Consider the following 140874-nt stretch of genomic DNA (forward strand, 5'->3'; position numbering starts at 1 on the left):
CCCCACAAGACATGCCACCAGAGGTCTCTTCACAGTCCCCAAATCCAGAACAGACTATGGGAAACACACAGTACTACAAAGAGCCATGACTACATGGAACTCTATTCCACATCATGTAACTCAGTCAAGCAGTAAAATCAGATTTTAAAAAACAGATAAAACAACAATTTATCGAACAGCGCGGAGTGTGATGAAACACACATAGGCACACATACAGCATTCTCAAACACATGCTAACACACCTGCCACTGGCTCTGAGTAAAGCCTGTGTGTCTTTGTATGATGATGACTGAACACTGTACACACATACATTTTAATATTTTTATTTTGCTGTATTATTGATTTTGTACTATAGATATGTTATGGTAGAGTAGCGTGTAATATAGTTTTATTGTATGTTATTGTGATTGGACCCCAGGAAGAGTAGCTGCTGCCTTGGCAACAACAAATGGGGATCCGGAATAACTACAAATGCAAATGTCTGTGCATTAGTAGCTAAGCTACATACATGCAATTGTGTGAGTGTGTGTGTGTGTGTGTGTGTGTGTGTGTGTGTGTGTGTGTGTGTGTGTGTGTGTGTGTGTGTGTGTGTGTGTGTGTGTGTGTGTGTGTGTGTGTGTGTGTGTGTGTGTGTGTGTGTGTGTGTGTGCATGTACACCTTCATTTTGTTAGAGATCAGTCCCGATGGTCAGGAAAACAGAGAAATGCAGCCTTTGCTCAGCAACCTATTAGAGGAGCCTTCAGAGGTTAAAGAAGACCTGGTGTGAGAGATAAAAGAGAGAGAGAGAGAGAGAGAGAGAGAGAGAGAGAGAGAGAGAGAGAGAGAGAGAGAGAGAGAGAGAGAGAGCAGGGGGTGGAAGGGGTTTAATTAATTTCCAATCAGCAAGATTGCTGTTCATGCTGAACAGAGTTGAGTCTGAACATTTCACACACTAGAATCTAAGCCGGGCCTTATCTGGAAAAGAGGTAACAGTCGTGATTGCTGTGAGTCCTTGAGGTTGTCAGAACAATCTCTCTGTACTTCTCCTCATCATCATTGTTCACTACTTCATATACTTCAGCCACTCTAAAGACCCCTGTTGGAGATAACAGCTGCTAAATGCTTTCTGAGTCACAAGTGTGGGCATCTACATTGACTACAAAATGCTGACCATAGAAACTTTTGCTATAAAAGTCACGAGAAAGCATACTCTAATCAAACATATTGTATGTATGACATGTAGTGTGATATCTCTGTTACCAACCATTTTGATGACATCCTGGATGGCAAAATATTTGTCAGTGAGGTCTCCTGCCTCAGTGAGCGGAGCGTCATAGTCATAACTAGTAGGCTGGGGGGCATAGGGGCTATTGAAATGCTCGAGCTGTCCGTTTAAGCGACTAGAGCACAGCTCAGACTCCAATACATGCCCCACAAGACATGCCACCAGAGGTCTCTTCACAGTCCCCAAATCCAGAACAGACTATGGGAAACACACAGTACTACAAAGAGCCATGACTACATGGAACTCTATTCCACATCATGTAACTCAGTCAAGCAGTAAAATCAGATTTTAAAAAACAGATAAAACAACAATTTATCGAACAGCGCGGAGTGTGATGAAACACACATAGGCACACATACAGCATTCTCAAACACATGCTAACACACCTGCCACTGGCTCTGAGTAAAGCCTGTGTGTCTTTGTATGATGATGACTGAACACTGTACACACATACATTTTAATATTTTTATTTTGCTGTATTATTGATTTTGTACTATAGATATGTTATGGTAGAGTAGCGTGTAATATAGTTTTATTGTATGTTATTGTGATTGGACCCCAGGAAGAGTAGCTGCTGCCTTGGCAACAACAAATGGGGATCCGGAATAACTACAAATGCAAATGTCTGTGCATTAGTAGCTAAGCTACATACATGCAATTGTGTGAGTGTGTGTGTGTGTGTGTGTGTGTGTGTGTGTGTGTGTGTGTGTGTGTGTGTGTGTGTGTGTGTGTGTGTGTGTGTGTGTGTGTGTGTGTGTGTGTGTGTGTGTGTGTGTGTGTGTGTGTGTGTGTGTGCATGTACACCTTCATTTTGTTAGAGATCAGTCCCGATGGTCAGGAAAACAGAGAAATGCAGCCTTTGCTCAGCAACCTATTAGAGGAGCCTTCAGAGGTTAAAGAAGACCTGGTGTGAGAGATAAAAAGAGAGAGAGAGAGAGAGAGAGAGAGAGAGAGAGAGAGAGAGAGAGAGAGAGAGAGAGAGAGAGAGAGCAGGGGGTGGAAGGGGTTTAATTAATTTCCAATCAGCAAGATTGCTGTTCATGCTGAACAGAGTTGAGTCTGAACATTTCACACACTAGAATCTAAGCCGGGCCTTATCTGGAAAAGAGGTAACAGTCGTGATTGCTGTGAGTCCTTGAGGTTGTCAGAACAATCTCTCTGTACTTCTCCTCATCATCATTGTTCACTACTTCATATACTTCAGCCACTCTAAAGACCCCTGTTGGAGATAACAGCTGCTAAATGCTTTCTGAGTCACAAGTGTGGGCATCTACATTGACTACAGTGCAGGAAGTGATGTTGAAAAGGGTCCCATCGTCTAAAGCAGCATCCTCCGAGTCGGCACGATTCGCCTTCGTTGAGGTGAACCTCCCAAATCGCACTTCTGACCCTACTTGTGCCTTATACTTTTTGCTTGACCCACAAAACACAGTTTGGCAGTTATTTGCCTTCAAAAGCCTCATAGCATCCATCAGCAGGAAGTGGAGGGATTTGAAACGGAAGTCACCGTTACAGACATTGACATTCCCACCCTGAGTCTCCACTACATTGTTGAAGGCTTTCGGAAATCCTTTCCCCCATGCCCGTAAACCACCAATGCAGCCGTAAATTCCTTGAAACTTCCTGGGATTAACTTTGTACAATGCTTTGCCTCCCATGCAGCATGATATTCCATACAGGCATTCAGCTACACTTTCAATAGACCCCCTTCTTTAGAATCTGCTCTCGACATTGAATATATTGGTCATCCACTGCATTAGTAGCCATATCCACTTGCTTTACCATAGCAGTAACCTAAAGAATAGAGAGCAGTTAAAAATATTATTTAAACCCAGAGAAATTGGCAAACTACTCATGTGGGACTCAACTTTTCATGACAACGTTCTAATTTCGCAATTTTGTGCCATCTGACCTTTTATCAATATTTTCCACGACCCTTTGATTTTGGGAAAATATCACTTCTTAGCCTCGTATCACATTTTTTCTCTCAATGAATTTGACCCTTTACACTCAAGGGAATTGGCCTATATGGACAGGGCCAAATTGAAATGTTTGTAACTGAACAAATATGAGACGCCTATGCATGACCATGGTAAAACTGAAAGGGAACACTTTGGAGATGATGAGGAAATGGTCAGAACAAAGGTGAGGACACAACAGTCCACCTGACACAATACAGAATCCAGACATTTTACTGATGAAAGATGGATTGTGTATGTGTGCCATTCAGAAGGTGAATGGGCAAGACAAAAGATTGAAGTGCCTTTGAACGGGGTATGGTAGTAGGTGCCAGGCACACCAGTTTGAGTGTGTCAAGAACTGCAATGGTGCTTGTTTTTTCACGCTCAGCAGTTTCCCATGTATATCAATAATGGTCCACTACCCAAAGGACATCCAACTTGACACAACTGTGGGCCAGCATCCCTGTAGAACGCTTTCGACACCATGTAGTCCAGGCCCTGATGAATTGAGGCTGTTCTGAGGGCAAAGGGGGGTGCAACTCAATATTATTAGGAAGGTGTTCCTAATATTGTGTACACTCAGTATATAGTAATATGGCTTGTAGATCATTCTGTGTTAATCTTATGTAGCAGGCAGCAGGGTGTGGCATAGAGGAGAGTATTGATGACAGATAATACAGAGTAGCATAGTTACAACCAGCAAGTGGCTGGCATATTTATTAGAAAAAATAAGTGAACAAGTTTAAACCACGTCAGTTATACCAGGACCTGTGCATATTGATATTAGCACCACAGTTGTAAGGCAAGCTTGACCTCAACTCCTCATTACAGAAACCCCCATGTGCTTCAATGAGGCAACACTCAAAAGTCTTTGTTCTTCAATTCTGGTCCAGGGGACACACAGTGTGTGCAGGTTTTAGTTCCAGTCCAGTAGTCCTAAAACATCTGATTAAACTAATCAAGGGCTTAATGATCGGTTGATTAGTTGTATCCAGTGAGCCCAGTGTTGGGCTGGAACAAAAGCCTAAACACCATGCATGTTTCCGGGATAAGGATGAAATATTAGCCAAAACATGTGTGGCTCCAGCTGTGATTGAGTCAGTGCAAAAACGTTGTATCTAAGACCTACAGGCTAGTGCTACTGGGATTTTGAGGATGGCTTGAGCTTGGAGAAAGGGCACTCTCTGTCCACATCCCTCATAGGGATGACAGTAATTTCCCCTCACACATATTACACAAGCCAAATATTAAAGAGGTCATACATACTGTATGTCTGGACATTCAGGTTATGAGCCTTACATCATTCATTAAATGTAAATGCTTATCACCCCAATGTATGTAAAGTTGTCTCCAGCTGGAGAAGCTTACTACTTAGAATTATCTAATACATTTAATCAATCAATCAAACAATCCTTCCCACCCCATCTCAATGCATATATGCCAAAGGTGGCCTGTCCAACACTCAAAAATACTAAATGTATTGCTTTATTTGATATAAAAACAAGAGGCAAATGGTCATTTTAAAGATAAATGACATCTATGAAAACTGGACACCACTCACACTCAATTGTTGTGATACCCAAATTGTTGGCAAACGTATACGACATTGTTTTAAAGGTCTTATCTAATCACCATGATCTTTTTTTACAAGAACAATAAAAGAGAATATCATTATGCTAAGAGGGGTTTGACAAGTTTGTGCTTTGTCACCTTTGATGAATATCTATGTGTCTGTGTGCAATGATATTGCATACATTGCCAGTCAAAAGTTTGGACACAACTACTCGTTCAAGGATTTTTCTTTATTTTTACTATTTTCTACATTGTACAATAATAGTGAAGATATCAAAACTATGAAATAACACATATGGAATCATGTAGTAACCAAAAAAGTGTTCAACAAAACAACATATATTTTATATTTGAGATTCTTCAAATAGCCACCCTTTGCCTTGATGACAGCTTTGCACACTCTTGACATTCTCTCAACCAGCTTCACCTTGAATGCTTTTTCAACAGTCTTGAAGGAGTTCCCACATATGCTGAGCACTTGTTGGCTGCTTTTCCTTCACTCTGCGGTCCGACTCATCCCAAACCATCTCAATTGGGTTGAGGTCGGTGGATTGTGGAGACCAGGTCATCTGATGCAGCACTCCATCACTCTCCTTCTTGGTAAAATAGCCTGGAGGTGTGTTGGGTCATTGTCCTGTTGAAAAACAAATGATAGTCCCACTAAGCCCAAACCAGATGGGATGGCGTATCGCTGCAGAATGCTGTGGTAGCCATGCTGGTTAAGTGTGCCTTGAATTCTAAATAAATCACAGTGTCACCAGCAAAGCACCCCCACACCATAACACCTCCTCCTCCATGCTTTACGGTGGGAACTACACATGTGGAGATCATCCTTTAACCCACACCGCGTCTCACAAAGACACGGCGGTTGGAAAAATCTCAAATTTGGACTCCAGACCAAAGGACAGATTCCCACCGGTCTAATGTCCATTGCTCGTGTTTCTTGGCCCAAGCATGTCTCTTCTTATTATTGGTGTCCTTTAGTAGTGGTTTATTTGCAGCAATTCGACCATGAAGGCCTGATTCACACTGTCTCCTCTGAACAGTTGATGTTGAGATGTGTCTGTGACTTGAACTCTGTGAAGCATTTTTTTGGGCTGCAATTTCTGACGCTTGTAACTCTAATGAACTTATCCTCTGCAGCAGAGGTAAACCTGGGTCTTCCATTCCTGTGGCGGTCCTCGTGAGAGCCCGTTTCATCATAGCGCTTGATGGTTTTTGCAACTGCGCTTGAAGAAATTTTCAAAGTTCTGGACATTTTCCGTATTGACTGACCTTCATGGACTGTCATTTCCCTTTGCTTATTTGAGCTGTTCTTGCCATAATATGGACTTGGTCTTTTACCAAATAGGGCTTTCTTCTGTATACCTTGTCACGACACAACTGATTGGCTCAAACACATTAAGAAGGAAAAAAATTCCACAAATTAACTTTTAAGAAGGCACACCTGTTAATTGAAATGCATTCCAGGTGACTACCTCATGAAGCTGGTTGAGAGAATGCCAAGAGTGTGCAAAGCTGTCATCAAGGCAAAGGGTGGATATTTGAAGATGCTCAAATATAAAATATGTGTTTAACACTTTTTTGGTTACTACATGACACATTCCATATGTGTCTGTATTTCATAGTTTTGATGTCTTCACTATTATTCTACACTGTAAAAAATTGTTAAAATGAAGAAAAACCCTTGAATGAGTAGGTGTGTCCAAACTTTTGACTGGTAGTGTACATGTTGGTGTGTGTGAGTGTGTTTGTCCTTTTCAATAGACGTGGTAAAGAGGTCAATGAAACTCGACCAAAACAATGGAAATGCCATCGAAACGCATGGGGGGAAAGATGCTGTTGGGGAAAGATCCAGAATCTCCTCATTGCCCACCAGCAAAATCAGCCTACATTTAGGTTATTGTTTATATCACACTATGTTGAGGTAAAAATCAGAGTATAATGCTAGTATTGATGTCAACCCCAATACATGTTCATGTCGTCATCACCAAGAAACTGCATTACAGTTAAAAACGACTTTGACTACCACCATCGATTTCTCTATGCTATCTATGGTACCAGTTCATACGAATGTGAGTTAGCCTTTAGCAGTCACTTCTTCTAAACCTGAAAAGGGACTACTTCTAAATGTTATGCAGCGAAAACAGAAAAATATATCCAAATCAGACTTAGTAACCACATTGTGGGCATGTTATAATAAATAACAAATTACAATTTGACAAATATCTATTTTGTTAAATCCGATTTGTTCAATGTGCGCTAATCTGCCGTCCTTCTTCTATCCCCCACGGTCTCCGTTCCATTGACTTCTTTACCGCATCTATTAGCATTCAAAACTTGTGTATCAGAGATGATCAGTCCTGGTGATCAGGGAGATAGAGAGAGATACAGCCACAAGAACAGACAGACTACTGCCAAGCCATTGAGTAGAGGAGCCTGTGGGGATGATTGATGGAGGACTCATACTTGTAGGAGATCTGGTGAGACAAACAGACAAAGACAGACTTTAATTCTCCAAAGAATAAGGTAGACATTTTAAAACCACTTGACTCTTGTGTCGTCTACACCTATTTGGTAGTCTAATGTTGTTATATCTTTTCGAACGGTTACATAGCCTGGCCTCACCTGGGGAAGAGGTAACAGTCGCGGACGCTGTCAATGCTGTGAGTCCTTGAACTTGTCAAAACGATCTCTCTGTACTCGTGATCTTTATTGATTACATTCTTTACTTCAGCCACCCTAAAGACCTCTGCTGGGGATATCAGCTGATCAATGCTTTCTGAGAAGCAAGTGTAGTCCTCCACGTTGACTACAGTGCAAGAAGTGATGTTGAAAAGGCTCCCATTGTCTGTAGCAACTTCCTCCGAGTCGGAACGTTTGGCCTTGGTTGAGGTAAACCTCCCAAATCGCACTTCTGACCCTACTTGTGCCTCATACATTTTGCTTGAGCCACGAAACACAGTTTGGCAGTTATTTGGCTTCAAAAGCCTCATGGCATCCATCAGCAGGAAGTGAAGGGATTTGAACTGGAAGTTGCCATTATAGACATTGACATTCCCACCTTGATTCTCCACTGCATTGTTGAAATTCTTTCTGAACGCATTTCCCCCATGTCCGTAAGCCACCAATGCAGTCGTGTGTTCCTTGACGCCTCCCGGGATTAACTTTGTACACTGCTTTACCCCCCAGGCAGCACTATACTCTGGACTGCTGTTCAGTTCTTCTTTCAGCAGACCCCCTTCCAAAACCTTCTCCAGCATCTGCTCCCGACAGTGAGTGTACTGCTCATCCACGGCATTAGGAGCCATGTCCAATTGCTTTGGCAGAGGAGTCACCTGTAATAGTACAGAGAATTGTTACCTTTTGCAATACAGGTAATATCACAGTGTAACAATGTATCTTACATACAGTGGGGAAAAAAATTATTTAGTCAAATCAAATCAAATTTTATTGGTCACATGCGCCGAATACAACAGGTGCAGACATTACAGCGAAATGCTTACTTACAGCCCTTAACCAACAGTGCATTTATTTTAACAAAAAAGTAAAAATAAAACAACAACAAAAAAAGTGTTGAGAAAAAAAGAGCAGAAGTAAAATAAAATAACAGTAGGGAGGCTATATATACAGGGGGGTACCGGTGCAGAGTCAATGTGCGGGGGCACCGGCTAGTTGAGGTAGTTGAAGTAATATGTACATGTGGGTAGAGTTAAAGTGACTATGCATAAATAATTAACAGAGTAGCAGCAGCGTAAAAAGGATGGGGTGGGGGGGCAGTGCAAATAGTCCGGGTAGCGATGATTAGCTGTTCAGGAGTCTTATGGCTTGGGGGTAAAAGCTGTTGAGAAGTCTTTTGGACCTAGACTTGGCACTCCGGTACCGCTTGCCGTGCGGTAGCAGGGAGAACAGTCTATGACTAGGGTGGCTGGAGTCTTTGACAATGTTGAGGGCCTTCCTCTGACACCGCCTGGTATAGAGGTCCTGGATGGCAGGAAGCTTGGCCCCAGTGATGTACTGGGCCGTACGCACTACCCTCTGTAGTGCCTTGCGGTCGGAGGCCAAGCAGTTGCCATACCAGGCGGTGATGCAACCAGTCAGGATGCTCTCAATGGTGCAGCTGTAGAATTTTTTGAGGATCTGAGGACCCATGCCAAATCTTTTCAATCTCCTGAGGGGGAATAGGCTTTGTCGTGCCCTCTTCACGACTGTCTTGGTGTGTTTGGACCATGATAGTTCGTTGGTGATGTGGACACCAAGGAACTTGAAGCTCTCAACCTGTTCCACTACAGCCCCGTCGATGAGAATTGGGGCGTGCTCAGTCCTCTTTTTTTTCCTGTAGTCCACAATCATCTCCTTTGTCTTGGTCACGTTGAGGGAGAGGTTGTTGTCCTGGCACCACACGGCCAGGTCTCTGACCTCCTCCCTATAGGCTGTCTCATCGTTGTCGGTGATCAGGCCTACCACTGTTGTGTCGTCTGCAAACTTAATGATGGTGTTGGAGTCGTGCCTGGCCATGCAGTCATGGGTGAACAGAGAGTACAGGAGGGGACTGAGCACGCACCCCTGAGGGGCCCCCGTGTTGAGGATCAGTGTGGCAGATGTGTTGTTACCTACCCTTACCACCTGGGGGCGGCCCGTCAGGAAGTCCAGGATCCAGTTGCAGAGGGAGGTGTTTAGTCCCAGGATCCTTAGCTTAGTGATGAGCTAGAGGGCACTATGGTGTTGAATGCTGAGCTGTAGTCAATGAATAGCATTCTCACATAGGTGTTCCTCTTGTCCAGGTGGGAAAGGGCAGTGTGGAGTGCAATAGAGATTGCATCATCTGTGAATCTGTTGGGGCGGTATGCAAATTGGAGTGGGTCTAGGGTTTCTGGGATAATGCTGTTGATGTGAGACATGACCACGCTTTCAAAGCACTTCATGGCTACAGACGTCAGTGCTACGGGTCGGTAGTCATTTAGGCAGGTTATCTTAGAGTCCTTGGGCACGGGGACTATGGTGGTCTGCTTGAAACATGTTGGTATTACAGACTCAGTCAGGGACATGTTGAAAATGTCAGTGAAGACACTTGCCAGTTGGTCAGCACATGCTCGGAGTACCCGTCCTGGTAATCCGTCTGGCCCTGCGGCCTTGTGAATGTTGACCTGCTTAAAAGTCTTACTCACATCGGCTACGGAGAGCGTGATCACATAGTCATCCGGAACAGCTGGTGCTCTCATGCATGCTTCAGTGTTGCTTGCCTCGAAGCGAGCATAGAAGTGGTTTAGCTCATCTGGTAGGCTTGTGTCACTGGGCAGCTCGCGGCTGTGCTTCCCTTTGTAGTCTGTAATAGTTTTCAAGCCCTGCCACATCCGACGAGCGTCAGTGCCAGTGTAGTACGATTCAATCTTAGCCCTGTATTGACTCTTTGCCTGTTTGATGGTTCGTCGGAGGGCATAGCGGGATTTCTTATAAGCGTCCGGGTTAGAGTACCGTTCCTTGAAGGCGGCAGCTCTACCCTTTAGCTCAGTGCGGATGTTTCCTGTAATCCATGGCTTCTGGTTGGGGTATGTACGTACGGTCACTGTGGGGACGACATCATCGATGCACTTATTGATGAAGCCAGTGACTGATGTGGTGTACTCCTCAATGCTGTCTGAAGAATCCCGGAACATGTTCCAGTCTGTGCTAGCAAAACAGTCCTGTAGCTTAGCATCTGCGTCATCTGACCACTTTTTTATTAACCGAGTCACTGGTGCTTCCTGCTTTAGTTTTTGCTTATAAGCAGGAATCAGGAGGATAGAGTTATGGTCAGATTTGCCAAATGGAGGGTGAGGGAGAGCTTTGTATGCGTCTCTGTGTGTGGAGTAAAGGTGGTCTAGAGTTTTTTTTCCTCTGGTTGCACATTTAACATGCTGGTAGAAATTAGGTAGAACGGATTTAAGTTTCCCTGTATTAAAGTCCCCGGCCACTAGGAGCGCTGCATCTGGATGAGCTTTTTCCTGTTGATTTATGGCCTTGTACAACTCATTCAGTGCAATCTTAATGCCAGCATTGGTTTGTGGTGGTAAATAGACAGCTATGAAAAATATAGATAAACTCTCTTGGTAAATAGTGTGGTCTACAGCTTATCATAAGATACTCTACCTCAGGCGAGCAAAACCTCGAGACTTCCTTAGTATTTGATTTTGTGCACCAGCTGTTGTTTACAAATATACACAGACCGCCACCCCTTGTCTTACCGGAGTCAGCCGTTCTATCCTGCCGATGTAAGGTATAGCCCGCTAGCTGTATGTTATCATTGTCGTCGTTCAGCCACGACTTGGTGAAACATAGGATATTACAGTTTTTAATGTCCCGTTGGTAGGATAACCATAATCTTAGGTCATCCAATTTGTTATCCAGTGATTGAAGATTGGCTAATAGGATTGATGGAAGAGGCAGTTTACTCGCTCGCCTTACAAGGCACCCCGATCTACGTCCACGATATCTCCGTCTCTTCCTCACGCGAATGACGGGGATTTGGGCCTTGTCGGGTGTCTGCATGATATCCTTCGCGGCCGCCTCGTTGAAGAAAAAATCTTTGTCCAATACGAGGTGAGTAATCGCTGTCCTGATATCCAGAAGCTCTTTTTGGTTATAAGAGACGATGGCAGAAACATTATGTACAAAATAAATTACAAATAACGCGGAAAAACACACATAATAGTACAAATGGTTAGAGGGCTGTAAAATGGCAGCCATCTTCTCCGGCGCTGTTTACATAAGGGTACCAATTGTGCAAGTTCTCCCACTTAAAAATATGAGAGAGGCCTGTAATTTTCATCATAGGTAAACGTCAACTATGACAGACAAAATGAGAATTTTTTTCTCCAGAAAATCACATTGTAGGATTTTTAAATGAATTTATTTGCAAATAATGGTGGAAAATAAGTATTTGGTCAATAACAAAAGTTTCTCAATACTTTGTTATATACCCTTTGTTGGCAATGACACAGGTCAAACGTTTTCTGTAAGTATTCACAAGGTTTTCACACACTGTTGCTGGTATTTTGGCCCATTCCTCCATGCAGATCTCCTCTAGAGCAGTGATGTTTTGGGGCTGTCGCTGGGCAACACAGACTTTCAACTCCCTCCAAAGATTTTCTATGGGGTTGAGATCTGGAGACTGGCTAGGCCACTCCAGGACCTTGAAATGCTTCTTACGAAGCCACTCCTTGGTTGCCCGGGCGGTGTGTTTGGGATCATTGTCATGCTGAAAGACCCAGCCACGTTTCATATACAATGCCCTTGCTGATGGAAGGAGGTTTTCACTCAAAATCTCACGATACATGGCCCCATTCATTCTTTCCTTTACACGGATCAGTCGTCCTGGTCCCTTTGCAGAAAAACAGCCCCAAAGCATGATGTTTCCACCCCCATGCTTCACAGTAGGTATGGTGTTCTTTAGATGCAACTCAGCATTCTTTGTCCTCCAAACACGACGAGTTGAGTTTTTACCAAAAAGTTATATTTTGGTTTCATCTGACCATATGACATTCTCCCAATCCTCTTCTGGATCATCCAAATGCACTCTAGCAAACTTCAGACGGGCCTGTACATGTACTGGCTTAAGCAGGGGGGACACGTCTGGCACTGCAGGATTTGAGTCCCTGGCGGCGTAGTGTGTTACTGATGGTAGGCTTTGTTACTTTGGTCCCAGCTCTCTGCAGGTCATTCACTAGGTCCCCCCGTGTGGTTCTGGGATTTTTGCTCACCGTTCTTGTGATCATTTTGACCCCACGGGGTGAGATCTTGCGTGGAGCCCCAGATCGAGGGAGATTATCAGTGATCTTGTATGTCTTCCATTTCCTAATAATTGCTCCCACAGTTGATTTCTTCAAACCAAGCTGCTTACCTATTGCAGATTCAGTCTTCCCAGCCTGGTGCAGGTCTACAATTTTGTTTCTGGTGTCCTTTGACAGCTCTTTGGTCTTGGCCATAGTGGAGTTTGGAGTGTGACTGTTTGAGGTTGTGGACAGGTGTCTTTTATGCTGATAACAAGTTCAAACAGGTGCCATTAATACAGGTAACGAGTGGAGGACAGAGGAGCCTCTTAAAGAAAAAGTTACAGGTCTGTGAGAGCCAGAAATCTTGCTTGTTTGTAGGTGACCAAATACTTATTTTCCACCATAATTTGCAAATAAATTCATAAAACATCCTACAATGTCATTTTCTGGATTTATTTTTCTCAATTTGTCTGTCATAGTTGACGTGTACCTATGATGAAAATTACAGGCCTCTCTCATCTTTTTAAGTGGGAGAACTTGCACAATTGGTGGCTGAATAAATACTTTTTTCCCCCACTGTATAGGCACTCAACAAGTTATGACAGTAACATTCCAATTAGCCAAGTTCAAATTCAAGCATTGGCCAAATTAGCCAACTCTGACCCAAATTTAGGACATTAAGGCCAGTTTCCCAGACCCAGAGTAAGCTTACTCCTTCACTAAAAACATGCTCAATGGAGAGTCCAGGAAAAGGCTCGCTCTAGTTCTGGGAAACTGGCCCAGAAGTCTATCTACACAGTATGATTGTTCAATCAATTAAATATTATGGCAAATGTATACATCTTTTAATGTGTTTGGTCAAAACTCTTACCATGTGAGAGAGCGCAGCAACGAGGATCAATATGAATATCTTCTCTCTCTGGCCCTGCATTTTCCCAGCAATGGCTCCCTCGTCTGTTCTGGTGGTCAATGAATGAGGGATTGAGAGGAGATCAGACAGATCAGAGATGAGAAATGAAATGCAATCAAGAGTAAATTACATAGAATAGAAAATAATCTTAAACATACACACAGACACACATTTACTGTTTGTCTTTCATCAGAAAATGTCCAAGTAATGTTTAACTACACAACTACTGCCCCTGCTCACAGGTATTATTCTGAAAGTTTAAGTATCTACTACACAGATATTTTCAGTGTGGTATGTTCGTAGACTCAAGTGTTGTCAAGGGTGCTGAAGGTGGGTGTGGTGCAGGAATCAAGCGCAGGACGCAGAAACTAAGTCCAAAAGACTTTAGTGAAATATTCACGTAGTACACGAGCTCAACAAGCCCGGAGGCGAAATAAAGGCGCACAAAGGCGTCAAACAAAAGGCGCACTAACATGTGCGAAAAACCCTCTCCAAAACAACGGAGGGAAACACGTAGCACAGAACACCAAACAGAAGCGCAATCACACACAACACCTGACACACACAACGAGAACTAAATAGGACACTAATGAACACTAACTGGAAACAGGTGTACAACATCAAGACAAAACCAAACGAACATGAAACATACAACGGTGGCAGCTAGTACTCTGGGGACGACGACCGCCGAAGCCTGCCCGAGCAAGGAGGAGGAGCAGCCTCGGCCGAAACCGTGACAAGTGTAAGTAGCCTACAGCTGTTTTAATTAAGTAAGTTCTACTATTAATCACTCAAACTATAGGCCTACAATTCACTTTTATAAAAGGCCCTAAAACCTAAGCATAACATGGGACAATCAAAAGAATACATGAACGATAAGAATTGGAAATATACCTTCAGAGTAGTGGGGTGCTCTCCTTGGGTAGGATAAATCACAGAATGAGATAATATCAGTGTGCCTCTCTTCCGGGGCGTTTGCACATATTTTCCACTCACTCCCTGATTACCAAAAATGGAAAGAAACCGAGGCACTTATCTTTTCAGAGCAACTCCTTTTCCTTCCTCCTGACCATAGGAGGAAATAACATATTTTTTCGCATCCTTTTTTCCCCTCATACCATAGTTTGGGTTGGCAATGGGCCAAGTGCAGTTTTACCAAGCCGTGCAATGGTTGATTTGTGGTTTTAGTGTTTTGAGTGGTATTTATAATAATAATAATAATAATATATATAGTATTTAGCACTTTTATACTCCAGGGTTTCCAAAACTCGGACCTGGGGTCCCCCCTGGGTGCACATTTTGGTTTTGCCCTAGCACAACACAGCTGGTTCAAATAACCAATGAATCATTAAGCTTTGATGTTTTTAATCAGCTGGGTAGTGCTGGGTAGTCCTAGGGGTGGCCCCAGGACCGAGTATAGGAAACCCTGTTATACTCCTTCCCAGTTTTGCACTTTATCGACCACTAGAGGGTACAGTGACCAAATCTCCACCCACAGTAATGCAGCCTTCATCCGATGTTTTTTGACATGAAGTACCAACAGGTTCACGAACAGTATGTGAAAAATAGTTCTGTATTCATGTCGATGGATACATTTCCTCCTTACACAATTTACTTAGCAAAACAAGCTTTATTGGGTTACAGATTCATTGCAACAAGCATTGACAAAGAGGTGATTGCACAACTCTGTGTGTGACCAAACAAGCAAACATACGCTTTATGAATAATTACTACAAAGGATACATTTTGAAATTGTAATACATATTATCCACATATTTAATCAATAGGATAATATTTATGGTCAGGGATTTGTTTAGAATATTGATGTAGCCTAAATCAGGGGTTTTCAAACCTCTCCTCAGGGACCCCCATCCATTTCTTGTATTTGAACTATTCCACAGTTAGCACACCTGATTCAACTAATAATCAAGCCCTTGAATGGGTGAATCAGGTGAGCAAAATGGTGAAACATCTGGGGGTCCCCAAGGAGAGGTTTGAGAGCCACTGGCCTACATCAATATCATTTATAGGTTCACAAACATAATTATATAATCATTATACAGTTGGCCTATACTAAATAGTAACAACAAACGTAATAGCCTAAGCATGAATTCTAAATCCAAAAACAATCATACCAGATATATTAGACACTTCCACATCTGTTAGACTAACAGCCATTAAAAATGTTGAAATTGTTGCCAACACTCAGTAGCCCTCTAAGCACAGTCTCAAGGTTTGTAACAGAGTTATACTCTGTAACAACATCCTGAGCTGTGTTAGGACCCAAGGCACCTCCAGACTTGAGAGGGTTGCCGTTGTTGTTGGTGCAGCAGTAGGCATTCCAGTAGTGACTCGGAACATTGACTCGCTGGTTCTGGTCTACCCACGTGCCGCTTGGGACCACCCCTGTCACCACATACATCTTACTACAGCCTTCACTCAAAACATTCTTCAGCTTCGTCTCGTACTGGTTCCATGGCCCGTTGTTCATCGTCCTGTCTTGCGGAGCTACGTTGGTATGGGTCATGGTGGCTTTGGCGGCATCTTGATTACCATGGTGTCCTGCGGGGTTGAGGTGCCCGCGGTCGTACGAGCCAAAGTTGTCATCGAGAGCCTGACTCCAGCCCAGCTTGTAGTTCTGTCGGTATTGTGGAGAGCGTTCATTGCAGCCATTGTTTTGGTTGTATTTCTTGATCTCACTCAAGGATCCTTTCTTATCCATTTGCTGCGATATTAGGTCAGGATGCACAAGCTGAAAAATACAAATATTTATAAATTAGCCACTCCACTTCAAGCTTTATACAACTCATTATTATATTACTTTTATTCTAGGCTACTGGTAGTTAGTCTGAAATTACAATGTACGAAATTGTACCTTCTAGTGCTTATTGCATAAATACAATCGTTTTCAAACCTGCTCTACAGCTAATGTCCTGTTCTACTGCAAATATTACACTGAGGTGTTGCATCATTCTGTAGTTGTGCAAATCACATGAAATGGCTTCTGCACTGAATTTACAGGACATTGAAATGGTGATAATACATATTTAAAATGCAAACCTGTGGTTCATAATAAACTATGGACCCCTCTCTTTTGGGGACCCCATTGATATCCATTTCATAGGCAGAGTACAGAGGGATCCTCCTGGCTCGGTCATACAGAGTGGCAAAGTAATAGTGGTTACCGTTTCTCTGACAGATGTATGCAGGAGAGGCAGCATTGTAAGCAGAGAGACATTGCGCAGGATTCTCTAACCCCTGTGTGTTTGGTTCGAGCGGAGTGGGGAGAGCTATATTCAGACCCGACACTGGTGTATTTTTGAAGAAAGAACCTTTGCAGTTGTCGAAATTTGAAGCCACTTCCCCTCTGACGCCCAACAAGGAGAGCAGAGAGAGGGACAAGAGGGACAGTCACCATGATGTGCCCCTGTGGAGAAAAACATCACAGATGAACATATATTGCAATGATACCTTTACATTATGACTGTATAAGGTAATAATTTACATTTACATTTACATTTACGTCATTTAGCAGACGCTCTTATCCAGAGCGTCTGCTATGGGGTGCCACAGGGTTCAATTTTTGGGCCGACACTTTTCTCCGTGTATATCAATGATGTCGCTCTTGCTGCTGGTGACTCTCAGATCCACCTCTACGCAGACGACACCATTTTGTATACATCTGGCCCTTCATTGGACACTGTGTTAACAAACCTCCAAACGAGCTTCAATGCCATACAACAATCCTTCAGTAGCCTTCAACTGCTCTTAAACACTAGTAAAACTAAATGCATGCTTTTCAATCGAACGCTGCTAGCACCCGCCCACCCGACTAGAATCACCACTCTCGACGGGTCTGACCTAGAGTATGTGGACAACTACAAATATCTAGGTGTCTGGTTAGACTGTAAACTCAACTTCCAGACTCACATAAAGAATCTCCAATCCAAAGTTAAATCTAGAATCGGCTTCCTATTTCGCAACAAAGCCTCCTTCACTCATGCTGCCAAACATGCCCTCGTAAAACTGACTATCCTACCGATCCTTGACTTCGGCGATGTCATTCACAAAATAGCCTCCAACACTCTACTCAGCAAATTGGATGTAGTCTATCACAGTGCCATCCGTTTTGTCTCCAAAGCCCCATACACTACCCACCACTGTGACCTGTACGCTCTTGTTGGCTGGTCCTCACTACATGTTCGTCGTCAAACCCACTGGCTCCAGGCCATCTATAAATCACTGCTAGGCAAATCCACGCCTTATCTTAGCTCATTGGTCACCATAGCAGCACCCACCCGTAGTCTGCGCTCCAGCAGGTATATCTCACTGGTCATTCCCAAAGCCAACACCTCCTTTGGCCGCCATTCCTTCCAGTTCTCTGCTGCCAATGACTGGAACGAATTGCACAAATCTCTGAAGCTGGAGACTCTTATCTCCCTCAATAACTTTAAGCATCAGTTGTCAGAGCACCTTACCGATCACTGCACCTGTACACAGCCCATCTGAAATTAGCCCACCCAACTACCTCATCCCTATATTGTTATTTAATTTGCTATTTTGCACCCCAGTATCTCTATTTGCACATAATCTCTTGCACATCTAGCATTCCAGTGTTAATACTATTGTAATTATTCTGCACTATAGCCTATTTATTGCCTTACCTCCATAACTTGCTACATTTGCACACACTGTATATATATTTTCTGTTGTATTTCTGACTTTATGTTTTTTTTTTTACCCCATATGTAACTCTGTGTTGTTTTTATTGCACTACTTTGCTTTATCTTGGCCAGGTCGCAGTTGTAAATGAGAACCTGTTCTCAACTGGCTTACCTGGTTAAATAAAGGTGAAATAAAAAAAATAAAAAAAGAGTGACTTACAAATTGGTGCCATCACCCTATAGCCAGTGGGCTAACCACTTTACAAATATTAATTTGTTTTGTTTATTTTATTTCTTTTTTATTTATTTCTTTTTTGTATTTCTTTTTGTTAGTTTTTAACTGGAAGCCAGTGGAGAGTGCGGAGGAGCGGGGTGACGTGAGAGAACTTGGGAAGGTATAAGAAGCAGGAAGTCACTAGAATCAACTCAAATCAGGTTATGAAAACCACCCAAGTTCCTGAAACATTATAGTTCGTCTTTACTGTAGTCTCCCCCCATCTAGAGGTTGACTTCCTGCTTCTTATTTCTGGTCAAAGGTTTCTTAATGATCATGTTGCTGTGCGATTAATTATGCTATAATAATTTACACTGCAAACATATTGTTAATTTGTCAGCAGATACTTTAGAGGTATATTTCCTTAAGTGCATACCTTGATTGCATGACATGAGTATTGTTACTTAAGTTTCCACTAGCCTTTTTCATTTCCATGTTTGAGATAGCTGTTGCTATGCTCGATACAGAGAACTTTGCACTATTGCATCGATTTGGAAATAACCATAACAAATTGAATATCCAAATAATTATTTGTTAGATTTTCAATCTCACCTTCTGAACTTGTTTAACAGTCCGTTGAATTGTTTCAATCCCTCAGAGGTCTGTAGCTTCAGAGTAAACACTTCCTCTTACTCGTTATTATATACTGTAATCTCTCACACACACACACACGCGCTCACACACGCGCACACACACACCTTTTCCTGCAATCTAGAGCCTTAATCATTATGCCTAATTCTATGTAAAAAATGTATACATTTTTCTGTTAGGGATGTGCTTGGTTATTTGAATATCCGACCTACAACCCATACACTTATTATGGACACAGCGTGCCTACATTATTAGTTATCTTGTTATTGTTTGTTGTTAGTTGTTATTAGTCCCATCCTTCAATTCCATTCAACACCTCCCATCTATCTTTTAACACCATCCATATAGGATTTCTATTTGCCATATATATTTCAACTGTACTGTGATGTTCTGAACCTTTCTATTCTCATTGTTTCTACAGATTGTGAATTGAAAATAAACATTTTTGCTAATAGTATTATTATGTTATTGATAGATTGACTATGACTTTTCAGATCACCCAGTATGTTTTAACCGACTTGCCAAAAGTACAGTTTGTTAAATAGAAATTTGTGGAGTGCTTGAACTAGTTTTAGTGACTCCAACCTAAGTGTATGTAAACTTCTGACTTCAACTGCACCTCTTTACCTGTTCAATTGTCATTTTAATTAATGATGCACATTGATTCTTTAATAACTTTTATGCCTTAGGAGTTTAGCACATCTAAAAAAAAACAGGGCAAATCTGAGGGATGCGACTGAAGCATGGGTCTTTTCAAACTCTGAAACAATTTTCACTTCAGCATTTAACGTTAGCTGTCATGGATGACACAGCATAAAGTAGACGTAGCAGCCAGTTCCACTGAAATGCGTCTACGTAGGTGTCGACTGGGTGGTAACGTTTAAAGAATTATCATGTGTGTTAAAATGCGTCAGTATATTGTAGGCTACTTCCCAGAAAGCTGGGCTGCTATTGTCAGTAGATGTTCACTTTCGTTTTCGGCCTTGAGTCAACAAGTAGCCTAATCCAAACTATAAATTATGTTTGTTTGTAGGCGTGTTTTCTTTTATGCCCTCAAGAAATACCCATGCAGATTATGTATTGGGCCCACAGGGCTACTTTATAAACATCCATACGATGGCCTAAGTTTCTGTTCGGGCGACTCATTCAAGATTCATTTTCGTTTCATGCTTTGTTGATGATGAGGCTTTCTGTATGTCATAGGGTCGGTTGCGGTCATATAAACCCATCATTGAGTCGGAGCATCGGCAGGTGCTCTCCTTCAAGTGTTCTCTGTATGGACTAGTTCAGGAATATAACACAACAATGTTTTCATGGGGAGAGGATAGTCGTAATGGCTTTGGTTTAGTGAAGGCGAATGGTTTAGATACGACAAAAACGGATATAAATTGCGTTAATTTTATACACCTGAAATCTAAAATTCAGGACCTGTCCGCAGGTAACAGTGTGGTCGCCTTTATCAGAAATAATGTGAGACAAGTGTCAGTCGCACGGATTCAAGAGGACCAAGATGGGAGAAGAATCACAGGGAAACTGAGTAGGTCTAATCTTTTTTCGAATCAATATTTATAATATATATTCCTGAGTTGCGGAATCATATGTTTTATGTGCTTTAGAGATTGTGAACTGTAAGGAGAATATTCGGGCTGTGAGTTGTGGAGATTCTCATGCGGTTTTACTGTCTGAAGAGGGCCGGGTTCTCTGCTTGGACAAAGACAATATTCCCAGGTGGGTTCCATTCCATAATGATAAATGTATATGTAGCTTACCCTCAAAAAATGTAAGCAATGCCTTATAGTAATTCAGTGTCAGTGTTTTGATTGACGTTTTAGTCACCCCCACATTCAAATAGCTAAAGTATAAAAACAATTTGTTGTTTGTCATTTAATTCAAATGAGCCAACTCTAATCTTATTCATCTGTTTGTTTTTTTATTTTTCTATCAGACCATTGGATAACCTATGTAACCGACAGGTAACTCAGGTTGCATGTGGAGACCAGCATTCAATTTCACTAACACAGGGTAAATGACCATTAACACACCACTAATAGCACAGTTTCACAATACATCTTAACCAAAACAGTCTAAACTTTCAAAACTGTAATCCTGTACAATGTTCTCATCGTATGGTTGCTAACTTATGATTTCTGTTCAGACGGTCAGGTGTTCACGTGGGGTCAGAACACCAGCGGTCAGCTGGGTTTAGGATGGGGCGAGCCAAGCGCCATGTCCCCCAAGCCCCTGAAGTCTCTATCAGGGATCCCCCTGGTTCAGATCACTGCGGGGGGAGACCACAGCTTCGCTCTGTCCCTTTCTGGAGCTGTGTTCGGCTGGGGCAAGAACACCGCCGGGCAACTGGGACTAGGGGACACAACAAGTACAGTATACATTACACAATATATGTGTATGTTGTCTGTTGTTAAATATATTTAAATAATCAAGGTCCATGAGCAGTACATTATTTGAAGCAGGTGTTAGTGTTGGGCTTAAACAAAAGCCTGCACACCCAGTAGCTCTCTCAGGCTGTAGCTGGAGACCCCTGATATATCTAATATGAACCACATTTTGTTGTGGTTGAAATTATGTTGAAAAAATAAAGAAAAGTATAGAAATGTGCCTTTATCTGTCTAAAAACTATTTTGACCAGGATGAGATGGAACAATATTGCATCGTGTTTGAGGGTGATATGTTGTATGTGTTGTGTTGTAAATAAATGACTGTAAAAAATAATATATAATAATAACAATAAAATGAACCCAATTTTCTGTAGACAGACATGCTCCAGCTCCTGTTGATTGCCTGAATCTGAAGAAGACTGTTTTAATTTCATGTGGAGGAGAACATACTGCCGTTCTGACAAAGGTTGTATATCTGTCTGACACAATAACACTTTTCCCTATTATTTGAACTAAATGTTGTTTGGACCATACAATATGTCTACATGTTATGTATATTTATTTATATGGATGTCTCAATGTTGTAGTTTTTAGTTCCCTGGAAATTCGTATTGAAACGTCCTCATTAACGAGAGGAAAACACTGTATGATAACTGTCTGGGTGGATTTTGTTCTAGGGAGGTGTGGTGTTCACATTTGGCTCAGGCCGCTATGGACAGCTTGGACACAACTCTCTCCGAGATGAACTACGACCTAGAGTGGTGGGGCAACTCTGGGGGTTAAAGGTGACCCAGATAGCCTGTGGAAGGTAGGCTACACTTACTAGACATGATCTGGATTTGACCAAATATTTTGACAGTACACAAATTGTGATGTAGGATCTGTTTGGTTATGTTCATCTTAGCATAATACCTTTTTAGAATTCATTGTTGATTTGAGAAATGTTTTCTCTGTCCGTTTGCCACATTAGACACCACACATTAGCATTTGTGGGGCCATCTAATGAGATCTACTCATTTGGGCGCGGAGAGCAAGGGCAGCTGGGAAATGGAGTAAAGATTGATCAGTCTGTGCCCCTCCCAGTACAACTGCCAGGTAAAACATTCATTTATTTCAATACTCAACTAAAATAACATGAAGTAAACATGAAATAACATTAACTCGATCATGAACTATTTTTGTCAACATTTCAGACCAGATTGATGACCAGAAAATTGAACACATTTTTGCTGGAGGAAACCATTCCTTTGCATTGTGCACTCTTGGTCAGGTATGGACACAATTCGGTTTGAAACATTTAGTTAGCAAAACAGAACATAGTTTGTCCTTTGTACTTAACATTGCTGTGATACATTGTATCACATTGTCATCTTCACAGGAGTCTGAAGAAAGGTCAAACAATCTCAGGTCAAGTGTGGGCAAAGTGACACAACAAGCATTAGATGAAGAAATCATTGACAAATGGATCTCAGAATGTGATTCAAAATCATGGAAAAAAGTACAGAAGTAAGTATGATGACATTTTGACATTTTAGTCATTTAGCTGACGCTCTTATCCAGAGCGACTTACAGTTAGTGAGTGCATACATTTTTCATTTGATATAAGTAACTATCATTTACCGTTGTTGCTGTTTCCTTATTTTGTTTATGTACGGTCACATACTGAACTGAATAATTACTCAAACTTGTATTTGCAGGGAAATCACAAAAACGTTTTCTTCTGCGTCATGTTTAAATGGGAGCTTTCTTGATAAAAGGTAACAGTTTTTAATATTGGTTCAAATACATGATTGACTTATGTTTGAAATATTACATTATCGAAGAATACTGGTTTAAATATGGCATAGATATTGACAATTATTTATTGGTTTTATTAGTTGTGACAAACATTACCAAACCTCACCAAAACAGTCTGGCCTGGATTTGTCACTCGTCCAAGGCGCATTCCGGAAGCTGGCAAAAAAGGACAAAGTTTTGACTGAGGTATTTTGTGAATACATTTATGAATTGATATGTAATCGTATTCCTATTCCTATGTATTCTGACATGTGTCTTTGATTGCACATTGAATTGCTGAAATACTTCTAAATTGTTGTTATTATCATTTGAATGAGGGGCGATTCACACACCTCTTTCATTGCACTAGGTTGAAGCTGTTGTCCAGCACACACTACTTCCCTCCCTGTATGAGGAGCCGATTGGAGTGGAGAGCTTGAGGGTCTACCTGGTTCTCCCTGAGCTCCTGAGGGTCCTTCACAAACGGCACAGAAGGACAGATCTCACTGAAGCCCTTGCTGCTGCTATCCTCAGACTGCACCCCGACAAGCTGCAGGTCCTTGGTAATGTTGCCGTCCATTTAAAATGTTTCACCCCAAATTAAACTAATCAACAATAACATGGTCGTAAATCTGTTTGTGCTGTAACCAACTTATTTTGTCCTTGTTCATTCGCTGTCTGGCAGATTTAGACTAGGAAAAATGTACAAAACCAGTGATTATTTGAATCGAGTGTGGTAGTGCTGGGCTAAAACAAAATGTGTGCACTTTGGGGGTACCCCTGGAATGATTGTGAAGTAGAGCAAATTCTATGCCCCCACAAAATGGTTTGATCATGTAATCTTTGTGTTATCATGTCCTGTAGGTGACTGCTGGTCCTCATTGAAGCCCTCTGTCATGACCAAGCACATTGGGATGTGGAAGAAGGCCCTATCGGTGATTCTGACAAGTGAACATATTCTACGCACCCGTGACCATGGGGTCAAACACCTGCTCCATGTCCTCGGCCATCTCCACAGAGTCAGTGTCCATGCTTCTCTGCTTGTACTGTCAATCCATTTATAAAGCTGTTTTCCCATTTTGACCAGTCATCTTCTGGGACCAATCTGGTGCCAGGGTGCCAGTTATTTCAATGCAACCTATTTAGAATCGATGAGACCATAACTGAGATTTGATTAAATAATATTTTTCTGACACACATGGAAAATATTTAGCTAATACTTGCTAATAAATAAATATTGTCAAAATGTATTTTACTTTTCTATATTATTTCAAAGGCAAACCAAAAATCTGGAGAGACCCAGACAGTTCCAGACAGTACCTTTTGTATGGAGGAGGTTCACTTCAATCCCATATTTCTAGCGGAGGATGTAAAGCTTTGGCGTTTATGGTCAAAGCAGGTAAGAAACGTTATTTTGTCTCAGTCACTGATTGCTAAACATGCTAGTTGCTGTCAGTCTTGAGGTGTTTTGATGTTTGTTGTTTGGGTCTTAGATAGTGTCATAGGCTGCATCTCAATAGAGGCTTTAGATTTCCTCTACCTGAAATTATCTGGAAAGAGAGAGTAAGGAAACATTTTGTTTTCCTACTAGAGAATCTTTCTCACCTTCTTAAGTTAATTCTTATCAGTGCAGAATAACATAATTAGACAAAGGAGCTCCTTAATTGAGATGCATTGTAAATATTTTTATTTTTACACCACTTTCAGGATGTGGATCAGACACCTGCCATCTTTTGTCATTACCCATTCTTGATGAATCTGCAGAGCAAGATAATTGTTTTTAACATCAACGCCGCACTCACACAGGTAATGACACTTTCGTCTCAATATATAGTATTATAATATACAGCAGATACTATAAATCAGGGGTGGGTAAACTCCCTACTAGACTAACTGACTGTGTATGCAATATTTTGCTCTTGCCCTGCTCTAACACACCTGGTTCTACTAATCAGCTGCTCACCAGGACCTTGATTAGCTAAATCAGGTGTGTTAGAACAGGGCTGGAGCAAAAGCCTGCATTCCAAGTAGCTCTAGAATGTTGACCATCACTACTGAAGAAACCAACCATATTTATGAACCTTTTTGATGGGAAAAACTGGTTGAAATAAATACTTGTTTTGTACTAGAAAAGCACTAACTGAAGACTTAATATTGTACTGTATGCATTGCAGAATCCCCCTAACAATCGCCAAAGGACTGGCATGTGGCCTTTTAACATGTTACCCGTGGCGGCCCCTGCTGTGTTCTTTGAGCTGAGGCTGAAGCGAGCATCACTCATCGAAGACACTTTCCAACAACTGAGTGTAGAAAGACCCAGTACCTTCAAGAGGCCCCTTGTGGTAAATCCATATTTTTACATTTAGGAATGATAGCTTTCCAATGACGAGACAATGTTTTGAACAGAGAAGGGCTATGCCAAAATGTAGTGCTTACCTCTCTCAGGTGTATTTCGACGAGGATGCGAAGCTAACAGACGTCTACAAAAGGGACTTCTTCATCCATTTGTTTGATAAGCTGTTTGTACCCTAATCTGGGATGTTCATGTACAACGACAACAAGACGCTAGCCTGGTTCCCTGCAAAGGTAAGGTACGTTTAGGGAAATCACACATGGATTATGAGGTTTTCCACCACCTCACCATATTTCTTTATTTCTACATCGATAATCATTATATTTTCAAATGGCTTCAAATGTGCTGGTAGTGAAACACTAATGATATGTTCCTAGAGAGGAACTACTACAGTATTACTACTATATTACTAGCCTACTACTGTATTCTAGAAACCGCAGTACCTTCCCTTTACTGTATATTAATCTATCATTTTTCACAGGTTATCAACAGCATGTCCTATACTTTCACTCACGGTGTATTTCTTGTCTCTTGTCCAACCCATCCTCACTAACAGCCTAGAGTGGAGGAGAAGCGTTATTTCCTGTTTGGGGTTCTGTGTGGGATGGCCCTGTACAACAACAACATGGTGCACCTCCCCTTCCCCATGGCCTTCTTCAAGAAGCTGGTGAACATCAATCCCTCTTTAGAGGACCTGAGAGAGTTTAGCCCCATTGAAGCAGGGTAAATTCATACCGTAATATATTGTTATCCCTTTGTCAGTAATGTATTATGGTACAGGCTGTTGTGTTTGTTATAAGGACACCAAGGACATATTAAGAAATTGCATCTCAAGGCATTTAATTGCATCTCCGGAGCAGGGCACTTGCTCTGTGTGGATAAGCAATTATGAATTATTTGGATAAATAGTTATTTATTGATTAATGCATCATGATTTATTGATTGCCAATTTATAATTGTCACATCTATTGTCACATATTATTTTCAATGCTTTTGAAGGAGTTTGCAGTACATCTTGGATTACCCTGATGATGATGTCGAAAACATGGACATTACTTTCTCAGTATGTATTGCTTTCAAACAGTTTGATCGATGAACAAATCAAATGTAACCTAATACAGATGTAGGATCTTAATTTTATCACTCTTTTGTTGCTGACAATTTTCCCGCACAGCAGGAAATGCAAAGTTGTAGTGTATTCAAGGTTTTAAAAAGCTTCTAAAGTTAGTAATTTCCACTTTAAAATGACAGATTTGATTTGCCCTTACGAAAAATGTATCAACCCCTACAAAAAATGTCCAATAATTGTAATACACATAATAATTCACATTTCCTGCTGTATTAAATTGGCTCAAATTAAGATCCTACTAGTTAATTGAAGTGAAGCTGTATGAATGACTTAACATAAGATACATTATATTATATCAGTGTGTATGTCTCTCCCAGATCACTCCCATCTATTTGTCTATACCCTCAGTCTGCAGTGTTGTCATTGTTCATTTACCTCACTATTTTCATTACTCACTATAATAGGTGGTATGGGATGACGTAGCGGTGGAACTTGATCCCAAAGAAATTGGAAAACTCGTCACAAGTGCTAACAAGTAAGATTATTGCAATATTTACAACTGACAAAATACAAGGTGTACAGTATGACACATTTTCCCATTGCTACAGCTACCAGGGTTGGGGTCAATTCCATTTCGGCAATATCATCTCATACTGAAATGTAATTGTATGAATGGAAAAATCATAATTGAAAGTAAATGGCGCTTCTCATTCCTTGAATTGACACCAACTGGAATCGACACCAACCTATACTAGCTTCAACTCAATGGATATCTGACTCTGTATGTCATTCTTTTGACAGGAAGGAGTTTGTTGACACCTATGTGAACTACATCTTCAACCAGTCAGTACAGAAGGTGTTTGAAGAGTTCAGGAAAGGCTTCTTCAAAGTGTGTGACATGGACGTGGTGGAGTTCTTCCAGCCAGAGGAACTGAGGGGGGTGATGGTGGGGAAGGAGAACTTCGACTGGGAAACGCTGAAACAGGTCAGAACCATGTTTTGTTACTACATGACTGAAGCTCAATCCTAAATCTACCCCTAGCTAATTGTCTACATCTGAGAGCATTAGACAAGTAAAAACATATAATATATGACGAAGATTTCACCTAGCCTATCAGAGGGCAAAAAACAAGTGTTCTAGGGGTTGATTTGGGATTGATGGTACAGTGGGGGAAAAAAGTATTTAGTCAGCCACCAATTGTGCAAGTTCTCCCACTTAAAAAGATGAGAGAGGCCTGTAATTTTCATCATAGGTACACGTCAACTATGACAGACAAATTGAGGAAAAAAATTCCAGAAAATCACATTGTAGGATTGTTAATGAATTTATTTGCAAATTATGGTGGAAAATAAGTATTTGGTCACCTACAAACAAGCAAGATTTCTGGCTCTCACAGACCTGTAACTTCTTCTTTAAGAGGCTCCTCTGTCCTCCACTCGTTACCTGTATTAATGGCACCTGTTTGAACTTGTTATCAGTATAAAAGACACCTGTCCACAACCTCCAACAGTCACACTCCAAACTCCACTATGGCTATGAACGGTGAGCAAAAATCCCAGAACTACACGGGGGGACCTAGTGAATGACCTGCAGAGAGCTGGGACCAAAGTAACAAAGCCTACCATCAGTAACACACTACGCCGCCAGGGACTCAAATCCTGCAGTGCCAGACGTGTCCCCCTGCTTAAGCCAGTACATGTCCAGGCCCGTCTGAAGTTTGCTAGAGTGCATTTGGATGATCCAGAAGAGAATTGGGAGAATGTCATATGGTCAGATGAAACCAAAATATAACTTTTTGGTAAAAACTCAACTCGTCGTGTTTGGAGGACAAAGAATGCTGAGTTGCATCCAAAGAACACCATACCTACTGTGAAGCATGGGGGTGGAAACATCATGCTTTGGGGCTGTTTTTCTGCAAAGGGACCAGGACGACTGATCCGTGTAAAGGAAAGAATGAATGGGGCCATGTATCGTGAGATTTTGACTGAAAACCTCCTTCCATCAGCAAGGGCATTGAAGATGAAACGTGGCTGGGTCTTTCAGCATGACAATGATCCCAAACACACCGCCCGGGCAACGAAGGAGTGGCTTCGTAAGAAGCATTTCAAGGTCCTGGAGTGGCCTAGCCAGTCTCCAGATCTCAACCCCATAGAAAATCTTTGGAGGGAGTTGAAAGTCCGTGTTGCCCAGCGACAGCCCCAAAACATCACTGCTCTAGAGGAGATCTGCATGGAGGAATGGGCCAAAATACCAGCAACAGTGTGTGAAAACCTTGTGAAGACTTACAGAAAACGTTTGACCTGTGTCATTGCCAACAAAGGGTATATAACAAAGTATTGAGAAACTTTTGTTATTGACCAAATACTTATTTTCCACCATAATTTGCAAATAAATTCATAAAAAATCCTACAATGTGATTTTCTGGAGAGAAAAAATCTCATTTTGTCTGTCATAGTTGACATGTACCTATGATGAAAATTACAGGCCTCTCTCATCTTTTTAAGTGGGAGAACTTGCACAATTGGTGGCTGACTAAATACTTTTTTTCCCCACTGTATGTAACATGTTCTGGAACCTAGCTAAAATGTTGTTTTGATACATTGATTTGACAAATGGTTTGAATGGTGTCAAGTCTCTATTGCCTCACCATATTCATTGAGGACATTGTCCCCCAAACTAGAACACTGTGTATGAAGGAGAGTACCATACTGGACATCCCAACATCGTCACATTCTGGGAGGTGTTTGAGGAACTGACAGAGGATCAAAAGAAAGCTTTCCTGCGTAAGTATGGAACGTTTTCATTGTAACAGATGAACAAATAACGTAGGCTACTGAGAATAAAGTTATATTCTGTCATTCACTGCCCTCCCTCCCCTCCCACCTTTGCCCCTTCAGTGTTCCTGACTGGCTGTGACCGTGTGCCCATCCTGGGTATGAACCAGATCAGGATGAGGGTCCAAATCCTTCTCAACTCCTCCGAAAAGCATTTCCCAGAGGCGCTGACATGTCACTCTCTGTTGCAGCTGCCCATATACCCCTCAAAAGAAACACTACAGAGCAGGCTTATAGAAGCAGTCGGCCACAACAGAGGCTTCTGGAATGAATAATGAGTGTATAGTGTTGCTGCTGTATATACTCCTCTCCTGTGTTCATCTTTTCATTGTTCTATAGTTGGGTTTAAGATTTGGATTGTTTTAATATAGGGTTGTATTTCAAATCCTAACTTGAGATCTGTGCGGTACTATGCCATTTGTGTGTAATCATTATTGCATTCACCACATTTTATTAAAACATTTATAAATCAAAAAGTACAGCATGGTTTGTGCCTGGACATTAAACACATTCAAATTAACAAAAATGATAACAACCAAAATACAAGGAAATCCCAAAGTATTTGAAATCATCAAATTGTGCAAAAGAAGCATACCAGGGTTCCAGCTGAACACAATAACTTCATTTACAAGACGCACCCAATGGTTCATTACAGAAATCAATGAAAACATAATATCCCTGCAGTTAGGTGGCACACAATAAGGCACAGATCATTTGGCACACGTCCTTCCCAACCATGATTCCCCAATTCACAACATAGGGCAGGATTTAATTCAAGGTGCGCTATAGCACAGTGCACTATAAGAGACTTTTAAAGGTAATTTACACTTGAGCAGACATGCCAGCGTTTACCATGAATGTGATCTCTGTGAACATGCCTTTAAAAGGCGTATTGTCAGCTGCATAGTGCACTGACATAAAAAGAAAACCAGCAGTACTAGGGACCTCCAGGCTCATGATTTGAGCACCACTGATCTCAACTTACATTTAGAGTACTACTCAAGTTCATAGCACTTCTAAATGACTCATTTTCCTTAGTGAACTTGAGTACATTTCCAGACAAACATACTGTTCAAATGAGGCATACTTAATTCCCTTTGAATACAGATGCTAGTGTAAACAAAGTCATGTAGGGTTTTAAGACACTGAATTGTCAAATAGAGGTAATATTAGAGGTACAGCCACCCGTGATTAAATTACAAACATTTAAAATGATCAGTGCAAAATAGATCACTTCCAGATACATACAGTAAGTGCATTTTTGATCAGTGCTCATCATAAGAGATCCTCTTTATGGAACAGCGCCCTCTGGTGTTTGTGGTCAGACTTAACGGTGGCGTTCAGGACCGGGGTGTTGGCGAACTCCACGGTACAGGGCCCGGGGGTGCATGGGTCCCCCTCCAGCTCCAGGACGGTCACGTTGTTGGGCGCGGCCGTGCTCAGGATGCTAGCGGGCACGTACAAGGTGATTTGTGGGCCGCGAGCGGGCCAGTAGCGGCCCAGGTTGAAACCGTTGATCCACACCTGGCCCTAGTGATAAAAACAAAACATAAAGGAATAGCATAAAAAAAAATACTAGAAATAATGTACGTGTTCGGGATTCAGTAGTGTCAGGGACCATGAACAAGTTGTATATTGCACCAGGGTATGTGAAACTAACGTGGTTCAGCAAACCACGCTTACGTGATGAGTAACCTTGCCTGAGATATGAAGAGGTGTGTCTAAGGCTAATGCCTAGGCTTTAGCTCAGAGGGCTAACACAACAGTCTTGTCAGCGCACAGATGACACAGGTCAGTTACATTAGCTATAAGGCCATTTGCAGTTGACTAGTCAGTCACATTATCTATAAGGTCATTTGCAGTTGTGGTCCCTGCTCAGGAACAACATACAATAGAGCCATTCAACAAACAATTAAAATCTACTTAAAAAGGTAAAACCCCACCTTTCTCCAGTCAGGGAACTGGATGTAGGTGTCCTGGGGCAGATCTGGGATGCCACCGGGGATGACGAAAGTGCCCCCATAGAAGGAGGGGACGGAGAGGGGTGAGGGTGGTGGAGGACCAGCCTCCCTAGAGCCCATCTCCCAGAGAAGACCCTGGCTAACAGCCTGGTCGATGCTGAGGCTGTAGACGGCCCAGCCGGTGAGGATGTCGGCCCCCAATGTCAGGTTAGACACCAGGCCCTGTAGAGAGAGAAAGAGAAAGAGAGAGAGAGAGACAGAGAGAGGGAAGGAGGGAGTCAAAACATCATAGTCATGTATGTGTGCATAGGACACTTAGGGTTGGATTCCCAGACTCAAAATAATACTAATGGTGGGCTAAAAAGCAGGTTCAATTCAAATTCTACAAAGTGCTTCTTAGTCCAGAACTTTGCTTAATCTATTTCCAAGCAACCAGCTCATAATGTTCAGTGGGACCGAATAAGGTTCTGTAGAATTAAGTAGCTAATGGAAGGGTGCTGTATTAATGGTGGTTACTCAGGAGAGCCAGCTTTAAATAACTGTTGAAAAGAACATCTTGCCTTAAAGTCATTGATGTCTTTCCCATAGTTGACTCGGCCCATATTCTCCACCAGTATGTCCACCTGACTCCCAGCCTTCCCAGTCACATTAATGGTCAGGGCCTTGTCCCTCTCTAGGATCCCAGCAGCAACCTGATGACAGACCATATTGAATTACGACAGACATTTTCCTTTTTTTGAAGAACCTGAAGACTTTTCTCTCTTCCTCTTTTGAGATAATAATCAGTGCCTCAGTCTGACATCGTATGAATGACAGTGATCACCAACTGGTTCTTGAGACCTACATGCTGTGCAGGTCTTGGTTCCAGTCCAGCACTACAACACAGATTTCACTAATCAAGGTCTAAATTGGGTGTTCTAGTGCTGAGCCCGGGACAAGAACCCGTCCTCCTTGGACAAGAATGTGTGACCATTGACCATTATTGAGCACCAACATGTTAACTTGCAGCAAACCAAATGAATTGCAGGGGAAGTTTTGATGACTAACTCACCCCGTCGACTGATACATATGCCCGATCATGGACTCCATTCAGTGGTGAGGAGAGAGGGGTGGGCTTACTGCAGTCCACAGGCAGCTTGGTCCGATAGAGGACGAACCCAAACGGCTTTTGGAGAGAAAACAAATAAAGCGAGCAAAGCCTCAGCCATTTTGGATCATAACAACCATAGCCGCTTACACTTAGTGTAGAAAAGGACAGACCGACATTGAGCTTGTGGACGTACTTGGTTCATCTCAATGAAGGTCAACGGGTAGAGGCTTTTCACCGGACCGGAGAAGGACAGTATGTCTAGAGCATCGACTACTGTGTGAAGCTGAGGAGGCAGAAAGAAACACATTCTGTTGGAATATACTGGATTATATTCTACACGGTGTACACTCCATGCTCAATCAACACAAGAGGAAAAAGAGAAAATATCAATTTTCTTTTAGTGTATTATGATATGCCTATGATACAATGTATTTTTTAATAATAAAATTACTTAACCAGAACTTGCACTTAACCCTCCCCACCCCCCACCCTTCTAGCTCTGACTCTACTGATAGCTTCGTTATTGAGGAAAAATGTACTTTCTATGCCTGTGATATGTAGTTGTCCCACCTAGCTGTCTTAAGATGAATGTACTAACTGTAAGTTGCTCTGGATAAGAGTGTCTGCTAAATGACTAAATGTTAAAATGTAAATATTGCAACACTTCTCCACACTGTGTGCAATGTGTCAACAAAGTCAGGTAAAGGTAAAGACATTTCTATCCGGCGCTGTGGCTTAGTTGGTTAAAGCGCCTGTCTAGTAAACAGGAGATCCTGAGTTCGAATCTCAGCAGTGCCTTTTCTTGCATTTCATTGCACTGTGTACACTTCTCTTTAATCCGTGCATATGACAAATAAACGTTGATAAAAATGTTAACTCAAATGTTTAATGTCTGAAGATGATCTACCTTCTTCATTGGCACAGCTCCGTAGGCATATTTAGGTGTTGATGGAGGCACGGGTCCCTCTGGTATCTTCCGATACTGTTGAGGGAAAATACAGGTGGATATGACATCATTAGGTAATCATTTGTAAAACTGACTGATTTACCTTTAATTACTACCCATTTCAAGCTTATAAGAAGTCAGGGTACTAAAATGCTGACCATATAAACTTTTGCTATAAAAGTCACGAGAAAGCATACTCTAATCAAACATATTGTATGTATGACATGTAGTGTGATATCTCTGTTACCAACCATTTTGATGACATCCTGGATGGCAAAATATTTGTCAGTGAGGTCTCCTGCCTCAGTGAGCGGAGCGTCATAGTCATAACTAGTAGGCTGGGGGGCATAGGGGCTATTGGCACCTGAGAGTATGAAGAGACAAACGTGATTTTATACAACGGGTGGGTCTAATCCTGAATTAGTTAAAACCGCATTCCAGCCGGTGTCTATTCCACAAGTTACCACCGGCTAAATCTATGACGTTAAAATGCCTATTTACTCTGTTCCATCTGACTGGACTAACATCTCGGGCCTAACAACACCCGTGCCAATATATCCTCCAAACACCGGCTTCTTGGGCAATTTCACTTAAAGAAACTAATCTTCACATCATGGCCAAACACAAATAAAGTGAAATAGATTGGGTTCTGCAATAGAGCGCTAGAGAATATGGGATCATTGAACAATTTGACTCACCATTCCAGTATCCAAAATTGCTTCCTCCAATAAACATGTATCTGCAGAGAGAGAGGTTTATAACTAGTTGTCAACAGCTGAAAAATCCTCTGTGCCTTTTTGATGTTAAATGTTTTATGTGTGATGATGTCAACACATATTCCTATCAATCATTGTTGGTTGGTGAACTAATTATTACTTGATCTACCATTTAGGCGGGGCGGCAGGTAGCTTAGTGGGTAAGAGCGTTGTTCCAGTAACCGACTAGAGCGTTGCCCCGAGCCGACTAGGTGAAAAATCTGTCGATGTGCCCTTAAGCAAGGCACTTAACCCTAATTGCTCCTGTAAGTCGCTCTGGATAAGAGCGTCTGCTAAATGACTAAAATGTAAATTTAAAGGTCTGTCATTCGAATCTATCAAATCAATCAATCCATCTCGCTGTCTATACCCAATATCCATCCATCTATCCATCCACCATGACTCACAGATTAACGCTGGCTCCGATGGCGAGGATCTCGTTGAGGGACTTGGCCACGATGGCGGTGGACACTGTAGAGTGATGCTCTCCCCAGTGGTCCAGCCAGCCGGTGTAGAACTCAGAGTTCACCTGCAACACAGGATACAGTCAGCACTATCTGGCCATGCTAGAGAGGACAGAAGTGTGTTGGACTTTTACCACTAACATCTAACGACATGTAGTTATTGTTTGTGTGCGTCTGTAAGTTGTTGTTCGTATAAGTTTGTATCTGGAGTGGAGAAAAAAATTATACAAAATAATATAAAAAATAAACATCTAATGACAGAGACGCTTACCAAGGGTCCATGGGGCTCTGCCTGTCTCTGGGCATCAAATGCAGCAGACACATTCCCACCTGTTAAACAAATACAGACGTATACAGACAGACAGAGACAGTTATTGAACAATGCTGGATGAGATGGTATAACACATGAGTCATAGATTTCTAAGGCGCAATGAGTCAACACGTCTGTTTTGGCAAACAAAGGAAATAGGCTAGGTTAGACGTCACATGATCAACAACCACCCAACAGCACAGTCAGATCTAAGACAGATAGATACCATACCAACTGAACACCCCTATGCTTCTTCAAATCATACCTGTTCCATTAACCAAGTATCCCAGGCATTTCACTGAAAAATTATCACCATTGATCTTTGTTGTGTATATTTTGACTTGCATCAGTTCCCCCTTGACACTGATCTAAGGCCTGTCTTGCCATTTCCCCTATTATCAGTATGGTAGTGATTTGGGAAATATAATCTGATCCTAGATATTTGCCTCAGAAGCCTACCTGGGCCAAAATCCACAGTGGCGTAGAGGCCCTGCAGAGAGCCACACTTGAGGTACCCGACCCCAGCCCCATCTGTGGTGAACAGCACCACGTCATTCCCCAAATGGGAGCGGAACAGACTGGTCAGGTGACGCAGGTAGTTGTAGTCACAGGCAAAGTAGCTGCCGTACTCATTCTCCACCTGAGAGAGAGAAGGGGAGGAGGGGGAGGGAGAGGAGAGAGAGAGAGATGGGCTCTTGTTGAGGAGATGAGAGGCAATGTTTGACAAACAGTCTTCTATTGAATTGTACAGCTTTAAGGCACAATATGAAGTTATCTGAACTTTTGCTATTGATTCCCCAATTAATTTTGTATTAATCATTGAATATCAACATGACTCACCTGAACAGTGATGATGGGTCCACCGTTCTGATAAAGGAACGGTTTTATCATTGGCAGTAGCTTGCCCATCCACTTATCAACAGCCGCAATGTAATCTGAAACAAACGGATTTAAATTACATAAAAACACAATTCTTATATTGTAATACTAATAGAATGCATTGCATTCTCATCTGACAGTCAATACACACCTGGGTCTGAGGAACGCAGGACAATGTCTTTCTTGTGGAGCAGCCAGGCAGGCAAGCCCCCCTAAAGACCAGGTCATGAAATTGGCAAATTATCACACAGTCCGTCAAGAAATACACGGCTGATGTAGAAGTGCCGTTACTACATTGTGACTGATCGTCTTCCGTAAACAACTTGAAATACAGGCACAATTTGCCAACATTATTACACATCATATCATCAACTTGTATATTAATCATAAAACAATTGTTTACAGTCATTCTCTCACCATATCCCACTCTCCACAGATGTAGGGCCCAGGCCTCAGTACAACCAGCAGACCAATGTCTTGGGCCAACTGCAGGAAGTGTTCTAGATCCCTGTCCCCACTGAAGTTGTACTGATCCGAGGAGGGCTCGTGGAAATTCCAGGGGACGTACCTGGAATGTCAAATGTAATTTTTCAACCAAAATGGATAATGAAGTACTATTTAAGTCCATATCACCGGATAGTAAATCATAGCTCTGTCTGAGGTTTACGGCCCACCAAAGGAATTCTGTTGGGTTATCAACATTTGGAGGTGATGTGACTAAATGGCTCTGTCTTTGAATTACTTGATCAACATCAATTCTATGTACCAATTGGCCACTGAAATGACTAACTGAAAACTAGAAGGAACATTTAAGACACTCATCTAACTGGTTGGCATTCAGTGTATTTATGACATAGTGGCCAGTCTACATTTGTCTGGCTACCCAGACTCCTTGCTCCAGCTAAACGCTACTCCAAGCCTACGGACGTAAGTTTCTTCTCCACAATGAGTCTGGATCTGAGTATACCTCCCGACTGTTCACCGAATGAGAACACATTCTGGGCCGTCTGATTGGTCCAGAAACCAATGGGTTGGGCCAGAGCCAGAACACACGTGAGTAAAGAGGCGGATTGATACTCTGATTGGTTAGAGACGATCCAATCGCTGATGACATTGTTTTGCACAACGCCCCTCTTCACCACAAACAACTTCAATTATGACAGTCTCAGACTAAAGTATGTAGCGAACGACAGAGCAGCGAAATAACTTAGTGTGAGTCGTCAGGCTAAGTCTACATACGTCTGAATGGCGTTCAGTCCGGCCATATACATCTTGAGTAGCCTGTCTTTCCAGTAGGCCCTGGGGATCCTGTTGTAGTGGATGCTACCGGAGATGTAGCGGAACTCTTCCCCATCCTTACGGAAGCAGTCGTTCTTGTAGTCCACACTGAAGGTCTGCGGCACTCCAAGCTGACAGAGATTTAAACAAAGTAAGGGTCACATATAGTAGTTTTAAATCCCGGGGAGCCATGCAGTCAGTGTGCTGTTTTTTTTATGGCTACAAACTGACTTTAGAGAGATAGTTGTCTGAGGGAACGCATCTTGAGAGCAATTGGTATAATTTCATTGCAGTCATGTAACTGTTCTGTTACAGTTTCAGCTTTTTATGGTGAAGGGGTGATTTATCAGGTGATGGCACAAGGTTGGCAACAACGTGACTGCCAATCTTTGTCCTCTAGTCAAGTGATGTTGCTGGGGGTATAAAATGAAAAGGCCTACATCGCGATGAAAATTAACAGAGAGCAAAAGAGGACACTCTAATGCACATTTATGTTATTCATTTATATGGCTTAATTTGTATAATTTATATGGCTTAATTTATTAATTTATATGGCTAGATCAACCACAGACAGAAGGGGTAACCCTGACACTATAAAGCTGAAGCATCCGTTTAGAACGTTCTCACCACCAAATATATGGTAGTGAGAGGAAGTCCAGTCAGGGGTCGTGTGAGAGGATGAAACTAGGTGAAACTGGGCCGACATTCAGCGTTTTTCTTTTCTGTTCACAAAACTAGAATCTGTTACGAACACAGTGCACTATGTTTAATAGACTTGACGCTTTGCCAAAGTTGAAAAGGTCTACTTCTCGATTAAAATGAATACAGAGGGGAAAAGAGGTCATTCTAATGTACATTTACGTTATTAATTTCTATGGCTTGCAGTAGATCAACTGTGATAGTTAATGTCAGCTAAACAGAGTTTGAAATGTTGCTAGTTAGCTACTTTGAAAGCAATCAACCCAGACATGCTAAGTCAGTGCACCAGCGTGTAAATGGTTCAAGGAACCTGCGATTAGTTCAAGTTATAGGCTAATCTAAACATCATTCAAATTTTAAGTGCATTCCAAAAGGAGGCTTGAATTCTGACTAGGTAGCTTGCCATCTGTCTGTTTTCTTTTCCCACTAATTCAGTCTAAGCTATTACGATATTATCTATGTAAGAGTACTTACTGTACTTGCAAAGAGGGAATACAGTAGCACAACTCCAACTCTTGAGCAAACCATGTTTGAATTTCGTGATCCACTGACTGAATAACTGAACGTAAAGAGATGAGATGCGGAAGTTTTGTCATATTGTCATGTGACGATGTCTGTTGTGACAGTACGGATGCCTTACCAGTAGGCGGCAGTCTCACGGAATGCCCAAGGCACAAACTGTATTGTCGTACTTCCTGTCATCTCTTCTCCCTCGGTGGTGGTTCGCATCATAAACACACACGTGGGCTTCTGAACTCTGCTCAGTTTGTCGCTTCTGAAGGTCTGTAAATAACAACATATGTATTGATTATTGGTGGTCACAACGTCATATCATTTGGACAACATGTCGACAAGTGAGAAAATAACACCTAACGAAGGACTGGAGGCCGAAGAGGACGAGTTGCCTCCTCCGGTTGTGACTCGAACTCGTAGCGGGCGCAGAGTACGGACCCCAGCTGTGTATCTTGACTCTGAAGTACCGAAGACTCCAACACGCCGAACAAGGAAATCTGTCATTCAAGAGTTACCGAATGAGAATGCAGAGAACCAGACGGAACCCGAACCAGAGGTTGTAGTCGTGGTACCCGTTGCCGACAAGGCTCGTGAGAAAAAACTTCCAAGCAGCGAGTCCAAATCAAATGTATTGGCAACAGCTGAGGCATGTCCAGAACCAGTAAAATCAGACACGCATGTAGAGAAATCATTAGGTACAGTTATTCCAGCCGTGTCACATCATTGTAACGAGAAGGAAAACAAGGCTGGTCCCGTAACAATGGAGACCTTTCCGGACCGCCCAAATAAATCGGCCAAAAAGAGGACTCGTTCAGAGTCAAATGAGAAAATTACGCTGATACCTTTGGGGAAACCGAAATCCGGACGGGTATGGAAAGACCGCAACAAGCAAAGGTCAGTAGTGGCATAATGGGTCATATAGGGGCAAGTTGCAATAGCCTACAATGTATTAACTGCATGCATATGCAAACTATTACTAGTCAGCTCAGCCCATGCAAACACTGTGCCTATGGTGTCCAGAAATTGTTTATGAAATGTACCTCTATAGAATGACTTTGTTTTTCAGGTTCTCGGCTCTTGTAAGAGATAAGCCACTGTGCTCCTCCTGGGAGAAGAAGATGGAGGCCAAGCGAGAGAAGGAGCTGGTGAAGAAATATTCAGTGCAACTGAAGGAGGACAAGGCCAGGGAGAAAGAGGTCTGTGTCGTCACCTGTTCACATTAGTGCTCTAACATCTTAAAAAGTAGTGCTTAGACTGCGTTCAAAACAACTGGAAACTCTGAAATCTCAGACCAGTGCGTTCAAGACAACTGGGAACTCTGGCGGAAAGAAACGAGCTCTGACTGGGGGAAATCGTTTTGAACTCAGGCCTCTTTCTAGAGCTCCGACCTGAAGCTCACTGACGTCGTGATTTGACCTCGTATTTTTCAGAGTTCCCAGTGTTATTGAACGCACATCATTAGAGGTTGGCAGTGCAACTGTGATTGTTTAGGTGTCCCCTCATGATGTAATTGTTTGCGGGTATCTTTCATCCCTTACAGGAAAAGAGGAAGCGGCATGAGGAGAACTTAAAAAGGCGAGCTGAGAACGAGAGGAAGGCGGAGGTTGTGCAAGTGGTAAGGCAACACACAGCCCCACGTGATCCCAAATGAGATGGAGTCTTTGTTTCTCACTGTAACCTACATGAGCCAGGCAGATCTCTATTGCTGACTTCAGGGGCCGTATGTATCAATTGTCTCAGAGTAGAAGTGCAGTTCTATCAGGTTCCCCCATGTCCATGTTATCTTGTTCATTTGTGATCTAAAAGGCAATACTGATACTAAATCAGCTCTCCTACTCTGACGCTTGATACATATGGTCCCAGGCTAAGCGCTACATAATTTTGTATCTTTCCCTGTCTGAATTTTCCATCCCAGATCCGGAACACAACGAAGATCAAGAGGATGAAGAAGAAACAGCTGAGGAAGATCGAGAAGAGGGACACACTCGCCATGCTGCAGAAATCACAGCCCAGGAACCCAAAAGCTGCACGGAAAGGTGGCAAAGGGGACAAGTAGAGGGAGTGCACAGGTTGACTGATGGGACGTTCAGATCTAGAGCCCTATTGAGAAGCACCCCCTAGGCACTTCATGTAGATATGAAAGAACCAGTCAGAAACGGAGCTTGCTCCACACATTGACCCGGTATTGCAGTTCCCCCAGGATAAAAAGGCGATCGAGCTTTCCATCGATAAGGCTAGGTGGAATTTTCACCATTGCTTCAAATCTATCCAATCCTTTCAGATCTACACAGTGCCTAGGTAAGGCCGATATGGCTATCTATGCTCACTGTGTGTGAGGCTGTTGGGACTGGAGCGCATGGGCAGCAAACCCTTTCAAAACAAATTACCACCTGTGGAGCATTGCAGATGCAAAAAGTGCCTCCTACCTCTATTCTGCGGAAATCCAAACGTGGGCTGGAAGAATTCTTATCTTTACTTGAACTTTTCAACTTGTACTATGTTTTACTGGAGCGTAATGCAATATTCCATTAAACAAACAATTGTTCTATACATTTATACAAGTGGGTCTCCCAACCTTTTTCTTTGTGGTCCACTACATCACCATTGCAAGCTTTTTGCCCCCTTTAGTGTGTTGCATTAGAGGAATAATGACGTTATACAGCAAGTGTGCACTTCTTCTCCAGTCAGGCTTTATTACATCACCCTGCAAAGCTGTTATACTCAGCGCACTGACCAAGATCCATAACAGAGAGAATGAATGGGCATAAAAAGATAGGACACTACGACGAATGGAGAAACAAGATGTAATTATTGAAAAAATGAATAAAAACAGATTAATAAAAAAGACAGTGAAAGAAACTAAACTCACAGACCATATAAACAATATGGCGGTACAATAATAATGAACATTCAACTCTTAGACGGGTACAAACTCTGGTTTGACAACTGATGTACTGATATTGTGAAGCAACCGTTTGTATTTGAAGAAAAAAAGCACAACCATTGTGTGGCGTCTTCACAGCAGTAACTTTTGTTGTGCAAACAAACTGTTGGATCACAACTGTTCAGTCAAATGTATTGTACATCAGTTGTACAGGGCCAGGGAGTAGGAGACAATGCAGAAGTGATCAAACAAGTTACAGTTGACTTACAATTAATGGACAATCCAGTTCTAGGAGAAAAACAGTAATGTTCTATTTCAGAAAAACTGGGAGTTCTCTCTGACCTTAAACACAATCACCATACTTAGATCTAACTATAATTATCAATATTATTAATAGCACTAATTATTACTTCATTTGATATATACACAAATATTAGCAATGTTCTGTTTCGCTTTGTATTCCTTTTTTCCTCGATCTCAAACACATTTTTTAAGTACACTTGAAAATAAAATGGGATTTATCTTATTTTTGGAACTCACAAACCTCGCACTCAAGCTCACATTCTGTACAAGTGCACACACACACAAACACTTTAGTTCATGTAGATTAAGAGTAATCTCCCCTGCATCCCTATTATTTTATAGTGCACTACTTTTGACCAGGGCCAATAGGGGTCTGGTCAAAAGAAGTGTACTATATAGGGAATAGTGTGCCATTTAGGAAGCATCCACACACCCACTAAATTACTAGGCCACTATTCCAATGTGTTTTGGTCGAGTCTGCCTCACAAACTTAACCCTAATAAAAACTATAAGGCTACGCTAGATTGTTTTGCTGTTGAAGAGGTGGTGGAAGCCATATTTGGGATGTAGGGAGTTGTAGGAACTGTTTAAATAGTATTTTATGACGATACATCCTTCATTTAGCCGATTCCGCTGCTTCGAGAGGGATAACAGGCTCCAAGCCCAAACTATCCTTGTGCAAAACAGCCACAGCAGAGAAGCTAATGTGATGTCACCAAGTTCTAGAGAAGGACACTCATTCTCAAACACACGCATTCATTTTCTCACTCTCACACGCAAGCGCACACACGCGGGCTCATGCATTTGTTGCTCACCCCCTTTCTCTCAAACACACCTCTTATACAGCATTTGTGAAGCTTTGAAAATCTGGCAGACCCAAAGCGGACATAAGCACCAACCCATTGTTATAATAACACCCCCCCCCACACACAGACATATTCTCTCACACAAACTGTTCACGTCGATATGCGTTTATGCCATGTTCATATGCAGTTAGTCCATGTCCTTTGGAAGAGGAGCAAGGTAGAGTTAGTGTTTGACATTTGAAGGGTCTCTGTTTGATAGTGTTAAATCGCTAGAATCTAACAACCAGACTACACCTTTCTGCCCCCAGTCTTTTCTACGGCTAACATAGCAAGGGTGAGAGGGTGAGATAAAGAGAGGGTGAGAGAAAGAGAGGGGCAAAGGAAGAAACAGAAAGTGGCTCTAAAGGGAGATATCAAATCATCGAAGTGAAGATGAAGCTTTCCCTAGCTACAGATCTAGGATCAGCTTTGGCTCCTCCAATCCTAACCTTAAACATTAGTGGGGGGAAATGCAAAACTGATCCCAGATCAGCATCTAGGGGCAACTTGACCCTACACGGAAGATGAAGGCAGAAGAAAGCAGGTCTGTCCCCCTGTCCGGTTGCACTTTCCTACTGTCCTGCAGGGTCTCACAGCCCCTATGCACACCATCCTCACAGAGAGTGATAGGGGAGAGGTACCATTACAACCCAAAATCTATCCTGAAAGAGGGAGGGTTGGGGTTAAACAGTGTCGATACCCAGTTTGCCCCTTCTTCAATTGGGGAAAAAGGGTGGCTTGGCCTTCCATGTTCCAAATGCCTGGGTTAGTACAATTTGCTGATGGGGGGGGGATCAATATATATCGGGGCACATGTCCCAGTTGCCGAGGTCCTTCGCCTCCCAGTAGCCCCCCTTGTAGACGTGCATGGACTCTCCCGTGACGGCGTCCTCGGTCCGCTCGAACCACATCGCCTCATAGTTGTCCTGGTGGACGCCTGACGGAAATAACAAGAAAAAGAATGAGTTAATCTATTGAAAGAATAGATGTTGAGGACCAGCCATGGAAGCTTTGGGAAAGGAACTTCTGCATCAAGACCATATAAAAGAAGGATGAGATCAGGGGTTTTCTGTCACTGCTTGAGCAATGATTATGACAGTATTGGCTCATCCCTCTTTGGTATGATCCTGGAGAACCGGAACATTAGAACAATACGGTGACAAGGACAACATTGCTGCAGTATGGTGGTGTCTAGCTACAATAGTTCCCAGAGTTCATTTCTAGTGCTACAAGATTTCACACATACGAACGCCGTGAGACTTTGGGAACTAGTATTTCTCAAACAAGTGATACTGCAACTACTAGAGCTTCTAATAGGAAGGAGACACAAACTACAGACAAATAACAACAGAGGAGGAGACTGAGAGAAAGAACAACACTGGCGTTACTTGCTTTTGACCGCAGCTCCATAATGACCTTCCATGTCATCCACTGGGGGGGGGGGGGAACAAGATGTAAAGATATGATGGTTGATGTGGAAAATGCATCTAAATAGGTGTGAGAATGAAATCATGATGTGTGTGTGTCCCGAACTATTAATACTTGCTTTGATACTCTGAGAGGGGCGGACCACGTGGGGCTGCAAAAGGGAAGACTGACAGATGAGTATGTGTGTGTGGATAGAAAGAGACAGTGGTATAGAGAGGAAGAGAGTAGAGGGCTACTTGCTTGGAGTGTGAGGTGGAGAATCGTCTGGGTCCGCTGAAGGGGGAGAGAGGAACATGAAAAATTGACAAGAAAGGAATAAAATGATGAAAAGAAGAGGGGAAAGAAGACTGTCCATAAAAAAAGAACCTACAACCTAACCAAATAAATATATTTAATATACGATGATCCTTACTGGTGTGATGTGCAAAATTAAAGCTAGCCTACTTTTACTACGCTACTGAGCTGTTTGCCACCACTGGACATTGCTGCATATCAAAAATAGTTTTCTTCAAAACATACTTTAAACATTCCTCTATTGAGTATTAGAATTCAAATGTGCATTTCACAGCACAAGAACAAGTCGTTTCTAGGCATAGCCTGGAAATCTGGGTTGTATTCAATAGACAGCGTAGGTAGAAAAACGTCCCGAAACAGGGAGGGGACTTCCTGAACTTGTCCAATAAGAAACTCTTGTTTTTGTTGCTAAACATTTTGCTACAGTGTGCACTAATGAATACGACCCTGGTTTTGATTGACTAGCATATTTGCATCACAAGAAAGCTAGCTAGCTAGTATTTGTCTAACTACCTTTGTCTATATATACACACACACAATCTAAACGGAAAGTGATAGACGGATCAAGTGTCAGAAAGGGAGGGAATAAGAGAGCGAAAGGGTGGAGAAAGCGAGGAAGATGGACGGAGGAAAGGGAGGAGTTAGTGGTACTTGCTTTCATCTGAAGCATGGCTCGCTTCCGTACCAATCTCCACTGCATCGGCTGAACACAGCACAAACCAAGGATGGATGAACAAAGAAAGCGGGAAATTATGAGATGAGGTGATGGATAGTCAGAGGTATTAAATCCACCTACCTTGTGAAAAGTGGATTGGATCGTTTGTGTGAGAGAGAGAGAGTAAAGGTAGAGTGAGACAATAGGGAGAAAAGACGAGGAAGAGAGGAGTACTTGCTTTTCAAAGGCGAGTCAGTGATGAAAGAGTCCTCAATGACAGCTTGGGGGACAGAGAGACAGACAAACGTGTGAAAGACAGACAGACAGACATATACAGTTGAAGTCAGAAGTTTACATACACTTAGGTTGGAGTCATTAAAACGTTTTTCAACCACTCCACACATTTCTTGTTAACAAACTATCGTTTTGGCAAGTCGGTTAGGACATCTAACTCTGTGCATAACACAAGTACTTTTTCCAACAATTGTTTACAGACAGATTATTTCATTGTATCACATTTCCAGTGGGTCAGAAATTTACATACACTAAGTTGACTGTGCCTTTAAACAGCTTGGAAAATTCCAGAAAATGATGTCATGGCTTTAGAATCTTCTGATAGGCTAATTGACGTCAATTGGAGGTGTACCTGTGAATGTATTTCAAGGCCTACCTTCAAACTCAGTGCCTCATGGGAAAATCAAAACAAAATCAGCCAAGACCTCTGAAAAAAAATTGTAGACCTCCACAAGTCTGGTTCATCCTTGGGAGCAATTTCCAAACGCCTGAAGGTACCACGTTCATCTGTACAAACAATAGTACGCAAGTATAAACACCATGGGACCACGCAGCCGTCATACCGCTCAGGAAGGAGACGCGTTGTCTCCTAGAGATTAACATACTTTGGTGCGAAAAGTGCAATCAATCCCAGAACAGCAGCAAAGGACCTTGTGAAGATGCTGGAGGAAACAGGTACAAAAGTATCTATATCCATAGTAAAACGAGTCCTATATCGACATAACCTGAAAGGCCGCTCAGCAAGGAAGAAGTCACTGCTCCAAAACCGCCATAAAAAAGCCAGACTATGGTTTGCAACTGCACATGGGGACAAAGATCGTACTTTTTGGAGAAATTTCCTCTGGTCTGATGAAACAAAAATAGAACTGTTTGGCCATAATGACCATCGTTATGTTTGGAGGAAAAAGGGGGTGGCTTGCAAGCCAAAGAACACCATCCCAACCGTGAAGCACGGGGGTGGCAGCATCATTCTATGGGGGTGCTTTGCTGCAGGAGGGACTGGTGCACTTCACAAAATAGATGGCATCATGAGGAAGGAAAATTATGTGGATATATTGAAGCAACATTTCAAGACATCAGTCAGGAAGTTAAAGCTTGGTCGCAAATGGGTCTTCCAAATGGACAATGACCCCAAGCATACTTCCAAAGTTGTGGCAAAATTGATTAAGGACAACAAAGTCAAGGTATTGGAGTGGCCATCACAAAGCCCTGACCTCAATCCTATAGAACATTTGTGGGCAGAACTGAAAAAGCGTGTGCGAGCAAGGAGGATTACAAACCTGACTCAGTTACACCAGCTCTGTCAGGAGGAACTGGCCAAAATTCACCAAACTTATTGTGGGAAGCTTGTGGAAGGCTACCCGAAACGTTTGACCCAAGTTAAACAATTTAAAGGCAAAGCTACCAAATACTAATTGAGTGTATGTAAACTTCTGACCCACTGGGAATGTGATGAAAGAAATAAAAGCTGCAATAAATCATTCTCTCTTATTATTCTGACATTTCACATTCTTTCACAAAGTGGTGATCCTAACTGACCTAAGACAGGGAATTTCTACTAGGATTAAATGTCAGGAATCGTGAAAAACTGAGTTTAAATGTATTTGGCTAAGGTGTATGTAAACTTCCGATTTCAACTGTACAAGAGGAGAAAGGGACAGACTGGTAGACAGAATATGAACACAGACAGCTCTAGGACGACACTCACTTTTTCTTCCCTCAAACCTGCCTCCATCTCATTTCCCTCTCTCTAGCTACAATAGAAGCCAAAGAGCACAGACTCCTCATTCAAGTTAATGGGGAGTACTTGCTTACTCACAAGCACAAGAAATGAATCTTGCTCCCATCTTGCGCACGTCCCAATAATATCCTGCACTTGTTTACTACTTCACACATTGGATTGGTGAGGCATTGGTTAGTGGGCATCTCCACCATGTTTCTTATACCAGTCATTTCCTTTCAAATAAGTATAGGAAAGTCAACAAGTGAACACTAAGGAAGGAGAGATAATTGGGACGTAGCCCTTCTTGCACCTCCTTCCCTCGCCCCCTCCCTCTTTCTTACCGTCCTCTGCTACCTCCACCCCCTCTGCCCCCTCCTCGGGCAGGTTGGCTGCGCGCTGGGCCTCTCTCTCCCTCTCGCGGCGGACGCCCCTCTGCTTCTCCTCCAGCCGTTGCTTCTCGGCGTTGGCCTCGTCCCACCGGCCCGCCTCCATCAGCTGCTGGTCGGGCCGCCGCCGGCTGTCGGTGGGCGCCACGCCCTCCTCGGGCTCGTTGAGCGTCAGCGCCAGCGACGAGAAGTAGTACATGGTCTCCGCTCCCTCACTGCAGATGGGAGGAAGAGAGAGGATGGGAAATAAAGAGGGGAATGAGGAGAGAGAGAGAGAGAGAGAGAGAGCGAGACCGAGACAGAGACAGAGAGAGAGAGAAAGGAGGAGGAAGTGGAAGGGACAGATAGGAAAGAGAGAGAAAGACCAAAGATGAGATGATTGAAAAAGCCATGTTCTTTGACACACCAAATGTATTTTTCGGTTGCTGCACCTCTTCAGCAAAAACACACCCACACAACCTCACCCACCCCCACACTCTACTCACGGTAGTGGGTTCTTTTTCCAGAGCTCCTTGGCTTTGAGCGTCTGGTAGACGGTCTTCTGTTTGCCCTCGGCGCCGTTCTCTCCCTTATTGCTCTGCATCACCCTGGAGAACTCCATCTTCTCATCCCACGTCCCTGACAGCACATAGTGGGCCTTACCCTCCTTGTCTGTCACCACGCCAGTCACCTTCCTGGCCACGTCTCTGGAGAAGTAGCTGTAGGGCGCGAATTTGAGATGGCAGCGGTCGCCGGTCCGGTGGTTCACCACGTCTATCTCTCCCGACTGAGAAAACCAGAGAGAGAATGGAATGTGTAGTTCACCAAAATAAATCTTGAATGTTTTTTTTATACTTGGAATTGGTCTAAAATCTCCTAACGCCCATTGTAGGATCTGGATGCGTCTATGCCAAAGATTGAGTGTGACATTTTTCTTACCTGGTCGATCCACAATTTGCCCACAATGATGTTGTGTACTGTTGTAGTGACTTTCTTCCACGAGTAGTGATTGTTGCTCTTCTCAAACATACATTGGATAGAACCTGTGGAAGATGATTACACCACAGCAAAGATGTAAAATGCCAACTAAACAAACAAAAAAAAAAGAGTATGATGGAGACATTTGCTGGCAGCTACCAGTCCTCACACACTGCCTTACCCAGAGGCATGATGGAGAGGTATTTTCCCCTGAACTTGCTGGCGAGGGAGATCTCCTGTCGGAGGGTCCAGCCTCTCTCTGAGATGGCATGATGAGCCGCTGCAGGCGGGTGGTGACTCACCTGGAGGAAGGGATAGAGGAGGATTGGGTAGGGCTATATTACAATAGAGTCACTTAGCACAGTGTTTCGCAACTGCAGTCCTGGGGACCCACAAGGTACCATTTTTCTTTCTAACTGTGCACTAAAACACCTGATTCGACTAATCAATGGCTTGATGATTAGCCGATTACTTGAGTCAGATGTGGCTGTGCTGGGCTAAAACAACATATTTAAACAATTTATGTAAATTAGTTTCATAAGAGTGTGAATGTGGGAGTAGAGTGCAGTTGTTTCCCACAGCTGCCACTAGGAGGTGTTTTCCTCTCAGTAATTCCCCCAGGGAATGGAGTACCACAGCATGAGTCATTAAACCCAGAAATGGTTCCAATCGTTTTTTCACCATTCATTTTTCCATCTGGGATTTTAGAACTACTTCATATAAGGTCTGGGTTTCGTGTAGGCTTACCCTGGCGTGACGTTTTGATAACCGTGCAAATCTCTCTCGGACAAGGTAACTTTATGAATAATTAGCATAGCACATTTTATTGAGGCAATTGAGGCAAATATATTGATAAAACTCACGGCTATCAAAACATCACGCCAAGGTAAGCATACACCAAACACACAATTCATTCGATTTTTTTGTAAAATTCCCGATGTGAAAAATGAATGGCGGAAAGACCACTGGAACCATTTCCGTGTTTTTATGGGTATTATAAGGCGGACTATTGGAATATGCTACAGCAGAACAGGACGTTTCAGCACCACAGGTTATTGACAACGCTGTGACTCTTGACAGTTCTCTGACTAACTGGCTGTTTGTACCCATAGATGCCCTCTCTGTAAATGTACTGTGGGAATTGTAAATGAGTAATTATTTTCCTGTATTTGATTTACTGTTGATATGGATTGATATGTAATAAACATGATTGTATGTGCGGGGAGACGCAGACAGATGCATTCCCTTGGGGAAGGGAAACAGGAGTTAACCATGTATGTTTAAGTAATATATTTAAATAAGTAGTATATAATTATCTGTTGTAACCAAGTACTGATGTTCTTACCTTTGACCTGTTTAACTGCCAGTATCAAATGTCTGCCAGTGTTGAATGTTATGGTTAATGTTTGACGCCAGACTGGATTCGAGGACAGTGATAATGGATCTGTGACACTTTCGCAGCTAATGCTGCGACTTCCTGCAAGCCTCTCGGGCTGGTGTTTACAGAACATTTGATGCTGTGTGATTAATATTTAAGGGCCTGCTCTGCTTTTGTTCTGGTAGGGGTCTCCTTGTTGCAACTTGTAATAAACCGGATTGATATGATCAAATTGTTGTGATGTCAATTCGTGGTTTATTGAATGTGTATTGGTTTTAAAAACATATAGCCATTTCTGTACATCATCGACAGTAAAGGAGCACTGTAGATGCAAAGCTTCTTCTCTCCTACTCTCTCTCTGCCCCCTCCCTCTCTTAGCCCCTCACCCATTTGAACCTGTAGCCCTCTCTCCCCCCCTTCTGTTTTTTCAATTCCTCTCTTTCCCAACCAGTCATTCCCCCATTGCCCACCCTCCCTCTCTTTCCTACCAGTCTTCCCGTGTCCCCCCCCTCCCTCCTTTACCTGTTCGCACAGTGAGCGGTAGCCGCTCTCCCTCAGCCGGTCCAGTTCGTAGGTCTCCCCCAGTAGGGGGTTGAAGGGTTTCCCTGTGCGGTGGACCGTAGTAGAGTAGGACGATACGGTGAAGGCAGCCACGTAGCACAGCTGCTCCAGAGAGCTCTGGCATTTAGCTGCCTTATCTAGGAGCTCGTAGTATTCTAAGTCCTCGGACAGACGCTGGAGCATGGAGATTGGTTCGTTGAAGTTCACCTGAGAAGGGGAGAAAAGGGGGAGAGGAAGAAAGGAAACTTTGAATGGAAGGGGAAAAATACAGGTAACTGCCAAAATAAAGGAACACTGACATAAAGTGTCAATGCGCCTTTGGATTGATTCTACAAGTGTCTGGAACTCTATTGGAGGGATGCAACACGCCAGGGTTGTGGGTTCGATAAAATAATGTATGTGCTGGGTTGGCGCCCCCCCCTTGGTTTGTGCTGTGGTGGAGACCTCTGTGGGCTATACTCGGCCTTGTCTCAGGATTGTAAGTTGGTGGTTGGGGATATCCCTCTAGTGGTGCGGGGGCTGTGCTTTGGCGGAGTGGGTGGGGTTATATCCTTCCTGTTTGGCCCTGTCCGGGGGTTTCTTCGGATGGGGCCACAGTGTCTCCGGACCGCTCCTGTCTCAGCCTCCAGTATTTATGCTGCAGTAGTTTATGTGTCGGGGGGCTGGGGTTAGTTGGTTATACCTGGAGTACTTCTCCTGTCTTATCCAGTGTCCTGTGTGAATTTAAGTATGCTCTCTCTAATTCTCTCGTTCTCTCTTTCTCTCTGAGAACCTGAGCCCTAGGACCATACGTCAGGACTACCGGGCATGATGACACCTTGCTGTCCCCAGTCCGCCTGGCCTTGCTGCTATTCCAGTTTCAACTGTTCTGCCTGCGGCTACGAAACCCCTACCTGTCCCAGACCTGCTGTTTTCAACTCTTAATGATCGGCTATGAAAAGCCAACTGAGAGACCTGAGCCCTAGGACCATACGTCGGGACTACCGGCCGTGGTGACTCCTTGCTGTCCCCAGTCCGCCTGGCCTTGCTGCTATTCCAGTTTCAACTGTTCTGCCTGCGGTTATGGAACCCCTACCTGTCCCAGACCTGCTGTTTTCAACTCTTAATGATCGGCTATGAAAAGCCAACTGAGATTTATTCCTGATTATTATTTGACCATGCTTGTCACTTATGAACATTTTTGAACATCTTGGCATGGTTCTGTTATAATCTCCACCCGGCACAGCCAGAAGAGGACTGGCCACCCCTCATAGCCTGGTTCCTCTCTAGGTTTCTTCCTAGGTTTTGCCTTTCTAGGGAGTTTTTCCTAGCCACCGTGCTTCTACACCTGCATTACTAGCTGTTTGGGGTTTTAGGCTGGGTTTCTGTACAGCACTTCGAGATATTAGCTGATGTAAGAAGGGCTATATAAAATAAAATTGATTGATTGATTGATGTGCTAACTGTAAGTCGCTCTGGATAAGAGCGTCTGCTAAATGACTAAAATGTCAAATGTAAAATGTAATTGTTCCACGATAAATTCCATCATTTGGTGTTTTGTTGATGGCGGTGGAAAACGCTGTCTCAGGCACCGCTCCAGAATTTGCCATAAATGTTCAATTGGGTTGAGATCTTGTGACTGAGACACACACACACACACACACACACACACACACACACACACACCCTTTAAACCCCCTATGCTCCTTTAAGACCCCTCTTTCAACATCACAGATCTCTTCTTCTAGCCATGGTAGCCAAAATAGTTAGGCAACTGGGCATTTTTATACATGACCCTAAGCATGATGGGATGTTAATTGCTTAATATACACAGGAACCATCCTGTGTGGAAGCACCTGCTTTCAATATACTTTGTATCCCTCATTTAATCAAGTATTTCCATGGCAGTTACCTGTAGATGCATTTCACTCCAGAAAGTCGTTCCCTGCCTTCTGCACTTGTTCAATACAATACAGAGCTGAAAGCAACGGTTAGGGTGTGCTACAATAGTCTACAGTCACACACAACCACACACGTGTTTCTTACAGGCATGGGGATCTTGGAGAGCTCCTTGCCGATGCAGTTCTTCATGATGCTCCAGAGGTTCAGCGAATAGTTGGGCTTGTCTGGGATTTTGGTCCGCCTCTTCCTCACTGGCTCCACCTCCAGGGACTGGGGCGACTCCGAATTGGACCCCAACGACTGCTCGTCACAAAGCTGTGGGCGGCCAAAGAAGAAGGCAGAACAAACAAAAAAAAATATTTCAAGGGACAAGTAAAGCAAGTAACTAAAAAAATATTTAACTTCAAAACACAGTGACAGACTCACCGACTGGTCATCGATTCCAGTCTCAGTGCTGAGACCACTGACGTTACTTCCTGACCTTCTGAGTGGAAGAGAAAGAAACAGAGATATATAGAGAGAAAGAAAGAATTGCATTTGACCAATTACAGTTTGCCTTTTAAAAGCTCAGTTTATCACTCATAAAATACCATGCCATTTGTATTGATAAAAAGAGGTTGAGAGAGAAGGAAGAGAGCGAGAAACAGGACAGATCAGATCGAGTAAAAAGAAAGAGGTAAAGGTGTGCTGACCTATGATACTTGGGGTCGGCCGGTACAGTGATGAACGCTGGGTCCTCCATGGCGTCAAAGAACTCATTCTCATCATCCTCGTCGCTCGCGTCGCCCTTTACTGAGCCCGAACCTGAGAGAGAGGAAGAAAACTAAATATTATGAACGAGAGTGGGGTTGTAGATTCACTGGTTGACTTAACTAGCATGCTAACAGTCAGTTTGGGAGTTAAAGGTAAGGGGTCACAGAGTTAATGTAACAGTTTGTTCGGGGTCTGAGGTGATGCCTTACTCTTGCTGTCCAGGGTGGGGTTGCTCTGGGAAGGGGGCAGTACGGTGGCCCCTCTGAAGGCCCTCTCCAGGTGGTTGTGTTGCTTAGCTAGCTGCTCCAATGTTTCCTCCAGCCTTATCCTCTGGTCCCGCTCCGAATGCAAGGCTTTCTGCCACCGCTTACTGTGGGCCTGGGCCAGGGCCAGGAAGTCTCTGCACGCCTGGGGGGAGGAACGTTAGAGGAATGTCAGGGAAACGTCACAGAAACGCTTTAAGAACATTCATACAACACCACAAAGCCTTGTAAATGTTTGTGTAACAGTCAAGGTACAGCTGTCTTTACTATATTATTAGACCTACACTGTATTCTATGTACAATGCTTTGTAAACCAGTTTAGCCTTTGCATACTATAAAAACTATAACATCAACACGTACGTTGATCATAGCGTTGGAGGTGATGCGGAACAACGTGGCTCTCTCCGTCACCTGCCGGATCTTGCCATCCGTGTCGCCTCCCAGCCGCACCCCCTCCAGCTCTGACAGGGACCTAGGACAGAGGCACAGCCAAGGAGCGTAAGCCAGTCCCTTCAACCCATCCCCTCAGCGCATCCCTTTCATATGTAGTACATCTCATTTGTTTATTCACTCAAGATTACTCTGCAACCAAGACAAATATCTGGTCCATAACAAAATCTTAGCCCTTATCTGGCCAACCAGTTACTATGTGCTTGTAAGGATAGAACAGAGCAATAGCTTTTTGCATCCATTGATGTGTTCTGTGTGGTCAAAGTTATCTTCCATTACTATCGTTGTCTATACATGGGGATTCAACCAGTTGTTTATTGTAAGGTTTGTGTGAGAGTGATGGGTTGACCTCTGACCTTTGGAGGGCGGAGCCGTGCTTGGCAATGAGGTCATTGCAGGTGCTCAGGTCTTCCACCTTGCTGCCCAGCGTGCGTAGTGTGGACTGGACCTCTGAGTTAGAGTTACGTGCCCCTCCGGCCTGTCCCGAGGTAGGGGGTGACGTGGGACACTCATCACCAGAGTCGTCTGGAGAAGAGAGAAAGGAAAGGATTGAACACACACACACACACACACAGATAGTACCAGTTACAAGTTTGGACACACCTACTCATTCAAGGGTTCTTCTTAATTTTTACTAGTGAAGACATCAAAACTATGAAATAACACATATGGAATCATGTAGTAACCAAAAAAGTGTAGAATGTAGAAAATAGTACAAATAAAGAAAAACCCTTGAATGAGTAGGTGTTCTAAAACTTTTGACCGGTAGTATATATATATATATATATATACACATACACACACACACACACACTGGGTGGGTCGAGACCTGAATGTTGATTGGCTGAAAGATGACAAAACATTATTGATTTTTTTACATTCTATCAGAATGATAGCCCCACCCCATCACTTTTACTGGGGGTTATACAGTAAACTGTAAAATAACCTCCTCTTTCTCAAAGGAACATGAAGAAACACATACAGTATACACTCCACTCAGACAGCCCCCCTCAACCCTCCTTCCCGTACCCTCTCTCTGTACCCATCACAGACAAATCCCTTCCTCCTCCTCTCCCTCCCTCACCAGACTCAGCCTGATTGCGGACCGCCTTGGCCTTGGCCAGCTCTAGGGCGGTGATCCAGCGCTGCCGCTCCACCTCAGAGCTGGCCTTCAGGTGGTAGGTCTGCGCCCCGCCGTTGGAGATGACAAAGTTGCACGAGTCCTCCACCGCGATGTTGGCTGTGGCCAGGTTGATGGTGCCCCGGCACGTGTGGCCCATCTCCGCCTGGGTCCTGGGGAGAAACAGAGAGAGAGAGGGGTGGGTTTAACTAGTGTCAACTCCTGAAAAAGTCAACTCTGTAACCAGTCAATTCCGTAACCAGTCAACTCCTGAACCAGCTCCTTATCCAGTCAACTCTTGCTTGTACGGCTGGTCCAAAAACATTCCCTAGACCCCTAACCTGGTCCCCTTCAGTGTTTGCTCATCAAGGAACCATATAGGAAGCAATATGGCAGAAGCTTCTCTAAGCCTACTGGAAGACAATTTCACCTACCCGGTTTCTTTTCTTCTGCAAACACCAGAAATAGGGATAGAGACTAGGGAATATGTTCAGACTGAGGCAGCCTTAGGCTAGTTCGAGCAAAATTGAGTAACCTAATTTTGGACAACAATGCTCTCTGTTCCACATTAATGTTTTCTTTGACATTCCATTAAGTAAAGGTATCTGATTACAGCCAGTTTAACCAGGAACCATTAAGATTACACCAGCAAAGAGGAGGGGGGGACCCAATACTCAGACTACAGGGAAGCGTGGCAATAGAAACCAGCTGACTGATGGTTCAGTGTGGACTATTGGCTATTGTTACCTAACTAATTTGTTCATATGGAACAAAGGAATCTGTCCAATACAGCTATGTTATCTCAGGCGCAATCTAGCCTAGTGTTGGAAAAACATTTCATTGCACCATTTCTGGTTTGGCAATTTTGCATGATTGCAAAAACCTTTGAGCAAATGTCTTGCTAAATGCACTCTTGGCAAGTTACTCGAGAGAAAACAACCTCATTGGAAAAAGACTCAGAGATAGGAACATGAAAAGTGTGTGAATTGTTGGATGTGCTTATCACCAGACTCTAAATTGTTAGGCAAACAGTACTGTTCACACAACACACACACAGCGTGCTTGGAGTGGGAGGTGAATGGTACACAGCTACGTCTGTCTCCAAAACTCATTAAACAAACACGAGTCATATTACACAGCCCTGTGAAGACATGATGACTCCCCCCACAGAGCTGAAAACACACTAAGTATTCAGACACACCTCTGTGGCAAGCAAAACGGAGATGAGTCATGCAATATTGTGACACCATTAAATCGCAAAGAGTTACACAGGGAATCCATGATGACCTCTAGCTTCAATTTCTTTATGATACTGTGCGCCATAGTCAAAACTCATGATAAAGGAGAGCAAGTTGTATTCACCTTGTAGTGCAGGGGAAATGTCAACGCAACACAGAGCAAATCACAGCTATAATGTAACCGTTTATATATTGACAGTGACAAAATGACCGTAGCCATATCCCTGGATAACAATGGCATTCTTCTAGATTTTTCCAATAGCGTGTGATTGCAGCCCGCAATTCAGGGCGTTCCTGCATGGTGGCATTCCGGCATCTGTAGGAACGCCCCCCCCTCAAGCACACCATCTTCATGCTTGTGTGACACTTTTGATATTTTGGGATTTCCCTTGATTGTCTAGGCGATTAAAATGTGGGTCAAAGGGGAAATAAAAGTATTATCAGAGTTTTTCAGGGGCTAAGGACACTGTCTACCGGTATCCTAGGACCTAGCTACAGGTGTTGCCCCCGCCTGCTGTGTACCAGAGTCCTCCTAGCTAACAAGCTAGCTAGCACAGTGTCCTTCGCTCCCACCTGCCCTTACTGTTGTTAACAGAACTGCTGGAAATTTTTCTGGTAACTGTTAGTCTTATCTGTTACAGAGGATGCAAAGAGGTACTATGTCATGTCACCCCATCTCGCCCCATTCTTACCTGTAGTAAGATAGTAAACCGTTGCTCAAGACGAACCATCGTCGCTGGTAGCCCTTGATGTAATTCGTCCATTTGAATAGCCATCCTTTGTATGTGTCTCCAGCCGGAGTCGGGGTGGGTGCCTTGGGCTCCGACATTACGACAGCCTGAGCCTTCACTGTAGGCTATTAGATTGGGGCCTAGGGAGATGAAATGCAGTCAGACAACCTGAAAATAGCAGTGGAAAACCTACAGACTATTTACTAGCTAACTAATCCAAACCTACTTGGGATACGTAGAGGTCTAGTAGTAGACCACGTAAACTGTCAGTGTCAAGTCAGAACAGTTTCGACAGTCACTACAATCAGCATAACCCAAAGGCCGGCAGATGGCGATATTGAGTCGTTTCGAAAGCGCCATCTACCGGCCTTTGGGCTACAATCAGCAGTCAACACCCGATGCCCGTCACACTAGCTTACCTGTCAACTGCCTGGCTTTGGTTAACCGTTTATCATATTGCGTAAATTGATATAGCAAGTGATATCAGCAACTTAGCTAGCTAAGCTGCATAAGTTGTTGTAGACCAACTGCTGCTAGTGATGTTAACAACACTTAGCTTGCTAGTTAGCCTGCAAACGTCGTGCTAGATAGGCTAAGCTAGTTACAGTAGCTAGCTAACTGCATAGCCAGTCTTGTCGAGAGCAAGACCATAACAGTAATAACGTTTCCATCCAAACTTTGGCATAACGCTAGAGGGATACTAGTTACTGCTACACAATTTGCAATGACTATACACTTTACACATTTAGCACTGTCAGTGCAAAATCAACACAAACTCGCTAGCGGCCTAACAACACAGCACAGCCTGGCGCTGAAGTGCAGCATCACACACCGCACTCACGACAATGACAGGCGGATCCACCTCCGCGCTAGCAACCGTCGACCGAGCGTCGATGCAGTTGAGCAGCTAATCAACTCAAGTTTTGCCATAAACAGACACTTATATTATGCTCGTATAGCTAGCTAATTAATGATCCATACAACCAACCAACCTTAATCAGTATGTCGAGGAAAAACTGACGCAATTTCCTTGGGCTACCTTGACAACTACATCCGACTATCAGACTGGCCATTTATGTTTTGCATAAACAATTAAAGTAAAATGACAAACGTAGCTATCAAGCTACAACCTTTCCCAATCAAAGTTGTCTTCGCCTTAGCATTAAATGTCACGAACACAATTGATTTCCCAGTTGTTTGTTTACATTTTTTTTTACAAATCTGTCAACCTACCTTGTATCAATGGGCGAGTTCGTTTTACGTGGGCGGGGTGTGCACATTGTAGACCATTCCATTGGTCCTTAAGGGAAATATCCAGTTGTGGAAAAAGTACCCAATTGTCATAATTGAGAAAAAGTAAAGATAACTTAATAGTAAAGTGTAAATCATTTTTAAAAATCCTTATATTAAGCAAACCAGACAGCACGATTTTTACATTTTTAAATTTACAGATAGTTTAATTTACAAACGAAGCATTTGTGTTTAGTTAAGTCGCTCTGGATAAGAGCGTCTGCTAAATGACGTAAATGTAAAATGTAAATGTAGTTAGTCGGCTAAATTGGAGGCAGTAGGGATGACCAGGGATGTTCTCTTGATACGTGTGTGAATGGACCATTTTCCTGTCCTGCTAAGCATAAAAAATGTAACGAGTACTTTTGGGTGTCAGGAAAAATTTATGGAGTAAAAAGTACATTATCTTCTTTAGGAATGTAGTGAAGTAAAAGTAAAAGTTGTCAAAAATATAAATAGTAAAGTAAGGTTCAGATACCCCCCAAAAAACGTAAGTAGTACTTTAAAGTATTTTTACTTAAGTACTTTACACCACTGCAGGCGATGGGCTATGGTTGGGAGAGTGGGACACTTTTGGGCAAATTCAGCAACAAGTACATTTTTGTTAACTTCTCTATCAGCTGGTCTATTTGAAATTCCGCAGATATTCATCAGAATTCGGCGTGCGCATATTCCATGCGGGCCTGCTGATGATGATCTGGTCTATGTTGCTGTCTTCATTGTGTCTTGTGTGGTTTTCGTTGACCTAATCCGGCAGGTTCTCAGACCCTTGTTCATTCAGATTGCCCACCTCTTAGTACGGTAAAACCTGGTCTGGGAGCAGTTGGTAACATTGGCCATCACCATCCTCTATGTTGTCGAAGAAGCTGTGGAAGCCAAACGCCTTTTGAGGTTTCGCGCTGTCACCATTTCACAGTTTTCAGTGAATTTGATGTATGAACAAAAATATAAACACAACATGCAACAATTTCAAAGATTTTACTTAGTTACAGTTCATATAAGGAAATCAGACAATTGAAATAAATAAATGAGACCATAATCTATGGATTTCACATGACTGGGAATACAGATATACATCTGTTGGTCACAGATACCTTAAAAAAAAGGTAGGGGTGTGGATAAGAAAACCAGTCAGTATCTGGTGTGACCACCATTTGCCTCATGCAGCACGACACATCTCCTTTCGAATAGAGTTGATCAGGCTGTTGATTGTGTCCTGTGGAATGTTGTCCCACTCCTCTTTAATGGCTGTGCGAAGTTGCTGTATATTGGCGGGAATTGGAACACGCTGTCTACACGTCGATCCAGAGCATCCTAAACATGCTCAATGGGTGACATGTCTGGTGAGTATGCAGGCCCTGGAAGAACTGGGATATTTTCAGCTTCCAGGAATTGTGTGCAGATCTTTGTGACATGGGGCCGTGCATTATCATGCTGAAACATGAGGTGATGGCTGCAGATGAATGGCACAACAATGGGCTTCAGGATCTCGTCACGGTATCTCTGTGCATTCAAATTTCCATCAATAAAATGCAATTGCTTATGCCTGCCCATACCATAACCCCAAATCCACCATGGGGCACTCTGTTCACAACATTGACATCAGCAAACCGCTCACCAACACGACGCCATACACATGGTCTTTGGTTGTAAGGACGGTAGGACGTACTGACAAATTCTCTAAAACGACATTGGAGGCAGTTTATGGTAGAGAAATTAGTATTCAATTCTCTGGCAACAGCTCTGGTGGACATTCCTGCGGTCAGCATGCCAATTGCACGCTCCCACAAAACTTGAGACATCTGTGGCATTGTGTTGTGTGACAAAACTGCACATTTTAGAGTGGCCTTTTATTGTCCCCAGCACAAGGTGCACCTGTGTAATGATCATGCTGTTTTGTCAGCTTCTTGATATGCCAAATCTGTAAAGTGGATGGATTATTTTGGCAAAGGAAAAATGCTCACTAACAGGGATGTAAACATATTTGTGCACAACATTTTTGAGAAATAAGCATTTTGTGTGTATTGGAACATTTCTGGGCTCTTTTATTTCAGCTCATGAAGTATGGTACCAACATTTTCCAGTTGCGTTTATATTTTTGTTCAGTGTAGTTGTGGGAGAACAAGTGAAGGAGATGAAGGCCATGTCTGGGCCAGGGTCTACCGAAGCCAGACGACTGGCAGTATCCCATTTAGTTCAGTGTCTCCATAGTTATGAATAACCCTGGAAAGGAGGGAAGGCAAGGAGGAAAAGGTGAAAAGAGGGAGCGAGAGAATGAGAGAGTGAGTTTGCTTGTCAAAAAGTAGGAGTTCAAATGCGGATACAGCAAAACGTGTATTTTTTCTGGTCCAAGAGGAAGAGGACACACACATTTCTGTCTTTGTACCTTTATGGAGAGTTGTCTCTTTACGGAGTGGTCCTTGAGAAAATGGTTTGCGTACTCTTCTCAACACGACAAAAACACACACTAACTAGAGGTGGACTTCACCCTCATCCCTTTGGGGCGATTCCACGCCAGAGGAAGCGGGAAATATTTTGGGTATCAGATTATCAGATTATTTTGGGTGGCAATTCTCACATAGAAACTTCAAGTGGCGCAGTGGTCTAAGGCACTGCGATGCACTCCTAACTGTGCCACTAGAGATCCTGGTTCGAATCCAGGCTCTGTCGCCGCCGGCCGCGACCGGGAGACTCATGGGCGGCGCACAATTGGCCCAGCGTCGTCCAGGGTAGGGGAGGGAATGGCCGGCAGGGATGTAGCTCAGTTGATAGAGCATGGCGTTTGCAACGCCAGGGTTGTGGGTTCGATTCCCACGGGGGGCCAGTATAAAAAAAATATATATGTATTCACTAACTGTAAGTCGCTCTGGATAAGAGCGTCTGCTAAATGACTAAAAAAATAAAAATTAAAAAAAATAATAAAAAATAAATAAAATAAAAAACATTTTAGAAAATTATGATGAAAGTGGGAATATTAGGCCCTTTTTAGACCTATAATATACATGCCTCCTGTAAGACCTTATGATCCGTGAACCGTACATAATACAGACAACATCTTGGTGTCATTATACTCCTTATTATACTCCTTATAGTGTGCTCTAACATATGGAATATGTCTAGATTCTGAAATACACATTTTCACATTAATTTATTGTATTGGTCTACAAATTGCCAAAAATGCCACTTTCAACTTGACTTTCAAAAAAAGTGTTTGTGATACAAATGTATAAAGCTTGTCAAACATGCTGGTAAGCGGTGTCCTGTTTTCACTGGACGTGCTACCTTTTCCCTGACCTGCTGTTTCGAACCCTAATTCACACACTTATGAAGAGAACATCCCTGGTCATCCCTACTGCCTCTGATCTGGCGGACTCACTAAATTACTTTGTAAACCGTGCCCCTGGCTATCCGTAAATTTAAAAAACAAGAAAATGGTGCCGTATGGTTTGCTTAATATAAGGAATTTCAAAATGATTCACAATTGTACTTTTATTTTTGATACTTAAGTATATTTAAAACCAAATACTTTTAGACTTTTACTCAAGTAGTATTTTACTGGGTGACTTTCACTTTTACTTGAGTGAATTGGGTACTTTTTCCACCACTGATCCCTTGTGTGAGTGGTGCAGACAACTCAGTGAGGAATGGCATCAGTCTGAGGACTTAAGTAATGTTATCTAGCTAAAAATGCCCGGATTTACAGCAGAGGAGCTGAGGAGTAAACACTTGGTGACCAGAATAACAGCCAGGGAGTTTCCAGCTGAACTGTACGAGGATGGAGGAGTACTTTTCAGCAAAGACTGTATTGGGGATTTATTATTTTCATAATTGATGGGATGACTAACTTAGAAAGAATGCATTCTGGACTGTGCTAATGTAGGTTGTGACACCTGGCAAGCTGTGATTGATGTGAAGAGCTGTTTTAGGGGGTAAAATGAGATTAGGATTTGTGTCTCCAGATACTGGAATATACTGGTTCTTTGTGATCTGTGAACCTTCCTTGGACGTAGGAATGGTGTCTAAGGGAGCTGGCTCTTCTCACTATGACAGGTTGTTATGATGAACGTATGCCTGGAAACAGGGATGCGCTAAGAGGCGGGGGACTAGCCTGTGCGCCAACGGATAGGCTGAGTAAGTCTAAACCACGCTCAAGTCTCTACTCTAATTGGTCAGCAGAGAGGTGGGAAACTCTCTCTGTCAGAGTATTTGAGCAAGAACCTAGAACAATGGATTAGTTCTCTGAAGTGCCCTGCGAGGTATTTCAAAGAGCCCGTATATACAAAACATCATATTTACCATTGAAGGTTTTTGCATTAATTAAAATAACTAGTATATCTTAGAAGTCGTGTTGACCTCTTTTGTTCCTAATGCCAGATTTGAATTGACGCAACTTTGACATTTGGTGACCTCGACGTGATCTGGTAGAAGGGACTTCGCTGGGTACTGTCCGGCCCATTGGTCATCTCTTTCATTGGACTGTGTTTCACAAAAAGTCCGGACATCTTAAAGAAGGTAAGCAGATACCTATTGTTAAATAACTAAAGATCTGCAAATTGGCTTTATTCAAATTAATTTTGTGAAACAACTGTCTGATGTAAGTGAACTAAATTATGAAACTATAATGAGTAGATAAGCACAAAATTGTGACAAATAAACCTTTGGTGAAATGTGATGTTAAACCATGGTACCAGAGAGTATTGATTCTACCGGCAAGGTCCGTAACTGGGAGACGGCTAGGTTCAGGAGACAATACTGACATCTACCGGCAAGGTCCGTAATTGCGACAATACGGCTAAGGTTCGGAGATATAGGGAATAATTGATTTAAGTAATTGCTATCGGCAAGGTTCGTAACTACGACAGTACGGCTAGGTTCGAAGAATTACACCGGCAAGGTCCATAACTTTAAGGATATGGCTGGGTTCGGTAAATTTTAGATAATACTGGTGACTGGCAAGGTCCGTAACTGGGAGACGGCTAGGTTCAGGAGACAATACTGACATCTACCGGCAAGGTCCGTAATTGCGACAATACGGCTAAGGTTCGGAGATATAGGGAATCATTGATTTAAGTAATTGCTATCGGCAAGGTTCGTAACTACGACAGTACGGCTAGGTTCGAAGAATTACACCGGCAAGGTCCATAACTTTAAGGATATGGCTGGGTTCGGTAAATTTTAGATAATACTGGTGACTGGCAAGGTCCGTAACTAAGGGTTGCGGCTAGGTTCAGCACAGTGTTTTGAATAAAATAGACGCGGCTGTGTGCCCAAATAGATTGTGTGTGGAATATAAGTGTGTCATTTATGACTGTGTGACATATTTGACTGTGTGATAGGATTCTGACTGTATTGTGAGTGAGTGCGATAACTGTGTACTATTTTTGCTGTGTGATAACTGTATACTACGTTTAACTGTGTACCATTTTTGGCTGTGAATACAAAGAATATTTTAAAACAGTAAATAATGAGAATTACAATTAGGAAATAAGGTTTAAATTGTGCAAACGTTAACAAAAGACACCCATAGGAGGTACTATAAAAAGTTAGACAGTGCGAGTGTTGTCGTATGCATGAAAGTGTGAATGATAAACCTGTATACCTTGATAGAAAACAAGTTGGGAATCAAAAGACGTTTGTGGCTGTCCAAACGGTATAATTTGGGAATAAATGTTAGATTTGTGGTTACTCAAACCATATAACCCGTCAGTGACAATCGAAAACATGAAATGAAAAGTGATGAATGAGTGTGACTGAACTAAAACGTTTGAACTGATATATTTGAAATATAACATTTGATGTTTGACATAGCATAATACTGGTTTTAAATAAGTAAATTGAAGTGATATGGTGTGGCGCTTGATTTGATGTATCAACCATTGGTTAAATAATCGAAACACTTGGGTTTATTCGTTCAGTTTACCATTTGATGTGTGGCGTTTAATTTGATGTATCAACCATTGGTTAAATAATTGAAACACTTGGGTTTATTCGTTCAGTTTACCATTTGATGTGTGGCGTTTGATTTGATGTATCAACCATTGGTTAAATAATCGAAACACTTGGGTTTATTCGTTCAGTTTACCATTTGATGTGTGGCGTTTGATTTGATGTATCAACCATTGGTTAAATAATCGAAACACTTGGGTTTATTCGTTCAGTTTACCATTTGATGTGTGGCGTTTAATTTGATGTATCAACCATTGGTTAAATAATCGAAACACTTGGGTTTATTCGTTCAGTTTACCATTTGATGTGTGGCGTTTAATTTGATGTATCAACCATTGGTTAAATAATTGAAACACTTGGGTTTATTCGTTCAATTTACCATTTGACGTGTGGCACTGTAAGAATACTGCTTTCAAATAATTAAGGCTGAAATAACCTGGCGCAGAGTTTAACTAATTAGGTGGGAATAATAGATAGATGTACTTTAAATAACTAAATAACGGACAAATATTACAAATTAAAACAAAAAAAACATGACTACCAGCGGAGAAGCGGAAAGAATATTGAAGGCTCTAAAATCCACACTTGAAACAAACGGAGGAAAAGATGGAAAGGAATGGAGCAGGCGAGGAGAAAAACTCTATAGGGAATGGATAGACGATGGTTGTATACTGTCCCCCGATGGAGTGCCTGTAGAAGGCGAACCAGGGAGAATACTGGAGACGTTGAAACGGAAAACCCAGAAAGCAGAAGGCGAATGAAAAAATGAAGGAGAGCCCCGCAGTGGCAAAATTAAAGACGCAAAGGAGAAAGCAAAGCTAAAGGAGAGGATTGGCCTAGCAATGCTTGGAAAATTGAAGAAACTGTGTGCGGAGAAAACAGGACAAAAGGAAAGGACCCGTTTATACCCACCCTTACCAACAGCGCCACCACCATATGACGACCACCCAAAAACAATGGCTCCGGTTCTGGATATAGTGGGAAAAGTCCACTATCAACAAAGGACAGATGAGGGGGAAGAAGGAATGTGGGTCAGAAAGAGCGATATAGGACTGACAGAAGGGGAGAAATTGACGTACTTTTAAAAGCTGCAAGAGCGCTAGAAAAAGGAGTGTTTGAACTGAGTAGAATTGAGGGAGAGACGGGGAACAGATGCGGAACAGAAGGAGGAGGGAGTGTTGACGGTGACGGTGAGAGTGAGAAGGAAGAGAGAATGAGCCTAACTGGAGGAAACGTAAGGGGTGGTCTAGCCCAGGGGGAGTGGCAACGAAACAAGGATGCTGAAGAAGGGGAATTGAGGGAGAGACTTGAGAGACAGAGAGATGAAGAACGACTGGAAGAGTTGAAGATGATAAAAGAGGAAGTACGACACCAGGAAGCACAATTGCACAAGTTAAAAATGGAGCTCAAAGCGAACAAAAACGGAAGTGAAAGTGAATGCTCACCAGTAAGGGGACACTGTATTGACCTCAGAGACGGGGAAGAGAGTGAGGAGGAAAGAGGGAAACAACAAAAACTCATATGTGGAGCTTTTGATGGAGACATATATGGGACAACAATGATGGACCCGCATACCATACCCGAGCCAGGGCCCAGTCCAGAGAAGGACACAAAGGGGGGCAGTACCCGTTGAGGGAGACCCCAGGGGGGGCCTCAGTTTACAAGCCATGGTCCCACAGAGACATACAGACCCTGGTGGACTGTCTCCCCCAACCTGAAGAATCTGGACACAGATGGGTGAAGTCTTTTGAGAGTCTCACAGCAGCGGATGAACTCACCATAGGTGATATGGTTACTGTAATGAACAGGTGTATGGGAGACCAGGAATGCAGAGAGATAATGACCTCTGGGGGACTGAGAGGGCAAGTGGGGTCGGCTACAAGATTTGACCCTCACCGCAGTGACATATGGGATGTCATAAGGAGGAAGTATCCTACCCAGGCCAGACCCGAACTGATGAGAACTCTGATATTGAATGACGATGAAACCATACCAGCATACATGAAGAGGGCTAAGTGCCTCTGGAGGCAAGCATGGAATGAAGAACCAGGAAAAGACACCATGAAGCACCTCTTCCTGACAAACTGCTTGGGGGGACTCCAGGATCAGGCTCGAGCTGAATGTGAAAAAGTTGTGGCAATCACCGCAAAATCAATTCCGGAATTTACCGAGATAGCACAACACCATGTGGAACGATGGAGAGAGGCTAAGCGAAAGGAAGAGGATGAACTCAAACAACTTCAGAAAAAGGTTCTGAAGAAGCAACTGACAGAGGACAAGCCGGGAAAACAAATGGTGGTAACCAGTACCCCAACATCTAATCCTACCACTCCTGCACCCGGAAATGATACTACTGCTGCAGTTACTGCTGTAATACAGGCAATGACGGGAATGATGGCACCTTCTGGTCCTCCTGGATATGGTGCACCCGCATACCAGCAACCCTATATACCACCACGACAACAGGGATACACCCCTAGATACGCTGACCAAGGGTGTTTTAACTGTGGGATGCATGGCCACCTGGCAAGACACTGTTATCTCCCAAGACAGGGACAACAAAGAGGGAGGGGTTACATGGGACAGTCCAGAAGACAAGCACCGAGATACCAGCAAGGATGGGGAAACTGGCAAGGAGGAGGAATGCCAGTCCAGCAGCACCAACCACCACAACAGCAGAACCGAAAACAAGACCCAGCAGTGCCTAACGCTGCCTTCCTGCCCAGCATGTCATGGCTGGGTGATGAACACAATTACCAATGAAGCTGCCCAGAAACCCATAAGGATCCCACCACCAACATTTACACTTTCCCACCAGGTTCAGAGCCGATAGTGACATGTTTGATTGGAGGAAGACAACATAATATGCTGATTGATACAGGATGTACATGGTCTTCTGTACAAGCAACATATCAACTCACTACCAAAACACAAGCTTTCTCTGGGGTTTCTGGGGCTATTATGAGAAAGCTATACACAGTTCCATTGGAGGTTGTATGGGATGACCAACAGGTTACACATCAGTTTCTATACAACCCGGAATGCTCAATGGGGCTCATGGGGAGGGACCTGCTTTCCAAACTGGGATGTAGTATCTATTGTAACCAGGAGGGTCTACATGCATCCATCACGCCCATAGATGATCTCATGCCAGTAATCATGAAAAAACTATCCGACCCCCCTCACATGCTATATGTGGGAACACACCTAAACGAGGAAGATGAGGAGGAAGCATATGTTTACTGGCTGAAGCTCATGGATACTGACCCTGATGCTCCCCGAGTATGCAGAGAGTTCCAACTATGGAAGGTCTGGATACAGACCTTAAATGCATACTATCCACCTGAGGACCCTCCGCACATGACAATGAACTATACCAGGGACTTGGATGAAGCATATGATGAAGCCTGGGAGGAGGAAATGGACGATAGGCGCCCGATTGTGACCAGCAATTATATGTACATACTCAAAGAAGGAGTGGCTACCAGCTGCATGGTCATGGATGGAGACGTGGTACTCACAGACAAATGGTTTGCTCTTCCTAGTGATTCTGTGCCGCATGTTACCCTTCTCGTGGGATTTGGATATGAGGCAAGATCTCTGGGACCAGCGGTAAAGGCAGCAAGTTGCCTACGGTGGAACAAAACCTCTTGTTACAACGTGGAAAGCGCATTCCTTGAGGGAAATCAAGTATGGAGTATTAAACTCAATGTGGATGATGTGTCAAAACCAGAGGTTGTGAGGAGGTCACGTTACCATGGCAGGGAGATGACTGATCATCCGGATACTCCTAACATTTTCAATCAACTACCAGAGGAACTGTGGACAACAAGTGCTGAAGATGTGGGGCTGGTTGATGTAGAACCAGTGGTTGTCTCCATGTCTCCATTCGAAAAGAAAGTGAACTCACTATCCCAGTTCACAAATCTCAATACCCTCTCAGTGAAGAGAAGACGAGGGGAATTGCGCCTACGATATCAGGACTCCAAAAAGGACAGGTTATATATCCAACATGTTCTGTGTGGAATACACCCATCCTTCCAGTAAAGAAAGGTGACACTGGGAAATGGAGGATGGTGCAGGACTTCAGACCAATCAACGAAGTAACTGTACCAGATGTTCGACCTGTACCAGACCCATATCTGGCCTTACAGAACATTTCACCCACCCAAGATTGGTTTACAGTAGTGGATCTCGCCAATGCATTTTTCTGCATCCCATTACATCCAGAGTCCCAGCCACTTTTTGCATTTACCTATAGAGGGCAGCAATTTACGTATTCCCGACTTCCACAAGGCTACCGTGATTCCCCGGGAATCTTCAACGCTATCCTGAAGAGCCACTTGGAAGAACTAACATTACCTGAGGGGGTGACACTACTCCAATACGTTGATGATCTTCTGTTGGCAGCACCCACTGCTGAGTCTTGTTTGCAGGCCACCAAGTCCCTTCTCCTGTTGGTGGCCAAAAAGGGATACAAGGTAAAGAAAGAGAAAGTGCAGTGCTGTCGGAGAAGTGTCCAGTTCCTGGGAAGAGTGCTGTCAGGGAAGGGACAAGCTGTGTCTGTGGCTCAGAGGACCTCCATCTTGGAACATCCCAAACCTACTACTGTACAACACCTTTTGTCATTTCTTGGCCTTACTGGATATAGCAGAACGCACGTGCCAGAATACTGCCTTAAAGTGGAACCACTGCGGGCAATCTTGAGAGAAGCAGGAAACAGAAACCTCACAGCAGTCCTTAAGTGGACTCCGGAAGCAGAGGCAGCTTTAATCCAACTCAAACAGACGCTGGCACAGGCTGAAGCACTGTCCTTACCCGATTACACCACGCCATTCTGTTTGGATGTTTCTGAGCAGGATGGTTATGTACATTCCATCCTGTATCAGAAACAAAAGGGGGAAAGAAGAGTGTTACACTACTATAGCGCGAAACTGGACAACATTGAAACAGGACAGACTGACTGTGCCAGACACATGGCTGCCATTGCAAAAGCTATAGGTAAAACAGCCCACATTGTGATGAGACATCCACTTGAAATCAATACAGATCATGGGGTGACCGCTTTTATAGGCTCCAAACTTTTCACACTGTCCAGTAAAAGAAAATCCAGCATAACAAAGGCCATCACTGGAAAGCACATTACATATGTGACAACAGCAACCAATATGACCGATGGTATGGGTCTTGGAGAACCACATGTCTGTGAGGATAGAGCAGCCAAACAGATCAAAGTCCGAATGGACCTGCAAAACTCACCCTTGGAGGGGAACAAAATCACCCTGTTCACTGATGGATGCTGCTACAGGTCAAATGACCCAAAGGAAGGAAACACTGCTGCCTATGCAGTGGTGAAACAAGACACAGAAGGAGGACATGAAGTAATGGAAGCAGAGAAACTTGGTCCCAATGAAGCTTCAGCACAGCTAGCTGAACTTAGGGCGTTGAGGAGAGCTCTACAACTAAGTGAAGGAAAGAATGTGGACATCTACACAGACTCTGCCTATGCACATGGGATTGCACACATTGATGGACCACAGTGGATGAGGAGAGGATTTGTGACCAGCTCAAATGAGCCCATCAAACACAAGATTGAAGTACAGAAGTTAATTGATGCAATCCAGCTTCCCAAACGAGTGGCAATAATGAAGTGCAAAGGTCACAGCAGAGAAAGCACCAGAGTGCGTGAAGGAAATGATCGGGCTGATCAAGCAGCAAAAGATGCAGGAGGATACAATGCCCAGCAGATGGTGCAACGAGCCACTCAAGGACAGGAGGAGTTGACGACAGACACAGTAAGACAGTTGCAAGAAGCAGCAGGCGCCTACGAACAGAACGTATGGAGCAGACAGGGAGCAAGGCAAGACCATCATGGGATTTGGAGATCTCACACAGGAAAAACAGTGGGACCTGCAAAACTCCTCAGATCAATCTTAAGGGGAGAGCATGAGAAGGCTCATGGAGGATGGAAAAGTGTCGCAAAATCAGTTGAGAAAGCATGGTGGCATCCACACATGTTGGACATGGCAAGAGAGACATCAGAGAGCTGTGAAGTGTGCAAACAATACAACAACAAAGTGTCACTTGGAGCAGTGATAGGCAGCTTCCCAATACCTGATGCACCATTTCAAGACATTTGCATAGATTTCACGGACATGGGATAGGACAACAAAGTGGAAGGAAAAAGGTACCTGTTAGTAATGGTGGACAGATTCACCAGATGGGTGGAAGCCATCCCCACAGCAAGAGAAGACGCAAAGGCCGTGATTAAGTGGCTGAGGCGAGACCTCATTCCAAGGTTCGGGGTCCAGCGAATGGTCCGTTCTGACAACGGTACCCATTTCAAGAATAAACACCTAAGGGAGGTAGAGCAGGCCCTAGGAATCACCCAGAAGTTTGGGTCAGTATACCACCCCCAATCGCAAGGACTCGTAGAAAGAGCTAACCAATCGATGAAACGAAAAATTGCCAAAATCATGGCCGGAACTAAACTGAAATGGGTAGATGCCCTACCCCTTGCTCTAATGTCAATGAGAAATTCACCTGGGTCTGATACCCACTTGACTCCACATGAGCTTATGACAGGACGCAGAATGCCAGGGCCACCAGCAGACAATCTTAGTATGCCTAGGCTAGATATTGCAAAAATCAGATATACAGACTACATGCAGGCACTAATTTCTCTTGTTGAAAGATTGTCTAAACAGGTGGTGGAAGTGCGCACTCCTGCTGTTGAAACCACGGACGAGAACAGAGACATCCTGGTGGGAGATTGGGTGAGAGTGAAGGTGCATTCCAGGAAGTGGACGGAGCCAAGGTGGGAAGGGCCTTTTCAGGTGAAAGAGGTATCAAGTCACTCGCTGAGGGTAAACACGAGTAAGAAGGACATGTGGTACCACAGAACACATTGTGCCAAAGATATAGTTCCAGGAAGAACTCTAGATCAAGTACAACAGGACTTGGCTGCAGAAGGGGAGGATGTTATGGTTACTAGCGGGGCTGGCCCTATGGGGAACAGTGACATCCAGTCAGTATCATAATATAGTCATTACCTTACAGGAAGGGGAATCTCAAGTGATGTCCCTAGAACCATGTAAGATCTGGTCATGGAGGAATAGGGCTAGTGGAATTTGGGACACTGGTTGCAATTGGAACCAGAAGGAAAACTGTAACAAAATGTATCCCCATGTGTTAAAGAGAGGTACTTATCTGTGTGAGGGAAAGTGGTGTCCATATTGGGATTTTATGATTACAAATGTTGGCACCTTCTGGGAATGGCGTAGAGGCTATCCATATGTATTAGGAGATGCTTCTAAAGCAGCTAGGTTTTCAATGATAAGGGGTGTGCAGGGGTCAAAAGGGGGTGCATGTAAAGGCGATGAAATCCTACTAACCATCCAAGACATTAAACTTACAGACGCAGGTGTGTACACCTTAGCAGCAGTACGATCCGGACCAGACACCATGGGTGTGTTCACCATCGTGGTCACACCCAAACCTGCAGCTGGGGAGAGACAGACCCAGTTGAACCACATCACCACTCCAGGACCAGCTCAGCTTCAATCCACTAAGGTACCAAACCCCGTTCGGGTGATTAATGTTAGGGATATAACGGACAGCGACCAATTGGGGACAGAAACTGGTTATGAAGGGAAAGAAAATATGTGGTTGGCATACATGAGGTATACGGCTAGGACACTGGTCAGGCAGAATTGTGTTATCTGTGGGCATGCAAGACCTGGGTTGGCAACCCACCCATTCGCTTTAGGAGAAGGGGAAGGATGGCAGTGCATATTGGAAGAGTTCTACCATTCACTGCCAAACACCACCCTGTGCAAAGCCCTAAGTTTGATTTTCCCTGAGGTTCCCCCACAAAAGGCACCTGAAGGAGTTCAGGCTTATGGAGGTAATTACAGTTGCATTACTGGAACAGGTAAGGGTGTTAACTATGGTAGGCTACCACCAGGGGACTGTGCTGTGAATGTAACTATGAACAGCACTTGGCCAGTAGAGGGTAAAACCCAGACAAAGGGGGTGGCTGATGTGTGGTGGATCTGTGGGCCAAATAGAAAACTAACCCCGATTCTAAAGGGGGACTGGCAGGGCACGTGTGCATTAGCCAGTTTGATTGTACCTCTGACCATCATTGATGTTTCCTCAGACCAACTTTTGGGCATCGCCCAGCTAGCCCCAGACAGAGAGAGAATGAGGCGGGGGAAACGTAGTGCCCCATGGTCAGCAGGAGAGGAGATCCACTCTAACCTGTTGGGGGTGCCTGTGGGAGTACCATTACAGTTCCAGGCACTCAACAGGAATGATGGGTTGTGGCATTTGTTGCCAATCATAGGACCTGCCATAGATGCTGCTAAACAGCGATCTTGGATAAATTACATCTATTATAACCAACAGCGATTTGTTAACTACACACGCACTGCCCTGACTGGAAAGTCGGAACAACTAGAGGCCACCTCTAGGGTGGCTAGTCAAAATAGACTAGCACTTGACATGTTGCTTGCTAACCAAGGGGGTGTGTGTAAGATGTTTGGGGAACAATGCTGTACGTTTATTCCTAACAATACTAGCCCGGACGGGAGCATCACAAAGGCCCTAGTTGGCCTGGATAAGTTGTCAGCAGAAATGAAGAGCATGGCTGGAGTGGGGAGTGGTGGGCTGTTCTCCTGGTTAAGTGACTGGTTCGGTAAGTATTCTTCTATGGTGGTTACTGGATTTCTGACCCTAGTAATTGTGTTTTTATTGTTGATGTGTTGTGCTGCTTGTATCATTCCCTCTCTCAGGAAGTCAGTGGTAGGAGTGGTGCGGGTGTCAGGAGTGATGCCGTTGTTGCCGGCCCAGGATGTTGCGGGTGACTCTGCCACTGACTCTGAGACCAAGTTGGATGATCCATGGTTTGCCTAGTAAAATATATACACGCATTTATTTTCAGTTTTTGCTCATTTATTACCTTGTGTTTTTACTAACCACTGTGATTGTTTATTCCTCCTGAGGTGAAGGTAAAGGATTCCTGGGTGGCTGGTAGCCAACTCAGTACATGTTAGGTGTAGGGGAGAAATAGAGGGTTAAAATTATTATTTTTCGTTTATTAACATTTTTTGATGTGATTTAATTTCCATATCCTGTTATACTCAGGGTTGTTTATATTCTGTTCAAACTGTTATTTGGAGTGACACCATAAATGGTGTCAACAGAGGGAATCTTAAATTTTCCCTTTCACATTTTTGGAATCACACCCTAGAGGGTGTCAAAAGGGAGTCAAAATGTACTTCTCTGTTTGTGTTTTATGTTTTAATAGTCTTATGTTTTGTGTTCTATTAATCCTGTGTTTTATGGTTTGATGTTCTTTGATGACTGGTAACTATTTGCAAGTTGGGTGTAGATGGACTGAGGGTTTAAATTTTTTAGGATCATTATGGCCTATTAATAAAAGTGTGATTCTTTTTGTTTGTATTGTATTATAATGAATGACACCCTGTGTTTTCTTATTTTTTGAATCACACCCTAGTAGGTGTGAAAAGGGGGATTATTGGGGATTTATTGTTTTCATAATTGATGGGATGACTAACTTAGAAAGAATGCATTCTGGACTGTGCTAATGTAGGTTGTGACACCTGGCAAGCTGTGATTGATGTGAAGAGCTGTTTTAGGGGGTAAAATGAGATAAGGATTTGTGTCTCCAGATACTGGAATATACTGGTTCTTTGTGATCTGTGAACCTTCCTTGGACGTAGGAATGGTGTCTAAGGGAGCTGGCTCTTCTCACTATGACAGGTTGTTATGATGAACGTATGCCTGGAAACAGGGATGCGCTAAGAGGCGGGGGACTAGCCTGTGCGCCAACGGATAGGCTGAGTAAGTCTAAACCACGCTCAAGTCTCTACTCTAATTGGTCAGCAGAGAGGTGGGAAACTCTCTCTGTCAGAGTATTTGAGCAAGAACCTAGAACAATGGATTAGTTCTCTGAAGTGCCCTGCGAGGTATTTCAAAGAGCCCGTATATATGAAACATCATATTTACCATTGAAGGTTTTTGCATTAATTAAAATAACTAGTATATCTTAGAAGTCGTGTTGACCTTTTTTGTTCCTAATGCCAGATTTGAATTGACGCAACTTTGACAACTGTCAGAATTCAATCGACTACATACGGCGTCAAACTGCGGTGGAGCACCTGAGGTCACTCCAACACAAAAATAGGCGGGCTAGTGGACCAGTTAAGAATTATGATGCTTTTGCTAGCTACAGATATATAACTAGTTAGTAGGTTTGCAGCTAGCTAATATCTGTTCTTGATCATTACATTTTTGTCTGTATCTAGATAGGAGTGGGAAGTTAACTAGCTAATGTTAGCATTGCAAGCTTCACAACTTGTCACTCCATCATGCCATTTAGGCTAGCTAGCTAACTTAGCTGAGGTAATGTTCGCTAGTAGCTAACAAGTTACCCAAAGTGACGTTGTGGAGCTATCAAAACAAGTGACTGTTGTGAATGTTGGGAATTAATTACAAAAGCAGTCATAGACATTATTTTGTGACATTTTTTTTTGTTAACTATCATTGTTTTTAAAATGTGTGTGTGTGAGACACACTGTCAGGTTCTATATCGTGGAGCTCCGCCCCATAGGGGAGTTCTGCCCCTATTGGTTTACCCACTGCCCTAAGGCAGCATCAGCCTGAGACAAAATTATGCACACACCTGCAGCCAATAGGAGTACAGGTGTCCCTATAAGAGGGGATGCCTCCCCTCAATCAGCCTCCCTTTATCTTCAGCGACTGGACTAGACTGAAGAAGCCAAGAAGAGACGAAGAGAAGAAGAGAAGACTCAGGACGAGAACGCCGTCGAATATCCAGTCATCGACGTCGTCCTAAAATGAGCACACCAGGAGATTTTCCACCCCCAAAAGATATTTTCAGAGCTCAATGCAGATGCTCCTCCATGGCGGCCGGCGACTCCCACGACTTATGTTTCGTGTGTCTAGGCTCCCAGCATGCCAAAGAGGGCGTCTGCAGTCCCCCTAACTGCGCCTCCTGCGCCCTCCTTTCTACAAAGGAGAGGAAGCAGCGCTGGGCGTTTTTTAGGGAGGATATCCCCCTAGAGGACGTGTTGTCAATACTAGCCTCTGCTTCAGAGGCGTCATCTGATGGCGCAGACTCAGGGGATGATAGGGACTATGAGGAAGAGGCTGACATTCCTATGGAACAGTCAGACCCCGTCCCTCATACATTTAAGCCCCCCTTTCCTTTGGTTAGTGAGAGGGCTTGTAGTTCCTATGGTGATGACGACACAGGCTCTGAGAAATCAGAAGCCCTGTCCTTCGCCGCAGCGTCTCTGAGGACGGACTTTCCGGGTCTCATTGAGAGAGCTGCCAGACGGCTGGAGATACCGCTGCCCCCTGTTCCCTCCGCACCGGAGGTTGATTTAATGGAGGGTGGCCCTTATTCCAGGCCAAGAAGAGTGGCAGAGCCACTGGCTCCTGCCATGCCTTCATTGGCAAAATACGTCGAGGGCTCATGGGAGGCACCTTTAGCGGCGCGTTCGCCGGCTAAATCGTACCTCCCATTCACTAGAGTGGAGGGAAGGTTCCAGGGCCAAGCCAAGGGAATCCCCAGGTTAGAGAGCGCCATGGCGGCGTATCTCGTACCGGGTTCGAGTCCCTGGCCCTCTTCCAGAAAAGCCATGTTGCCATCTCAGAAGAACAGCACAGCTGTTAGAGAAGTCCATCAATTTGGGAGCCCAAGCTGTAGCAGCAGCTAACAACATTGCCCTCTTGGCAGCCGCTCTGTCCCGTTTAGCCACGGGTAAGACAGAGCTGGAGCCAGAGGAGGTGGAGGAGGCGTCCAGGATTTCTGGCGCCATCCTACACCTAACACAGGCATCGGCCGTCTGCTCAGGGAGGTCCATGGCCACCTCGGTGGTCGCGGAGCGACACTTCTGGTTGTCCCTGACAACCATGAAGGAAGCAGACAGGACGTCCCTTTTGAACGCCCCCCTTTCTGACGACGGGCTCTTTGGAGTCGCCGTCAAATAGGCGACTGAGAGGTTTTCGAAGCTGGACGAAGAAAAGAAGATGTTGGCCAGACACCTGCCACTGGCAAGGAGGTTAGGCCCTGCACCGTCACCATCCACTTCCGCCCCCCAGAGTAGACAAGGATCTACGGCGAGGTGGCATATCCGGCGCCAGTCGGCGGCCGCAGGAGGCAGGAGAGCGGGCCCAGCCCCTCCAGCAGCCACGGTGGCCCCGTTGCAGCTGGCGAGGGAGGTGGTGAGGACGCCGACTTGGGCCCCTAAGGGAGGCCACAAGAGGAGGCGCACATGACGGGACGCGGGGGAGCGAATGGAGGACACGTCATCCTCGACCGTGACCACTGTTCCCCCCCACCCTTCGGTTGAAGGGATGGGTGATGATGTTATTGCTTTTGTTGATGTGTTGAATAAAGATTTGGCTCCACCTGACTTTGTCAAAAAAGAGCCCCTTTCCCATAATACGTCCGAGAGCGTTCAAATCTCACCCTCTCTACCCTACCACTCTAAGCGCCATTCAGCCCACCAAGGGTGCGTTGCTGAACAGGCATTCAGAGTAGGTACACATAACACTTCAAGTATAAGAAGTGCTTCACATAGCAGACAGCAGTCTCTGTCAAACTCTGACATGATGACGCAGTCGCTATTTGGAGATGGCGCACTATCGCAGACTAAGGTCTTGGTTAGTGCGTTTCAGACCCATGCTGCGTTCACGGAGGGCCCAATTACCACGGTCACGAAGGTGCCCAGTGTATCGGCGCCCCCACTTCTTTCTGAACACGCCAATGCTCACCACACTGAGTGTAGTTCAGCCCACCAGAGGTGCAGAGCTGAACGCACACAGGAGGTGAAAGGAAGAAAGATACCAAGACGCTGTCTTGGTTTATCTCAAAGAGACCTCACATTACAGACTCCAAGGAGTACTGTAGTGAGTGCCTCTCATAGCAGGCTGCAGTCTCAGTCAGGAGACATGATGACGCAGCCGCTATTTGGGGATGGCGCACTATCGCAGACTAAGGTCTCGGTTAGTGCGATTCAGACCCATGCTGCGTTCACGGAGGGCCGGATTACTAAGGTTACGGGAATAACCAACGTATCGGCGCCCCCACATCTCACAGAATGCGCTAATACTCACCACACTGAGCGTGACTCAACCCACCAGAGGTGCAGAGTTGAACACACACAGAAGGTGAAGGTTAAGAAGGTATCAAGGCGCCGCCTTGTGTTACCTCATAGAGACCTCATATTACAGACTCCTAGGAGTATTGTAGTGAGGGGCTCTAGTAGCGAATTGCAGTCACCTACGATGACACAATCGCTTGCTGGGGATGGTGCCCTGTCGCAGGCAGTGCAATTCAGACCCGCGCTGCGTTCACGGAGGGCAGGAATACGACGGTTACGGGTTTAACTGACGTCTCTGCCCCTCCTTCTGGTTCAGAACGCACTAACGTTTCCTCTCCCTTTCATGGGAGGCCCGCCTTGGGCTGTTCCACCACCTCAGTGTTGGGGAACAGCGGCAGCAAGGGCCATAGAGGAATACAGGTCCTTCCTACTGAATGTACCACAGCTTCGCGCTCGGCCGCTTTCTCTGTATTGCTGGCAGTGGCAGCGAAGCTGCACCCTCTCACGCTGGCTAGAACAGACGTTGCAGAAGGGTTATGCTCTCCAATTCCATCGGACCCCACCCCCATTCAGGGGAGTGGTGGAGACGGTGATGAAAACGCCCGAAAAAGTGGCCGCTCTGGTTTCAGAGATTATGGAACTTTTGGCAAAGGAGGCGGTCACAGTGGTTCCCCAGGAGCAAAGGAACAAGGGGTTATATTCGCCCTACTTCCTGGTGCCCAAAAAGACAGGGGGAATGAGGCCAATATTGGATTTACGCATTCTCAACGAGAGCGTAACCAAACGGCCCTTTCGAATGCTAACGACAAAACGTCTGCTGGAATGTGTCCAGAAAGGAGACTTTTGTACGAGCATAGACCTAAAGGACGCGTACTTTCATGTGCCGGTACAGCCGCGTCACAGGAAGTTTCTGCGATTCGCCTTTCAAGGGGTGGCGTACGAATACACGAGGATGCCATTTGGGTACGCCCTGGCACCTCGCACGTTTTCCAAGTGTGTGGAGGCGGCATTGGAACCGTTGCGTCGTCAGGGAATACGGCTACTAGCCTACCTAGACGACCTACTAGTTCTCGCCCCGTCGATCACTCACACAACACAGACAGTGATTCATCTCACACGTCTGGGGTTCGCTGTGAATTGGAAAAAGAGCGCGCCCTGGCCCAGTCATCAGATTGTCTACCTGGGGATACAGCTAGACACTGTAATGATGAGGGCTCGAATTTCAGACCCCCGAAGGGTAGCCTTGTTGCTAGCCCTGAGGAAGTGTCGTCCGAATCACACGGTGACGGCGCTGTCGATCATGTCACTTTTGGGTCTCATGTCGTCAGCCCACTCTGTGGTTCCGCTGGGACTCCTGCACATGCGCAGGATGCAGCGATGGTTCGCCCAACTAAGACTAGACCCATTGCGTCAACGTCATCGGTTGGTGGTGGTTCCCCTCTCGCTCAGTGCAGATCTGAACTATTGGAGAAACCCGCGCGTTCTCACGCCCGGAGTCCCGATAGGCAAAGTGTCCTCTTACATCCCAGTGTTCACAGATGCGTCTCTGACGGGATGGGGAGGGACATGTCAGACCCAAGCGATAGGAGGTGTGTGGCCTCTTTCGAGTCGCCACATCAACCTCTTGGAGTTGAAAACGGTTCGACTGGTTTTGACCCACTTAGCGTCTACCCTTCGGGGTCGCGATGTGCTGGTCTGGTCAGACAACCAGACCACAGTAGCCCACATAAATCGCCAGGGAGGAGTCAGGTCTCCTGCTCTCCATCGGACGGCAGAGGAATTGTGGCTGTGGGCTCACGAGCACCTTCGCTCATTGAGAGCAGCACACATTCCGGGCTACTTGAACGTAGGAGCAGACCTCATGTTGAGGCGACGAGTGGTGTCTGCATCCGGACATTGTTCTCCAAATTTGGGAACAGTTCGGGAGAGCCGAAGTGGATCTATTCGCGTCACGTGTGAACGCGCAATGTCCCCTATGGTTCTCTCTGAGGGAACAGGAAGAACCGCCACTAGGAAGAGACGCCTTTGCGCACCACCCGTGGCCGAGAGTTCTTCTGTATGCATTCCCTCCGCTGTCCTGCATTCTCCCACTGTTAGCCAGGATGAGGTCAGGAGGGCTGTCAGTGATACTGGTAGCCCCCGATCGCCCAGGGGCTCCTTGGTTTGCGGAGATGAGTCAGATGTTGATTGCGCCACCTTGGCCAATTCCACATCGACGGGACGCGTTGTCTCAGGCGGGGGGCACGATAGGGCAGTTGCCCATAATCGGCCAACCACTGAAGGCCTGGCTGCTGAGAGGGACAGGCTAGAGCGCCGTGGGTTATCTGATGCGGTGATCAGGACCATACAGGGTTCACGTGCCAGTTCCACTTCTAAGATGTATGCCAGTAGATGGAACGTGTTTTCACAATGGTGTGTCACACAAGGTGTAGACCCCATGAGCTGTCAGGTTGAGAGTATTCTCTCTTTCCTACAGCTTATGTTTGACAAGCAGTGATCGCCCGCCACCATTAAGGTGTTTGCAGCGGCGATTTCAGCTTGTCACGAGGGGTTTGGCAGAGACAATGTCTTTAGCCACCCTCTAGTGAAACGTTTCCTATTAGGAACGCGGCGGCTTAGGCCAACACCTAGAGCCACGCTTCCTCAGTGGGATTTGGCTTTGGTACTCGAAGCGCTATGTAAGTCGCCGTTCGAGCCATTGAATCAAATACCCCTCAAGATGCTGTCTTTGAAGACAGCACTGTTGCTCGCTTTGACTACGGCTAAGCGTGTTAGTGATTTGTGTGCTCTTTCGACGAGACCCGACTGCCTGGCCATTAATGGCGATCTGAGCAGAGCGGTGTTACGTCCTAACCCGGCATTTGTGCCGAAGGTTATTAGGAATTCATATACATCACAGACCGTGGAGCTGTGGGCTTTTTCTCCTCCTCCTCATAGAGAGAGGAGTGAGGAAAGGCTCCATCGCCTGTGCCCAGTACGCGCCTTGGCCAGGTATTCGCCTCAGCTGTTTGTGTGTCATGGTGCTGCTGCACTAGGTAGACCACTTTCGAAACAGCGTCTGTCTCATTGGCTCTGTGAGGGCATTGAGACAGCTTATGAGGCAGCGGGCGACAATTGCCTCAGGGTATCAGAGCTCACTCCACTCGTGGAGTAGCAGCTTCTACTGCCCTTTTCAGAGGAACAGGGGTAGAGGATATATGTAGAGCGGCGTCATGGTCAACACCGTCTCCATTTATCCGTTTCTATCTCTTGGATATGTCTTCTAACTCTTTGGCTCAGTCTGTACTCAGCGTGGCTGAAGGGAGACTTTGAGCTAGGAGGAGAGGAATGCAGGACTGTGGAGACAGGGTCTCTATCAGGTCCGCTTCTGATAGAAGGACATATTTTTTGCATGACTCCTGACTGACAGGTTCAGTACAGTAGAGGGTATGTATTGATCTGCCCACCAGTGATTCACTGGAGTGAGGCGGAATGATGGGGGATAATAGTAGTAACTTGGTTACGATACTATTAGACCGGTCATGACAATTTGACTGAATGTGACGTCATCTATCTGCTTGTTCAGATTAGTATGAATCATGTTCTGGGATCTGCCCACTAATCTCTGGGATTCCATTGATTGAGTGAGGCGGCCTACCGTGTACACAATGTAGAGTGACACTTTGTGTCATTCCATTAGTGGTCGGTAGTATTGTAACAGGATATTGAGGTACCATCTATCTGCTAGTACAGATTATTATGGCCTGTATTCTGGTGATCTGCCCACTAGTCATTGGTGTTGCCATTGGACTAGGTGGGGCGGGTTTTTAACCGATGACGCAGTATATTGTGACACTTGTAGGGTGACAGTGGTTACAGTACTGCGGGAATTGGTTGCAGCCATTGCTAGGCCTGACCTTTTCATTTTGATGGGAAGTGTTGGGCTCGGGAGGGAGTATATTCTGGAGTGCTACGCTCCGCCTTAAACCAATAGGAGCAGAGCTCCCCTATGGGGCGGAGCTCCACGATATAGAACGATTAGTTACCTGAGTGTAACTCCAGTTCTATGAGTGGAGCGGAGCCCCATAGGACTTAAGGCCCTGCCGACCCTCTCTAGTCTCGCTGAAGATAAATATCTCGGGAGGCTGATTGAGGGGAGGCATCCCCTCTTATAGGGACACCTGTACTCCTATTGGCTGCAGGTGTGTGCATAATTTTGTCTCAGGCTGATGCTGCCTTAGGGCAGTGGGTAAACCAATAGGAGCAGAGCTCCCCTATGGGGCTCCGCTCCACTCATAGAACTGGAGTTACACTCCGGTAACTAATCGTTTATGGGCTGTGTGTGTCGCTTCAGGAGAGAGTGCTTAGCTTCAAAGCTTGAGATCCACTGTAGGCTGCTATTGAACTCAACCTGAGAATACTTAATTTGCTCAAAAAACATTGTTCTTTATTTTCTACATTTTTTCAGTCCAAACAATAACACAGTCCCTGGCCTCCTGTCTGGCAAAGACCCCCTCCACAGCTGACAGAAAGGAGTTCATCTTGGACTTGACAAGAACATTAATCGAAGCAGATACACCTCTTGAGAAGAGGCCCAAGTTATCCACATTTCTGAAAAAAACACTGCACGCAGGGAGGGTCTATCCCAGCGCCATCCCGTCTCCGTACAGAGTACCTTCCAGAGCTCTACTCACAATATCCAGCCCAGGTGGTAGGGGCAAGAAAGGACATTAAGGACTATGTCCATGCCATCCCTGCTCTGAGCCAGGTATCTGCAGAGGAGTGGCACAGATACATGCATATCGACAAGGCAGACACTATGGAAGTGAGTGCAGTGGGCAGCTGCTAGGCAGAACAGGATGCCAGCCTTAGATCACATTGTGGTGATACATCTGTGCCTCCCCACTATCTCAGTGGATGTAGAGACTTTTCTTACATTATCAGATGCTACTTAGTCAGTGTAGAAGGAGCCTCACAGATAATCTTTTAAAGATGTTGATTGCAAAGTACAAAGCATTGAGCACTAAAAAGCATGGCAGTAACACATCCACCAACTCTCTCACTCTTTCTGTGTTTTGGTTTGAAGCAATTTGATAATAGTTATATGGTGAATGGAATGATGAGACAAAATTGTTAATCTAATCTATTTGGAGTTTATGTATTTATAGATGGATTCATCAATGTTTATTTGTATTTATATGCCTTTGCACTTTGTTGATGACACTGTTTATTTATGTATCATATTTTTCCATAAGGAAACGTTTACAATAAAAGGATCATATAAAGATTGAGTCTGTGTCAAGGTTATCTTTAACTGAGCTTTAGTAGAAGGATAACCATAGGTTCACTGTCATCTAATACACAGAATTAAGCATTTATTTACATAAAACCATGTTCCCAATGTTATTAAATAGTTAGTACTCTAGAGGCAAAAAAAAAGCTTTCTGCAGATTTTCAGCAGAAATCACTGCAGAAAATAGAACAAATCCCAGCAGATTCTGTTTGGGTTTGATCATCAGCCTGCAGTTGACCTGGTGTTGGACAGGATCTAAGTGACCCAACATGATCATCACATAGGTGCTTTTGACCCCCAGTGCACCTATCGCATCAGTAAGGGGTTGGTCAGTATCATTCGGAACCTGGAGCTGGATGAGCTCCTGGAGCAGACTGGATACTCTAAGACTTTCTCCCCAGGCCAAGGTCATAAAGACAGAGGCATCGGTAAAATTAATTTATTTTGAGCCTAATATCTGATGGTCAAATTCAAGATCTTTAAATGAATAATTTATTTCTTCTTAAAAATTGATAATAGCCATGGCTATGAAAAAAATTAGTTGTGGGAAATTTTGATGAAGGGTTTTGTTTTCAGATCTTTCACATCCTGTCACAGTTAATGTTTTTTTTTTGTCTTTCCCCAACCATTTCACCTTCAACAGTTAAGTGTGTGTGTGTGTGTGTGTGAATTCAGGATTGGCTACTAAAGTAATAAAGTTAACGTACAAGTGTTCTGATGGGAGTGGGCGAGAAGCAGCTGTCCTTTGTCTGTAATGGTTATGCTCTTTAAAAAAAAAAAAAGATCTTAGATCAGCATCTGGACAATGCTACTCCACAGCACCATGAGGAGACAAATAAACGGTGATATGTTTCATGGTTATTTCAAGTCAACAGATACTGTGGATTGCTGGCAGATTCCTATGGTAAAACTACTATCTAGACTCGGATGTCTAGTTTCCATCATTGTTAAAGGCCTAGTGCAGACAAAACGGATTTTCCTGTGTTTTATATATTTCCACACCATGAGGTTGGAATAATAAATACAAATAGTGATATTGCCCTTTTAGAAAATGTCTGCCTGTTTTGGTGGGATGGAGTTTTGGTCCTCTGTAGCTCAATTGGTAGAGCATGGCGCTTGTAACGCCAGGGTAGTGGGTTTGATCCCCGGGACCACCCATACGTAAAAATTTATGCACACATGACTGTAAGTCACTATGGCTAAAAGCGTCTGCTAAATGGCATTTTATTATTATTATTATCACTAGTTAATAGACCAATAAGAAAGAGCATTCCAAACCTCTCTGCCAACAGCTTGTTTTCAGTTTTCCCCTCCCAACTCAGATCACTCCCAGACAGTCCTGGCAAAATTCTTGCCTGAGAAATTGCTCTTTGCTAAGAAGCTATTTATGTTTCTCTTTGACCATTTTAATTTAAAACAATCACAGTAAGGTACTTAAATTGTTAGCCTAAAATGATTTGATATTGAGATAAAAATGGCTACATTGGGCCTTTAAATCTAGACTCGAGAACATAATAGAACAATGTTCCTCAATCCATTCCTGGGGGACCCACAGGGAGTGCACATTTTTTGTTTTAGCGCAGCACTATAATACATGTTTCTTATAAAATACTTTATTAGTTCATTAGTAGTTTTTTTTTTTTTTTTTTTTTACAAAATGTTGAATGTATCAATAACACTAGTCTCACCATTCTCTCATCACCCTGATAGACTGGGAAACTCCTGTTTCTAACAACGTGAAAACATCCACACCATACTTTGAACAACAGCCTGTACTATACTGTTTGATCATTATTCAAATAAAATATAACGTTATTTCCATAGAATAACATTTTACTAAAGTAAATGAATCACATATCCATGTATCTGAAACCTACAAGAAGTATGATTTAGAGTTGCTTTGCTTTCTTAACAGTCTTGTCAATATCCTGCTTCTTATTCTCATCTCCTGACAGAAGATCTCTGTCTTAATTGTCTTCCTTCTTTCCACTATCTTCCTGTTTTCTTTCTTTGTGGATGAACAGTATATGCCTGTTGAGGTTAACCTTGTAATTGAAGGTTTTTCCACAGTCTCCACACTTAAATGGCTTCTCTTCCATGTGAATCATTATATGTTTGGTTAAGTCACTCTTTTGCTTGAAGCTTTTCCCACAGTCACCACAGCTAAATGGTTTCTCTTCCGTGTGAGTCAGTAAATGAGAAGTTAGGTTCCTCTTCCTGTTGAAGCTTTTTCCGCAGTCACCACAGCTAAATGGTTTTTCTCCTGTATGATTCTGGATATGATCAATGAGGGTCTCCTTGCGATTGAAGCCTTTCCCACAGTACCCACAACTAAATGGTTTTTCTCCTGTGTGAATCATTTTATGTCTGTTCAGGGTCTGCCTACGAGTGAAACTTTTCCCGCAGTCACCACAACAAAATGGTTTCGTTCCTTTCTTCTTTCCATTTTCATACTGAGTTCCTTCTTTGTGGACAAGTAGTATATGCCTGTTAAGAGTAAGCTTGCGATTGAAGCTTTTTCCACAGTCACCACAGTTAAATGGTTTCTCTCCGGTGTGAATCAACATATGTTTGGTTAGTTCTCCTTTCAGCTGAAATCTGTTTCCACAGTCTCCACAGCTAAATGGTTTAGCCTCTGAATGAATCCTCGAGTGCATCTTCAGTTGGCCAATCTGAGTGAAGCATTTGCCACAGTCAAGGCAGCAATGAGGTTTTTTAGACGTGGTGCTGGTTTTTGTAGGTTTCCTCAATGGTGGGCTGCTGTCAAGTCCTAATGGGTCGCTGCTTACGGCTGAGCTGTGGCTGGAGGTATTACCGTGATTATCTGGAGGGTCACACGAAATGTCGAGACCCTTTATGTGAGTCACAGTGCCAAAAGGTTTGTGATCCAACAGTTTAAAGTCACTCCCTCTGTCATCCACAGTCTGGGTTTGGGGAAGATCACATTCACTTTTCACACAAGGAGGAGTGAATATGAACTCAATGGTGTCAGCCTCCAGGCCTTGAAGCTGCCCTACCTCCTGACTGGTCCAGATTTCCTCCTGTTCCTCTTTAATCTGTGTGAGCTCTGGGTTCTCCTGCCTCAGACTGGGGCTCCACTCCTGCTCACAGTGCTGCTGCTCAGGGGTTTCCTCCTCTTTTATCTCTGTTGTGATCCGCAGAAGTCTCCGTAGCCGGTTATTCTCCTCTTTAGATCGGGAAATTTCCTCCTGGTACTCGGCTACCACTTTCTCTACAACGTCAAAAATCTCCACAGCAGCCACTGTTAAACGTTCATTAACAAATACACTCAAAGACTGTAGTTTAGCCATTTTCAGAAGACTGACAATTCGGTATTAAGTTGTGTATCTTCCCTGGTCCACACAATGACTGCTCAAAATCAAAACAAACTCTCTTCTAATTCGATTTCCGTGTTTTCTTCTTTTATTTTTTTCAGCGGGTACTGAGCCCAGAAACGGAAAATACCGCCACCAGCTGGACGGAGTTCTGAGCTACAATAGGTGATATGGTGAGTGTGATCCAATGACTGTATAGAGCCCCATAGTGGAGGTGTCATAATACCCATATAACCTAGCGATCAAACAGTGAAATGGTTCCAATCGTTTTCCATCATTCATTTTTCCCATAGGGAATTTTAGAAATACTTAAAATAAGGGCTGTGTTTTGTGTAGTCTTGACGTTTTGATAACCATGTAAATCTCTCTCAGACAAGGGGACTTTTATCAATATATTCAGCTCTATTTACTCTGATTCGAAAAAACACTAATTAGCATCAAAGTAGACATTATGCAAGAATACAAATCTCTGCAAGTTCCTGCACGTCACCTCTACCTGACATCTTTGCTAACAGCTATTGTGTCAATTGAAAACTTTCAATTTAAAGAAATGTTGCCAATTCATTCATCACTAAATTTAACTAACATTAGATAGTTAATCCAGAGATTCTTACCTTTGCCTCAATTCGGCAGTCTCGTCCAAATCATCATGGCATTTGTAGTTCTTTATGATAACGCATTTGCAGCTAATTAGCATTTCATGTTTGAGGGGTAAATACAAGTGAATATATTGATAAAAGTCACCTGTCCTAGAGGGATTTTAAACAGTTATCAAAACATCACACCAGGGTAAGCATACACGAAACACAACCCTTATTTTGTGTTTCTAAAATCCCCTATGGGAAAAATGAATGGTGGAAAAACGATTAAATTGTTTGACCGCTAGGTTTTATGGGTATTATGACTCATACTGTGGTACTCTATAGGGCAGTGGTCACCAATGATCTCCAAGGCATTCTTAGTCGATCTCCAAGGCATTCTTAGTCGATCTCCAAACATTTCTGTAAAAAACCCAACGATAAATTCATATTTTTATTTATTTGTCTCATGCTGTTGGCTGTAGGTGCACCCGATTCAGATGCCTTGCTTGCCGGGTAGGCAAAGTGTTCCCATTTCATGAGTCTGAAGGTACAAACTCTGCCTTCCCGGCGGGCCCGGAGAGCAAATCAAATGCACTATAGGCCTATCACTGGCCAATCGGATGGCTCAGATTACCATGTCTGCAGTAACGTAGCAGGCGTAAAAGAAAGCTAAAGCAAAGTTGATACTGTGAGATTTCAAAACTTATAAAACCATGACTAGAAAGAGACTGTCAACGAATACAGCAAAGAGCTGCTGTTTTTATGAGTGAGTTCATGTTTGGTTTTACTCAGCACTGTCAACACGTTTTATTCAACACTTTTATAAGCCATAAAATGTGCCTTCTTCCTATTTCCACTCAGCGCTACAACAAGCACTGCAGCTGTAATGAACGAGTAGGAAAGTGTATAGATAGGCTTGCGTTGGTTTTATTAGTGGCTTGTGTCTTTTTTAATATCAAGCAATATTTAACTTTCTGTTCATAGAAGTAATAACATGAATTTGTGCATGAGGCAGAAATAATGCAGTGCGACTTGAGTTTCGCCATCAGCTGGAAGACGGTGTCCCTTTTTGGTCAGTCTCAGGGAGAGTGGAGGGATGTTTAGAGGCAGACACTCAGTCTGCTGCTCTCTACCTCCGCTGAGACTGACCATCAGATGCAGGCAAAATCAGCCCAGTAAAATAAAAAGCAAATTATTTAAATGTATGCTCACTCAGCTGTGCCTCACAAGTAATACAACAACTGATCTATTACCGGTGTGATCATGTAGCCTACCTAAAAAAAAAAGTATATATGTTTTTTAAATGGTCTGAACAACAATGCAGGGCAATTCAAGCAAAGCCAATATGCAGTGATACTGTATTGGGCCTATAGCCTACTGCACAAACCTCATTGCTACGGTACTGTTTTTAATCGGTTAATGTTGCATAGGCTTACATTTTTTACCCAAAAAATCTGAGGTAGATCTCATCTTGTATTTTGACTCAGAAAGTGATCTTGACTCAGAAAAGGTTGGTAACCACTGGTATAGGATGTGATCAAGTAAAATGTTTAACGGAATCAATATAATAATATAAGAAATCCAGTATACAGTAACAGTTCAGATGAATCATTATTTGGCAGTGCAGTTGTAGTTCAAATGCAAAATTATTGGGCATAAAATAACAGACGACGCTACTGTATCATTCTGTAGATCAAACAAACCAGATGGGCTATTATTCCGAGTTCAGAGGATAATTAACATCCTTTGAGAGAAGTTACTGGGGTAATAATAACCTGAGTTGATTTTGTTTCGATAATCTCTTTTAACCCAGAACTAAAGTCTCACGTAATTGGTCAGCTGCTCGATTAAGTTCTGGGTCCATGTGTTAAGAGAAGAGAAGAAGAGATGCTAGAACTAGGAGCTCCACCCTCTCTTTTTGTAAGTTACGGGTCGGAATTCTAAAGATGCTAACACCTGCGAAATCGTGATTTGTCCAAATAACCAGTGAGGACAAACCCAAACACCAGAACTACTGCTGCTAGTTATCCCACGCATCCCATTCCTTCCCGACAGATTCTATGGTACCAGTTATGTTTACGTAGATCTGTCCACGAGAGATTAACCTTGTGATAGCACACAAGTGAATGCTGATGAAAAATGTAATAAACATGATTTTATTAGATTAGGAACGCAAAGATTATACATATTTGCCACAGCACCAACATAAGGAGGAAAAGTAATTGATATTGACCGTTTCATGGTTATTTATTTGTTTAATCAACAGATACAACGAGTCATAAAATGACTGGTGGATTGCTGAAAGATTCCTTTGGTCATAGCACCCTGGTTATGGTAAAGATATGCAGTAAGTGGCAAGATTGTGGATTGCTGGTACATGAGTGCACATTTTTGTTTTAGCCAAGCACTAGACCTGTTTATAATTAAGGACTGGATGATTGGTTATTTAGTTGGTTTTTAAATGTATTTATTTTTGCCTAAAGTAAATGTGGTCCTCTGTAGCTCAATTGGTAGAGCATGGCGCTTGTAACGCCAGGGTAGTGGGTTCGATCCCCGGGACCACCCTTACGTAAAAATGTCTGCACACATGACTGTAAGTCACTTTGGATAAAAGCGTCTGCTAAATGGCATATTATATTATTATTATACAATCTTTTAAATATCAGTCTCACCATTATCTCTTCACCCTGAAAGACATTCCAAAACAAACAAAGAATAATTCTGGTTTCTTCAACAACAACAAAAAACATTATTTTGGGATTTATTACTATTTTTTGTTTGTTTTGATTACAAATAAATTCCCAGATATTATTAGATAAAAGCATGGGTATTTCAACAAACAGGGATATTTAAAAAATAGAGCCACCCCACCCCCCGGGAAAGCAGATCCTATGACCCCCGACCCTCCTACCCAACCCATCACCACGCCTACTTTTATTCCCATCTCCTGACAGAATATCTCTGTCTTAATGTTCTTGCTTCTTTCCATTTTCGTCCTGATTTCTTTCTTTGTGGACTACCAGTATATGACTGTCCAGGTTCACTTGATGTCTGAAGCTTTTCCCGCAGTCAGAACAATTAAATAACGTCTCTCCTGTGTGAGTCAGTATATGCTTTTTAAGCCTATATTTGTGTCGGAAGCTTTCTCCGCAGTCACCACAGCTAAATGGTTTCACTCCTGTGTGAGTCAATATATGCACGTTCAAGTGCTCTATGCGATTGAAGTTTTTCCCGCAGTCACCACAGTTAAATAATGTTTCTCGTGTGTGAGTTTGTATGTGCCTGTTCAGGTGTCCCCTGTGTCTGAAGCATTTTCCACAATCGCCACAGCTTAAAGGTTTCTCTTCTGTGTGAATCATTATATGTTTGGTTAGGTCTCCCTTCTCCTTGAAACTTTTCCCACAGTCACCACAGTTAAATAATGTATCTTGTGTATGAGTCAGAATATGCCTGTGAAAGGACCCCTTGTGATTGAAGCTTATACCGCAGTGTCCACAGCTAAATGGTTTCTCTCCAGTATGAGTCTTTATATGCTCATTTAGGGTCCCCTTTTGTTTTTTAGATGTGGTGCTGGGTTTAGTGCTGGGTTTCTTAAATGGTGAGTTGGGATCCAATGGTGGGCTGATGTAAAGTCCTACTGGATCGCTGCTTGCGGTTGAGCTGTGGCTGGAGGCATTGTCTTGATTATCTGGAAGGTCACAGGGATTGTCAAGGTGGGTTACAGTGACAAAAGGTTTTAGATTCACTGGTTTAGAGTCACTCTCTCTGTACTCTAACGTCTGGGGAAGAGTCAAGGACTGAAGTTGATCCTCCTGATCGCATTCACTTTTCACACCGGGAGGAGTGAATATGAACTCTATGATGTCAGCCTTCAGCCCTTGAAGCTGTCCTACCTCCAGACAGGTCCTGATTTCCTCCTGTTCCTCTTTAATCTGCGTGGGCTCTGGGTCCTCCTGCAACAGACTGGGGCTCTCCTGCTCACAGTGCTGCTGCTCAGGGGTAACCTCCTCCTCAGAGACAGCGAGCAAGAACTGGTGGGTGTTTATTCTACATCGTTTTATCTCGGGTGTGATCCGCAGCAGTCTCCGAAGCCGGTCATTCTCCTGTTGAGCTCGGGAAATCTCCTCCTGATACTCCTTTACCACTTTCTCTACTACGTCAAAAATCTCCACTGCAGCCACCATTAAACGCTCACTAATAAACACACTCAAAGACTGTAGTTTAGCCATTTTCAGAGGACTGAGAGTTCGGTATTCAGTTCACTGCGTCTACGCACGGAATGTGCCTGGTGCAAAAACAAAACAAATTTCCCTTCAATTCTACTTCCGTGTTGTCTTCTTCGTTTGTGTTGTCAGCGGTTGATCCCCGAAACAGATATCAGCGCCCCCAGCAGTTGTGAGCGGGGATAGATAAGAACAAACATTAGCTTGGAAGGTTACTATGGTGAGTGTGCTCAGGTAAAATGTAAAAAATAATCAATATAATAATATGATATATCCGTTATACAGTAACATTTAAGATGAAACATTATAAGGCTGTAGAGATACAATTCAAAAACAAAATATTGGGCATAAAATCAAAGACTTGTAGATTCCTCAGATGTAGAGACAAAGCTACTCTGTCATTAGGTTCTTCAAACCAGATGGGTTATTATTTAGTGTTCAGAGTAGAATTGACATCCTTTCAGAGAACCTACTGAAATAATAATAACTAGAGTTCAGAGGAGGCATATAGGAGGATGGGCTCATTGTAATGTCTGGAATGGAATTCATGGAACGGAGTCAAACACGTGGTTTCCATGTGTTTGATGTATTTGGTACCATTCCATTTATTCTATTCCAGCCATTACAATGAACCCGTCCTCCTATAGCTCCTCCCACCAACCTACTCTGCTAGAGTCGATTATCTTGTGATGGTATAAAAATCCCACTTAAGTGAATGCTGAAAAACTAATTTAACACAATTTCATTAGATTAGGAACGCAAAGATTACACATACTCACCAAATCAGCATGAGGAGAAAAATTTATCATATGCTATGTTTCATGGTTATTTATTTGAAAATCAACAACAGATACAGTAGAAAACAATGGGTCATAAAATGACTGGTGGATTGCTGGGGAATTATTTGATCATAGTCCCCTCTAGTGGTCAAAGTTAAGAAGTGAAATCACTGGAAAGCTGATTCAAAGGGGTTGTGGCAAATTTCAAAACTTTTCTGTGATGGACTCAAGTAGGAAACACATGACTCTCCTTAATGAAAGGTGGATATCGAGGGGAGGATACTCTTCATTTCGCCTACTAACGAATTGACATCTCCTCGAAAACTAATCAGTTTACAGGTCACGGAGGAAAGAGGACGGAGGAGAGAGGGTGGAAGACAGACTTCTGTCCAAATGAGAAAAGTCCTTTGTGTCGATTCTCCTTGTCCCAAAGTGTGCACTTGCACACTCCCCATCATGGATTTAAAAGCATTGGGTTGGTGTTAGCATTGGCTGGAGGGAGTTTCCATCATTATTAAATCCATCAGGACTCTAGACTCTAGAGAACATAGTTGATACATGTTTAATGTATCAATAACATTCTCACCATTCTCTCATAGCCCCGAGAGACATACAAGCGACCAGGAATTCTTGTATCTAATAACATAAAAACATCAGCCTTGTGAGTTTCCTCACAGAGTAGAATTTTCTTTTCCTACAGTACTCTGTACTGTTTGAGCATTACATAAAATCTAACCTTATTTACATAGAACGTTTTACAAATGTAAATTAATCATACATATATTTATCTGAAATCTACAACATGAATGATCCAGAGTGGCTTTGGCTTTCTTAACAGAGTTGTCCATATCCTGCCTTTTTATGCCACTCTCCTGACAGAAGACCTCTGTCTTAAGTGTCTTTCCTTCTTTTATCAAATTCTTCCTGTTTTCTTTCTTTGTGAATGTTCAATATACACTGCTCAAAAAAATAAAGGAAACACTAAAATAACACATCCTACATCTGAATGAATGAAATAATCTTATTAAATACTTTTTTCTTTACATAGTTGAATGTGCTGACAACAAAATCACACAAAAATTATCAATGGAAATCAAATGTATCAACCCATGGAGGTCTGGATTTGGAGTCACCCTCAAAATTAAAGTGGAAAACCACACTACAGGCTGATCCAACTTTGATGTAATGTCCTTAAAACAAGTCAAAATTAGGCTCAGTAGTGTGTGTGGCCTCCACGTGCCTGTATGACCTCCCTACAACGCCTGGTCATGCTCCTGATGAGGTGGCGGATGGTCTCCTGAGGGATCTTCTCCTAGACCTGGACTAAAGCATCCACCAACTCCTTGACAGTCTGTTGTGCAACGTGGCATTGGTGGATGGAGCGAGACATGATGTCCCAGATGTGCTCAATTGGATTCAGGTCTGGGGAACGGGCGGGCCAGTCCATAGCATCAATGCCTTCCTCTTGCAGGAACTGCTGACACACTCCAGCCACATGAGGTCTAGCATTGTCTTGCATTAGGAGGAACCCAGGGCCAACCGCACCAGCATATGGTCTCACAAGGGGTCTGAGGATCTCATCTCGGTACCTAATGGCAGTCAGGCTACCTCTGGCGAGCACATGGAGGGCTGTGCGGCCCCCCAAAGAAATGCCACCCCACACCATGACTGACCCACCGCCAAACCGGTCATGCTGGAGGATGTTGCAGGCAGCAGAACGTTCTCCACGGCATCTCCAGACTCTGTCACGTCTGTCACATGTGCTCAGTGTGAACCTGCTTTCATCTGTGAAGAGCACAGGGCGCCAGTGGTGAATTTGCCAATCTTGGTGTTCTCTGGCAAATGCCAAACGTCCTGCACGGTGTTGGGCTGTAAGCACAACCCCCACCTGTGGACGTCGGGCCCTCATACCACCCTCACGGAGTCTGTTTCTGACCGTTTGAGCAGACACATGCACATTTGTGGCCTGCTGGAGGTCATTTTGCAGGGCTCTGGCAGTGCTCCTCCTGCTCCTCCTTGCACAAAGGCGGAGGTAGCAGTCCTGCTGCTGGGTTGTTGCCCTCCTACGGCCTCCTCCACGTCTCCTGATGTACTGGCCTGTTTCCTGGTAGCGCCTCCATGCTCTGGACACTACGCTGACAGACACAGCAAACCTTCTTGCCACAGCTCGCATTGATGTGGCATCCTGGATGAGCTGCACTACCTGAGCCACTTGTGTGGGTTGTAGACTCCGTCTCATGCTACCACTAGAGTGAAAGCACCACCAGCATTCAAAAGTGACCAAAACATCAGCCAGGAAGTATAGGAACTGAGAAGTGGTCTGTGGTCACCACCTGCAAAACCAGTCCTTTATTGGGGGTGTCTTGCTAATTGCCTATAATTTCCACCTGTTGTCTATTCCATTTGCACAACAGCATGTGACATTTATTGTCAATCAGTGTTGCTTTCTAAGTGGACAGTTTGATTTCACAGAAGTGTGATTGACTTGGAGTTACATTGTGTTGTTTAAGTGTTCCCTTTATTTTTTTGACTTTGTATGACTCAAGGTTCAATTTGTGTCTGAAAAATATCCCGCAGTCACCACAGCTAACTGGTTTCTTTGCAGTACCTTCATTGTAACTCAATTTTTGCCACACATTTTTTTAACCTGTATTGGAAGCAGTAACTCCCCTCAATGTACCAGTTCATGAAGTTTTATAATTGTATGTTTGTTATTATATTATACAGAGCCATGAGTGCATGGAGCTCCCTTCCATCTTACTGTATATAGTGCACGTGAACAGCAAACCTGGTTTAAAAAAAACAAATAAAGCAACACCTGACGGCACAACGCATCTAACCCATGTGACCTAGCTTTTGTATGTATGTACTAAGAGTGGTGGAAAAAGTACCCAAATTACATACTTGAGTAAAAGTAAAGATACCTTAATAGAAAATGACTCAAGTAAAAGTTAAAGTCACCCAGTAAAATACTACTTGAGTAAAAGTATAAAAGTATATGTTTTAAATATACTTAAGTATCAAAAGTAAAAGTATAACTGAGTTCAAATTACTTATATTACGCAAACCAGATGGCATAAATATTATATATACAGTGGGGAGAACAAGTATTTGATACACTGCCGATTTTGCAGGTTTTCCTACTTACAAAGCATGTAGAGGTCTGTAATTTTTATCATAGGTACACTTCAACTGTGAGAGACGGAATCTAAAACAAAAATCCAGAAAATCACATTGTATGATTTTTAAGTAATTAATTTGCATTTTATTGCATGACATAAGTATTTGATACATCAGAAAAGCAGAACTTAATATTTGGTACAGAAACCTTTGCTTGCAATTACAGAGATCATACGTTTCCTGTAGGTCTTGACCAGGTTTGCACACACTGCAGCAGGGATTTTGGCCCATTCCTCCATATGGACCTTCTCCAGATCCTTCAGGTTTCGGGGCTGTCGCTGGGTAATACGGACTTTCAGCTCCCTCCAAAGATTTTCTATTGGGTTCAGGTCTGGAGACTGGCTAGGCCACTCCAGGACCTTGACATGCTTCTTACGGAGCCACTCCTTAGTTGCCCTGGCTGTGTGTTTCGGGTCGTTGTTATGCTGGAAGACCCAGCCACGACCCATCTTCAATGCTCTTACTGAGGGAAGGAGGTTGTTGGCCAAGATCTCGCGATACATGGCCCCATCCATCCTCCCCTCAATACGGTGCAGTCGTCCTGTCCCCTTTGCAGAAAAGCATCCCCAAAGAATGATGTTTCCACCTCCATGCTTCACGGTTGGGATGGTGTTCTTGGGGTTGTACTCATCCTTCTTCTTCCTCCAAACACGGCGAGTGGAGTTTAGACCAAAAAGCTCAATTTTTGTCTCATCAGACCACATGACCTTCTCCCATTCCTCCTCTGGATCATCCAGATGGTCATTGGCAAACTTCAGACGGGCCTGGACATGCGCTGGCTTGAGCAGGGCGACCTTGCGTGCGCTGCAGGATTTTAATCCATGACGGCGTAGTATGTTACTAATGGTTTTCTTTGAGACTGTGGTCCCAGCTCTCTTCAGGTCATTGACCAGGTCCTGCCGTGTAGTTCTGGGCTGACCCCTCACCTTCCTCATGATCATTGATGCCCCATGAGGTGAGATCTTGCATGGAGCCCCAGACCGAGGGTGATTGACCGTCATCTTGAACTTCTTCCATTTTCTAATAATTGCGCTAACAGTTGTTGCCTTCTCACCAAGCTGCTTGCCTATTGTCCTGTAGCCCATCCCAGCCTTGTGCAGGTCTATAATTTTATCCCTGATGTCCTTACACAGCTCTCTGGTCTTGGCCATTGTGGAGAGGTTGGAGTCTGTTTGATTGAGTGTGTGGACAGGTGTCTTTTATACAGGTAAAGAGTTCAAACAGGTGCAGTTAATACAGGTAATGAGTGGAGAACAGGAGTGCTTCTTAAAGAAAAACGAATAGGTCTGTGAGAGCCGGAATTCTTACTGGTTGGTAGGTGATCAAATACTTATGTCATGCAATAAAATGCAAATTAATCACTTTAAAATCATACAATGTGATTTACTGTATTTTTGTTTTAGATTCCGTCTCTCACTGTTGAAGTGTATCTATGATAAATATTACAGACCTCTACATGCTTTGTAAGTAGGAAAACCTGCAAAATCGACAGTGTATCAAATACTTGTTCTCCCCACTGTATATATTTTTTACTGATAGCCAGGGGCACGCTCCAACCTCAGACATAATATACAAATGAAGCATGTGTTTAGTGAGTCCGCCAGATCTGAGGCAGTAGGGATGACCAGGGATGTTCTCTTGATTAGTGTGTGAATTAGACAATTTTCCTGTCCTGCTAAGCATTCAAAATGTAACAAGTACTTTTGGGTGTCAGGGAAAATGTATGGAGTAAAAAGTACATAATTTTCTTTAGGAATGTAGTGAAGTAAAAGTAAAAGTTGTCAAAAATATACATAGTAAAATACAGCACCAAAAAAAGTAGTACTTTCAAATATTTCTACTTAAGTACTTTACAACACTGGAAATAGTCAATTGTACACTTTTTATACTGAAAACAAATGACTAATTATATTTTCTGTAACACATCATCATTATGTCTAAGTAATCTCTGCACCTATATTAACCTCTTCTCTTCTTTCATACTTCTTAGCTTACCATATGTGAGGTTCTAAAACAGTACCACTTTATTTAAGCCCAGAATTATCAGGCACTAATTTGCTCCTACGCCTGGGCAAGATCATGTGACATCACCAAGTTCAATTCCACTGCTATGCTGATGACTCTCAGCTCTACCTCTCCACCAAACCCACCACTCCCCTCCCTACTACCTCCCTCATCAGCTGCCTTCAAGACATCCGGAGCTGGATGAGCATGAACCTCCTCAAACTCAACAGCAACAAGACAGAGGTCATGCTCATCGGCTCCAAATCCACTCTCTTCAAGCATCACCACAGATGGTTTCCCGGTCCCTCTCTAAACACAAGTCAAAAGCCTCGGCGTCGCCCTGGATAGTTCCCTCTCTTTCCAACCCCACATAAAAACCAGCACCCGGACAGCATTCTTCCACGTCCACAATATCTCCAGGCTCCAGCCCTCACTGTCACACTCCAACACCGAAACCCTCATCCATGCCTTTGTTACTTCCAGACTAGACTACTGTAACACCCTCCTCACCAGATCCCCACCAAACTCATCAATAGACTCCAACCGGTTCTGAACTCTCCAGAATCCACACCCACACCAGCTCAACTGAACACATCAAACCAATCCTCATCAATCTCCTCACCTACAAAGCCCTCCACAACCTGGCACCCACCTACCTCTCTGATCTTCTCCCAGTCTATGCCCCCTCCCGCTCCCTCCACTCCTCCTCTGCTGGTCTCCTTGTCTCCCCCCATTCCACCTCTCCACCATGGGTGCCTGGGCCTTTGCTCCTATTCCCAACACTACCACCAAACTCAGATAAAAAGAGGAGGGAGGGGTTACAAACCTAAATCAGGTTTGTAACCCCTCCCTCCTCTTTTTATCTGTCCTGTTTTGTCTGGTCCTTTGATTTTAGATTGTTTAGATTTTATATTGCACTGTTGATTGATGCACTTGATTTATCGAAGAAAAAAAGAAGAAAAAACATACAAAAAAGAATGTTGTTGGCCAGTTAAAATCATTGTTTAAATAATACTCTTACTTTAAAACCACCTTTAAAAAAATATCCAACAGGAAACAGTCTTATTTGAAATGAGGAATATATTATGAAATGGAGAGGTGAAAGTGATAGAGCAATTCTCAACATTTCACATCAGAATTTAGGACTACATTTTTTTATTTTTTTTATCTGAAAATACAAACCTTTGCCATTCAGCACCTCTGCGCAAAACAACTTATAGACAGACACACTGCGCTTACAACCAGCAGCTTTTCAGCGCCGGGTGTTGCAGGAGGCGTTAAGTGAACGCCCATAGTTACCGATCCAGTTCTGTAATTTGAAAGGAAAGCATTGTCATTAGATGTAACTCAACTAAAAACATTCAAGCATAACACTGTATAACTTCTGTGTTGATAAAATGCTGTTTATAGTACTGGATTTAAACATGATATTACACTGTTGTCACACTGACACATGAGAGAATGAATGCCCCAGGGCCTTGAGGCATTCATTCTCTTATGTGTCCATGTGAGAATGAAGAACCTGTTTAGCAGAATCAGGCAACAGTGTAAAATCATGTTTAATTCCGAAGAACCTGTTTAGCACTGTACTAAAAGGCTCGGCTAATCAGGTTCTTCGTTGTCCCTGAAGCATTCAATCTCTCATGTGTCAGTGTGAGAACGAAGAACCTGTTAAGCACAGCCTGTTAGTACAATCAATAAAATGTTTGACTCAAAGGTTGGCATTCAGCATTCCATGTACCTCTTACGTCAGAGAAATCTCTGAATCTAAAGAATATGTGGCATTGAAAGTATGACTCATGTCTCAAATACTGAGTTGATTCTAAGTTATTGTGTATATATTAAAATACCGGTACTCTCTCTAGAGGGGATTAATGCAACATACAAACCACACAGTGTGGTTGCTTTAACATTATTACAAGATTTGAAAAGGGTGGCATGCTGCTCATCGTTATCAGCATTCTATGAAATGTATTGGCTTGAATTTTCAGTTTGGACAGCTGAATGCTAGCCATTTCAATCCATGTGTTGATATTATGTTCAGATCCAATTAACAGATTGGAGTTTGTATATTGTGTGACTAGGCCTACTGATAAACTGTGATTTTAGTTGAGAGTTGGCAAACAAATATGTTTACAAAATTAGATTAGGAGATTATAGTGTTAAATAGCCTTGGCTTTTTGCCCATGGAACTTTGGGGCGTGGTTAGGACACATCTACATTCTGCAGATAAACAACTCGACAGGCTAAAAGTGAAACTGTTGCTATACAATTGTTACTCCATAGCAGCCTAGCCTATTATCACTTCACAAACATTGAATATACTTGATTCAAAAATAGGTAAGTTGTTCATTTGAATGATTTATTTGTTATCAATGTATAATTTGTAAACATGTCTTCCGGATAATGATGGACATAAGGAAGTAAACTGGTAGGCTACAGAATGTCTTGGTTGTTTTATTAGACTTGTTGGACAAGACGTTCAAGGTTTGCTCAAAGACGATATCTTGCAATGAGGCTTGACTGATTTAATACAACAATGTAGGCCTAAATGTTTTCTTACCAATAATGAACAGCAGCCTAATTTTAATAAAATTGTTTTACTTTTTTTGTGAAGCTCCTTAAATGTGCCGAGAATGTACCAAAGCCAAGCAACTATCCTTCAATATTCCCAGGGAAGGATGTTTGCAAAATAACCATAGGACAACAACACTCTCACCATGCTTTATGGTTCTTACAACATTTTGTGCTAGCTGAGAAGTCTGTATTGAAATGTTAATTCCTTGTTGGTCCTATTGAGGACATCACGATTCAGGCTCTAATTATCTGACATGCTTCAGAAGGTTGATCACGTCATCACCTATTTTGTTAAATTACGGATAAAATATGAAAGTGAGAGGGGATTTTGTATTGGGACATTTATTTATAATTATATGTGGATTAATAAATAGTAACCCAATTGGGATACATTCACTTTAACCACAGAGCTAGCCAGTGGTGGAAAAAGTACCTAATTGTCATACTTGAGTAAAAGTATATATACCTTAATAGAAAGTTACTCAAGTAAAAGTGAAAGTCACCCAGTAAAATACTACTTGAGTAAAAGTAAAAAATTATTTGGTTCTAAATATACTTAAGTATAAAAGTAAATGTAATTTCTAAAATATACTGTACTTACGTATCAAAAGTAAAAGTATACATCTTTTTTTTATTATTATTCATTATATTAAGCAAAGCAGACGGCACCATTTCCTTGTTTTTAAAATGAACGGATAGTTGGGCACACTCCAACACTCAGACATAATTTACAAACCATGCATTTGTGTTTAGTGAGTCCGCCAGATCAGAGGCAGTAGAGATTACCATATGTTTTCTTGATAAGTGCGTGAATTGGACAATTTTTCTGTCCTGCTAAGCATTGAAAATGTAACGAGTACTTTTGGGTGTCAGGGAAAATGTATGCAGTAAAAAGTACATTCTTTTATTTTGGAATGTAGTGAAGTGAAAGTAAAAGTTGTCAATAATATAAATAGTAAAGTAAAGTACAGATACCCCAAAAAACGACTTAAGTAGTACTTTAAAGTATTTTTTACTTAAGTACTTTACACCACTGGATCTAGCCTCAGATGACCATAACCCCAATACTGATCTGCCATCGATGATGAAAAACATCTCACCCTATCGGATTGTCTTCTGTCCAGTTACTAGGCTACCTGTTCCATAGGTCCACAGTCCCTCATTCGATTTGCAGCCCAAAGCTTGTCGGCCCGTAGTGTCCTGTTCTAGTCCTAGGCCCTACTGTATGTCTCATGCCCAGTTAGGCTCCAAGTCTCCAGCAGTTTGTGGCCTTAGTAGTAGCTGGCTATGAGTCCCCTGCCTTCTCAGGCCCTAGGCCTCTCGCCCTTCTAGGGACTCAGCCACCTGACTTGGGGTACCCACCATTCCCTGACCCGGTGGGCCTGCTGCCTTCAGGCGTGTGCACCCGAGCCGGTACCCTCCTGGCCTCCATGCATGGTCCCGAGAATTGACACTGCTCCTCTAGTTTTACAGCCAGATGCAACTTGACTGTCCTGCTGTTGCCCACACCTTTGATTATATCCCTTTCATTGTTTAGATTTCCATTGAAGGGAATATAGGCAGAACAGCAAAGGGACCATGAGGTTGAAGTCCACCTCTAGTTAGTGTGTTTCTGTCGTGTCGTGTGGAGGATGCAAACCATTTTCTCAAGGACCACTCTGTAAAGAGACAATGACAGAAATGTGTGTGTCCTCTTTCTCTTGGACCAGGCAGTTAAATAAATGTTTCGCTCATACTTTTTGACAAGCAAACCCACTCTTACTCTCTCTTTCTCGCTCTCCATCTTTCCACCTTGCCCTCCCTCCTTTCTAGAGTAAATCATAACCATGGAGACACTGAACGAAATCGATCACCTCCAATCATCTGTCTTTGGTAGACCCTGGCCCAGACATGGACTTCAACTCCTTCACTGGTTCTCCCACGACTATGTCACATTCAACAACGACAGTGAAATGGTGACAGTGCGAAACCCCAAGAAGAAGGCGTTCGGCTTCCACCGCTTCTTCGACAACATAGAGGAGCATGATGGCCAATGTAACCAACTGCTACCAGACCAGGATTTACCGTACTACGAAGTGGGCAATCTGAATAAACCAGGGTCTGAGAACCTACCGGATTATGTCAGCGAAAACCACACAGGACACAGTGACGACAGCAACATAGACCGGATCATCATCAGCCTGCAGTCAGACCGTGTGTTGGACAGGATCTACGTGACCCAACATGATCATCAGAGAGGTGCTTTTGACCCTGAGCGCACCTATCGCATCAGTAAGGGGTTGGTCAGAATCATCCGTAATCTGGAGCTGGATGAACTCCTGGAGCAGGCTGGATATTATCTTCCTTGCCCTTCCTCCATTGACACGCTGAACGAAATGAGATACCTCCAGTCATCTGGCTTTGGTAGACCCCGGCCAGGACATGGCCTTCATCTCCTTCACTGGTTCGCCCACGACTACGTCAAATTCAACAAAAAGGGTGAAATGGTGACAGTGCGAAACCCCAAGAAGAAGGCGTTCGGCTTCCACCGCTTCTTCGACAACATAGAGGAGCATGATGGCCAATGTAACCAACTGCTACCAGACCAGGATTTACCGTACTACGAAGTGGGCAATCTGAATAAACCAGGGTCTGAGAACCTACCGGATTATGTCAGCGAAAACCACACAGGACACAGTGACGACAGCAACATAGACCGGATCATCATCAGCCTCCAGTCAGACCTGGTGTTGGACAGGATCTACGTGACCCAACATGATCATCGCAGAGGTGCTTTTGACCCCCAGCGCACCTATCGCATCAGTAAGGGGTTGATCAGTATCATCCGTAATTTGGAGCTGGATGAACTCCTGGAGAAGACTGGATACTCTTAAGACTTTCCCCCCTGGCCAAGGGCATCGTACACATAATTCCTTTTGAACCTTATTTCTGATGGTCAAATTCAAGATCTTTAATTGTATTATTTATGTTCTTACAAATGTATACTAGGTATGGGTATTACATCATGTCTTCGATATTCCCCATCCATTATGCGTTGTAGAAAATTGTGAATGTTTTTATTTTGATAAAAGGCCTTGGTTTCAGATGTTTCACATCCTGCCATGTTTTATTTGTTATTTTTCCCCAACAATTTCACCTGCAATAGTTATTGCCACACTAGTCGGAACTAGGAAACTGTAGTTATACATGTGCCGCGTTCAACCAATTAGCAAGTCAGAAATGTCTGAGTTTCTTAGTTCTGACTAGCACATGACCACAGCGTAAGTGTGTGTGTGTGTGTGGGGGGGGGGGATTCATGTTTCTAATAATGTTTATGTTTAGCACAAAATTTTGAATGTATCAATAACATCAGTCTCACCACATCAACACCATACTGTGAACAACAGCCTGTACTGTACTGTTTGACCATTATATCATTATTTAAATAAAATCAAACTCTATTTACATAGAATAATGTTTTACAAAAGTAAATTAATCACATATCCATTTCTCTGAAACCTGGGTCGTTCCACCAATTAGGTGCCTTTTGAGTAGTGTAACCTAATTTTAACATTGTCATAAAGAGCACATGTTCAACTTAACCCTCTAAAGTCTAAGGGCCCGGGTGTAAGAGTCACACAACCAGTGCTGGACATGGAGCCAACATGGAGAACCTAACTTGCAATTTAAATAACTTTTCTATCCCTGCAATTTTGTGTTTGCCAGACTCACGTAAGTTGCTAGCTGACCAAGATCCGTTTTATTTAAGTAACTTTAACTAAAGTCTAAGGGCCCGGGGCTGGGTTTCTACTAAACTAACATATGGAAATATTTTAAGATGGTCATACCAAGGATAATTTTGCTATTTAATTTGGACTTCTAGGACCCTTTTATGTATCAAAATGTACAGTATATACTGAACAAAAATATAAACGCAACATGTAAAGTGTTGGTCCCATGTTTCACGATGTGAAATAAAAGATCCCAGAAATTGTCCATACGCACAAAAAGCTTATTTCTCTCAAATGTTGTGCACACATTTGTTTACATCCCTGTTAGTGTGCATTTCTCCTTTGCCAAGATAATCCATCCACCTGACAAGTGTGGCATATCAAGAAGTTGATTAAACAGCATGATATTTACACAGGTGCACCCTGTGCTGGGGACAATAAAAGGCAACTCTAAAATGTACAGATGCCACAGATGTTTATTAATTTTTTATTTAACCTTTATTTAACTAGGCAAGTCAGTTAAGAACAAATTCTTATTTACAATGACGGCCTACACCGGCCAAACCCTGACATCTCAAGTTTTGAGGGAGCGTGCAATTGGCATGTTTACCAGAGCTGTTGCCAGAGAATTGTATGTTTATTTCTCTATCATAAGCTGCCTCCAACGTCATTTTAGAGAATTTGGCAATACGTCCAACCGGCCTCACAACCGCAGACCACGTGTAACCACGCCAGCCCAGGACGTCCACATCCGGCTTCTTCACCTGCGGGATCGTCTGAAACCAGCCACCCGGACAGCTGATGAAACTAAGGAGCCGTTTTGTGGGGGAAAACGAATCCTTACTCCCCAGTGGGTGGCCCTTACTCCCAAGTGGGTGGGCCTATGCCCTCCAAGGCCCACCCTTGGCTGCGCCCCTGCCCAGTCATGTGAAATCCATGGATTAGGGCCTAATGAATTTATTTCAATTGACTGATTTCCTAATTTGAACTGTAACTCAGTAAAATCGTTGAAATTGTTGCATGTTGCATTTATATTTTTGTTCAGTATATTTTTGAAATTATTTGATGAAACATTTAATTTGGCCTTACTGTTATTAGCCCATAGAAACACATTGAATAACAGATTCTTACATGGAAAAAGAATCCAAAAATAAATCAAAATGAGGTATGTTTTTGAAGTGTCTGTCCTATATCTGAGAGATATAAGAAAGCTAATGAAAATTTAAAAAATCCCCAGTACCAGGTTACCTTCAGATGAGTCTCATGACGCTTGAGGGGTGTGAGGGCAAATTCTGTTAAACCTTAGTAATGCTTGCATACTAGAAGATCTTTCCTTAAGCCTAGTTGCTTGGGCATTAAGGTTGAAATTGTTAAAGAAACTAGATCATATGAGATGGAATTGTGCGTGCATTAGAATAAGCCTCTTTTAACTGTTTTGTGTGTAGCATAAGAACCTACAGTTGAAGTCGGAAGTTTACATACACTTACAGTGGGGAGAACAAGTATTTGATACACTGCCGATTTTGCAGGTTTTCCTACTTACAAAGCGTGTAGAGGTCTGTAATTTTTATCATAGGTACACTTCAACTGTGAGAGACGGAATCTAAAACAAAAATCCAGAAAATCACAATTGTTTGATTTTTAAGTAATTCATTTGCATTTTATTGCATGACATAAGTATTTGATACATCAATTACAGAGATCATACGTTTCCTGTAGGTTTTTACCAGGTTTGCAGACACAGCAGCAGGGATTTTGGCCCACTCCTACAGACAGACCTTCTCCAGATCCTTCAGGTTTCGGGGCTGTCGCTGGGCAATACGGACTTTCAGCTCCCTCCAAAGATTTTCTATTGGGTTCAGGTCTGGAGACTGGCTAGGCCACTCCAGGACCTTGAGATGCTTCTTACGGAGCCACTCCTCGATTTGCAGGTGGACTTTATTTAACTAATTATGTGACTTCTGAAGGTAATTGGTTGCACCAGATCTTATTTAGGGGCTTCATAGCAAAGGGGGTGTATACATATGCACGCATCACTTTTCCGTTATTTATTTTTTAGCATTTTTTTTAACAAGTTATTTTTTCCATTTCACTTGACCAATTTGGACTATTTTGTGTATGTCCATTACATGAAATCCAACAAAAAATCCATTTAAATTACAGGTTATAATACAACAAAATAGGAAAAACGCCAAGGGGGATGAATACTTTTGCAAGGTACTGTACCTTCTGCGAGAGATGAAGGAGGGGACGAGAAGCAAGAACATCAATCTCATCTTCATGACGATTTGCAACCACATGTGCAAGTAATTAACCTTTTAATTCAAGATCTCATTTACTTTAACATTTGAATAGCAGTTTTCACCCAAAATATTTTTTACATTAACATTTTGTCCATAACTTTTTAGAGAAACAAGAATGGGACCAAATTTGTTGTGCCAGTTTTCCATGCTTATAGACATTACTTGCCATGTCAGGTACTTGAACATGATCATTAATATTGTCAGTAGGTATTTATTCATGTTTTATAAGGTTTAACCAAATAACCCTTTTACCATGGTATGATGTGTTGAATTTCATCTAGAAATGTAAAGATAGAGTGCGTTCTTAAACTATTCAGACCCCTTCCATATTTCCACATGTTGTTACGTTACAGCCTTATTCTGAAATTAATTAAATACTTTTTTCCCCTCATCAATCTACACACAATACCACATAATGATGAAGTGAAAACAGGTTTTTAGAAATTTTAGCAAATGTATAAAATAAAATAAACAGAAATACCTTATTTAAATAAGTATTCAGACCCTTTGCTTTGACACTCGAAATTGAGCTCAGGTGCATCCTGTTTCCATTGATCATCCTTGAGATATTTCTACAACTTGATTGGAGTCCACCTGTCGTAAATTCAATTAATTAGACATGATTTCGACAGAAGAACACCTGTCTATATAAGGTCCCACAGTTGACAGTGCAAGTCAGAGCAAAAACCAAGCCATGAGGTCGAAATAATTGTCCGTAGAGCTCCGAGACAGGATTCTGTCGGGGCACAGATCTGGGGAAGGGTACGAAAACATTTCTGCAGCATTGAAGGTCCCCAAGAACACAGTGGCCTCCATCATTCTTAAATGGAAGAAGTTTGGAACCACCAAGACTCTCCTAGAGCTGGCCGCCCGGCAAAACTGAGCAATCGGGGGAGAAGGGCCTTGGTCAGGGAGGTGACCAAGAACCTGATGGTCACTGACAGAGCTACAGAGTTCCTCTGTGGAGATGGGAGAACCTTCCAGATGGACAACCATCTCTACAGCACTCCACCAATCAGGCATTTATGGTAGAATGGCCAGACGGAAGCCACTCCTCAGCAAAAGCCCACTTGGACTTTGCCAAAAGGCACCTAAAGACTCTCAGACCATGAGAAACCAGATTCTCTGGTCTGATGAAACCAAGATTGAACTCTTTGGCCTGAATGCCAAGAGTCACATTTGGAGTAAACCTGGCACCATCCCTACAGTGAAGCATGGTGGTGGCAGCATCATGCTGTGGGGATGTTGTTCAGTGGCAGGGACTGGGAGACTAGGCAGGAGGGAGGGAAAGATTAGCAAAGTACAGAGAGATCCTTGATTAAAATCTGCTCCAGAGCGCGCAGGACCTCAGACTGGGGCGAAGGTTCACCTTCTAACAGGACAACGACCCCAAGCACACAGCTAAGACAACGCAGGAGTGGCTCTGAATGTCCTTGAGTGGCCCAGCCAGTGTCTGGACTTGAACCCGATCTAACATCTCTGGAGAGACATGAAAATGGCTGTGCAACAACACTCCCCATCCAACCTGACAGAGCTTGAGAGGATCTGCAGAGAAGAATGGGAGAAACTCCCCAAATACAGGTATACCAAGCTTGTAGCGTCATACCAAAGAAGACTCGAGGGTGTAATTGCTGCCAAAGGTGCTTCAACAAAGTACTGAGTAAAGGGTCTGAATACTTATGTAAATGTGATATTTCCGTTTTTTATTTGTAATACATTTACAGAAATGTCTAAAAAACAGTTTTTGCTTCCTCATTATGGGGTATTGTGTGTAGGTTGACGAGAGAAAAAAAAACAATTTAATCCATTTTAGAATAAGGCTGTAACGTAACAAAATGTGGAAGACGTCAAGGGGTCTGAATACTGTCCGAATGCACTGTATGTCGACGGTGCTGGACTGGCAGATGGGGAGCAGATGGAGAGGCTGTGGTCATATCTGAGGCACTTTGGGAGGTTCACCAAAGAGATGACGCCATCCCATCGTATTGACCTCCTGACTGATGCCTTTCTCCACCATGGGAAAAATATGCGCCAGAGGCAACCTTAGTATACTTGGAATCGTTATTCATTTACTTGATGCTGGTTGACTCTAGTGATGTTCCTAACATTTCCTGTGTTTTTGTTTAAGTGGACTCTCTGTCATAGAGGCCTTCCCGAGCAACAGCAGTTGCAACAGAGGCAGAAAGGGAAATGGCAGAAATTGTACTGTCTCTAACAGGTACACCATTGTATAAATTCTCTAAGCATAGACTTTCAGTATTGATTACAATTTGTTGTCACATCTGTCAATATTGTTATGTTTTAGGAACAACACTGCACACCATTATGGATTGTGGCAGGAATGTCAGTGTCATCCTTGAGAGGCAAAAACCTGCTCTGTGCTGGGAGGAGAAATATGTTGCATTGCTCCAGCAACATACAATTGCAATGTATGTAATTAATTTCAAATGACTGAACAAAGTTGTTTTTTTTGGGCATGCACTATTGTATGCCCTCCCTAATCAATTTTTTCTGGGTACAGCAGGAAAGTGGAGATGGAACAGCTGTTGGTCAGCTTGTGCAGATTGAGAGGTACTTCCTCAGTTAGTTTTTAACAGTGCAATTGTTAGATGAATGAATATAATTGATCTCCCTGGTCAAAGTATTTAGAACCTTGCTGATTACAGAAAACTCAAGACGATGGAGAGGAACAACAGCATCCTCCATCGATGGTCCCCCACCAGCAGTCGCTTCCAGACTGCACTCTACAGACTGCAGAGTATCAGATTGAAAGCCAATCAGGAGGGAACCTTTAGTCTGGTGCTAGAAGGGAGGTTCCTTTGTGGCCTGATGAGAAAATATGCAGGTAACATACAGTACCAGTCAAAAGTTTGGACACACCTACTCATTCAAGGGTTTTTCTTTCTACATTGTAGAATAATAGTGAAGACATCAAAACTATGAAATAACACATATGGAATCATTTAGTAACCCAAAAAGTGTTAAACAAATCAAATATATTTGAGATTTGAGATTCTTCAAAGTAGCCACCCTTTGCCTTGATAATAATAAAATAATAATAATATGCCATTTAGCAGACGCTTTTATCCAAAGCGACTTACAGTCGTGCGTGCATACATTTTTGTGTATGGGTGGTCCCGGGGATCGAACCCACTACCTTGGCGTTACAAGCGCCGTGCTCTACCAGCTGAGCTACAGAGGACCACAGCTTTATATAATATATAATATAATATGCCATTTAGCAGACGCTTTTATCCAAAGCGACTTACAGTCATGCGTGCATACATTTATTTGTGTATGGGTGGTCCCGGGGATCGAACCCACAACCTTGGCGTTACAAGCGCCGTGCTCTACCAGCTGAGCTTTGATGACAGCTTTGCACACTCTTGGCATTCTCTCAACCAGCTTCATGAGGTAGTCACCTGGAAATCATTTCAATTAACACGTGTGCCTTGTTAAAAGTTAATATGTGGAATTTCTTTCCTTCTTAATGCGTTTGAGCCAATCAGTTGTGTTGTGCCAAGTTAGGGGTGGTATACAGAAGATAGCCCTATTTGGTAAAAGACAGTCTTTTTCAGCTAGGGTTTAATATACTCATCAGAAAACTTTGTAAACAGCTTGATTGTACTACTAGCAGGGCCGGCCCTCCCATTAGGCAAGATTATGCAGCCGCCTGTGGCGGCACTTGAATTTGGGGCGGCATTTTGACAATTGGCTGCCGCGCTCCGGCGCCCCTTGATCGGCTGCTACACTGCCGACAGCACCCCATCCACAAGCTCATGGTGTTGCTGCAGTTCCCGCCCTCACCCCATTACCACTTCTCCCGAAGTTAACTCCTACTATCCTAGGTAGCTATGGTGATGTGTGTGTTTATATGGGATTATCCAATTGTGAAACATTAATAAAAATGAATCTGCCAATTAAATTATTGTTTTGTTTTTTATGTTTGTGTATGAGGAAGCCGATTAGTGATTAAGGCAGTAGCCTAATCTAGCCTGTTAATGTTAGCTAGCTACTACTAGTGGATATAATTTTAGCTAAAAGTAAACTATAGAGATTGAAACAATTTGCTACCATTGTCTAAGAGACAAATACTATCAGGAAGCGAATATTTTTTTTAAACGAATGAGAAGAGGCACAGTCTCTAAACCAAAGAAATTCGCTGCTGAAATGTATCAGCATGCAGCAATGTCCATCAGCCGGTGTGGAGAATGACAAGCCTCCGAGGACAGGCCATCCATTCGCCGAGAACAACGAGCCCCCGTTCGCTGATTCTAGCAGCAAAGAGGGCAAACCGGAGGAGTCCGAGCCATGCACTTCCACTGATGATGACAGCTCTCTGGCTGGACAAGAACAGGTGGTTGCATCAGGCATAGCCACACCTCCAAACAATGCCGGCGAAGAACCTACTATCTTGGACCCGGACTCAGATTCGTCGCTCCCCGTCCCCGATGACAGTGGTGGTGCTGCTGATAAATCCAACTCCCAGACAAAAAACATAAAAGATCCCGGTGAGTGGCCAAAATATATGAATGGATCTTTACGGGATCTGTTAGTGCAGGCTGGGCCACATCAGGATAAAGAGGGGAATTTCCTAAGAGATTAGGGGCAACGAAAGTTTTCGGTGGCCCACTACAATAGGAGGATGTCGAACGGGTAGAGACCATGGCTTGTCTATTCCAAGCAAAACGATGCAGCCTTCTGTTTTGCTGCAAACCTTCTTCACACGAGTGCAAATCTGCGCTGGTCAGGGATGGAACCAGGGACTGGAAGAATCTGTGCCACCTCCTCAACTCGCATGAGAAGTCGCATGGCCACCTAGATAGTTTCCAAAGGTGGAAGGAGCTGGAGATCAGGCTGGTGTCCAAGCAAACTATCGATGCCCAAGCCCAACGGGCTATTGACGTAGAGACTCCACTGGCAGCAGGTGCTGCAGAGGCTCATAGCCCTGATACGCGTAATGGCCACCCAGAACATTGCGTTACCTGGGACCACCGATAGGCTGAAATAGCCAAATAATGGGAACTTTCTGAAGTTTGTGGAAATGCTGGGTATCTTTGATGGAATCATGAAGGAGCATGTAAGGAGAGTACAGTCCAAAGAAACACATGTGCACTACCTCGGTAAAAGAATCCAGAACGAAATCACTGACATGCTGGCACAAGAGATCCAGCAGACAGTGTGCAGTGATCTAAAAGCAGGCAAATATTTTTTATATTATTTTGGACTGCACACCAGACAAGAGCAAAACAGAGCAGATGACCATGGTGGTGCGTTTTGTTTCAACCGAGGATGATGGGTCAGTGCGCACGAGAGAGCACTTCCTGGAGTTTAGTGAACTGCTTGACGCAATGGGGGCGGGCATGATCTAGTTGCTCATTTCAAAACTACAGAAACATGGCATCGCCATCATGGACATGAGAGGGCAGGGGTATGACAACGGGGCGAATATGCGGGGGAGGCACAGCGGAGTTCAAAAGAGAGTGCAGGATATCAATCCAAGGGCCTTCTTTGTGCCATGCAGCGCGCACTCGCCGAACCTGGTTCTCTCTGATGCAGCATCTTGTTGCTAGGAGGCGGCTGAGTTTTTTAACACCATCCAAGAGATTTATACATTTATACAAGGTTGGAGACAAACAGCATTGCCGCAAAGATGAACAACTTTGGCTTCATGTGCGCAGTGTTCGTTTGGCATGACATCTTGTTCGAAGTGAACATCACCAGTAAGAGTTTGCAGGCGGTGAGTTTTAACATTTCACTAGCAGTGGCTCAACTGAACTCAACCAGGGTATTCCTCCAAGGCTACCGCTCGGATGCAGCTTTCGCTGGCGCTTTAGCAAGCGCAAAATAGTTGGAAGAGGAGATGGGTATTGAGCCCTGTTTCCCAGTGCAGCCCACGGTCCGTCCCAGGAAGAAGAGAAGTCTGTTTGGCTACGAGGAAGAGGATGAGCCTGTGACTGACCCTCAGCAGAAATTCAAAGTACATTTCTTTAATCAGATTATTGATTCTGCTATCCAGTCCGTCAACGAGCGCTTTACGCAGCTCGAAGAGCATAGCAGTATTTTCAGCATCCTGTACAACATCCCCACCATCAAGGACATGGACACTGCAGCACTTACCAGGGACTCCGCAACACTGGAGAGGGCCCTTACGTACGGGGATTCCAGGAACATCGACTCAAAAGTGTAATCAGTGTAATGAGCTCAAAGTATTGAGCAGGAGACTGGACAGTGAGGCAAAACCACTCGACGCACTGGAGTGCATATCCAGACACCAAATGGCCTCCTTGTATCCTAATGCCTTTGTGGCCCTGAGAGTTATTCTCACACTCCCGGTGACAGTGGCAAGTGGAGAGCGCACATTCTCCAAGCTCAAACTCATGAAAAACTACCTGCGCTTTACTATGAGTCAAGAGAGACTCAATGGACTCGCCACCATATCAATTGAGCACGAGTTGTCTTACAAAATCAACCTCCAACAAGCAGTGCATGCTTTTGCTGCCAGGAAGGTCAGGCGAGTCAACTTGTCTTTGAATAAAAGGTAAGCGTTGATCATACACTCGCATTAATTTGTAAGATTACTCAATTATCTATCACCTGTTTACTTTGTATTTTTTAGATTTAAATAGACTACATCCTAATCTCGCTCTCTCACTCTCTTTCTCTCTCTCTCTCTCTCTCCCCCTCTCTCTGTCTCTCTCAGATGATTTGATTTCAGGACCATGGACAGATACCGAGAGAAAACATCGCTGACTGCAGAGGAAAGAGGCCACTCTAGTCGGAGACTAAATAAATAAATGCTGAAACTGATGTTGGACAATCAAATTCACTATGTAAATAAACGAAATTCGTTAAGGCTGGGTCATTGACATAAAGCTTATTTTACACTGCTCCAGCGAAACGAGGCCCGCCATGCATTTATGAAAGCACTTGTTTCTAAAGCTGAAATGATCTCACTATTTTTTACAGTTCTACAGGAATATTAAAATATATGTTAAATATGTTATATAATAGTGTTATTTTTATTGTAATTGTAACAATTATGGGTTCGTGCCATGTGGGATAACAGGTGGCATATTATTAATAAGAAACTCGGTTTCCTACTGTAGATAGTTGGCTGCAAAGTGATAGCAACATTGTAACTCTCCGATGCAGGGGTTAAAGTAAAATTCCCTTCTGCCAGGTAAGGGACCTCCTGTATGTGCACACGTGCACCAACATCTTTATGGGCAAAATCATAGAATTACATATATAATTGGAGCCTACCTGTTTGACAGACACAATTATGCTATCCATAGATGTCGGTATAGACAATACTGTCGCATGCACTGATAAAATAACTCGGTGCCTGGGAAGGGCTTGGTGTGTTTGGTTAAAACCAGGGCTCGAATTGAGTGAGGGTATCACATACCCTTTGTTAAAGAAAAGGGCAAAAAGGATATCTATTGTTTGCTTTATATTTGGAAATAAATGCATAAAACATATCCAAATGATATCAAGCGTTCTATAAGGATGCTTAACTCGGTGATGCCTTATGGTAGAAGCAAGCTCTAAAATGCCCGCGAAAGATGTGACTCCGATGCATATGGGGATATATTGATTCCTCTCTATGACATTCTGAAGCTGAGCTGCAGCCTATAATATTCGAGGAGATAAAAAAAAAAGGACTTTGCTATTCTATCCCTATTAATTGTCTGGCCTATGGCGGCAGAACGTCCAGGGCCAGCCCTGACTACTGGACATTTTTAATGATAAGAATAAGCACATATTTGATTGATCAGAGGGGTTATGTCCACATGCCAAGCCAACAGGCTCTGGGCGAGAGCTTAAAACTCATCAGTTTTCTCTATCTGAACGCCTGAATCACTACATGGGCTAGGGTTGAATATACTCATCACATAGGCCAGGATACACATATTCATATACAGCATACATAGGCCTACAAGTTGTAGGTCACACAAGTTTTAGGTTTTAGGTCAGAGGCATGGTGCTGTGAGGTGTTGCCTCTCTTGAAGCTAACTGCTGCGTGCCTGAGTGACCCGAGATAGAAGGGAGTTCGGTATGACCATCTGAACTCTGACTCTCCCATCTGCTGTCGATGAAACAGGTTTAAAGGGCTTTATACAAAGGGTGGTTCTAATCCTGAATGCTGATTGGTTAAAACCGCATTCCAGCTTGTGTCTATTCCACAAGTTACCACCGGCTAAATCTATGACATTCAAATGCCTATTTACTCTGTTCCATCTGACTGTGCAATCCACTGTCTCATCAGCCCAGCCAGGCAATTTATACATTTGATCTCCACTATAAAAAGCATCTAGACATGATCTCACATTTCTTTTAGACTAACATTTAGTTTTCAACAGCGAAGATTTGTATAAACCTTGCTGTCTGTCTCTCCGACATTTGCAACATTGTTTCAATATTCAAATTCGATCTACTACTGTCCCATAGTAATGAACGTGTCGGGAGTCGGGAGGAGACAGACAGGCAGGCGGCGTTTCTCAGCCAGTCGAAATCATGAATCAGCTGGCATAATTGTTATGGATATATACAAAGAAATGTCAATTGAAAAAAGGTCAAACGAAACAAATTGCAGCTAGTTTGCAGTCTTTCCAGCTTCAGCTTGAAGTGATTGTGTTAGCGTTTTTTTTTTTCTTGTCATTTAGCAGATGCTCTTATCCAGTGTTGTTGGCTAGCTCCTCTGAACAACAGTGTCATGACGAGAGAGCACATTTTCTATGCCAGTCGAAATCGTGCCTCATTAGCTCATTGTTATGGATGTATCCAAATAAATGTCACTAGAAAACAGCGTAAACAAATGCAAAGGCAGCTACTGTTGTTATTCTGGCTGCATTGTTTGACCTGACTGTAAATGAGCTGTTGTTGGCTAGCTAGCAAGCAAGGAATAAGAACGTTGCCAGCCAGTATGGCAATGGAACATTTCGAACGAACGACTGGGTCGCGTCCATAGATACAGAACAAAAAGACTGAACGACTGGGTCGTGTCTCTGGCAAACGAACCAATAGAATGAACGACCAGCCAGCTTGGGTAGCAACCCTAGATGTGTGTCGGGACTATATCTTGTGGAGGGATGAAATATTATGAATAAATTAATCCAAATAACATTTTTTATGAAAATATGTCAATCATTATTTTAATATGTTGGTAAACCGTTGTATAAAAGTGATAATGCCCTCGGAGCCGGTGTTTGGAGGATAATACCCGTGCAAATATATCCTCCAAACACCGGCTTCTCGGGCATTATCACTTAATTATTCAACACATGATCAGAGAGGGAGAGTGACATTAACCCCTTTATCAAAAGAGCAACTTCAATCTACAAATATCTATTATTGTGCAGTGCTTCCCTTCCTTATTTTTCACACAATAAATCCTCTTGGATACAGTTGTTAAGAGTCATTTTAGGGGCTGGGCCAGCCTACAATGTCTATTCAGTTATCTCAAGTAATAATTTTATTGGAAAATGTAACAATAACAAGATAGAATGAGACAAAGGTATAATTAATTTACACCTACTAATTTCCAATTTGAAGTCCCCTGCCTTTGCCAGTATGTCTTCCAGCTGTTTGATTCCAAAAGATGACAGTCGCTTGATGGTTAACTCATGCCCCAGACATCTAATGACGGTGGTCCCCTCCTCAAAAGAGCGTTAGGGGAACCAACCTTTTCCACCACATTCATCTAACAGGGAAGACACAGAGAGCTTGGCATGGATAACATACATACATACATACTGTATATATCAAACATCAAATGTTACATGCTACATTACAGGTAACACTAAACAACAACATTACATTTAGTCTGTAATCTATTGATGTGACTAAATGTATCTGTAATCTATTGATGTGACTAAATGTATCTGTAATCTATTGATGTGACTAAGTGCATCTGTAATCTATTGATGTGACTAAATGTATCTGTAATCTATTGATGTGACTAAATGTATCTGTAATCTATTGATGTGACTAAATGCATCTGTAATATATTGATGTGACTAAATGTTTCTGCTGTTTGCTATTGTCAGAAATGAAATCACTTTAATCATAAACATACTAAATGTAGAATTGAAGACGTCTTTAACCGCCTGAACTAGATCTGCTCGGCTCCTCCGACTCTCCTGTGGTCCAGTTGTGTTTACACCTATGAACAATTAAAAGAACATGGTGCAGAATTACACTTGACATAATATAGGACAAGTATAAGCACTCACCTAATTATTACTTTTATTATTATTATTATTATTATTATTATTATTATTATTATTATTATTATTATTATCATTATTATTATTATTATTATTATTATTATTATTATTATTATTATTATTATTATTATTATTATTATTATAGGTATGTATGGAAAATATGCTTAGGAAAACAAGAAACACAGCAACCACATTGTCTGGCTTTTAATCTGTTTTACAATAATACTTTACCTGCAAATGAAAGGCCAAATTCTCTGACAACTCCAGTTGGCAGGCCAACCTCTTGCGCTCCACTAGTGGCCAGGTGCTACACCTCCTTTTGTTCTCCATGTTTCTTCAAGATGAGGACAACAGCCTCCACCCCCAGATCCTTGAAATTAGACAACTTAATAATAAGAAAATGTATTAAACTACATAAGGAGGAACCAAACATTACATTGATTTGATAAGAAATAATAAATTCTACACTTTTTATACTGAAAACAAATGACTAATTACATTTTCTGTAACACATAATCATTCTACCTAAGTCATCTCTGAACCTGTTACAGGAAGGGTTCGCAGTTCCGGAGCGATCCACTAGGTGTCCTCCTCCGACAACCTTAGGCACCTCCTCACTCACAGTCTGGACTAATCATGATCCTATTGGTGTCACCTGTGTCTACCTGTTCACCTGTGTATTTATGCCCTCACTTCCCTGTGTTCCCTTGCTCAGTTTTCTCTGCTAGTTTCTCTGTGCTCAGCAGTACTAATCAGTGTCTGATTGGAGAAGTATGTACTGGTACTCTAAGTTTACTCCCTGCTTCTTTATTATATCAGTTGTAGTTACTATTTCGTATGTTGGCTGTCAGCCTTTTTTTGGAGACTTATTTGCTCCGCCTTTCTTTTATCGTGATAAGTCCGTTATTTTGTATTCTGGCTTCGGGACCACCAGTAAAGATCCTTGTTTCACCATCTCTGCCTACTGCCTACTGTCTATCCTGCGCCGCACCTGGGTCACACCTCACACCAACCGTTACATTAACCTATATTAACATCTTCTTTCATACTTCTTATCTTACCCTATGTGAGGTTTAAAACGGTAACACTGTATTTTAGCCCACACTTATCAGGCACTAATTTGCAGCTTTTAAGTAAGAGCCAATAGCTGCAAGGTCGCTGGTTCAAACCACTGGAGGGTTGCTGAAATCAAATGTAAGTAAAACCTAATAACGGTCCAATAAACTGCCTATGAAGCACTTATGAACTACAAATTAGTGCCTAAAAAGTGTGGGCTAAAATATAGTGTTAGTTTGCCATCCTACTCTGACCTGGGCTTTAAATGACTTTATGTGGTCATCAACTCTTCTTGCCCCAATGTCGTCAGTCATCTGTCCCTGACTCCCTGAGCTCCTCAGTCATCTTCTGGAATTTCCTCCTCTCCATCTCACCTAAACTCCCCCACTTGCCACTGAGGGTTGTCAGGTAAGCTGAGGTGACTATATTGTATACTGATGTCAACTATAATAGAGGATGTTGTCATGGTGAAAGTGTCGTGAGCTATTGGCTTACAGGAACAATACAGGATCACCTTCAAACTGCTCATGTTTACCTACAAAGCATTCAATGGAGTGGCACCAACATACAGTACCTTACTGACCTTCTGAACCCCTACATTCCGACCTGCTCACTGCACTCCTGTAACAATGGCCTCATCATTATCCCTTGCACCAGGCTCCGCTCCATAGGAGACGTTGCTTTTAGCAGTGCAGCCCCCCAAAATAGCACACAAAAACTGATGATAACTGGCATGAATCTCCGGTTTATCGTACAGATGCGATGGTATAAGAAAGTGGGTGCTCTTGCTCCAGCACCACGGGATACATTTCTACCGTGACACAGATCTAAGGCGAGCACACCATGTTGTTTCACTATTCAACTGACTAACAGGCCAGAATAGTTGAATTGTAAGTATGGTAAAAGTATGACCTCCAGCCAGGATCAGCTCTCCTTCTCCCTTGGCACGTCTCCCTTAATCTATGACCTTTGTATGTATTTCTGTTTCTAATTTAAAGTGAAAGATAATAAGTATATATTGGTGATAGGATCATTGTATGAGAATTAGCGCTGAAGATTGTATGATATTATTGCGGAGTGCTCCAATGGCGATTATAGAGATGTGACTCTCTAATATTGGTGCTGAAAGATATTGGTGCTTCAGAAAATAAATCTGCTGTCTATTTGAAATCTATCTCAGGCACATCAGATACAACTGATTGCATTAGGCTGTATCAAGGGCTTTGTGATTCATTGGCCAGTCAATTCAGGTGTGATAGTGGCAGGCTGGATACAAATTATTTCTTACTGTTCACTTGGAAATGAATTAGGAAACACGGTATCACTTTGTACTTACATAAGAACGGCTATGTAAGTGCTATGTAATTACAGTCTAGCGGTATTGGTTGTTAGATAACAACACAACTCCAGCCAACATATTTCAGAACAATATTGATACTGCATTTATTACTGTGTACTAGTTATATACTGTAGGTTTGAGGGCAGCTTGATGTAGTGTGACTAGATACACTGTCATTACTACTTACATAGGCATCCATCTCACAGCTGCTGAATGATTATGGATTGATAAGTGATTTGTAGTGAACCGCATAGTTTTAAGTAATATATTTCTGAATACATTCCACTTATGATTCAAACCATGGACCTCATTCCTGTAAATCACACATGAATGTGCAAAAACCTTCCTCAAGCATGAATGCTTATTGTCAGAAGAATCCATATTCCTCCTACCCCTGGGCAAGATCATGCGACATCACCAAGTTCAATTCCATTGCTATGCTGATGAATCCCAGCTCTTCCTCTCCACCAAACCCACCACTCCCCTCCCTCCCACCTCCCTCATCAGCTGCCTTCAAGACATCCGGAGCTGGATGAGCATGAACCTCCTCAAACTCAACAGCAACAAGACAGAGGTCATGCTCATCGGCTCCAAATCCACTCTCTTCAAGCATCACCACAGATGGTTTCCTGGTCCCTCTGTAAACACAAGTCAAAAGCCTCGGCATCTCCCTGGATAGTTCCCTCTCTTTCCAACCCCACATAAAAACCAGCACCAGGACAGCATTTTTCCACGTCCGCAATATCTCCAGGCTCCGCCCCTCACTGTTCCACTCCAGCACCGAAACCCTCATCCATGCCGTCGTTACTTCCCGATTAGACTACTGTAACACTCCTCACCAGATCCCCACCAAACTCATCAAAGACTCCAACTGGTTCTGAACTCTCCAGAATCCACACCCACACCAGATCAACTGAACACATCAAACCAATCCTCATCAATCTACACTGGCTCCCTGTGCAATCGTGTATTAACTTCAAAAAACACTCCTCCTCACCTACAAAGCCCTCCACAACCTGGCACCCACCTACCTCTCTGATCTTCTCCCAGTCTATGCCCCCTCCCGCTCCCTCCTCCTCTGCTGGTCTCCTTGTCTCCCCCCCATTCCACCTCTCCACCATGGGTTTCTGGGCCTTTAGCTCCTATTCCCAACACTACCACCAAAAACCAAACCCTTACCCTAAATCAGGTTTGTAACCCCTCCCTCCTCTTTTTATCTGTCCTGTTTTGTCTGGTCCTTTGAATTTAGATTGTTTTGATTTTATATTGAACTCTTGATTGATGCACTTGATTTATCGAAGGAAAAAATAAGAAAAAACATTTTTTAAAAATTGTTGGCCAGTTAAGATAATTGTTTAAATAATACTCTTACTTTAAAATCACCTTTAAAAAAATATCCAGCAGGAAACAGTCTTATTTGAAATTAGGAATATGTAATATTATTCGGACTAAAAAAGGATTGCTGTGGAAAGACGCATTATGAAATGGAGAGGTGAAAGCGATAGAGCAATTCTCAACATTTCACATCAGAATTTAGGACTACATTTTTTATGTGGAATACACATTTATCTTCTGTGTTGATAAAATGCTGTTTATAGTACTGTAATTAAACATGATATTACACTGTTGTCACACTGACACGAGAGAAGGTCAGTGTGTGTCAGTGTGAGAATGAAGAACCTGTTTAGCAGAATCAAGCAACAGTGTAAAATCATGTTTAATTCCGAAGAACCTGTTTAGCACTGAACAAAGAAACTGTTTAGCACTGTACTACAAGGCTGAGCTAATCAGGTTCTTTGATGTCCCTGAGGAATTCAATCTCTCATGTGTCAGTGTAAGAACGAATAACCTGTTAAGCTCAGCCTGTTATTGGCCAAAAAATATGTTTACAAAATTAGATTAGGAGAATATAGTGTTAAATAGCCTTGGCTTTTTGCCCATGGAACTTTGGGGCGTGGTTAGGACACGTCTACATTCTGCAGATAAACAACTCGACAGGCTAAAAGTGAAACTGTTGCTATACAATTGTTACTCCATAGCAGCCTAGCCTATTATCACTTCACAAACATTGAATATACTTGATTCAAAAATAGGTAAGTTGTTCATTTGAATGATTTATTTGGCATCAATTTACAATTTGTAAACCTGTCTTCCCGATAATGATGGACATAATGAAGTAAGCTGGTAGGCTACAGAATGTCTTGGTTGTTTTATTAGATTTGTTGGACAAGACGTTTGCTCAAAGACGATATCTTGCAATGAGGCTTGACTGATTTAATACAACAATGTAGGCCTAAATGTTTTCTTACCAATAATGAACAGCAGCCTAGTTTTACTTTTTTTGTGAAGCTCCTTAAATGTGCCGAGAATGTACCAAAGCCAAGCAACTATCCTTCAACATTCCCAGGGAAGGATGTTTGCAAAATAACCATAGGACAACAACACTCTCACCATGCTTTATGGTTCTTAGAACATTTTGTGTTAGCTGAGAAGTCTGTATTGAAATGCAAATTCCTTGGTGGTCCTCTTGAGGACATCACGATTCAGGCTCTAATTATCTGACATGCTTCAGAAGGTTGATCACATCATCACCTATTTTGTTAAATGAAGGATAAAATATGAAAGTGAGAGGGGATTTTGTATTGGGACTTTTATTTATAATTATATGTGGATTAATAAATAGTAACCCAATTGGGATACATTCACTTTAACCACAGAGCTAGCCAGTTGTGGAAAAAGTACCTAATTGTCATACTTGAGTAAAAGTATATATACCTTAATAGAAAGTTACTCAAGTAAAAGTGAAAGTCACCCAGTATAATACTACTTGAGTAAAAGTCAAAAAGTATTTGGTCCTAAATATACTTAAGTATCAAAAGTACATGTAATTTCTAAAATATACTTAAGTATCAAAAGTAAAAGTATAAATCATTTTTTTTCAAATTCCATATATTAAGCAAAGCAGACGGCACCATTTCCTTGTTTTTAAAATGTACGGATAGTTGGGCACACTCCAACACTCAGACATAATTTACAAACCCTGCATTGTGTTTAGTGAGTCCGCCAGATCAGAGGCAGTAGAGATTACCATATGTTTTCTTGATAAGTGCGTGAATTGGACCATTTTCCTGTCCTGCTAAGCATTTAAAATGTAACGGGTACTTTTGGGTGTCAGGGAAAATGTATGCAGTAAAAAGTACATTATTTTATTTTGGAATGTAGTGAAGTGAAAGTAAAAGTTGTCAATAATATAAATAGTAAAGTAAAGTACAGATACCCAAAAAAACGACTTAAGTAGTCCTTTAAAGTATTTTTTACTTAAGTACTTTACACCACTGGATCTAGCCTCAGATTACCATAACTCCAATACTGATCTGCCATCGATGATGAAAAACATCTCACTCTATCGGATTGTCTTCTGTCCAGTTACTAGGCTACCTGTTCCATAGGTCCACAGTCCCTCAGTCGATTTGCAGTCCAAAGCTTGTCGGCCCGTAGTGTCCTGTTCTAGTCCTAGGCCCTAATGTATGTCTCATGCCCAGTTAGGCTCCAAGTCTCCAGCAGTTTGTGGCCATAGTATTAGCTGGCTATGAGTCCCCTGCCTTGTCAGGCCCTAGGCCTCCCGCCCAGCTAGGGTCTCAGCCACCTGACTTGGGGTACCCACCATTCCCTGACCCGGTGGGCCTGCTGCCTTCAGGCGTGTGCACCTGAGCCGGTACCCTCCTGGCCTCCATGCATGGTCCCGAGAATTGACACTGCTCCTCTAGTTTTACAGCCAGATGCAACTTGACTGTCCTGCTGTTGCCCACACCTTTGATTATATCCCTTTCATTGTTTAGATTTCCATTGAAGGAAATATAGGCAGAACAGCAAAGGGACCATGAGGTTGAAGTCCACCTCTAGTTAGTGTGTTTCTGTCGTGTCGTGTGGAGGATGCAAACCATTTTCTCAAGAACTACTCTGTAAAGAGACAATGACAGAAATGTGTGTGTCCTCTTTCTCTTGGACCAGACAGTTAAATAAATGTTTCGCTCATACTTTTTGACAAGCAAACCCACTCTTACTCTCTCTTTCTCGCTCTCCATCTTTCCACCTTGCCCTCCCTCCTTTCTAGAGTAAATCATAACCATGGAGACACTGAACGAAATCGATCACCTCCAGTCATCTGGCTTTGGTAGACCCCGGCCAAGACATGGCCTTCATCTCCTTCACTGGTTCGCCCACGACTACGTCAAATTCAACAAAAAGGGTGAAATGGTGACAGTGCGCAACCCCAAGAAGGCGGCGTTCGGCTTCCACCGCTTCTTCGACAACATAGAGGAGCATGATGGCCAGTGTAACCAACTGCTACCAGACCAGGGTTTACCGTACTACGAAGTGGGCAATCTGAATAAACCAGGGTCTGAGAACCTGCCGGATTATGTCAGCGAAAACCACACAGGACACAGTGACGACAGCAACATAGACCGGATCATCATCAGCCTCCAGTCAGACCTGGTGTTGGACAGGATCTACGTGACCCAACATGATCATCACAGAGGTGCTTTTGACCCCCAGCGCACCTATCGCATCAGTAAGGGGTTGATCAGTATCATCCGTAATTTGGAGCTGGATGAACTCCTGGAGCAGACTGGATACTCTTAAGACTTTCCCCCCTGGCCAAGGGCATCGTACACATAATTCCTTTTGAACCTAATTTCTGATGGTCAAATTCAAGATCTTTAATTGTATTATTTATTTTCTTACAAATGTATACTAAGCATGGGTATTACATCATGTCTTCGATATTCCCCATCCATTATGCATTGTAGGAAATTGTGAATGTTTTTATTTTTATAAAAGGCCTTGGTTTCAGATGTTTCACATCCTACCATGTTTTATTTTTCCCCAACAATTTCACCTGCAATAGTTATTGCCACACTAGTCGGAACTAGGAAACTGTAGTTATACATGTGCCGCTTTCAACCAATGAGCAAGTCAGAAATGTCTGAGTTTCCTAGTTCCGACTAGCACGTGAACACGGCATAAGTGTGTGTGTGTGTGTGGGGGGGGGGATTCATGTTTCTAATAAAGGACATTAGTTAATTAGTTGTTTTTTATTTCATATGTTTAGTACAAAATGTTGAATGTATAAATAACATCAGTCTCACCACATCAACACCATACTTTGTTACACTTTATTTACATAGAATAATGTTTTACAAAAGTAAATTAATCACATATCCATTTCTCTGAAACCTGGGTCGTTCCACCAATTAGGTGCCTTTTGAGTAGTGTAACCTAATTTTAACATTGTCATAAAGAGCACATGTTCAACTTAACCCTATAAAGTCTAAGGGCCCGGGTGTAAGAGTCACACAACCAGCGCTGGACATGGAGCCAACATGGAGAACCTAACCTGCTATTTATCTAACTTTTCTATCCCTGCAATTTTGTGTTTGCCAGACTCACGTAAGTTGCTAGCTGACCAAGATCCGTTTTATTTAAGTAACTTTAACTGGGGAAGGGTTTCTACTAAGCTAACTATGGAATTATTTTAAGCTGGTCATACCAAGGATCATTTAGCTATTTACAGTGAGGGAAAAAAGTATTTGATCCCCTGCTGATTTTGTATGTTTGCCCACTGACAAAGAAATGACCAGTCTATAATTTTAATGGTAGGTTTATTTGAACTGTGAGAGACAGAATAACAACAACAAAAATCCAGAAAAACGCATGTCAAAAATGTTATAAATTGATTTGCATTTTAACGAGGGAAATAAGTATTTGACCCCCTCTCAATCAGAAAGATTTCTGGCTCCCAGGTGTCTTTTATACAGGTAACGAGCTGAGATTAGGAGCACACTCTTAAAGGGAGTGCTCCTAATCTCAGCTTGTTACCTGTATAAAAGACACCTGTCCACAGAAGAAATCAATCAATCAGATTCCAAACTCTCCACCATGGCCAAGACCAAATAGCTCTCCAAGGATGTCAGGGACAAGATTGTAGACCTACACAAGGCTGGAATGGGCTACAAGACCATCGCCAAGCAGCTTGGTGAGAAGGTGACAACAGTTGGTGCGATTATTCGCAAATGGAAGAAACACAAAATAACTGTCAATCTCCCTCGGACTGGGGCTCCATGCAAGATCTCACCTCGTGGAGTTGCAATGATCATGAGAACGGTGAGGAATCAGCCCAGAACTACACGGGAGGATCTTGTCAATGATCTCAAGGCAGCTGGTACCATAGTTACCACGAAAACAATTGGTAACACACTACGCCGTGAAGGACTGAAATCCTGCAGCGCCCGCAAGGCCCCCCTGCTCAAGAAAGCACATATACAGGGCTGTCTGAAGTTTGCCAATGAACATCTGAATGATTCAGAGGAGAACTGGGTGAAAGTGTTGTGGTCAGATGAGACCAAAATTGAGCTCTTTGGCATCAACTCAACTCGCCGTGTTTGGAGGAGGAGGAATGCTGCCTATGACCCCAAGAACACCATCCCCACCGTCAAACATGGAGGTGGAAACATTATGCTTTGGGGGTGTTTTTCTGCTAAGGGGACAGGATAACTACACCGCATCAAAGGGATGATGGACGGGGCCATCTACCTTCAAATCTTGGGTGAGAACCTCCTTCCCTCAGCCAGGTCATTGAAAATGGGTCGTGGATGGGTATTCCAGCATGACAATGACTGGCAACAAAGGAGTGGCTCAAGAAGAAGCACATTAAGGTCCTGGAGTGGCCTAGCCAGTCTCCAGACCTTAATCCCATAGAAAATCTGTGGAGGGAGCTGAAGGTTTGAGTTGCCATACGTCACGCTCCGAATCTTAATGACTTGGAGAAGATCTGCAAAGAGGAGTGGGACAAAATCCCTCCTGAGATGTGTGCAAACCTGGTGGCCAACTACAAGAAACGTCTGACCTCTGTGATTGCCAACAAGGGTTTTGCCACCAAGTACTAAGTCATGTTTTGCAGAGGGGTCAAATACTTATTTCCCTCATTAAAATGCAAATCAATTTATAACATTTTTTACATGCGTTTTTCTGGATTTTTTTGTTGTTATTCTGTCTCTCACTGTTCAAATGAACCTACCATTAAAATGATAGACTGATCATGTCTTTGTCAGTGGGCAAATGTACAAAATCAGCAGGGGATCAAATACTTTTTTCCCTCACTGTAATTTAGACTTTTAGGACCCTTTGATGTATCAAATTCTCTCAAATTCTGTGTACACATTTGTTTACATCCCTGTTAGTGAGCATTTCTCCTTTGCCAAGATAATATATCCACCTGACAGGTGTGGCATATTAAGAAGCTGATTAAACAGCATGATCATTACACAGGTGCACCTTGTGCTGGGGACAATAAAAGGCCACTCTAGCCCATAGAAACACATTGAATAACAGATTCTTACATGGAAAACAGTCCAAACATAAATCAAAAGGAGGTATGTTTTTGAAGCGTCTGTCCTATATCTGAGCGATATAAGAAAGCTCATAAAAAACTGTTTTGTGTAATTACCCGTATATCTTTGACATGGAACTTCCATTCATTTTTCATCCCAGTACCAGGTTACCTTCAGATGAGTCCCATGACGCTGGTGGGGGTCGTAGAGCAAAACACCATCATGTTCATGAGAGTCTCATCTTTCCATACAGGGGTCATATTAGTTCGGATGCTACAGACTTTTTTGTGAGAAGAAAGATTTTCGGGATGTCTCCTGGTCTGACAAACACAGCTGTAGCTCTGCCACCTTCCACCACAGATGCGGAAGGCCGACATCGGCGGATGCGGTAGATTGAGACGCAGCCCATGCAAAAAAAAAGAAAAGATATCTCTAGCTTAAACAGACGGATTGTGCTGGGGATTTTTTAGATCCATAAAAAAAACACCTTTTCCCATCTCAAGAGGTTAAATTAAAAAATAATATAGCAAGTGCCTATTAAGTGCCAAATAAAGTAACAGGGTTGATGACTTCATAATAAATCAGCCATAAATCCTCGTTATGCATTTACACTATGATTTGACTATTAGATGTTCAATGTCTCTTTTGAAAAACATATTTAAAAAGGAATAATTACACCATATTAAAACGAGAGTTCAGTTCACGTAACAGGGTTGACCTTAAAATGAGGGACAGGTTGTTGTTTGTTTTACCTTAAAATGAATCACTAATAAAGAATAATCTTCAGAAATGACTTTGTCAAAGCAACCAAATAACTAGGGCTTTACAATGATGGTCAAAACTTTGACAAATGTTGGGGTTAAGTGGGGATGCACAGAGGGACATATTTCAAAATGTTGAATTTTGGCACTTTAGCAAGTCTTTCTTCATATAAAACATTTTATTTATTGATTTTTCCACGTGGTCTAGGTTATATTAAAGGGCACTTCATTTACTTTAACAGGCTTTAAAATTCAATATTTGTGCACAATTTCTACTTAAAACATCAAAGGGACGCAAAAGGCACTTATTTCGTGGAACGACCCACCTACAAGAAGAATGATTCAGAGTTGCTTTGCTTTCTTAACAGGCTTGTCAATATCCTGCTTCTTATTCTCATCTCCTGACAGAAGATCTCTGTCTTAATTGTCTTCCTTCTTTCCACTATCTTCCTGTTTTATTTCTTTGTGGATGAACAGTATATGCCTGTTGAGGTTAACCTTGTAATTGAAGCTTTTTCCACATTCTCCACATTTAAATGGTTTCTCTTCCATGTGAATCATTATATGTTTGGTTAAGTCACTCTTTTGCTTGAAGCTTTTCCCACAGTCACCACAGCTAAATGGTTTCTCTTCCGTGTGAGTCAGTAAATGAGAAGTTAGGTTCCTCTTCCTGTTGAAGCTTTTCCCGCAGTCACCACAGCTAAATGGTTTTTCTCCTGTATGATTCTGGATATGATCCATGAGGGTCTCCTTGCGATTGAAGCCTTTCCCACAGTACCCACAACTAAATGGTTTTTCTCCTGTGTGAATCATTTTATGTCTGTTCAGGGTCTGCCTACGAGTGAAACTTTTCCCGCAGTCACCACAACAAAATGGTTTCGCTCCTTTCTTCTTTCCATTTTCGTACTGAGTTCCTTCTTTGTGGACAAGTAGCATATGCCTGTTAAGGCTAACCTTGCGATTTAAGCTTTTTCCACAGTCACCACAATTAAATGGTTTCTCTTCTGTGTGAATCAATATATGTTTGGTTAGTTCTCCCTTCAGCTTAAAGCTGTTCCCACAGTCTCCACAGCTAAATGGTTTAGCCCCTGAATGAATCCTCGAGTGCATCTTCAGTCGGCCAACCTGAGTGAAGCATTTGCCACAGTCATGGCAGCAATTAGGTTTTTTAGACATGGTGCTGTTTTTGGGGGGTTTCCTCAAAGGTTTGAGATCCAACAGCTTAGAGTCACTCCCTCTGTCCTCCACAGTCTGGGTTTGGGGAAGATCACATTCACTTTGCACACAGGGAGGAGTGAATATGAACTCTATGATGTCAGCCTCCAGCCCTTGAAGCTGCCCTACCTCCTGACATGTCCTGATTTCCTCCTGTTCCTCTTTAATCGGTGTGGGCTCTGGGTCCTCCTGACCCAGACTGGGGCTCTCGTGCTCACAGTGCTGCTGCTCAGGGGTAACCTCCTCCTCAGAGACAGCGAGAGAGAACTGGAGGGAGTCTATTCTACGTAGTTTTATCTCCGGTGTGATCCGCAGCAGTCTCTGAAGCCGATCATTCTCCTGTTTAGATCGGGAAATCTCCTCCTGATACTCCTCTACCACTTTCTCTACTACGTTAAAAATTTCAACTGCAGCCACCATTAAACGCTCACTAACAAACACACTCAAAGACTGTAGTTTAGACATTTTCAGAGGACAGAGAGTTCGGTACTCAGTTCACTGCGTCTACGCAAGGAATGTGCCTGGTGTAAAATCAAAAAAATCTTCCCTCTAATTCTACTTCCGTGTTGTTTTCTTCTTTTCTGTTTGTCAGCGGTTGGCGAGTCCCAAAAAAGAAAACAGCGCCCCTAGTTGGATGGAGTTGTGAGCTGGCGCTATAAGAATAGAATGTGGTTTAAAGGTTGATATGTCGAGTGTGATCATGTAAAATGTTTAAAATAATCAATATAATAATGGAATTTATACAACGGGTGGTTCTACTTCTGAATTGCTGCTTAAAACTCCATTCCAGCTGTTGTCTGTTCCACAAGTTACCACAGGCTAAATCTATGACATTAAAATGCCTATTTACTCTGTTCCATCTGACTGCGCAATCCACTGTCTCATCAGCCCAGCCAGGCAATTTATGAACTTGATCTCCACTATAAAAAGCATCTAGACATGATCTCACATTTAGTTTTCAACAGCGGAGATTTGTATAAACCTTGCTGTACGTCTCTCCAACATTTGCAACATTGTTTCAATATTCAAATTCGATCTCCAGCTGTCCCATAGTAATGAACTGGTCGGGAGTCGGGACGAGACAGACAGGCAGGCAGAGTTTCTCAGCCAGTCGAAATCATGAATCAGCTGGCATAATTGTTATGGATATATACAAAGAAATGTCAATTGAAAAAAGGTCAAACGAAACGAAGTGCAGCTAGTTTGCAGTCTTTCCAGCTTTAGTTTGAAGTGATTGTGTTAGTTGTGTTGTTGGCTAGCTCCTCTGAACAACAGTGCCCTGATGAGTGAGCAAATTTTCTATGACAGGTGAAATTGCGCCTCATTAGCTAATTGTTATGGATTTATCCAACTAAATGTCACTAGAAAAAAGCTAAACAAATGCAAATGCGGCTACTTTGCTGTTTTTCTAGCTGCACTTTTTGACGCGACTGTAAGGTAGCCGTAGTTGGCTAGCTAGCAAGCAAGGGATAAGAACATTGCCAGCCAGTATGGCAATGGAACATTTAGAACGAAAGACTGGGTCGCGTTTCTAGCAACCGAACCGATAGAAAAAACGACCAGCCGGCTTAGGTAGCAACCCTAGATTTCTGTCGGCACTATATCTTGTGGAAGGATGAAATAGTATGAATAAATTCATCAAAATAACGTTTGTAATGAAAATATGTCCATAATTATTTGAATATGTTGGTAACCCGTTGTATAAAAGTGATAATGCCCTCGAAGCCGGTGTTTGGAGGATATATTGGCATGGTTTGCCAATATATCACCAGTGCCAATATATCCTCCAAACACCGGCTTCTCGGGCATTACCACTTAAATATCCAGTATGCAGTAACAGATGAGATGAAACATTATGAGGCTGTAGAGATGCCGTTCAAATACTAAATATTGGGGGGGGGGGGGGGGGGGGGGGGGAATAACAGACTTATAGAGTCTGTAGATCATAATGAGTTGAGATGAGAATTAACATCCTTTCAGATAATTTACTGGGGTAATAATAACCAGAGTTGATTATCTTGAGATAATGAAAAATCCTAGTACCTGTCTCTGTAACATTCCACTCCTTGTACTCCTTCTTTGGCAAATGACATGAAGTACAAGGAGTTGAATGTAATAGCAGAACAGAGACTGGCAAGCAGGCTAGAAAAATCCCACACAAGCTGATGAAAAACTAAATAAATATGATTTCATTAGATTAAGAACGCAAAGATTACACCTATTCACCACAGCACCATAAGGAGAAACATTAGTCATGATATGCTCTGTTTCATGGTTATTTCTTTGTAAATCAACAGAGATACCAAAGATACTTATAATAAATCTCACATAAGTGAATGCTGATGAAAAACAAAATAAACATGATTTTATTCGCTTAAGAATGCAATTATACACCTGTTTGCCACAGCACCATAAGGAGAAAAAGTAATCGATATCGTCTGCTTCATGGTTAGCCTATTTCTTTGTAAATCAACAGATACTGTGGAAAACAACGGGTCATAAAATGACTGGTGTATCAAGGTAAAGAAATGCAATCTGGAAAGGAGTGTGGATTGATGGTACATGAGTGCACATTTTAGTTTTAGCCCAGCACTATCACGTGTTTCTAATCAAGTCCATGATGATTGGTTAATTAGTTGTTTTTTATTCAAAACATCAGTTAATAACATCAGTTCACCATTCTCTCATCACACCTGAGAGATATTCCAAAACAAACGACCACGAATTCCCCTTTCTAATAATGTGAAAATATCAACATACTTTGAACAACAGCCGTGTGACTTCCCTCACAGAGCAGGTCTGGTTTCCCACAATACTCTGCACTGTTTGATAATTACATTGTCATTCAAATAAAATTACACTTTATTTACATAGACAGTTTTACAAAAGTAAATATCTGAAACCTACAACATGAATGATCTGGAGTATATTTGCTTTCCTAACAGTTGTCCATATCCTGCCTTTTTATTCCCATCTCCTGACAGATCTTGGCGATTCCATAGCAACGTCAACCTGAGTTTGACATTTCCAAATAAAACCATGGTTTCAGCCGTGGAAGCCAAGCTTCAGATCCCTTCCATGACACTCCCACCCAAGGGGTCCTACAGACACAGAAATCAAAAGTTGCATTTATGTTGTTTGTCCATTCTGTCAGACATTTTGTTTGTGATTTTGTGTGCAAATGTCACATCCATAACACTGGAATTCCTCTGTGTCTTAATTTTCTTTCTTCTTTCTGTTTTTGTCCTGTTTTCTTTCTTTGTAGATGTTCATGGTCCAGGGTCAGTTTGTTTCTAAAGCTTTTCCTGCAGTCACTCTCCTGTGTGAGTCAGTAGATGCCTGTTAAGAGGAACATTTTGATTGAAGCTTTTCCCACAGTCACCACAAATAAATGGTCTCTCTCCTGTGTGAGCCAATTAAGAGGCCTGTTAAGAGTGCCCTTTTGATTGAAGCTTGTCCCACAGTCGCCACAGCTACAGTGGGGAAAAAAAGTATTTAGTCAGCCACCAATTGTGCAAGTTCTCCCACTTAAAAAGATGAGAGGCCTGTAATTTTCATCATAGGTACACGTCAACTATGACAGTTAAAATGAGAGAAAAAATATCCAGAATATCTCATTGTAGGATTTTTAATGAATTTATTTGCAAATTATGGTGGAAAATAAGTATTTGGTCAATAACAAAAGTTTCTCAATACTTTGTTATATACCCTTTGTTAGCAATGACACAGGTCAAATGTTTTCTGTAAGTCTTCACAATGTTTTCACACACTGTTGCTGGTATTTTGACCCATTCCTCCATGCAGATCTCCTCTAGAGCAGTGATGTTTTGGGGCTGTCGCTGGGCAACACAGACTTTCAACTCCCTCCAAAGATTTTCTATGGGGTTGAGATCTGGAGACTGGCTAGGCCACTCCAGGACCTTGAAATGCTTCTTACGAAGCCACTCCTTCGTTGCCCGGGCGGTGTGTTTGGGATCATTGTCATGCTGAAAGACCCAGCCACGTTTCATCTTCAATGCCCTTGCTGATGGAAGGAGGTTTTCACTCAAAATCTCACGATACATGGCCCCATTCATTCTTTCCTTTACACGGATCAGTCGTCCTGGTCCCTTTGCAGAAAAACAGCCCCAAAGCATGTTTCCACCCCCATGCTTCACAGTAGGTATGGTGTTCTTTGGATGCAACTCAGCATTCTTTGTCCTCCAAACACGACGAGTTGAGTTTTTACCAAAAAGTTATATTTTGGTTTCATCTGACCATATGACATTCTCCCAATCCTCTTCTGGATCATCCAAATGCACTCTAGCAAACTTCAGACGGGCCTGGACATGTACTGGCTTAAGCAGGGGGACACGTCTGGCACTGCAGGATTTGAGTCCCTGGCGGCGTAGTGTGTTACTGATGGTAGGCTTTGTTACTTTGGTCCCAGCTCTCTGCAGGTCATTCACTAGGTCCCCCCGTGTGGTTCTGGGATTTTTGCTCACCCCGTGATCATTTTGACCCCACGGGGTGAGATCTTGAGTGGAGCCCCAGATTGAGGGAGATTATCAGTGGTCTTGTGTGTCTTCCATTTCCTAATAATTGCTCCCACAGTTGATTTCTTCAAACCAAGCTGCTTACCTATTGCAGATTCAGTCTTCCCAGCCTGGTGCAGGTCTACAATTTTGTTTCTGGTGTCCTTTGACAGCTCTTTGGTCTTGGCCATAGTGGAGTTTGGAGTGTGACTGTTTGAGGTTGTGGACAGGTGTCTTTTATACTGATAACAAGTTCAAACAGGTTTCATTAATACAGGTAACGAGTGGAGGACAGAGGAGCCTCTTAAAGAAGAAGTTACAGGTCTGTGAGAGCCAGAAATCTTGCTTGTTTGTAGGTGACCAAATACTTATTTTCCACCATAATTTGCAAATAAATTCATTAAAAATCCTACAATGTGATTTTCTGGATTTTTTCTTCTCCATTTGTCTTTCATAGTTGACGTGTACCTATGATGAAAATTACAGGCCTCGCTCATCTTTTTAAGTGGGAGAACTTGCACAATTGGTGGCTGACTAAATACTTTTTTCCCCCACTGTAAATGGTTTCACTCCGGTGTGACTCCGGATATTCTCAGTTAGGTTCCCCTTCTGTCTGAAGCTCTTCCCGCAGACATCACAGCTAAATGGTTTCTCTCCTCTATGAGTCTTTATATGCTCATTTAGGGTCCCCTTGCTATTGAAGCTTTTCCCACAATCACCACAGCTAAAGGGTTTCTCTCCTCTATGAGTCCATATGTGCCTGTTCAGGGGCCCTTTGCGATTTAAGTTTTTCCCACTGTGAGGTTTTTCAGATGTGGTGCTGGGTTTAGTGCTGGGTTTCTTCAATGGTGGGTTGGGACCCAATGGTGGGCTGATGTTAAGTCCTACTGGATCGCTGCTTGAGGCTGATCTGTGGCTGGAGGCACAAGAAAACTTTAGTAATGTTCAGAGAATGTTATAAGAATGTTATTTAAAAACATATACATTCCGTTCTCAGCAACAACAAAACTCTCTCTATCTTGTTAAGTGCCCACTAATTGGCCACACCTGATCTTGAGTGCTTGTTTCGTTTGAAACGGGGTCTGTTTGTATAGACTAAAATGAACAGCTTTGTATGAGTAAAAAAAACATGGCATGCTAGCTCCATCCTGGAGGCGCAGTGGACTATAGAGAAAATATGTTTATAGGTTTGAATCTCACTGACACCGTGCCACAATAAAAAAATCATGTTTGTATGATTAATGCCAAAGCAAATGAAATTCCATGTATCCTATCTGTGCTTGTTATTAAAAGTCTTATTTAAACATGTTCTCAGAACGTTAATAAAACCTCCCTGGAAAAAACTTTAAGGGAACGATAGCAAAAAGTTATCAGAACCTCCCTGCAACCTAAAAGTTTACATTCCCAGAACAGGCAAATTTTTTACTTCCGTTCTAAGAATGTTTAAAACATGTTCATTTTTACCGGTCAGGAAATGTATGGCTTTGTTCCCAGAACCAATAACTTCCAAGGAACCAAATATGCTAGCTGGGTAGTGGCTGTTTAAAGAAAACTGAACCATGGATTACAGTTTCTCCTGGCCCATAGACAACTTTCAGGGTGAGGAACCATCTAACATCAAGTTGTAAAATAGTGAACTACTCCTTTAACATCCTTTCAGAGAACTTACTGGGGTAATAATAACCAGAGTTTATTATCTTGTGATGGTATAAAAATCCCACTCAAGTGAATATTGATGCAAAACAAAACAAACACCAATTCAATCAAGAAAGCAACATTTACACCTATTCTTCAAAGCACAATGAGGAGAAAAATGAATGATGATATGTTCTATGGTTATTTATTTGTAAATCAACAAAGATAATATAGTGTGGATTGCTGGTGCGTACATGAGCTTTAGGGAGATTCTCAATTGGGCCAAAGTCCATCCTCTCCTCGACTCATCCGTCCTCCTCTCCTCTGTGACCCGGATACTGAGGGGATTTGATTAATGCCCCAGGTGAACCGGGTTAGCGTTGACTGCATTCTGGACAGCTGACTGTGAAGTCGGCAACAAACAAAAAAATATGTATGTTAAGCACGTAGAGTCACGAGTAGGGTTCTGTGTTTTCACAGGCAAAAGTGATTGCTTTTGATTTAAAAAAAAAAACGTATCTGCCTTCCCAATGAAAACTAGATTGAAATGTCTAATATATATTTTATGAAAAAGAGATGATTGATGTTTCTGAACGATGCACCATGCTGAATTGTTGGCAATATGACAAATAGAAGATTACTGTTCTATTTGAGCAGGGCACACCCTCCTTCACCAACTTAGCCCGGTTCAACTCGGAGCAGCTTAATCAAACTCCCTCAATGATAAGTGGTTGAGGAGAGTGGCCATTTCTCAATTCGATTTGCTCAACTCCTGCGTCCTCTCTCTTCCGTCCAATCTGGCCTCCTTTTGAAAAAGGTCAAAGGTAAGCAAGGACAGTCGGCGAGGAGAGAAAGTGGACAACAATGCGCTTGTATGAAATGAGATCTCTAAATAAATGTAGTGATAAAAACTAATTTATAGATAAAAGGATAAGGTGGATATCGTTCTTAAATGTTTGCATGCTTTTCTCATTCAAGAAAAAAATAGCTGATTCAAAGGGGGTGTTGCAGATTTCAAAACTCTTCCGTGAAGGAAGGATACAATTGTGCTTCCTCACCAAAAGGAGGCTATCGAGGACGTGAGGACCTTCTTCCATTTGCCTACTAACAAACTGACACTCTCCTCGACCACTCATCGGTTTCCGGATCACGGAGGAGAGAGGGCGGAGGAGAGAGGGCTGAGGACAAACTTTTACCCAAACGAGAAAAGGCCAGTGTCAATTGTTAGTAGGCAAACGGAGGAGTGTCCTCCAATCTTCGATAGCCTCCTCCCGCCGAGAATACTCATGAGTATCCTCCCGGCGGCTAGTGTGGAAGTGTTTTTAAATCCGCCAAACCCCCTTTGAATCAGCTGTTGTTTTCTCTAAGGAGAAAAGCATGCACACATTTAAAGATGCTACTTGTCAATTTATCTATAAAATGGCTTGCACAACTAGCTACATTTGTTTGGATCACTTTACACATACACTACCGGTCAAAAGTTTTAGAGCACCTACTCATTCCAGGGTTTTTCTTTATATTTACTATTTTATACATTGTAGAATAATAGTGAAGACATCAACACTATGAAATAACACATATGGAATCATGTAGTAACCAAATAAGTGCTAAACAAATCAAAATATATTTTATATTTGAGATTCTTCAAATAGCCACCCTTTGCCTTGATGACAGCTTTGCAAACTCTTGGCATTCTCTCAACCAGCTTCACCTGGAATGCTTTTCCAACAGTCTTTCCAACAGTCTTGAAGGAGTTCCCACATATTCTGAGCACTTGTTGGCTGCTTTTCCTTCACTTTGCGGTCCGACTCATCCCAAACCATCTCAATTTGGTTGAGGTCGGGTGATTGTGGAGGCCAGGTCATCTGATGCAGCACTCCATCACTCTCCTTCTTGGTAAAATAGCCCTTACACAGCCTGGAGGTGTGTTGGGTCACTGTCCTGTTGAAAAACAAATGATAGTCCCACTAAGCCCAAACCAGATGGGATGGTGTATCGCTGCAGAATGCTGTGGTAGCCATGCTGGTTAAGTGTGCCTTGAATTCTAAATAAATCAGTGTCACCAGCAAAGCACCCCCACACCATAACACCTCCTCCTCCATGCTTTACGGTGGGAATTACACATGCAGAGATCATCCGTTTACCCATACCGCGTCTCACAAAGACACGGCGGTGGGAACAATAAATCTCCAATTTGGACTCCAGACCAAAGGACACATTTCCACCTGTCTAATGTCCATTACTCGTGTTTCTTGGCCAAAGCAAGTCTCTTCTCCTTATTGGTGTCCTTTAGTAGTGGTTTCTTTGCAGCAATTCGACCATGAAAGCCTGATTCACACAGTCTCCTCTGAACATTTGATGTTGAGATGTGTCTGTTACTTGACCTCTGTAAAGCATTTATTTAGGCTGCAATTTCTGAGGCTGGTAACTCTAATGAACTTATCCTCTGCAGCAGAAGTAACTCTGGGTCTTCCATTCCTGTGGCGGTCCTCATGAGAGCCAGTTTCATCATAGCACTTGATGGTTTTTGCGACTGCACTTGAAGAAACTTTAAAAGTTCTTGAACTGTTCCATATTGTGAACATGTCTTAAAGTAATGATGGACTGTCATTTCTCTTTGCTTATTTGAGCTGTTCTTGCCATAATATGGACTTGGTCTTTTACCAAATAGGGCTATCTTCTATATACCCCCCCTACCTTGTCACAACACAACTGATTGGCTCAAACGTACAGTTAAAGTCGGAAGTTTATATACACCTTAGCCAAATACATTTAAACTCAGTTTTTCACAATTCCTGACATTTAATCTTAGTAAAAATTCCCTGTCTTAGGTCAGTTAGGATCACCACTTTATTTTAAGAATGTGAAATGTCAGAATAATAGTAGAGATAATGACTTATTTCAGCTTTTATTTCTTTCATCACATTCCCAGTGGGTCAGAAGTTTACATACACTCAATTAGTATTTGGTAGCATTGCCTTTAAATTGTTTAAATTGGGTCAAACGTTTCGGGTAGCCTTACACAAGCGTCCCACAATAAATTGGGTGAAATTTGGCCCATTCCTCCTGACAGAGCTGGTGTAACTGAGTCAGGTTTGTAGGCCTCCTTGCTCGCATACGCCTTTACAGTTCTGCCCACACATTTTCTATAGCTTCCTGAGCAGTATGTCGGCTGCGTGGTGCCATGGTGTTTATACTTGCATACTATTGTTTGTACAGATGGACGTGGTACCTTCAGGCATTTGAAAATTGCTCCCAAGGATGAACCAGACTTGTGGAGGTCTACAATTCGTTTTCTGAGGTTTTGGCTGATTTCTTTAGATTTTCCCATGATGTCAAGCAAAAAGGCAATGAGTTTGAAGGTAGGCCTTGAAATACATCCACAGGTACATCTCCAATTGACTCAAATGATGTCAATTAGCCTATCAGAAGCTTCTAAAGCCATGACATCATTTTCTGGAATTTTCCAAGCTGTTTAAAGGCACAGTCAACTTAGTGTATGTAAACTTCTGACCCACTGGAATTGTGATACAGTGAATTATAAGTGAAATAATCTGTCTGTAAACAATTGTTGGAAAAATTACTTGTGTCATGCACAAAGAAGATGACCTAACCGACTTGCCAAAACTATAGTTTGTTAACAAGACATTTGTGGAGTGGTTGAAAAACAAGTTTTAATGACTCCAACCTAAGTGTATGTAAACTTCCGACTTCAACTGTATTAAGGAAAGAAATTCCACAAATTAACTTTTAAGAAGGCACACCTGTTAATTGAAATGCATTCCAGGTGACTACCTCATGAAGCTGGTTGAGAGAATGTCAAGAGTGCAAAGCTGTCATCAAGGCAAAGGGTGGCTATTTGAAGAATCTCAAATTTAAAATATATTTTGATTTCTTGAACACTTTTTTGGTTACTACATCATTCCATATGTGTTATTTCATAGTTTTGATGTCTTCACTATTATTCTACAATGTAGAACATAGTAAAAATAAAGAAAAACCCTTGAATGAGTAGGTGTTCTAAAATTCTTGACAAGTAGTGTATATTTTGGGATTACGTTTCTGTAAACATAATTTGCCTCATGACACGCGAGTGGAGACGCCTCTCCTCAATTACCTTTTTCAAAAGGAGGCGAGGACAGAGGTGAGGACGCGAGGAGTCAAGCACAACCAATTGAGATTCTCCCGTTGTTTGCGTCCCAATTCTCCACACTTCTCTCAAAGTGTGCACTTAAACACTGCCCGTAATGGATTTCAAAGCATTGGGTTGGTGTTAGCATTGGCTGGAGGCAGTTTCCATCATTATTAAATCCATCAGGACTCTAGAGAACATAATAGAACAGTGTTCCTCAATCCATTCCCGGGAGACCCCCAGGGAGTGCACATTTTTGTTTTAGCCCAGCATTAATCAGGGACTTGAATCAATGATTGGTTCATTAGTTCACCCCCTACCCCCCTTTTTTTATTCTGAAAATTATAACATGTTTAATGTATTGATAACATCAGTCTTGCCATTCTCTCATAGCCTTGAGAGATATATATATATATTTAAAAAAAGGAATTCCTGTTTCTAATAAGGTGAAAAGATCAACATACTTTGAACAGCCTTGTGAGTTTCCTCACAGACTAGGACTGGTTTCCTACAATACTCTACACTCCTTGATCATGAAATTAAATCAAACTCGTTTTACAAAAGTAAATGAATCACACATACTGTATATTTATCTTGAACCTACAACATGAATGATCCAGAGTTGCTTTGCTTTTCTAACAGAGTTGTCCATATCTTGCTTTCTTATTCCCAATCTCCTGAGACTCTCCTGATCTCTGTCTTAATTGTCTTTATTTTTTCCAATTTTGTTCTGTTTTCTTTCTTTGTGGATGTTCTATATATTACTGTCCAGGTTCAATCAGTGTCTGAAGCTTATCCCACAGTCACCACAGTGAAAGGGTTTCTCTCCAGTACCTTTATGAGTCTGCAAATGCACAGGTAGGTTTTCCTTGAGTCTGAAGCTTTTCCCACAGTCACCACAGTGAAAGGGTTTCTCTCCAGTACCTTTATGAGTCTGTAAATGCACAGGTAGGTTTTCATTGAGTCTGAAGCTTATCCCACAGTCACCACAGTGAAAGGGTTTCTCTCCAGTACCTTTATGAGTCTGTAAATGCACAGGTAGGTTTTCCTTGAGTCTGAAGCTTATCCCACAGTCACCACAGTGAAAGGGTTTCTCTCCAGTACCTTTATGAGTCTGCAAATGCACAGGTAGGTTTTCCTTGAGTCTGAAGCTTTTCCCACAGTCACCACAGTGAAAGGGTTTCTCTCCAGTACCTTTATGAGTCTGTAAATGCACAGGTAGGTTTTCCTTGAGTCTGAAGCTTTTCCCAGTCACCACAGTTACATGTTTTTTTCTCTTGTGTGTGTCAGTAAATGAACAGTTAGGTTCCCCTTCTTGTTGAAACTTTTCCCGCAGTCATCACAGCTAAATGGCTTCTCTCCTGTGTGAATCAGTGTATGTTTAGTTAGGTCTCCTTTATGCTTGAAGCTTTTCCCACAGTCGCCACAGCTAAATGGTTTCTCTCCTGTATGAGCCCATATATGCCTGTTAAGGGTAACCTTCTGTCTGAAGCTTTTCCCACAGTCACCACAGCTAAATGGTTTCTCTCCTGTATGAGTCAGTATATGTGCAGTTAGGGTCCCCTTGTGTCTGAAGCTTTTCCCACAGTCACCACAGACAAATGATTTCTCTCCTGTGTGAGTCATCATATGCCTGTTAAGGCTAACCTTCTGTCTGAAGCTTTTCCCGCAGTCACCACAAACAAATGATTTATCTCCTGTGTGAGTCAGTACATGCCTGTTAAGAGAAACCTTGTGATTGAATCTTGTCCCACAGTCACCACAGCTAAATGGTTTCACTCCGGTGTGACTCCGGATATGCTCAGTTAGGTTCTTCTTGTGTCTGAAGCTCTTCCCGCAGGCATCACAGCTAAATGGTTTCACTCCAGTGTGACTCCGGATATGCTCATTTAGGGTCCACTTGCGATTGAAGCTTTTCTCACAGTCACCACAGCTAAAGGCTTTCCCTCCTGTATGAGTCTGTATGTGCCTGTTCAGGGGCCCCTTGCAATTCAATATTTTCCCGGTGTGAGGTTTTTTAGACGTGGTGCTGGGTTTCTTCAGTGGTGGGTTGGGATCCAATGGTCGGCTGATGTCAAGTCCTACTGGATCACTGCTTGCGGCTGATCTCTGGCTGGAGGCATTGTCTTGATTATATGGATCACTGGGATTGTCAAAGTGGGTCACAGCGACAAAAGGTTTGCGATTCACTGGTTTAGAGTCACTCTCTCTGTACTTGACCGTTTGGGGAAGAGTCAAGGACTGAAGTTGATCCTCCTGATCACGTTCACTTTTCACACAAGGAGGAGTGAATATGAACTCTATGATGTCAGCCTGCAGCCCTTGAATCTTCCCTACCTCCTCCTGTTCCTTTTTAATCTGTATGGGAGCTGGGTCCTCCAGACTGTGGCTCCATTCCTGTTCACAGTGCTGCTGCTCGGGAATAACCTCCTCCTCAGAGACAGCGAGAGAGAACTGAAGGGAGTCTATTCTACATAGTTTTATTTCTGGTGTGATCCGTAGAAGTCTCCGTAGCCGGTCATTCTCCTCTTTAGATCTGGAAATCTCCTCCTGGTACTCGGCGACCACTTTCTCTACAACGTCTAAAATCTCCACTGCAGCCACAGTTAAACGTTCATTAACAAACACAATCAAAGACTGTAATTTTGCCATTTTCAGTGGATTGACATTCGGTAATAAGTTCAGGGACTTTTGTAGTCCCAACAACGAATATTCAAATCAAAACAAACTCGCCTCCACTAAGGTATGCTTGCCTCCAATTCTACTTCCGCGTTGTCGTCTTCTTTTGAGTTTTTCATAGGATGGTGCGCCTCTAGCTGGATTACCGCCACCTACTGTACTGGAGTGTGGGCCAGAGACAAGGAGAAACTAAATCCTACCTGCCAGCCAAGTTGCTCTTAAAAAATATAACAAAATATTTGAGACTATATCTAATGACGTTCTACTCAATATACTCTTTAAACTCATTTCCTGTATCCCCTTCTCCCTCATACTAGATCTCATCCTCTCTCTTTCCCTCTCATACTGCCCACACTGTAGCAATACATGCTCCACTGTCTCTGTTTCCTGACAATAATCACACTTTCCTGTTGGATGCTTTCCTATCACATTTAATGTCTTATTCAACTGGCTGTGTCCCTCCCTTAATCTTGTAAAAATAGCCTCCTCTCTTCTGTCCCTTCCTGCCGTCCTCCCCTCCCCGACTTTCCTCTGTAATTGAAATAAATGCCTTCCCTTATTATCTCTATTCCACTGCTCCTGCCATCTCTGCATCACTGTATATATCAGTCTTTTTGCCTCTACCTTGCTCAATGAAACTTCAACATCAACATCCCCACTACTAAGTGCTTGTTTAGCCAGTACATCTACTGCCTCGTTCCCCTCCACCCCTACACGGGCTGGGACCCAAGTAAATCTTATCTGTATACCCATCTGTTTAATCCTGCCATGGGTTTGTAGCACCTCATGAAGCAGGTCTTGTCTGCTACGTGAGCTAAAGGACTGGAGACTCATTAACACGGCACTTGAATCAGAGCAAATAACTACTCAGTCTTGTTTGACTTCCTCCACCCACTGCAAGGCCAACAGTATGGCCATGAGCTCTGCCGTATATACAGCCAGATGATCTGTAATACGTTTCCTGACTTCCACCCCACATTCCTGCACTACAAATGCTGACCCAACTACTGGAGGCGGGAGTAGCCATGGTGGATTTACAGAAATAGCTACAGTTGGACTAAACTCCCTTCCATACAGTCCCATCTCCTTTGCCTGGGTATTACCCAC

The 140874-nt window shown here is 42.9% G+C and overlaps 7 protein-coding genes, 1 long non-coding RNA gene and 1 pseudogene across 9 annotated transcripts; 4 read left to right on the forward strand and 5 right to left on the reverse strand.

Moving 5' to 3' along the window:
• Window positions 1-3908: 3908 nt before the first annotated feature.
• Window positions 3909-14363, reverse strand: LOC311112568 (T-cell ecto-ADP-ribosyltransferase 2-like). The gene is made up of 4 exons (XM_084155707.1): window positions 14354-14363; window positions 13421-13503; window positions 7427-8136; window positions 3909-7278 (listed from the first exon to the last, which is right to left on the reverse strand). The coding sequence occupies exons 2-4, from the start codon at window positions 13478-13480 to the stop codon at window positions 7146-7148; spliced, it is 903 nt and encodes a 300-aa protein (XP_084011833.1). The 5' UTR covers window positions 13481-13503; window positions 14354-14363; the 3' UTR covers window positions 3909-7145.
• A 712-nt stretch (window positions 14364-15075) lies between these two features.
• LOC311112571 lies at window positions 15076-19014 on the reverse strand. The gene is made up of 3 exons (XR_014610885.1): window positions 18950-19014; window positions 16520-16886; window positions 15076-16211 (listed from the first exon to the last, which is right to left on the reverse strand). It is a non-coding gene; the product is annotated as an uncharacterized lncRNA (long non-coding RNA).
• A 1279-nt stretch (window positions 19015-20293) lies between these two features.
• LOC311112560 (E3 ISG15--protein ligase HERC5-like) lies at window positions 20294-29762 on the forward strand (annotated as a pseudogene). The gene is made up of 23 exons: window positions 20294-20525; window positions 20605-20716; window positions 20934-21010; window positions 21144-21365; window positions 21759-21850; window positions 22062-22192; window positions 22355-22479; window positions 22578-22654; window positions 22763-22890; window positions 23082-23141; window positions 23262-23367; window positions 23531-23723; window positions 24025-24179; window positions 24437-24559; window positions 24868-24966; window positions 25335-25502; window positions 25606-25746; window positions 26070-26236; window positions 26513-26576; window positions 27047-27117; window positions 27384-27567; window positions 29264-29366; window positions 29481-29762. The product of its transcript is annotated as an E3 ISG15--protein ligase HERC5-like (transcript).
• An 83-nt stretch (window positions 29763-29845) lies between these two features.
• Window positions 29846-38416, reverse strand: LOC311112563 (beta-galactosidase-like). Its single transcript, XM_084155701.1, has 16 exons — window positions 38274-38416; window positions 37062-37231; window positions 36240-36390; window positions 35974-36034; window positions 35784-35878; window positions 35403-35583; window positions 34905-34963; window positions 34577-34698; window positions 34113-34153; window positions 33666-33778; window positions 33376-33450; window positions 32662-32751; window positions 32430-32543; window positions 31939-32070; window positions 31361-31600; window positions 29846-30947 (listed from the first exon to the last, which is right to left on the reverse strand). Exons 1-16 carry the CDS (start codon window positions 38325-38327, stop codon window positions 30693-30695), a joined length of 1953 nt encoding a protein of 650 aa, XP_084011827.1. The 5' UTR covers window positions 38328-38416; the 3' UTR covers window positions 29846-30692.
• Window positions 38417-38492: 76 nt separating this feature from the next.
• LOC311112565 (uncharacterized protein) lies at window positions 38493-40864 on the forward strand. The gene is made up of 4 exons (XM_084155703.1): window positions 38493-39206; window positions 39379-39508; window positions 39853-39927; window positions 40228-40864. Exons 1-4 carry the CDS (start codon window positions 38644-38646, stop codon window positions 40366-40368), a joined length of 909 nt encoding a protein of 302 aa, XP_084011829.1. The 5' UTR covers window positions 38493-38643; the 3' UTR covers window positions 40369-40864.
• A 116-nt stretch (window positions 40865-40980) lies between these two features.
• On the reverse strand, window positions 40981-57653 carry LOC311112561 (oxysterol-binding protein 1-like). Its single transcript, XM_084155699.1, has 15 exons — window positions 57449-57653; window positions 56418-56596; window positions 54452-54660; window positions 53724-53892; window positions 53278-53389; window positions 52864-53062; window positions 52594-52705; window positions 52328-52385; window positions 52046-52216; window positions 49982-50227; window positions 48263-48383; window positions 48043-48146; window positions 47610-47890; window positions 47080-47339; window positions 40981-43281 (listed from the first exon to the last, which is right to left on the reverse strand). Exons 2-15 carry the CDS (start codon window positions 56552-56554, stop codon window positions 43139-43141), a joined length of 2322 nt encoding a protein of 773 aa, XP_084011825.1. The 5' UTR covers window positions 56555-56596; window positions 57449-57653; the 3' UTR covers window positions 40981-43138.
• A 31395-nt stretch (window positions 57654-89048) lies between these two features.
• Window positions 89049-90357, reverse strand: LOC311112083 (uncharacterized protein). The gene is made up of 2 exons (XM_084155061.1): window positions 89931-90357; window positions 89049-89725 (listed from the first exon to the last, which is right to left on the reverse strand). The coding sequence occupies exons 1-2, from the start codon at window positions 90264-90266 to the stop codon at window positions 89672-89674; spliced, it is 390 nt and encodes a 129-aa protein (XP_084011187.1). The 5' UTR covers window positions 90267-90357; the 3' UTR covers window positions 89049-89671.
• Window positions 90358-98339: 7982 nt separating this feature from the next.
• LOC311112019 (uncharacterized protein) lies at window positions 98340-102784 on the forward strand. The gene is made up of 2 exons (XM_084154975.1): window positions 98340-98563; window positions 100613-102784. Exon 2 carries the CDS (start codon window positions 100627-100629, stop codon window positions 101671-101673), a length of 1047 nt encoding a protein of 348 aa, XP_084011101.1. The 5' UTR covers window positions 98340-98563; window positions 100613-100626; the 3' UTR covers window positions 101674-102784.
• Window positions 102785-119436: 16652 nt separating this feature from the next.
• Window positions 119437-122523, forward strand: LOC311112201 (uncharacterized protein). The gene is made up of 2 exons (XM_084155225.1): window positions 119437-119533; window positions 121555-122523. Exon 2 carries the CDS (start codon window positions 121569-121571, stop codon window positions 122082-122084), a length of 516 nt encoding a protein of 171 aa, XP_084011351.1. The 5' UTR covers window positions 119437-119533; window positions 121555-121568; the 3' UTR covers window positions 122085-122523.
• Window positions 122524-140874: the final 18351 nt, after the last annotated feature.

Source organism: Coregonus lavaretus (genome assembly GCF_964263955.1).
Source record: "Coregonus lavaretus genome assembly, chromosome: 38".
NCBI lineage: Eukaryota > Metazoa > Chordata > Actinopteri > Salmoniformes > Salmonidae > Coregonus > Coregonus lavaretus.

Bases quoted from the DNA above. Each gene is read 5' to 3' on its own strand.
- LOC311112561 (XM_084155699.1), bottom strand. From the start codon at position 56,554: ATGTCGGAGCCCAAGGCACCCACCCCGACTCCGGCTGGAGACACATAC. The intron at 53,063-53,277 runs GTACGTGTTGAT...TCCTCCCCCCAG, and splicing joins CCTCCAACGCTATGATCAAC to GCGTGCAGAGACTTCCTGGC. The intron at 48,384-49,981 runs GTAAAGGAGGGA...CCCTTCCTCCAG, and splicing joins ACCGCTCACTGTGCGAACAG to GTGAGTCACCACCCGCCTGC.
- LOC311112019 (XM_084154975.1), top strand. From the start codon at position 100,627: ATGGAGACACTGAACGAAATCGATCACCTCCAATCATCTGTCTTTGGT.
- LOC311112201 (XM_084155225.1), top strand. From the start codon at position 121,569: ATGGAGACACTGAACGAAATCGATCACCTCCAGTCATCTGGCTTTGGT.
- LOC311112565 (XM_084155703.1), top strand. From the start codon at position 38,644: ATGTCGACAAGTGAGAAAATAACACCTAACGAAGGACTGGAGGCCGAA. The intron at 39,509-39,852 runs GTCTGTGTCGTC...CATCCCTTACAG, and splicing joins ACAAGGCCAGGGAGAAAGAG to GAAAAGAGGAAGCGGCATGA. The intron at 39,928-40,227 runs GTAAGGCAACAC...TTTCCATCCCAG, and splicing joins AGGCGGAGGTTGTGCAAGTG to ATCCGGAACACAACGAAGAT.
- LOC311112568 (XM_084155707.1), bottom strand. From the start codon at position 13,480: ATGCAGGGCCAGAGAGAGAAGATATTCATATTGATCCTCGTTGCTGCG. The intron at 8,137-13,420 runs GTAAGAGTTTTG...GTACTATTACAG, and splicing joins TTGCTGCGCTCTCTCACATG to GTGACTCCTCTGCCAAAGCA. The intron at 7,279-7,426 runs GTGAGGCCAGGC...TTGTCTCACCAG, and splicing joins GACTGTTACCTCTTCCCCAG to ATCTCCTACAAGTATGAGTC.
- LOC311112083 (XM_084155061.1), bottom strand. From the start codon at position 90,266: ATGGCTAAACTACAGTCTTTGAGTGTGTTTATTAGTGAGCGTTTAATG. The intron at 89,726-89,930 runs GTAGGACAGCTT...GTGACCTTCCAG, and splicing joins AAATCAGGACCTGTCTGGAG to ATAATCAAGACAATGCCTCC.
- LOC311112563 (XM_084155701.1), bottom strand. From the start codon at position 38,327: ATGGTTTGCTCAAGAGTTGGAGTTGTGCTACTGTATTCCCTCTTTGCA. The intron at 35,584-35,783 runs GTGAGTCATGTT...TCTCTCTCTCAG, and splicing joins GACCCATCATCACTGTTCAG to GTGGAGAATGAGTACGGCAG. The intron at 32,071-32,429 runs GTGAGTTAGTCA...GTCTGTCATCAG, and splicing joins CATATGTATCAGTCGACGGG to GTTGCTGCTGGGATCCTAGA.